Consider the following 142664-nt stretch of genomic DNA (forward strand, 5'->3'; position numbering starts at 1 on the left):
CACCAGGGAAGTGTGAGGCCAATGCCCTGCCCAGGGTGAGGAGGGGACATGTCCACGAGCTCAACTCTGACGCAGGAGACCTGACTGACCAGGCCAGTGAATAAGACAAGAAGCCCAGGAGCAGGAAAGCCCTCGAGGTCAACTCCAGGACTTCTGGTTGGCCTGCTCCACTGACTTTACTCCTTTCCCTTCCCCGAGCTCAACGGGAGAACAAGGATCTTTTTGTTTTTTGGTTGTTTTTGTTTTTGTTTTTTAAATATATTTTATTGATTTTTTACAGAGAGGAAGGGAGAGGGAGAGAGAGTTAGAAACATCAATGAGAGAGAAACATCGATCAGCTGCCTCCTGCATACCCCCTACTGGGGATGTGCCTGCAACCAAGGTACATGCCCTTGACCAGAATCGAACCCGGGACCCTTGAGTCCGCAGGCCGACGCTCTATCCACTGAGCCAAACCGGTTAGGGCAACAAGGATCTTTTGTAACACTGATCCACAAGACAAAGAAAGGGAGCAGACGAGAGATTTCAACAAACTGTGGAGTAGCTGAAACACACAATTCCCATGCCATTCTATATAATAAAAGCCTAATATGCAAAGTGTCTGGTCATTCAGTTGCCCGTTCAACCAATCAAAGAGTAATATGCTAATGATATGCTAAGGCTGCTCAACCACTCGCTATGATGTGCACTGACCACCAGGGGGCAGACAGTCGACCGGTCAACTAGTTGCTATGACATGTACCGACCACGGGGAGCAGACACTCCGACAGATAGGTTAGTTTGCTGCTGGGTTCTGGCCGATCAGGACTGAGCAAGACAGGCCAGACATGCCCTGGAGCCCTCCCACGTCCCTCCCCAGCCATGATCGTGCACCAGTGGGGTCCCTCAGCCTGGCCTGCACCCTCTTGCAATCCAGGACCCCTCGGGGGATGTTGGAGAGCTGGTTTCAGCCCGATCCCGCAGGCCAGGCCGAGGGAACCCCACTGGTGCACAAATTCATGCAGTGGGCCTCTAGTTAAATTAAAATCTCAGTGCCTCCTGGGGGGACAGGTAAGAAGTGGGTCCATCATCTATACAGTCTCCCAGAGAGACAGGGCAAGAGAGAGCAAGTGAGAGAGACAGTGTAAAAAAAACCAACAGAGACTGAGAGCCTGGCCGGTGTGGCTCAGAGTATGAGCATTGACCTATGAACCAGGAGGTCATGGTTCGATTCCCAGTCAGGGCACATGCTTGGGTTGGGGGCTTGATCCCCAGTAGAGGGCATGCAGGAGGCAGCCAATCAATGATTTTATCTCATCATTGATGTTTCTCTCTCTCTCTCTCTCTCTTTCTCTCTCTCTCTCTCTCTTTCTCCCTTCCTCTCTGAATTCAATAAAAATATATTTTTAAAAAACAGACTGAGAGACAGTGTGAGACAGGCAGCAAGAAACAGAAAGTGTGTATGGAAGAAACGACAGAGAGGACAGAATGCAGGGACGTGCTGGCCCTGGGGCCTCCCTCCCCTCCATCTGCCATTCTGCTCTAGCAACCCCTCCTTCTGTGCACCAACAACCTCCAAGTCTCATCCTAGCATTCAAAATAGACAAAAGGACCTCTGCTGCGGGCAGTCGGGAGCGGCTGCCCCGGGCGGGGAAGGTGGCGGCAGTGACGGGAGCTGGTGGACGTCTGTGTGCTGCTCTCCGTCCACGTCTTCACGGGGTGGCGGTTACACAGGCGCATTCACTTTGTGAATTCATTGAGTGACGCGCTTAGGATGTCTTTTTAAACATTTAAAGCCGGTATTAACAGAACTTAAAGTGATAAAAAGTCAAGTCTTATTAAAGTAAAAAGTTAAATGGGAGCTTTGCAATTTCCTTGCCTGATTTGATGGCCTCCTGGACACACATACAGTTTGCAGTCTTTTAAATCCTGAAGAATCAGATTGGAAGCGACACCAACCCTGACAAACCTGCCAAAAGTCCCCTCTCCAGTGCTTCTGGGTGTGGATAACCCATCCTCGGAGCTGGCAAAGGCGAAGTCGCTGTTTCCTGCTTTGCAATGACAGCGAGCGCTAAGCCCCTGGTTGCCATCGCCATCTCAGATGCCAGTGACACGGGCGTGTTCGCCAGGATCCCAGGCTCTTCTGAGGGCACCCAGAAGGAAGTCAGCACAGAGGGCCGACCTGCGGGGTTCAGGCCTTGGGACCTGGAGAAGGACCTCCTGTTGTTCAAGCCCAGGCTTCAGCTCAGACCCCCTCGGTGCTGGGTCCCGTGGAGCGGGAGCTGAGCGCTGGGACTCGCACCCAGCTCAGCCAGTGGCCGCCTCTGGGCACGGCCAACAGGGAGAGAGAGGCTGGGGGAGGGAAGGGCTGTACCCCAGCAGCTCTGTCCTCCGAGCCCTGGCGGTGACATCCACACTGTGGCTTCCCATCACTCTCAGCACAGCCAGCCTCCTCCCCCTTCTCCCCTGCACACCCCCTTCTCCCCGCGTTAAGTTCCAACTCCCCAACCTCTTCTCTTTGATCCCACGTCAGCTACTTAAGGCGGGTGTTGGGCTGCTGGCAGGGGCCTCCCACACGATACCTGTGTTGCCCTTTTCCCTTTTCTGTTCTCCCGATAACAACTGTCTCTATTAGACTCTCTGTGAACATAATTGCTGTGGTTTCTGTTTCTGGACTGGCTGCAGCCTCTACACCTCGTCTCCTCCAGCCCCAGGGGAGCCAGAGACAGGCTGATTCCTGGCCCAGGGGTCAGAGCAGACCACACACACACACACACACACACACACACACACACGGTGAGCCGCTGGGCGCTCCCTGGCATTCAGCTTCAGCATGGGGGGCAGATCTGAGTTCCCACCCTTGACAGTCTGCACATAAGTCACAGGACATGGGAACAGACCAAGACGCCTGTGGACCCTGCTGACTGACAAGACCACCGCATGAGAGAGCAGCTGACAGGACAGAGTGCTGGTCCCTGTGGGTGAGAATCAGGTGGTTTTATAGCAGAGCCGGAGCTGACACAGCTACGGGCCCCTGTGGGAAGCAGCGTGTCAGGGCCCCATGGCCCGGCGCACCTGTGCACAACCCCATCCGAGTGCGGGTGGAACGCGTGAATGTGACTATGTTCTGCAGCAAAAGGCAGCGTATCCACGTGAGTCTGATCTAATTACACGCGTCCTTCAGCAGCAGGGAGTTGCAGGCTGATGGCAGAAAATGAGAGCGATCTGGATGAGAGGACTCCACGCACGTCGCCGGCTTCGAAGACCCAGGCCGTGTGATGAGCCACGCAACTGTGTGCGTCAGTGCTATATCAGCCACCACTGAGAGCTGAGTCAGAACATGCACTAGTGAACCGTTAAATGCAAATGCAGTGGCTGTCTTACCCTCCCCCTCCCCAGCTCACTGCGTGGCCGGGCTCTCGAGCTCCCCACGCTGTGGATCTCACGAGGCAGGTGCTGTGCCTCCCTCCCACCTCCCCCGCGAGTGGGTGTCGAGCAGCCAGCGGGACAGCTTACACCACAGAAACTGGCACACACCCTCCCCACCCCAAGCCAGTTGTCTGTTGTTAATCCTCACCCGAGGATATTTTTCCAATGACTTTTAGAGAGAGAGAAACATCGACGTGAGAGAGACACGGCAATTGGCTGCTTCCCACACGGCCCCCAACTGGGGCTGGGGATCGAGCCTGCAACTGAGGCACGTGCCCTTGACCAGAATCCAACCGACGACCCTTCAGTCCACAGGCTGACGCTCTATCCACTGAGCCAAACCAGCTAGGGCCCAAGCCAGTTTTTTAACAGTTGCCAGCACACAGTAAAAAGATATAAACTGTCATTTTAAGAAAAAAGAGGGGGGTGGGGGCAGCTGGGGAGAGGGCAATGGGGGGAAAAGGAGACTATGTAATACTTTAAACAATAAAGAAAAAAATACTATGTTTGAATTTAAAAAAATAAAGATACTATGTTTGAATTTAAAAAAAAAAAAAAGGAAAAGAGAAAAGAGAAATCCCAGGCCGGGTAGCCCAGGTGGTTCCAGTGTTATCCCGATACCAAGGCTGTGGGCTTGATCCTGGGTCAGGGCACATACAAGAATCAGCCAAGGAATGCACACATAACTGGAACAACAAACTGATGTTTCTCTTTCTCTTTCTCTCTAAAAAGAAAAAAAATCAATAAATATTAAAGAAGAAGAAGAAGAACAACAACAACAACAGACTAGTTCAGCCCAGGGTGGGGTCAGGGGAAGGAAGGCCTTTCTAGAGAAGGGATACCACCACCTGTCATCTCTCTCTGCAGCAGGAACCCTGTCCCACCAGCAGGGGGCTGGGTGCTCCTGGAATTTCCCTGCCCTAGTGCCCCATCCCTGCTGTGGCAGCCCAGTTCAGGCTGTTCAAGGGCTCCTCACTCCAGCTCCTGTGAGCTCCACCACCACTCTCCTCGTCCCTGCCCAACCCCTAGATGTACCCCCTGAACCCTAACCTTCCCGGGCTTGCTGCTGCCCGGGGCAGGAAGCCAGGTCCCAGGGCTGCGTGCCCCACCACCACACCCAATTCCATGGATTCCACACTGTGGCCACTTCCTGACCCTGAAACGTCGGAAACATGTGAGCTCCTCTCCGCAGCCCAGACCATCACTCACTCAGCCCCCGGGACCCTGTTTAGAACCTTGTCTTCTCGGCTCTGCACCTGCACTTGGTGGGGTTTTGATGGCTTAGGGACGCCCCGCCAACCGGGAGCCCCCCAGGATGAGTCCGCCACCCCGGTGCCTCTGAATGAAGCCAGGAGTAGCAAAAGCCCCAGCCTCAGGCTCCACTAGCAAATGCACTCCCACTTCAGAAAGATGAGGTGCCCGCACTGAGCGTGCCACCACTCCCACTCTGGCTGCTGAGAGCGGCGGCTTCACGTGACCACATCAGCAGGGCTTAGCCGAGGAGCCAGGGCTCAGATCCAAGAGGAGCCACAGATTCACAGCCAGTCGAAATCAGGGTACTGCTGGCGAGGTCCCTGGGCAGGACACGCTGCCTGTTAATGCTAATCCACCCTTGGCACGTGGCAGGGGACCTGGACTTGCTGCAGGAAGAGAAGTGGCAATGAAGAGGAGACGTGCATGGTATGTAGGAGGCACTGGTCCTGCCCAGAGAAGCCACTCAGACTGCCTGCTCCAGGGGTCAAAACAAGCTCAGGCCAGTGGGATGGCCTGGAAGTGGCTCCAGCTTCCTACCCCTGCCAGCGTGTGGGGGAGGCGCTTGCAATGATCGGAGCACGTGTGTGCCCGGGAGAGCTTTCTAATGCTCCGCAGCCTCCGAGCCACAGAGGAACACAGGGGCGTAATCAGGGTCTTTGATCCACGCAGGCACCCATCTCCTGCCCCAACACAGACCTCAGTCCGCCTTTCCGGACACAGCACCCCTCCTCAGGGATAGCTGCGCCTGCTGGGGACATGAAGCAGGGCTCCTGTGTCAGCCTCGGTGGGTGACACCGTTCCCAGCGGCTGCACACCCACCTCGTGGCTGAATCATCCATGCACTGTGCTAACAGCGAGGCAGACGCAGCTCTGCGATCCGCCCTCGTCACAGCGGCAGCGGGAAACGCTGGCATGTTCCAGGGCAGCTCCTCACCCCGCCCAGACCGCCTGGTTCCTCTAGGGGAGAAGTTCGTGTTGGGCAGCAGGAGGCGCCTGTCTTCAAGAACCTCACTGTGGCTTGTTTTTCAAGACTTTTAGCCACTTGCATAGGAAATCAGAATTAGGAAAGAGGGGACATGAGTGTCGTGTCTGCTGTCATCCTGATCCGTCTTGTCCCTTCCACCACTGGTTACCGGCCAGTCCTACAATTCAGCTGGTCCCCCACCCACCATCCTCTGGTCTCCAACGGGAACTCCTACTGAAAACAGCCCTGTCTTCCACGAAGCAGCCTCCCGGGTCCGCCTTAGCCACTTCTGTCCCCTGTGTGCGCCCTTGACTCAGCCATCACAGCCCTGGGCCCCACCACCTCCGCCCATGCACACCAGCGCAGTGCACCCCACTCCCTGGCTTCCACGCTCCCGCCAGGCTCTGCACAGAGTCAGGGTCTGCTGGGTGGCACTGCAAAGCCCTAAGAGAGAGGGTCTCATCCCAAGCTCTGGTGGCACCTGGGTACAGATGGGTAACAGGGCAGCTGCTCTGGGTGGCCCATGTCCCCATGCCTCCCTCCTTTCTCCTGGAGAAACCCCCTGATTCTGTCCCACAGCGTCACTCTTCCAGATCACTCTGTGAATAGAACGAGCTGATTCTCGATTAAAAGCTCCATGGGGTGTGCAATAGGGGACCACCACACCCATGAGCTGCAAAGCCAATCAGCCCCCACAACACGGAAGCCACCTGCTGGCAGATGCTCCCTCTCCTTCCCCGTGAGGGCAGCGCTGCCCTGTGAGGGCGGTCACTTAAACAAAAGACAGGATCCCACCACGCAGAGAACAGCAACACCACACAACAAAATTGCACATACACATGTCCAAGCATGTATGCACCCATATGTACACAGATGCACATCTATGCCCACAGCACATGCATGCACACGCATACCCACACCTCACATGCATGCACGCACACACACGGTGAGGAAAAGATCAGAAAATGGAACCAATTAAATTCTTGCTTTTCTCCATGACAGGCCAAGAGAAACAGAAACCTCAACCCCAAACTAAAAAAAGGAAGTTAGAAATCAAGATATAAGCAATTCTGGACTTTCTTGGAGAAACAGCACAACCAACATCCATGTTCCAGGACGGGAGCACGTCTGGATGAGACCGGGGATTCCAGCAGGAAATGGGAGTCACACGGCACAGAGGAACCGGCAGGTCTGTGCGGCCTGGACGGCCTGGGGCCACGTCTGGAGGACGCCCAGGCCTCAAACCCGGCGGGTCGCTCCCAGGGACTGGATGGCTGCTGCGTGGGGTGGGAGGGAGGCGTGCTTTTTGGCGGCGGCTCTTGTACTGTTTGCTAAGGATGTGTCACCACGGAAACAGTTAAGACAGAAACTAAGTCTATGAACGGGCAGGGTGCCCCATTCGGTTGGTTGGAAAGTCCTCTCGTATATCAAAAAGGTTGCAGGCTCAATTCCCGGTCAGGGCACCTACCTAGGTTGCCAATTCGATCCCTGGTCGGGGCGGGTATGGGAAGCAGGCAATTGATGTTTCTCTCCCTCTCCCTTCCTTCCTCTCTCTCTAAAACCAACTTTTTTGCATCTTCCAAATGCAACTCTGCTGGAGAAGGTCCCTTGTATCCTTGGGACTCTAAGGAAAAAATGTAAAGATCTTCCAAGGGACTGATCAGAGACCCCCTGAAGTTCACCCCGGGGCTCGGGGGTTCTCAAAGGTGAGAGGTGGACATGACTCCTTGCGGCCCTGTGGCGGTCCCGGGGGACCCAGTGGTGGCTCCAGGAGAACTTGGAGTGAGCCGCCCACAGGAACATGTGGGCTCACACGCCCAGGTCCCTATAGCTTTGTAGCTTCTATTGGGCTCCAGCAGCCCCCTGAGGCCCCCAACCTCAGCTCCAGCTACTGTGGCCAAAGGAGTCTGAATCCAGGTTTCCCCGCCGGGGCCTCTCAACACACCTGCGGCTGACCTCTCCTGCTGACCTCTCCTGCACAGATGGGCCAGAAGAGCCAGAGAATGAGGCTGATTTCTGCAGGCCCCAAACTGAGTCACCACGCCCCCGCTCCCCAGAGTGTCTTTGGGGCCCTAGCTGGTCTGGCTCAGTGGATAGAGCGTGGGCCTGTGGACTAAAGGGTCCCAGGTTCGATGCCAGCCAAGGACACATGCCTGGGTTGCAGCCTCGATCCCCCCACCCCCCAGTAGGGGGCGTACAGGAGGCAGCCAATCAATAATTCTCTCTCATCATTGATGTTTCTATCTCTCTATCCCTCTCTGAAATCAATAAAAATATTTTTAAAAAAAGAGAAAGAAAAGAAAGTGTCTTTGGGGCCTCCTGTGGTCTTGCCTTCCTGTTTCGGTGACACCACATTTAAATGGATTTTCAGCTAAGGCTACCTCCTCTATTGCTGGTCACATGAACATGTTCCCCTCAATATTAAAATGTACTATGGACTTGCTGCACCAGAGTGCTGACACGAATCCAAAAGCAGGATCAAGGTTCTGTTTCCTTCTCTCTCTCTCTCCGCCCCCCTTTTTTGTTGTTGTTGTTAATCCTCACCAGAGGACATTTTTTCTATTGCTTTTTCAGAAAGAGTGGAAGAGAGGGAGGGAGGAGAGAGTGAGACATCTATGTGAGAGACATCTATACATCGACTGGTTGCCTCCTGCACACACCTCTACCTCATCCCTATTGGGGGTGAGGAGCAAACCTGCAACCCATGTATGTGCCCTTGACTGGGAATCAAACCCAAGACCCTTGGTCCACGGGCCAACTAACCACGGAGCCAAACCAGCCAGGGCCCTTTTCTTTCTTCTATAACATTTTTCTCTGCCTGTGGAAGGTGGAGCCCATGGGCAGGCCTGCCTGAGACTGTGAGAGGTGCACTTCAGGGCCTGGCAAAAAGCGGTCTGGGAACCTCAGCCCTGAAGACTCACAGGCACCCAGCGGGCACAGATCAGCACCAGGCTGACTGCCGACCGAGGAGCACCTGGGCCGAGCTCTGGCCAGGGGGCGCCCTGGGAGCCAGGCACCCTCTGATCACCACGAGGACTGTTCTCTCGGAGAAAGGAAAGGGTGTCTAAGCTGCTCCAACTTGATCAGTAACCAAAGGAGCACAGTCAGTGCCTGACCGCGGTCTTCCGAGGGGCTGCCATATATATTTCCAGCAGTTCCAACGGAAAAGACAGCAATGAGAGAAGGCATACCTGTTCTCCCTACATCCCGGTAAATCTGTAGAAGTAACTGCTTCCAGACCTTCCCATGACTCCCGGCTCAGGAGCTTGACGCCCCTGCCGTATCCGAACATTCTCCCACCTGCCGTAAAGCTGAGTCCTTGGTGTGTGTAGCCCCTGGAACTGCTGTGCACAGCTGCATTTCCCCGTCCTCAGTTGGGCCCAAGTGAGAAACTCGATGCTTAAACCTACAAAGGTTCTGCTGGCATCACTCTGCAGGTGAGGCTGAGGAAGGCTCAGAAGGCCGGAACTCCAAGACCGGGGACACCAAATCAAGCCCCACCGGCAGCCTCTCCAGCCCCCGCCACACCCATTTTCCAGTCTCTGAGTAGCATGAGGGCAAATCTGTGCGGCCCAGCTGGAGCCAACCCTTCTCCAGTCATTTCCAAGTTCTCTTTCCACACTCAGCTGTGAAAGCGCCTGCCCTTGGAGTCTCTAGCTGCCAGGGGTCAGTAGTAGGGGATGCCTCTGTCCTGTGGTGGCAAAGGCTGGTTCAAGCCCCATCAGTAGGCCATCCCCACCCATCTCCCTGCTTCTCCCTGCTCCAGCGGTGCTCGGGTGTGGGGGTGGGGAGCACCCCATAGCACTAACAGATCAAGCCCCAAGAGCTAAGCCGAGGCCAAAACAGGCCTGCACTGACTCTGCTCAAAGAAGCACTAAGTGGGCAAGTGCAGAAAGAGTCCAATGAACGACGATATTTCTGGAAACTGTTCTTGTCATGGGCTGAACTGTGTCCCCCAAAATCCTTATGTTGAAGCCCTGACCCTAGCATCTCAGAATGGAACATTATTTAGAGCCTAGAGGACCGAGGCATGAAATTCATGCAAGGGCCTTGGCCCTGGCCTCCCGCCCGCTGCCGCCGGGGGGGGGGGGGGGGGCTCTGCTGCAGCCCCCACCTGCTGTGGCTTTGTCTGGAAGGAAAATTCGTGCAAGGGTAGGCCTTCCTTTCCCCGGCTGCCAGCACTGGCTTCCCTCCAGCCGCCTGCAGGCACCCGGGGCCTGGCTGGCTTCCCTCCAGCCCCGGCTTCGTCAGGAAGGACGTCCGGAATGGCGTCCGGTCCAATTAGCATATTACCCTTTTATTACTATAGATGGAGCCATAACAAAGGTGACTGAGGTTAAACAAAGCCTCCAGGGTGGGCCCTGATCCAGCATGATTGGTATGCTCATAAGAGAAAGAGATTAGGGCACAGGCACACAGAGGGACAACCATGTGAGGACACAGGAAGAAGGCCCCCTCCACACGCCAAGGAGAGAGGCCTTGGGAGAAACCAGCCCTTCCCACACTTTGATCTCAGACTTCCAGCCTCCAGGACTGGGAAAGAAGAGACATCTGTGCCTGAGCCCCCCAGTCTGCGGGATCTGTTACGGCCACTTGAACTAACACAGTTCTGTTTGAGTTCCAGCTGTGCAGGGAGCATGTTCTTTATTTTTTCTTTATTTTTTGTTGTTGTTAATCCTCAATCGAAGATTTTTTTTCCATTGATTTTTTTTTTAGAGAGAGCGGAAGGGAGGGAGGGAGAAAGAGAGAGAAAGAGAGAAAGAGCCCTGACCAGTTTGGCTCAGTGGCTAGAGCGTCAGCCTGTGGACTGAAGGGTCCCAGGTTTGATTCCGGTCAAGGGCATGTACCTTGGTTGCAGGCACATCCCCAGTAGGGGTTGTGCAGGAGGCAGCTGATCGATGTTTCTCTCTCATCAATGTTTCTAACTCTCTATCCCTCTCCCTTCCTCTCTGTAAAAAATCAATAAAATATATTTTTTAAAAAAAGAAGAAAGAGAGAAAGAAACATCGATGTGAGAGACACAGATCTTTGGTTGCCTCTTCAAGGTCACTAACCTAACCGTCCCTGCTTTCCATGACCCCCATCCTGCCATGCTCCTCCTAAGCCTCGGAAATCTTAAGGGGAGGAAGTCCAGGGCTGGGAGGTATGTGTCAGCAACCCCCACCCATGACAGGAGGAAGGAAATGACATGATCCTTGCCCCCCAGCCTACGTCCCATAAGCCCCAGCACACGTGCCCATAAGTGAAGATGCTGGGCCCTGAGGAAACCCCGGGTTAAAAACCGCAGCTCTGTCTTGGTGGCCTGGAGGAGCAGCCTCTCTTGAATAATTTGGAAAGCATGGTTTTGGTGTGGAAGTTGAAGGCATGAGCCTGGGAGTTCAAGAACAAGGGACATCTCTGCAGGACCCTGGTGAGCAGAGGAAGGGAACCGTTTGCCCTGTGGAAAGACGAAGGGAGATGGGACGGGGCAGAGGGCACAAAGAAGCCAGCAGGGAACTCACTGGACACTTTCTGCCAAGGGCGGTTCCCATGGCTCCCCGGCCAAGGCCAGGCTGGAGCGCTGCTGCCCTTGGGCAGCGAGCAGAACCTGTTCTCAAAGCCCTCCTGCTTCCACCTCCCTGGGCTGCCCCTGCTCTGCCCCAGGGACCCTGCAGCTTCACCCCCCCCCCCCACAGTCCCACCCCAGTGGCCCTATGCAGACTTGCACCTACCTGCCAAGTCTCCCCCCCTATCCCCCCACAAGCTAGGAGTGAAGAGGCATTCCAGAGCAGTGACCAGGAGCGGGGACTGTGGGACACCCAAGTTTGCAGGGTGACTACCCCACGAGTCTGCCCTCTGCTGGCCAGAACAGGAGGGACGAGGACCAGACCTGTGGAGCAGCTCACACATCAGGGCTGGCTGGTCACTTTGAACTTGAACCTTTGTACCTCTCCACCTTCAAGTTTTCACTCCACTATTTCCTCTTCAGGCTTTGGGTATGGCAGCCTCAGGTCAGCCTCAAATTCGACTCGGAAGCTCTGGCCTTTCCTATGGTCTTTCTGGCCAGCCTGCGCCCCTGCAGGTGGCCCTTTATGCCCTGTGGGGCCAGCCCTGGGACCTGCCATGCCTGTTCCTTTGCTCAAACATCAAGCCAAAGGCAGACAGTCCAGCAGAGTCACCACCTTGCCAAGGTGCCCAGTGCTCCTGCTTGGCCACAGGCCAGGTGTCCAGCAGCATACCTCCCTGCACCCAGGCCTCCTCCTGCCCTCCAAGGGCTGCAGTATGAAGCAGTGAATGCCCAGTGAGCCACAGGAAATGGTGAGCCCCTCAGCAAGAACAGCCCAGGGGGAAAGCCAGATGGAAAGATGGACACATTGAAAGAGCAGCTTCTAAAGCCAAACCCTGCCGGGGCCTGAACTGGTCTGTGGGCTCTTCGTCTTCAGAGCCAGCACCTGCAGGGAGACCTCCCCTGCCCCATCGCCCTCCAGCGACCACCTCCCGGAATGGTCAGCGGCAGGGTGGGGGCCCACATAGGGGAAGACGCATCCTAGCTGGCGGGGCCTCACTGTGAGCTTCCTTCTCCTCCTCCGTCCCGGCAACCTGACCCACCGCGGGCAAGGGCAGAACACAGCGCCCGGCAGGTGAGCACTGCAAACACCTGCCCTTCCTGTCTCATTCGCTGGGGCATGGTCCGGGCCACGGCGCGGCAGCTTCTCGCCCCCGGAGAACCCGTCTGCTGGGGTTAGGCAGCGGGAAGGGGTGGGAACCGCAGGGTGCGCGAGCCGAGCACAGAGGCTGCAGCCGAACTCGGCGCGCCCGAGCCGGCCCACCCGCAGGAACCCACCAGGCGCTCCTAGCCAGACGGGGACCCGCCAAGGTCACGCGGGCCGGCCGTCGCCACCCGCCTCGGTCCGCGCGGCGGCTCGCGGGACACCGCGGGTTACGTAAGCGTACCTGCAGCGGGAACGTGGCCGCCCGGTTCCCCACGTAGCCGCGGACGACATGGCTCTGGATGGAGAGCACCCGGCATTCCTCCTCCATGCCGGCCTGCAGGGTTGGCGCGGGGCCGTGCGCGGCGGGCTCTCCCTGCGTGAGGGACTCGGGCTCTTCCTCCGGCCCGGGTTCCGCGGCGGCCCCGCTCGGGCGCAGGCGTTCGGCTCGGACGCCAGGCCGCCTGCCTGTGACCTCAGCGCGGCTGGAAACCCGCGGGTCTGGCGCTGCGCGGGGGCGGGGCTGGGGCGGGGCTGCGGACAGGCCCCGCCCCTCAGGCGCCTCAGGCCCCGCCCCTGGGACAGGAAAAAGCGGAACCGCACTCCCACCCGGCCCCCCGCCATTCCCTTTTTCCAACTCCCTGCTCCGGATCGTGGCAACCGACGTCACTCCGCGCTCCTGCCTCGTGGAGGGGGGCAACTACCCCCCAAAATGCTGGGTTTGCCCTTTTACTAGTAATTTTACCAGGAGGGGCACCGGAGCGGCGCCCATTCATTCGAGTCATCGATTCATTCATTGACTCATTCATCCGGACCGCCAGCTCGCGCCCCGCCTCCAACCTCCGGCCCCTCGCTCCGGGCGCCCCGGGACCACCAGCGCGTCTGCCAGGAACAGTCAGGCCGGCGACGCGCGGGCGCAGCTCCACGGGAGATGGCGCGGGCCCGGTGACCGCGGAGGCGGGCGGGGCTGGAAGTGACCGGACTGCCTCGCGGCACTTGCAGGGCCAGGTCCCCGCTCCTGCGGCGACAGTTCCGCCGAGCCCCCTGGAGGGCCCGGAACCGGCGTCCGATCCACACCTGGTCTCGCCTCGCAGACCCGCGAGAGGACCCGTGAGCTCTACACCCGTCCTGGAACCAAGGTCCCAGGCCCAGCTCTCCTACCCCGCCGGGGCGCACTTGCCCATGGGGACTAGGAGCTGACTAGGGCAGGCATCTCCGCCACGCGGGGGAGGACTGGGGGACACCAAGGCGCCCACCCTCAATCCTGGCCGTGTCGCAGGCTCTCACCCTCAGGGTGTCCTGGCTCTACCACCCGCGCCCTGTCTCCTCTTTCTTTCTTCTTCTTCTTCTTTTTTATTTCTTTGCTTTTTTGGGGTCTGTCTCCTCTTTCAAAACCAGTCTTCCATGGGGTGGGGACTCAGCCCGGCCTTCCCCCTCTGCCCTTCACCTCCCCACTGTCATCCTTGTCACAGCTTCCCCTCCCCCCCCAGACCCCCCTTTCAGCCCATCAGACGTGGTGATTTGGGTCCCTCATGGGGACTCAAGGCAGCATGTTTAGACCTCCAGCCTCTATAACTGTGAGCAGTAAATGTGGTGGTTTAAGTGCCCTGTCTGTGGAATTTGTTATGGCAGCCCGAGCTGACTAATACAAGCACAAAGACATTTTTGCATGGCTTTAATATAATGTTCCAGGAGTTCAAGCCATGCAAATTGACAGAAGATTATACTTTAATTTGCTCTGACCTTTACCTAGGGCTGTTCAGGCTTTCATAAAATCACATCTCCCATGGCAACGCCTGACGGGGCCTGAGCGGTCCTTTTGGTGTGTCACTGGCTTTTCTCACTGTGGCAGCCCAAGCATAGCCCCTTGCCCAGGCGTTTACATGTCAAAACTCAGTTGATGTTATTATAAATGTATTTCTCCTTTATACTGTAGTCAGAGCATTATCTTGACTTTTTTAAAAAAAATAGATTTTTATTGATTTCAGAGAGGAAGGGAGAGAGAGAGATAGAAACCTCAATGATGAGAGATAATCATCAATGGGCTGCCTCCTGCCCATACCCGGGCATGTGCCCTTGACCGGAATTGAACCCGGGACCCTTCAGTCCGAAGGCCAATGCTCTAACCACAGCCAGGGCCAAGTGTGTATACAGTTTTTGGGACATCTGTACATTCAAGGACTAAGTTTTACATCAGGCGGGGAGAATGTTCAGTTAAGGTAGGGGCGTCAAGCCCTGGAGCCAGGAGTCATGGGAGGGGTCTGAAAGCGATTACAGTGGGGCCTGGACTTACGAGTGTCCCGACTAACGAGTTTTTCAAGATACGGCCGATTTTTTGCTTTGAGTTGTGAGCTAAAATTCGGGTTACGAGCCAGCTTCAGATACCCCACCGCTAGTTGGCGCAGCGAACGTCACAGTGAACGCCACAACATCAGCCCAGCATCACGTGTCTCACTCGTTCACAATTGATTTGACATACGAGTAATTTGAGTTACGAGCTCCTTCACGGAATGAATTAAACTCGTAAGTCAAGGCCCCACTGTATTTCTACAGATTTACCAGGATGTGGAAGAACAGGTGCTGCCTTCCACCTGATTGGAGCTACTGGAAATACACTCGCCAGCCCTGCAGGAAGGCCCGGGTTAGGGACGGACTGTTCCTTGGTTACTGATCCAACTGGAGCAGCTTAGACGCCCTTCCCTTCCTTGGTCACATAAACGCACCCAAATCCCCATCTCAGTCCCTGTTCTTTCAGCATTTTTATCAGCAGATTTCAGCACATTATCTTTCCTTTAAGATAAACTTGCCGGCTCAACTGTGTTAAAACAAATAGCATGGCCAGAAGAATGGCTTATGGAGAAAAAAAGGCGACGTCTCTTTAACAGAAAGTCAGTTATTAGGGAAACACATGAGCGTCAGCCCACTGCCTTCACAATCGCTAGAGCCAGTGTGACATCTGTGGGCTGTGACAGCAATCAAAGGCTCCCGGTAGAAAGAAAGTGCCTACAAAATGGGACTCAAATCCAGGAGCTGCCAGGAGAGGATATTTTCAGCATTTACTCTTGAAACCCTAAGCTGAGAAATAATGATAGGATTTAAAGATTGACGAACCAGAGCCTGAGTCACCAGGCAGTGACTAATGCCAGGCAGAATTGCAGCCACTTTGAGAGTGGGTTCAGCGAGGCAGCGAGTCCCGAACAAAAGGCCTGTCAGAGCCTTTGGTAAACGCGGAGGCGGGACCACGGTGAAAAGGCAGGTGCCTGGAACGCAGTTCCTTGGCTCCTGCTGGCTGCATTCAGGCACCCAGTGTGACCTGCTCCCTAAAAGGGAAATGCACTCGCCATCCACAGGGAAGGGGTACACAGCCTTTCCTGGAATAAACGAGCCTAGGCCCTCTGAGAACAGGGTCTGCCTTGGCCCCTCCCTGAAGCACCAGGCCCTTGTCCTCTTGGAACCCAGGACAGGTCAGTCCTCATGGCCCCTGGAGACACCCTTCTGCTGGCAGAGGTTCAAAAAGGGAAGGTCTAGAAGCTGGCCCTTTAAGTGGGCCCCCACTGGAGCCCTCACCTGCCTCTTCTCTCCAGCTCCGCCTTGAGGCTGTCCTGTTCCTCAGCCAGGCTGGGCGGCAGCTGAAGGCCAAGTGGCAGGCCAGTCGGATTCCTAAGCAGAGTGGGGACAAGGCCTGCGTGCTGCCCAGCTCCCAGCTCTTCTAGGAAGGAGGGAAAAGGTGGCCTGGGAGAGGACACACACCAGAGAACTCGGCCGAGAGCAGGGGTCACTCCTTGGGAGTCACCTGCCTTGCTTTCCTGTTATCCTGGACTTCCTCAGTCAACCAGAAACCTGCCTCTACCTCCCTCCACCTCTCCCCACCCCTCCCCGCTCTGCCAGGCTGGCCTCAGACCTCTGGCCAGGCCTCCAGCCTCTCCTGTGTCCGGCCTGTCCTTTGCCTGCTGCTGGGCCACCGGCTTCAGCTCAGCCTGCCTGAAGCTCTTCCTTCTGAGGTCCTTGAGGTGTCCCCAGGGGAGTCCAAACCCTCCTCAAGGTCCTCACAGCGCCTTCGGCCGTAAGATGCTCCCCCTTGTCCTCTGGGCAAACTTCCTCTAATCTTTGGATGCAGAGCCGCCATGGGCTGGAGACACGCGTGGCATCCTACTGCTGGGACGGGGCTGGTCCCAAGTGACCTGTGCCTTTAGCATGAAATACATACTGGGTTTCCCAGACTCTATGAAAAAAGGCTGCAAAACATCTTACTAATAATTTTTCAGGTTGATTTCATGTTGAAATGGTAATATGTGGGGTGAATGGAATTTACTGTTAGCATTGATTTCACCCATTTTTTCCCTTCACTTTCGCTTGTGGTTGCGGTTGATTTTCTGCTGGAGCAGCGCTGGTTACTTCCACCTCTCAGGGCCGCTCCTCCGTGACCCTGTTGCCTTTCATGTCTGTGCTGCCCCAGTGCCTGGCACTTCCCCGGCCACCCCAGGTGCCTTTCTCCAGAGAGTGAGTGTGGAGGTGGCAGGAGCGTGGGGTTCTCTGATTCCGGCTGCCAGTTGTACGTGGTCCAGCGCCTCAGGAGGCAGCTCGGTGTTCTCCACCCTCTGAGCCCAGCAGGTCACCATGGAACATTCAGATCACAGGGTTTAGACCTGGCTCCCACAGGTTTGCAGGCTCTGAAAACAGATGTACGTAAGCGGAGTCATTTTTCTGCATTCATGTTGTTAAACAAAACTTTGACTTGGCTTGTGCGTCATTTATAGAAAAGTGATATTTAGTTGGGGCATTGGTAAAGTGACCGAGCTTATCCCAGGGTTCTGCCGTTCACTGCTTAACCCCACTGCATGGGGGCTGCCTGGCTGCTAACCCCAGAATGTACTGACCTCCGAGGTCCTCGGTAGATCCACAGTTTTGAGACAAAAGTTAGATGATAACTGTGTGTAAAAAGAGTCAGGATCTCCGGGGAGATGATGCCTTTGGGGTTCCCTGTCCCACAGTGCCGGGTTCAGCTCCTGGCCAGGTGAGAACTGGTCTTGGGTTGTTTCCCTGGACACACACAGGGCTGGCCCTGGTGCTGGGCCTGGGCTGTCCAGGGCCCAAGTCTCAAGGAAAACAAGCCTGTGCTGCAGGAGGTCCAGTCCTGACACCGGGAGGGGGAAACGGCCTGCCTGGAGTTGGAGAAAGTCCCTCCCCTCCCAGCTTCCCGAGAAAGCCGGCAAGCTGAGGTTAGAGCTATCATGGCAACCAGCCCAGCCTGTTGCTCTGAGGCCTGGCCCAGCTCAGCCTGGCCGGGGTCAGACGGCCAGCACTTTCTGTACTCGGGTCACTGTGATCAATGGAAAGGTCACAACCCCTGCTGGACCATCCCCAGAGTGACCACAGCCAACCTGTGGGCTGCAGGTCAAGGTTAGAGTCACTCTTCAAAAACGCAATGTCATGAGAAAAAATAAGGGAGGTTCTAGAATAAGAGAAACTTTAGTCACTACAAACAAGTGCAGTGTGGGATCCTCGGTTACTTTCTGGTTAAGAAAAATATTTGGGGATGACTGGGGGGAAATCATGTGACTACGATGACGTGCATATAGAGGTCACTCTTTGGCAATGTTGGCTGGAGTGTGTGCGAATAAGAGGTCACGTTGTCCATAACTGAGTCTGAGATGGTTCAGTCCAAAGAATATATAAACCAGACGCACTGCACCAGTTCACTCGAGCTGATGGTCTGTGGGTGTTTGGGTGCAGTGTGTTCTCTCACGTACGTTCTGAAAGTTAAAGGCTCATAGACAACAGTATGGTGATTACCAGAGGGAAAGGGGATAGGGGAGGGCGGAGAGGGTAAGGGGGAAAAATGGTGATAGAAGGAGACTTGACTCAGGGTGGTGAACACACAGTTCAATGTCTAGATGATACATTATAAAATTGTATACCTGAAACCCATATAGTTTAATTGACTGGTGTCACCCCAATAAATTCAATTAAAATAATAATAAAAAAAGAAAGTTAAAGGCTGAGGCCCAGGGGATCTGGTGGGAGTTTCCCCAGCTTGGAGCTCAAGGATGTCCATCAAAGGAAAACACCTCTGGTTTTGTGTTTCTTCAACTGGAGCAAATTCGATGCAGCAAATACTCACTGAGGACCGTTCTGTGTGGAGGCCTCTGTGCAAGGCTGCAAGTCTGCGACCAGCTTGCGTGTGCAGGCGAGATGCAGGTGCCGATCCCGTGGCTCTGAGGGGCTGAGATCCTGTGTCCCTAACCCGCTCTGGAGGTGCCCTGCTGCTGGCCAGTGCCCAAACTTCGAGAAGCACATGTACAGCCCTGTGGGGCCAGGGCTTGGTGGGTGGAGGTCATAGCCTGGGCTCTGCAGATCAGGGGAGCTGGGATCAGACCCCTGCTCAGGCATGTACCAGCCGTGAGGCCTGGGCAAGGGCCTGGCTTCTCCAAGCCTTGCTGCCTCCTCTGTGGATAGGAACTCATTACATTTCCCTCCTGGGAAGCTGTGGGGACATCTGTCAATTGCAGAACCTGGCAGAAGAGAAGGCTCCCCAGGGAGAAGCTCCTGCACCTCCCAGGGTCTGGAGAGACATGGGCTTTTGCTTCGAGTCCCACAGCTCCCCTCTGAGTTTTAGAAGGTGCGTCCTCCACAACACCTACACCAGCCCCACACCAGCCTCTGGGCCCTCCCTGCGCTCCCTCTGCATCTGTGGAAGCTTGGAGGTAAATGTCACTTTGGTTGCTGATCTAGGTGGAACAGCTCTTTCCCTCCCCACTTCTCCCCCCCTCTTCCCCTGTCCCCAGAAGGGGAGGTGGGAACAGCCTGGGCGCAGAGCCCACTGAAGTACTCATGGAAGGCAGAACCATGGGCCAGGGCTGCAGCCCAGGTTCGTGTCACAGCCTCCTGCTAGTCTTACTCAGCTTCTGTAGATTTTGTTGAATACATGCTTCTCAGTTTGTTGCAGTCCTTTGACCAATCCCTAGAGACTCTGAATGGTTGTCTTTGTCATCCTGACCAGCATGTCAGATGTCCTCTATGGGGACAGTTGGGGTCCCTGAGCTCCCTGCACTGCCACCTGGAGGCCCCACTTCTCCTTGCTGTTCTTCACATGCCCCTGCCTCAGGGCCTTTGCATGTGTGGTTCCTGCTGCTTGCAATGCTTTCTCCAGATACACCCAAGTCACTTTTCAACCTCTTTTGGTGTCTGCTCAAATGCTGCCTTCCTGCAAACAAAAAGGCCTTGCCAGCAGCCAGGTAAATTAAGAAAAAACATAAACATTAAAATACGGATTCAATTTATCTTTTTTTTTTTTTTAAAGCCCTCCCCCTCCCCGCCCCAGTCAATACGGATTCAATTTAATATTCTTTCCAACACTTAATAAAACCAGCAACTGTTTCCCGGTGGTCTCTATACTCCTTGTGCTTGAAGTTCAGTAGAAACTCAAAAGGAGACGGTGTTTGTGAAGTCTGAGTGCCATCTGCACAAAGTTGTCCAGCTCTCCGGGGTGGGGTGGTGTCACGTATGACAGGGCGCCCACTGCATCCTTGCCTTCTTCCTGGGTTGCTTTCCCATCTGGAGCTCCTGTCCCCTGCTGACAAGCACACGGTCACCTGTTTATTGTCTCCACCACGTCAGGGCACGGCTTGTGTCTACTGACCCCTGCATTTGCAGTACCTCGTCCAGGATGAGGCCTGGCGCAGCAGGGGTGCAGCATTTGCTGAGTGGTGTAGCGCAGCGGTGGCCAAACGGTGGTCCGTGAGGTCCGAAAGACTGGCGACCGCTGGTGTAGAGGACACAGTCCGTGTACGCAGGGAGAAGTAGTCTTCTTAGGAGGGTGGCTCCTGTCATGTGCAAAGCTGTTCTCTGAGCTCACCATGTGGGTGCATGTGGAAAGAGGGGGACAGCCATGGAGGCTCAAAAGAGCCAAAGGCAGTGCATGTGGGGCGAGAAGTGGGGCGGTGGGAGAGCGGGAGCCAGCTGATGGCCGAAGGCTCAGAGCTGCAGGCACAGAGATGGGGAGAGATCCAGTGATGGTCACTCTGAAAAATGCCCTTCCGAGTGTGTCTTTAGGCTTGTGGAGGGAGGGTGAAGGAACCTCTGCCCTAACCCCCAAACCTTCCGGACAGGGCTGCTCCCTGATCCCTACAGTATCTTAGGAAGGGGGCCCTGGTGAGGCCCTGTGAAGAGGGGTGAAAAGACAGAACTAGACAGAGGAGCCCTGGCCGGGTAGCTCAGTTGGTTAGTCTCGATTCACCAAGGTTGCAGGTTCGATCCTGTCAGGACACATACACGAAGCAATCAATGCACACATAAATAAGTTGGACAACAGATGGATGCTTCTCTAAGAGCAGTATGTTGGAACTACATTTGAGACAGAAAACTCAATGCCTCTTGTTAGAGGGACGGACGAACACAGGTGCATCCAGGTGGTGCAGTGCTGTGTGGTCCCAGTGCGGACACGGGGGTCAGGACATACGAATGGGGGGTGGGCCTTCCTGTTCCACGGTGCCCTCAACACCTGGCGGTGATCTGGGATGAGCTGGGGAGGCACCCAGGACAGTGGCACCTCTGCATCGTCCTCACAGGCCAAGGCCCGTGCTTTGGTAGGTCTGGCAGCGAGTGTCTGCTCCCCTATCCCGCGGACGACTTCCCCCAGCAGCCCCCCCCCACCCTCCCCCCGGCTCCCGTGTAGTGAACACATGAGGACAGGTGCCTGAACAGTCTGTTTCCAAACCCTCACAACGGCGCCAACACCTCCCACCCCGGCTGCACCGAGCAGTTCCCCGAGAGGCGTATTTTTATGCACACTGACCGTCAATATCCAATACAAGTCTGAGGCAAAGACAACTTTTTATTGAACTTGGCTTTGATGAGTACTGACAAACCCTGCAGACACTAACACAAGTGGTCGTAAACAAACAGTCCTTGCCAGCAGTCAGGTAAGTTCAGAGAAAACACACAAAAATCAAAATATGGACTCAATTTCATATTTTTTTCCAACACTAACAACTGCTTTATACTCCCCTTTGTGCTTTCAGCTCAGTAAAAGTTAGAAAGGACAATACGCTGTAAAGTGTGATACCAAATCGTACAGACGATTGTTTTACAAAATACTGTAAGATCGACAGCATTAAATTATTTCCTATTTTGGACTGCCAAGTCCCCTTGGCGATTTTACCTAGGAAAATAGCATGCATCAAGTAGAAAACCAGTATTCTAAATAGTTTATCTGACATTCTTGTATGTATACGTAATGAGAATTTTAAAAAATTGTTTTTTTTTTTCTTTTGTAGCCAAAATTTAGGCATTAAAAATAAGCCACAGTAAACCTACTGGACTTACCCACAAAATGGAGTAAGTTAGGACAGAGTCAGAGGACAGATGGAACCCAAGACACACTGTTCCTTCAGGACCCAGTCCGCAGGCAGGCACGTGCAGGAGCACGCACAGGGCACTCGCTGGTAGCCCAGAAGAGACAGGTGACATACAGCGCTACGAAGAGAAGGTCCTGCACACATCACGACAATAAATGTGCCATTTTTTGCCCTAGAATGTTTTGCTAAGACATCTTAACATGGCTGGATTACATGGCCCATTTGACTATAAGACCTATCTTTAAAGCTGAAATAAAAGTTGTTAGAAAAATAATTTGACCAATAATGATACTTTTGTAAAAAAAATGAAGTTAAAAATATCTGACAACTCAAATCTAATCTTTTCACACATCAGTTCTGGTTTTGAATGACTTTTAAGTATGATGTCGAATGTAGCTCACTAAAACCATGCAGCCACAAGGTCATCTTGTATGAAGACGTCTCACTACAAGAGCTAACAGCAGCACTTTCTTTCTTCCTGACCTAATTGTGACACTTCGTTATAGAGCAGGCAGAGAACAGTTCCCCTTCCTTCGCAGCAGGGCCTTCCTGCGTAAGTCTGCCCCCCTGGTCATGTGATTAAGGAAACCACTCAGCTGGACCATGTCATCCCAGAAGGCCTTTCTTCCGAAGCCACAGCCCTGACCAGGGAGGGGTGGCACCCCGGGCCCTCAGCTGGGAAGTAGCAATGTGGGCTGGCCCTGGCTTTGGTGAGAAACTGGGGCTCCTGCTTGGGGGGAGGGAGGCTTTCACTCTAGGAGGCCTGAGATCCCTGAGTGGAGAGCAGGCTGGGGAAGCACTGGGCACTTGAGGCAAAACTGTGTGTCCCCCAGTTACGACTGCATCTTTAGGTCTGCAATTTGTTATTGTGCAAACTCAGAATGAGCCGGGCCAGGGGCTTTTCTGACGCGACCCCTGACTCCCGAGTCTGCATCTCACCCCTCATTCAGGCTCTGGGATCAGATTAAGGATTAAGCAGCGCTGCTCCAAGTTGCATTTGTTTCTCCAACTATAAGTCTGTGTGCCTCCCACCTTTCTAATTAAAATGAGGACTTTATAAAAATCTGCTAGTGCATGATTCAGCATTTCAGATATTAGGTAACTATGAACAAGTAAATACACACAAATGGTCCTGGCAGTTGCTCGCCGGCCTCCCAGCAGGAGCTCGGTCTCCGGGTGCTGTGGCCAGGCCTTGGAGCACTGTTTTCACTTAAGATGGGAGAGCTGCTCATGTGGACGCCCGGCGATAGGCCGCTGGCACAGACTTTTACGTATACAGAGCAGCCAGAGCACGATGACTGGACGGGGGTGCGCTGGGGGGCGCTGTTCTCCGATGAGGACACTTTGGGCTGTCTGAGAGGTAGCAACACAGGGAAGGCCACAGGCCACGGGCTCTGCTCTCCTGCCCCCACTAGAAGGCTCATCCCCAGCTGTATTTCGGATTCAAAGAGTCATCCGATCAAAAACTGCCCACTACCCACAGAGCCTGGGAGCAAAGCCTAGGTGCTTTTTAAATGGAGACTTACGTGAAAAACCACCAGAAATCAGCCAAGCAGGCAGACACGAGTACCCAAGCTGTGCACAGGCGGACAGCCAATGGAGTCTAACCCCAGGCTGTCACTTGCCAGCATCATCTATCAGTGGTGAAGGTCACATGCTCTCGGCTCCCACGCTAGGGGAGTCACCAAGGTTCCACGAGTGTGGAAATCCTGGTGAGCGCCAGCACAAACCGTGTTTGTAGTGAAACTTCAACCAAGATGCCCACAGCAGCGTCATGGCTCACACTCTGACCCTCTATATACAATTTATAAAGCAATAAAAAACACCACACCTTTTAAAAGTTATAATTTATAGAGTATTCTGTACAAAAGCAGTTTTTACAAAGGGACTCTGCTACTATTAGAAGAAGTCCATAGCTGTTGGCCTTCTCTTTGGGGTGGCAGTCAGCGGCTTCTTGGTCCCCGGGGGGGTGCTGGCAGGGGAGCTGGTGGGGGTCTTCAGCACTCCGTGGAGGGGCCTCTGCTCAGGGTTGAAGGCCACTCGGGAGGGGCCTGTGGGGCTGACTAAGATGCTCTTGTCTGTCTTCTTGAATTCTGCCGAATGAAAGTGAGCCACACGTTAATGGGTATGATTTCTCTGTCCTGCCAACCCACCCCGTGTCCTGCCTCCGTGCTGCCCAGGAGGCCCTGATGGAGCCAGGGCGCTCAGTGCAGGGCAGCCCCGCAGAGAACTGGCCCCCAGGGCTTTCTGAGGAAATGAAAGTCACCAGCAAGAATGAATTTACTCCCCAAATGAAAATGCCCTGAGGGCCCCCTTGTGATACTTGGGTTCAATAAAGAGCCCCAGGAGGAGCCCTCTTTCTGGCATTTATTCCTCCCACACTACCTCCCCATCCACAGACTCAACCTGGAGAGATGGAGGGAGACGGGGCTGCCCAGGGCTCTCCTGATAGCTGCTCCCCTGTGCGCGTGTGCGTGCATTTGTACGTACATACATACAGATGCGCACGCGCATAGATACTTGTGCCTAAAGAGAGTCAGGTTTTACACTCATATACTTTAAAAAACATTGGTTTCCTTTGGGAAAAAACCAACACAAATGAATCACACCCATGTCAAAAGCTGAAAGACGAGATGTCCCACTTTTCCCCGCCTCTTGGGTAGGGTGGTTCTGAATTTAGGTAGAGGCGGCTACAGCTTACAGACGATTAAATCTCAGGCCAAGACGACTAACATATTCTAGGCAGGTAGGCCATCCACCCATCCACATCACCTCCTACCAGGTCAGCTCCTTCCAGAGACCCCAGAAAACCTGACCCCCAACCCCCACCTCCCCTGGCCGCCCCGCTGGGGAGATGGGGACCAACTCTGCCTCGGGAGGGGTCAGGGCCCTCCTCCCCAGGAGCAGACGGTGACTGCAAGCAAACCCCACACTCACCCGCAGTCATGTTTCTGTTCAACCCGAAGGTGACCTTCTTGGAGCTGGACGGTGCTTTGTTGAGCTGCAGAAGAAAAGCATAATGGGAGTGAGAGGAGCACAAGGAGCTGAGGCGCCCTGTGTGTCTGCGTCCCTGAGCACTCACGGGAGCGCTCAGCCTGGAGGCCCCAGGGCCTGTGTCCGCCTCCGTGGCCTCATCAGGACCACGCTGCACACGCCCCAGGTCTGGCTTGCATGAAGCACTTTGGCAGGCACACTTCATAGACCTGGGAGGTGGGCAGTGCCAGCACCCCTCTGCAGTAAACTGCCTCACTGCCGACTCCACCTCTGCCTTCCGGGGAAGAAAGCAGAGCAAAATTACCATGTCTGAAACCTCCAAGTTATAGAAAAAGTTCAACACTGAAAAATTATAAGGAGTTCCCACTCACTGCATCCTAGAATTTAAGCCTTAACTTGGAAGCAAAATTGCTTAGATTGTATCTACAATGGGACTGAACTCTGGTGAGCAATGTACCCACATCCCCGGCCTTTTGTGCACAGAACTCCAAACTGATTTGGAGCATTTTCTCAAATTTCTTCCTAGAACCCCGTATTTTTGTGTGAATCCCCAGTTCTACCTCAGACCGTTTTGCTTTAACATTATCATTTCATCAGAGGAACCTGGCTTCTATAAGCCCAGAGTCATTTACAAATATCCTGAAAGTGTCTTAGGCATAAACACTCACATAGGCAGTGGTCCCTCTGCCGGCTGGAGGCTATTTATACAGCACCTACTGCTTTCTCAAAAAGTCCACCTACTGTGGGTCTCCCCAGCAGGGCCAGCCCAGGCCCCTGTCTCCACAGCTCCACCAAGACCTCCATATCCTGGACGCAACCCCAGATGAGCCTCCCGCAGACACTGGTCTGCATCTTGGCAGAGGCGACCCATCCTTCATGGCCTCCCACCTGGTTTCCCAGGACAGTGCTCACCTCACCCGACTGGGGACAGCACTCGTTCCTTCTTCTAGTCTGAGCACCTGCCAGTGTCCTTGGCAGGCCCCTCTGGTCTTCCTCCATCTGATCTGTAAATCCAGGGCCCTCGGGGGCCCCCTTCACTACTGGTCTCTCTAGATCTCCCCTATTCCCATGAGTTCTAAGAGGAGGCACCTCTGATCAATCCCGAGGGTCGGCCCCAGAAGTCCCAGCACAGCCCGCACAGCAGACCTGGGCTCCTGGAACAGGAGCCTGTGCACCGTGGACAGGAGCAGAGGCCAAGCGTCTGCTGAGCACAGCCCCTCTGGTTTGGTCACCGTGCGCTTACTTGCATAGCAGGGGCCACAGGGGTGGCGGTGCTGCTTTTAGCTTTTCTGAAGAACAGGGGCTTTGGTAAGAAGGGGGTGTCAAACTTCACAAAGTCATTCTCCGTCCTCAGCTTCTTCTTCTTCAAAGGGCTGAAAGCTCCACTGCTCCCCTGTGTGAGGGATGAGAAGAGAGGGGAGGTCACGCCCAGGGCCACCTGCGCCACACCTACACACAGGAAGTGAAAGTAGGACGGGTGCAGACACCATGGGGAGCGAGGCCACAGGTTGAAGGGGATCTCAATGAGACCTATTTACCAGTTCCGATGCCCCAACCCCCACCATTTCCGGAACCAGACTTGCAAACACCTTTTCTGGCTCAGCAGAACACACACTTCATGAACAGAATTGCCACTTCACCATGGTAGGGCCAGAGGTTTCCCACCTTTTCAAAAAAAAGTTTTTTTAAATGATTTTTTAGAGAGAGAGGAAGGGAGAGGGATAGATGGAAACACCAAGAGAAACATAAATCAGTTGCCTCCCACACACCCCCTACCAGTGATCAAGCCTGCAACCTGGGCATGTTCCCTGACCGGGAATCGAACAAGTGACCTTTTGGTACATGGGTTGATGCTCAACCAACTAAGCCACACTGGCCGGGCCCGGAAGTGTAGAGCGCGCCTGGGAAGGCGCATGAGCTGACTGTTGGCTGAGTCCAGTGGTGTTGGCAGAGCCACGTCCTAGAAACATACCGTGCCAGAGGCAGGTATGTTGTTGGCCTGACCTTTAGCTCAGACGCCAGGGGGTGGGTTTCATTATCTAAGTTTAGCCAGGTGCCAGGAACAGATGCAATTATCTGGGCTCAGACAGGAGTGACAATTACAAAGAAGCCACAAGAATGAAGAATTGCAGCTTGATCCTTAACCATGATTTCACATAATTTCCTTTGTCTTAAACTCTAGTAAAACTTCCTGGAATCATGCTGTATATAATAAACTCGCTGCACCAGCTCTGGGTTACTGTCCCTCCATCAGAGGGCAGCGTCCCACCTGGTCCCAGCTTTCCCTACTATCTCTGTGTCTGTCTCTTTCCTTTTCTCAATCCCCCGCCGCCCCTACTCAGGACTTGTCCGCTCTCTAGCCGTGCTGGTCGCGGCCCAGGAGAGAGAAAAACTTATACAGAAGTTTCCTATCTTTTCAGCAACAAGAACTATTTTTATTTTTCTTCAAACTCAAGGCTCATGTTTCGAAGATTTCTGTCTTTCTGCGGCGTAGCCTTTGCTCCTGGGCTACAAGCCTGTGCAGCATGTAACTACACTAAATACTACAGGCAACTGTAGCAGAGGTAAGCACTTGTGTATCTAAACACAGAAAAGGTACAGTGTAAACGATACAGGGCTCTGTACAGAGGGCCCTGTCCATGAACGGAGCTAGCCGGCCTGGAAGGTGCTCTGGGCCAGTCAGTGAGGGAACGGTGGTGATGTGGAGGCCAGGGCATTACTGCACACACTGGAGACTTTGTAACACAGTGCATTCAGGCAACACTAGATTTATAAAACGTATTTTTCTTCTTCCATAAACGAACCTTAGCTTACTGTAGGTCCACTTAAGGCAGATGAAGAACATTCACTGGGTGCTTTACAGCTGCCCACCACCCACAGCAAAGACTGGACACTAGTTCTGGGACTGCAGGGGTCTGGGAAACCCAATGTGGCCAATGTCACACGGGTGGTTTTGGCAAGTCCTTGGTCCTGGCTTGGAAGCTGTCTGCCTTCCCTGAGCACCCATGAGGGGCAGACCCAGGAGTCCTCTCCCATGCGCCTTCCCACTCCTGCTGGCAGAGATGTAGAGACACATTGCCCTTTTTGGAGGAAAACCCCTAATAACCCTGTGGTTTATTTAGCAACAGTTCTAATCCTCTCGAAGAGAGGGTGCAGGCCCGTGAAAATGATGCGAAGAAGTAATTTTCTGATATTCTTAGTGAAGAAAGAGCATCAAATGAATAGTGAGTGCAGGGAGGAGGCTGCAGAGTGAAGGGAAGGTGACACAGCTCGTCAGGGGAAGGTCTAGGATTAGAGCGAAGTCCAGGTGAATGTTCTGCTTTCCCCAGCTAAGGCTTCTTACTGACCAGAAACTCCCCTAACATTCACACTGCTGCCCAGTAGCGAGTGCAAACACAAGTACTGAACAGGGATCAGCAAGCCTGTTTGTGAAGGGCCGGGGGTAAATGTTTTTGGCTTTGAGGGCCACAAGGTGTCTGCCACAACGACTCCTCTCTGCAGCTGAGGAGTGAAAGCAGCGGGGAGTGTGCACGATCAGGCGTGGCTGTGCGCCAATGAAGTTACGTTTGCCGACCGCTGAATGCACGGTATGTCGGAGTGAGGGTGTGAACAGTGGAACCAGAGCCCGGTTTCCATTCATATATGGGTCTAGAGAGCCAAGTGGAAAGATAGTCTTTCCATTACAAAGAAAGCATGGGCACGGGATTGGTCCTGAGTTGAAAGAAAAATAAGGCCAGCATTTGATGGAGGAACTTGTCTGCCTGTTTACACTGAAGGGCGGCCTGTCTGCCTGGGCCTCGGACCATTCTCCCAGCTTGATGTGGCCCTTCTGCAGCCCCTCAGAGTGAGCAGTGTGGTGGGGGCAGGGGAGGGGGTGGAATGAGTGGGGGAGGAGGAGGGTGGCGACTGTCTCAGACATGGAAACCGGTCACGTTTCTTTACTGCTGGTAAAGGGAACTATGAACCATGACAGCTGCTTAGTTCGGAGGCCTGACCTGTCTCCCCCTCCTCCCTCCACCGCAAATGGAAGCCCGAGGCAGGGCCCCTGATCTTTCTTTCAGCAGGAAGCCGTGGCCACCCTGCCTGGAACCCAGTTGTCTTACCAGAGCCTGGACGAGCTTCAGTTCGGATTCCAGTCCTCTGCTGTGTTCAACCAAGTTCAGCATCTCTCTCATTTTCTTCCTCTTTTTGAAGATGGCAGTTTTTTGAGTGGACGGGTTGTAGAGGTCAAGACGGCTGGGCTCCCCCTTCTTTTTCTTCAGTCTCCCACCTGGGGGCAGTGTGGCTGGGCAATCCCCTCCGTCTGCTGGGCTGGCCGCAGGGCCTTCCTCCTGGGGCGGGGGCCAGGCCAGCGTGGGCGGGCTGCCGTTGGCCAGGGGAGCCCTGAGTTTCCGCTTCCTCTTCAGGGCTGGGGCTCCACTGACTGGGGAAGCCTGGGGGACAGGCACCACAGCATAACCACTGTCGGGGCCACCTTGACACAAGTCCTCCAGAGGTGACACTGTGGACTCGGCGACCAGCAACTGGCACCGCGGGCTCCTCTTCCTTGGTCGTTTCCTCCTGCTGTGCGTGGGAGGATGCACGAGGGGGTGCTCCGAGCTGCTCTGCCCCTGGGGGCTGGGCAAAACCCCTGCCCCTAGCGCAATCCCACCCAGCTTCTGGGCTTTTCCTGGACCTGCCTCTGGCTCATGGTCCCCGTTCTGTTCTGGGTCCCCATTCTGTTCTGGGGGAATGGCTTTGACCCCTGACCCTAAGTGTTCAGGTTGAAGGTGGTTCTTCTTCTTTTTCCTTTTCCTCTTGTGAACACCAGCTTTACTCTCCTCTTCCTCAGCAAGAAAGAACCTGTTTCCTAGAAAGACACATAAACCAATAAGCAGGTGCCCCCATGCCAAGCAGACAGCAGGTCTCGCAGGGGGTTCTGGGGCAGAGTGAGTGGCTGACAGAACGCCTGTGGGGCTGTCTTACAGCCAGAAAGGCTCTGATCCTCAGCGCACAGCATGTGAGCTCCCTGAGCTCTCTGCTTTGTCCCATTTCCTCCCTTTCCCAGCTGTGATTAGAAACCTTGCTAATGCCTTTTCAATATAAATGGAGCTGAAATATATTCAGATTTCTACTAATTTTCAGGCCAAAGGTAAAGCCACAGATCCAGGTGGTAATAAGACAAACGAGTCACAGGGCAGTGTGTATCTCCTTCTCAGATGCTACCGGAAGTGGGAATGCGGGTGTCCCAGAAAAATCAAATACTCAGAAACAATCTTTACTTTTCAGCCATAAGAGCAAAAGCGTTTGCTCTGTAACAATTTATCAAGACAGTGGCTCAGAGGTTCTCAGGACCGCAGAGGGGCCCAAGGTCGCTGAGGGCAGCCCACCCCTCCTTCTCAGGCCTTGCTGGCCCCAAGCCTTATGCCTCACCTTCACCTTTGTCCATGTCGGTTTTCTCTAAAAGCTTATTTCCTTTTTTCTTATGCCTTCCTTGACTGAGGGTTTGGTCATCTTCATCAGCAGAAATGTCCTCAGCAAAACCGAGTTGAGACATACTGCCTGCTGGACACCAAAGTCACACGTAGTCAGTTTTCTGAGGCCCTCACAGCTGTCCCCAGGGGCCTGAGAGCATGCCTCCTCCCCACCTCATTTGCCTCCTGGTCACTGTTCCTCACTACTTCTCCATCCAAACCTCAAAGCTGCTAACACAGGGACTTTAGGCTCTCAACTTTGTGGCTTTCTCACTCAAGGCAAGGGACTGTAAATCTTGGGCGACATCATCTCCAGATATGCCAACCAGGTCTGGGCACCCTAGTTCTAAGCACCTCAGGGCCCAAGGGATGGGGGCAGTGAGCCATTGATTTGCTCAGATGTCACCATGTTTATAGACAGCAGTTCCCCCAGGGGACAGCGGATCTTACAGTCACAAAAGGGACCCTGAGAAATCGACTGTTCTTAAAAAAGGTCAAACTGAAAACTACATGGACCAATAAAAACCCTTCTTGTTCAAATGCCCCCCTCTCCCCACAGATACAGCCTCGTGTCTGGCTCAGCGTGGTTCCTGGGATGGGAGAGTGGGTGGTGAGATAAAAAAAGAAAAAGCCCCACACGGTGGTTCTTCGGGCTTCTCTCAGCTGAGTAGCAAGTGGTGTAACTGACGATCTTTCAAAGATAAAGGCTACTACTCTTTCTTATGCTTTCAATCTTGCTTTTTTACTATTTGGCCTAAATGTGCTCAGTGAGGTCCACATTTAGGTAAGAACATCAGTTCTAATGCTCTGCCTTCCTCACCTTCAGAGAGATCTTGGAATCTGAAAAGGAAAACAACAAAAGTTCATAAAGAAATCCCCTCTTTCTGTCTTCTATAAACATATGCACAAACTTTAAGAAACACGTGATATTTAGAATTCACATTCTTTTTCCTCTAGAAGGGGAGGGGGAAAAGGCAGTGTGATGCGAAGGCCAAAAATGAAGGACAAGGTCACCCTCAGTTAACTTTGTTTCTTAGTCTCCAAAGGCTGACACAGCTTAGATTCTCTGCCTCTACTCAGCTCCCCCGTTTACCACGTGGAGAAATGAGTAGGGCTTAGTCTATAAGATTTGGTGCATTAGAATACAAAGGAAGTGGGCAGAGTGGGGGAGTGGCAGGAGGTCTGAATCTAGCTCTGTGCCTGGCAGCTACAACCTTGGGCCGGCGGAGACTTCCCTGTGCCCGAGTCAACCATGTGTCAGAGGAGGGAATTACAGAAGGCAGCTTATGAGGCTTTACCACATAACATGAAGTAATTTAAGTGCTCAGAACAGTGCCTGTTTACATGGAGTGTGATCAAACTCAGATATTGTATATCATCAATCATAATAGGACACAGGGCTCTGCAGTGAATACTGGTACAGTCATAACCATATCAACGACGATTACAGCATAACCACATCAGGGGTGGGGGAAGGGGTAAAAAGCTACACTCTTACCCAGCTCAGTATCGCACCAACAGGTAACACCTCAGCAGTACACTCACATTGCAATTTCTTTTAAAAATTTTTAAACATATTTTATTGATTTTTTACAGAGAGGAAGGGAGGGGGTTAGAGTTAGAAACATCGATGAGAGAGAAACATCGATCAGCTGCCTCCTGCACACTCCCCACTGGGGATGTGCCCGCAACCAAGGCACACGCCCCCGACCGGAATCGAACCTGGGACCCTTGAGTCCACAGGCCGACGCTCTATCCACTGAGCCAAACTGGTTAGGGCTCACATTGCAATTTCTCAACCTAATTTTAGATATTATCAATAGATTTATTTATTTATTTATTTTTAAAATATATTTTATTGATTTTTTACAGAGAGGAAGGGAGAGGGATAGAGAGTTAGAAACATCGATGAGAGAGAAACATTGATCAGCTGCCTCCTGCACACCCCCTACTGGGGATGTGCCCGCAACCAAGGTACATGCCCTTGACCAGAATCGAACCTGGGACCCTTGAGTCCACAGGCCGACGCTCTATCCACTGAGCCAAACTGGTTAGGGCTCACATTGCAATTTCTCAACCTAATTTTAGATATTATCAATAGATTTATTTATTTATTTATTTTTAAAATATATTTTATTGATTTTTTACAGAGAGGAAGGGAGAGGGATAGAGAGTTAGAAACATCGATGAGAGAGAAACATTGATCAGCTGCCTCCTGCACACCCCCTACTGGGGATGTGCCCGCAACCAAGGTACATGCCCTTGACCGGAATCGAACCTGGGACCCTTGAGTCCGCAGGCCGACGCTCTATCCACTGAGCCAAACCGCAGGGCAATAGATTTATTTTTATAATTATTTTTTAATACACACCCAGGGTATTTTCCCCATTGATTTTTTTTAGAGAGAGTGGAAGGAAGGGGGAGAGGGAGGGAGAGAGGGAGAGTGAGCTAGAGAAAGATAGATATGAGAGAGACACACATGGATTGGTTGTCTCCAGCACACAGCCCCAGTCACGCCAGGATCAAACCTGCAACCCAGGAACATGCCCTTGACAGGGAATTGAAACCTTCAGTGCATGAGCCAACGCTCTAACAAGTCAGGGCAGACTTCTTTTTACATCATTATGAAACAGCTGAGTGTGGCTGCATTTGCAGAATGGGACATGGAGGTGGGGTGGAGTGGTAGGCAGGTGACTGTCATCATTAAACATTGCAGTTTATAAGTGCATATATATGCTAAAAATAAAAAATGTAAGCATGGTAACAGCATGTCCTATACCATGAGATAAATGGAAGGGCTGGACTTGAACATGAATGAGAATCAAGGGACACCTTCCCAAGCAATCACTTACTTCTTGATTAGCTTGCAGAGACGTTTCCTGTTGAAGGGAGGGATGTTTTTCCTGTTGGTTATTTCCAGGAGTCTGTCCGCAACAGCCTTATAGTCAAACTACGTGAGAAGAAAAAAGAACATAAACCTGCAGTAACCTGGAAATGCACCTCCTAGGGCAGTGGTGGCGAACCTATGACACACAAACTCATTTTTTTGGTTGATTTTTCTTTGTTAAATGGCATTTAAATATATAAAATAAATATAAAAAATATAAGTCTTTGTTTTACTATGGTTGCAAATATCAAAAAATTTCTATATGTGACACGGCACCAGAGTTAAGTTAGGGTTTTTCAAAATGCTGACACGCCGAGCTCAAAACGTTCGCCGTCACTGTCCTAGGGTCAGAGCACCCCCAGCTGGGACTCTGGAAGCACTCACAGGGGCCGTCAGAACAAGCACGTGCTGAGACTGGGCAACCAAAGACTTAAGCAAGATCTCTGTGGTAAAATATACCACATACAATTCACTTGGGTGTGCTTCTTTGTAATGTAATTTACAAAGATGTCCAATTTGCACTTGGTAACATAGTAACCTTTATTTAAAAAGTATTACTAAGCTCTAACCAGTTTGGCTCAGTGGCTAGAGTGTTGACTTGCAGACTGAAGGGTCCCAGATTGGAGTCCAGTCAAGGGCATGTACCATGTACCTCTCTGTCTCTCCCCTTCCATTTCACTCTCTCTAAAAATCAATGGAAAAATATTCTTGGGTGAGGATTAACCAAAAATAAAAATAAGAAGTATCGCTGAGCTGACTTTGCTGTATGGAATATATCTTAGCAAAATTCCATCATATTTGGATTTGTCTGCAATAAGCTCATTATAAGGAAGGTGACATTAGTGACTGAAGGGATGGAAAGGACTTCACACATTAGGCTTTAGAGTTTAATTAGCTCTGACCCTAATTCCCAATTAGCCAGGCCATTCCACAGTAAATCTATCTTCTAAAAAAAGCAACAACTGCCACCAACCTGGAGAAGTGGCCCAGTGTCTTCCATGCTTCCACCACCGTCTGTCTCACCTTCATCACTGATTCCTTCCTTTCTGGAGTGATATTTGCCCAGTGCTAAAACACAGCCAAAGACAAAATTCTTCAATTACACAGCAATGACTACTCCCGAAGGAGCCACTGTCTAATTAGGTGTCTCTTACTGAAAAAGAAAATTTCCTTAAAGAGAAAAACCCTGCAATACATTTACTAGTATAATTTCCCAAAGATGTTTTGGGTTTTCAGCCCCCGGACATGAAAAAATACCCAGGAGCAATCATTAATTCTGTCTCTTAAATCGATTACAGACAAGCCTCCCTGGCCTTCAATACTGTTCAGCACACATGGTCGCCCCCTCCAGACAGCGCAGGGGACGGGAAGCTGCTGGTCAGGGGTTCAGACACCATGTGACTCTCTGGCTGTGGAAGGAGTGTGGATGACTCTCTGGCTGTGGAAGGAGTGTGGATTCAGGAGCCTGTCTGTCCCTAATTTCAGACAGGTTTGGGCTGTAGTAAAAAAAAATCTGTATAGTAGTATACTAACTTCATAGGAGGCACAAGTTAATATATAAATGCAAATTTTAATATTTAATAATTCAAAAAGCACTAAAGCCAATGAGAAAGCAGATAAAAATTGCTAATGAAAACTCCACTTTTCAAACTTGAACTGTTTCTGGATTCCTAGGAGCTCATTAGTGGTGTGACCTCAGGGCACAGCCAGAGAAGACAGAGCAGGTGCTGGTGCTCCTGGAGAGAGACGTCTCTAGTTTAGATAGAAACGTGGGGAGCAGGGGGACCCAGAGGCAGCTGCCATGGCCACATAGAATTTATTCAGGCTTTTAAATTAACCCACCACCTATGTGGAATTTAAAACTAAAATGTTTCTTCTTTTCCTTGTTTTTTGTTAAAAAAATAATACATGATAAATGTAGAAAATCAGACAAAAGTATAAAACAGAAGTCACTTACAATTCTGCCACATGGGGCTACTAATATTAACATTTTGATATATATCCTCCCTGATAATGTAAGGCACATGTAAATGTAAAACGAATCAGGCTCCTCCCACATAGTTTTATGTCCTGCTTTCAAAAACATGATTAAATTTCGTCTGGTCACTGGTTTAGAAAACTCTGCATTTCAAAATGGCTTCAGGGATGCCCTCACCATGCACTACAGCCGTGCACCACCGAGTTCTGATGGGCCACAACTTTAATGCATATTCTCTACATGACTGCACGGATATAAAACAGTGGTGAGAACAGCGTCAGCCCACAGTGGGCATTTAAACTCCCAAGAAAAAGAACCCTGAAGGAACTCCGAGATCCGAAGGCTACAGAAACAAGTGTGCACTCACAACGCACATGCACTTCAGGCCTCCTGTCGAGGACCCTCTATAGATCCCAGTCCACATTAGGATGCTGAAATACAACTGAAAAGCCAAAACAACAAAAACAAACAAAACCCAATGCAACACCAACAATGATAAACCCTTGGGGAATGTCCCGCCATCCTGGGAGATAAGAATCGGGTGGGTGGCACTGGGTCTTCCCCAGAGGACCCCTGAACAAAACAGGGGTTGGGAATATGCGTCTGCTTCCTTTCTCAGGTGTTCAAGCCAAAGCCATCTTTGATAAATTCTAGGCTGTAGTCATTGAGATCCCAACAAGTGTATTAAAGAATGCTTACGGACACTCTCTTACCTGTCTTCTTTTTACTGAATGTTTTTCTCCATGTCACCTCATTTTCAGCTCTCTCTTCTTCAGGGAGGTTGCTGTCACCCACTGTAGTTTTCTGTTCTTCCACCGTCTCTTCAGGTACAAAAGGAGACTGATCTACAATGACTTCAAAAACACCCCTAGCTATAGTCTGCACCAGTGTATGGCTGAGGGGGAAGCACAGCAAAGAGGATGTGATTAAAACCAATGGTCTGGAACTCACTCTCTGAACAGAACAGAGGGATGAGAAGTAGGGGTCACTGCACCTCCCATCCCAGCCTACCCAGGACCCGCTGTGACCACCCAGCTGCTCAGCAAGCACACGTATTCCTAACTACACTTCTGTGCTAAGCAGTGGTGGCCGTAAGGAGCCAGTCCAGGGCTCTGTGCCAGAAGCAGTGGGACCATCAACTGCTGAACTCTGGGTGGGGGAGTGTGTGATTCTTGGAATGACTGGGATCAAACAGCAAAGCCGAATTATGACTCAAAGCTTCAAACGTCTTGCCAATGGGAATTAAGCATTTGGCTGTTATTAGCTTTGGACAACCATCCCAGGTACCTTGTATCATGCTAAACAACACAAAACAACCCACCTCCCCCAATTAAACACTAATTGAAGCAACAAGAACAAACATGTGAATCACTTACTCCTTAGTCTTGGCAGCAATTTTGCAGAATGGATCAATAAACTTGAGATTCTGATCTGCTAAAAGCTGTAATTTAGAAATCAAATAGGAAAAAAAAATAAAAATAAGGGAAAAAAGAGCCTTTTCTCCTTTCTGACAAGTCCTTGAAAAAGGTATCACTTGTTTTTTTCACACAGATTGAATCAGACTGAGCGACACTTATCTCACAATGCCAAACGCACTGTGCATGAATCACCCAGGTGCCCAGAGCCAGGCCAAAGCCACAGCTGCCCTCCAGCCGCTTGGGCATCTTAGCACAGTGACCCTCCAGCGCCGCTCCACACTCCCTCCTCTGTGGAGCAGCTCTGTATGGACGGTCAGAGAATGAGATGAGGGAGTATTTTTTTAATACAACATTTATACTTTCTTTAATTTATTTTTTATTTTTAAAATATTTTATTGATTTTTTTTACAGAGAGGAAGGGAGAGAGATAGAGAGTTAGAAACATCGATGAGAGAGAAACATCGATCAGCTGCCTCCTGCACACCCCCCACTGGGGATGTGCCCGCAACCCAGGTATATGCCCTTGACCGGAATCGAACCCGGGACCCTTGAGTCCGCAGACCGACGCTCTATCCACTGAGCCAAACCGGTTTCGGCTACTTTCTTTAATTTAAAAAAAATACTTGTCCACTTCAGAACACTTGTGAAAGAAAAAGTAAAAATTGCTCACAATTTTTAATTCAGATAGTCACTGACACGCTAAAGAATGTTTCCCCTCTAGTCCTTTGCCTATTCCTGGATGAATGCACACTCACACAAGTCCGACCCCTTTGCACAGCTTGGTCTACTGCCTTTCTTTCCTACTGCTTTTTAAAAACTCAGTATTCTGAGCATTTCCTCATGTTCTCAAATTCTTTATTGGACCATGTAGGTGCTTTCCAACGTTTCCTAAGTTAGATTCCATGCACATCCTTAGTGCATGCATCATGCCCACATGTCTCATTAGTTGCTTAGGACACATTCTTAGATGGGGAAGGAATGTGTCAAAAGCCAGGTTGAACTGATTCACGTTCTGTCACTGGCAGCGCAGAGGGCCACCAACAGCATTGCATTCCAGCTCACAGGAGGATCTGAAGAGCAAAGCCCTGTTCAGGTTAGCTGTGGTCTCATCACATCACTGGCAGACGTCGGATTGTTTCTTACCTCTTTCCCTCCGACTTTGGATAGTTCGTCCAGATAAATATCAATGAAGTGGAATTTCACCCCATTTGGAGACTGACTCTCAGGGTGCAGGACTTCCTTCATCAAGACATCGAGGAAAAGCTTGATTTGGCTGAAGAAAACAACACATATGGGTCTATTAACTATAGTGTGCAACCGCCCCCCCCCCCCCCCCATATGTAACATTTAGTCTCATGCTACACTGCACCACAAGCCATGCGAGACTGAGAAAGTTTTACAAGGAAAAAAGTAACTACAGAAATCAGTATAAAAAGCTGACTGTCTTATGTACTCAACTCTTTCATATTCCTCCGCTGGGTTTTAAGTTCTTTATGCGAAAGGGGGTTTTGCCTCTCATAGCACAGATGTGGCAATTCATACTTGGTGATTAACTGAAAGGCTTGAAAAACAAACTATTACCTTAAAAGTTTTCAGGCCACCAAATGCTAACCCCAATAGTTTACCAACCTTTCCTCCCAGCCATTCTGCTTCAGGACTTCAAAGGACTCCCTCAGGACCAGACGGATCAGCTAAAGACAGACAACTTGTGTTACAAAAGGAAGGAGGATTGATCAGCTTTGTAGAATGAGGCAATGACACGGGTGTAGCCTGGATCCCCAAATGAGAAAATATCCACAATAATCACGTTTAACTTTAGATCATAAAATGCTAACTAAAGGTCCCCAAACTGGTCCCTAACATCTGAAAGGGACAAGAGAGAGGTCTCTGAGTACAGGTTCAAAGGCTGTCTCATGTTCACATCGCCTGTCATCTCAGCAAGGCTAGAACTAACTCTGCTTCACAATCAAACCTTCCCACTGTTTTTAAGATGCTGAATGTTCCCTCCCTCTCATGAGCCTTTGCAGTAACTGGGATGAAGGCCTGCTGATCTCACCATGTAGTACTTGTCCAGGCGCAGCCTGTCGATCCCTTTCCACTCTCGGTTAATGGTTTGCCAAAAGGTCTGAATGAACAGGTGCTCTGCAGTGAACAGAAGGCTCTGAATGTGTGGTTTCAGGTTAACACATTACCATAAAGCACAAAAGTAATGAAAAGAAACAAACTAGGATTATTCATGTTTTACTTTTCTCAAGAATTCTTGGGCTGCTAGAAAATTTGGTCAATCATTAAATATGCTTAATAATTTCTTTTACATTTAAGCAAAAGCACATTATAGTAACAGGAAACCTGGTAATATCTTAATGCTTAACTAGAATGCTCTCTGGAGCATTTTTCTTTATCTCCTAAAAGCCAAGTTTCTAAATCAAAAGATTTTCTGAGCCACGTCTACTGGTCTTTTCAACCCACCTACACCTAAGAATCCAAAGCCAGTAATTTTGATGGACACTTGAATGACTCTTGTAGAAACTCAGCTTTCTGTTTCATGCTCAGTGTCAGCTGGATGAGCTATAACAAAACATTCTATTTTTCTCTTCTGAGCCACAAAACTAGCATTTTGTCAAAAAAATTTTTTTATTCACTTCTTTTTGCACAAATCTTTCTTGATATATGAAGACCTATACCATATTCCATGTGTAGAATTTTGTTCATTACATGTCAGTTGGGGCTCTGCTCAAGTTCAGACAACCTCTGAGGGCTATGAAGGCTATTGGATGGCTTTGTTCACAGGAAGGGTGAGCAGGAAAAAATCATTCTGCAGTCTCATTTGTCCCCTGGAAGTAATCAGAGCCTGAGTGTCCCAGAAGTAATGTCTCTCCCCTGTTTATCCTTTTTGGTAAAGGGGGGTTACTTTACAGTTTATTACCAGTGACAACCTTAATGGCTCTAGTTTTGGGGATAAACCTGACATCCAGAGGGTACTGCACACACTGACATATGCACGGATAGCTTCTAGGAGTGTTAAAGTAACTCAGAATTTGGAGATTCTGGAGGATTATTTAAGGTATTTTTTTTTTGAAATCTTTGAGATATCCAATATGATATTCTACAAGGTACTCCTTCACCCTCTTTCAGAGTCAGTATCTAAGTTTATCATAGTTTCTTCCCATGGGAGGAGTTTGTCGCCTGACATCTACACACTGATACCCCAGGTTCACATTAAATTAGACCACCGGGAAACGGAAGCTTGGAAGGAAGGAGAAGGAACAATATGGATTAGATAGCATAGGCAAGTTACCAAATGGGAAAAGCAAGGACGTTTTGAGAGGCATGAAAACATCAGGACTTACGAGCCTCGGAGTTGTTAACAGCATGGATGAGCTGGGAAATCGTGTTCGCTAGCTCCTCCTGCAAAGGCGGGTTGGGGAGAAACACTGGGGTTATTATGTGGCAACATTGTGAGATGACAGCACCACGGCCCATATCTGCTTGGGTAGGTGGGTGAGTGAGAATCTGTACCTCTGTTTTCAATGTCACTTCCACTAAGAAGTGTGCATGTGGGTATCTATGCAAAATCTCCAATTTCAATGGACTACTGTGCCAATTTCATATGCCTCTGAGATTTGTTTAAGCTGTCTGCTTAAAAAGGTATCTCTAGTTATCTGTTCAAATGACCTACAGAAGAAATAAGTTAGCTGTCAATTCCTGGCTTAAAAGATACATTAAAACTTAAATTGAGATGTCTATCCTAATCCCCCAGTAATGGAAACACAGACGCCCCAGGTCTCTCACTCTAGGAAACTCAGTGAGTGGAATTAGAATCCCCTCTCCCTGGCTGGCTCAGACAGGCGGCAGCGGCAGGGTGGAGAATAGCACCTTAGGCTCTGACCTTTGCAAAAGTGCCTTTGGAAACACAAGTCCTACTCAGAGGCAGCAAGCTTGCTTGTAGAGAATTTGGTGGTTTGGGTCTAAGGGGACTGTCAACAAAAGAATTTTTATGAGTTACGTAAAAGATAGATTCTCATAAATATTATCTGCACTTCCCCCGGCCTCAGGTGTCCCTCACCCATTTCTAATGAATTTCCCGAAAGCGAATTTCTTATTCCATTTCCTTCCTCCACTAAAGCTGCTAGCTGTTACTTTTGAATGTAATTTAAAAATATTTTGCCTTGCTATCCTACTCAAAATATGTCCAGGTTAGTAAAAGCAATAATCAGAGTGAGTTACTACATGGCTTGGAGGAAAAGGCAGAGTTGTGCCTTAAAAACCTAGACAAGTAAAATCCACCCATGATGTTAGAGGGTTTTGAAGGGCATTTCAAGGCTTACTCTTCACTTTGCTTTACACATCACAACCGAACTCTTTAGGCAGCTGTGGTGGGTGCCCACTGTGCCCGGCAGACGCGTCCCCATGCACACACACACCTGTGACAAGTCTCCGCCGACTGTAAGTGTGGGCATCAGAAGGGGCCGCGAGTGGCTCTACGAAGACCCTGACCCTGGAGGCGGCTGCCCCGTCCTCTGCACCACTTAAAACTGTGGCAGAGGTCGGCATGGGGCCAGGGCTGCTCACAGGTTCTTAGACTAGTGCCATGACATTTTTTACCACAAATAAGAGAAAACAAACAAAACTTTAAGGTAAACCCTACCATGGGACTATGAAACCGGCAGAGAAATGACAAACCTTTAATTTATGTGAATTCTTTATTATCTGAAAAGGTAATTAACCTCAACGCTTGGACAGTGCATCCTTTTCCATATGACAAGAGGTGCCAGGGAATCCTTAAGCAATGCTTCTCAGTTTGTTTGGCACATTAGGGGACTGATACAACAAGTCTCTCTTATCCCTCTAGGCCAGTGGTCGGCAAACTGCGGCTCTCGAGCCACATGCGGCTCTTTGGCCCCTTGAGCGTGGCTCTTCCACAAAATACCGACTTCTGCGCATGGGTCACAAAGTTTCAATCGCACTGCACGTGCACGCCCGCACGTGGTATTTTGTGGAAGAGCCACACTCAAGGGGCCAAAGAGCCGCAGTTTGCCAACCACGGCTCTAGGCCAAAGATCCAGTAATGTGACAAAGGGAAGTTCATGTTACCTGCAGAAGGGGTTCGTCCTGCACCCACATGCAATAGAAGAGTCCTTTCCATATTTTTAGAAGTTCTTCTTGACTGAAACCTCCTAGAGGGCAAAACAACACAAAATCGTATTTCAGAGTCCTTGCATTTCTTTTCCTCAAGTTCAGAACTGCCACATGAGCAGTGAGAATAACCACATACATTTCATCTGCAAAGGGCTTTTCTAATTGAAGCACATATTTCCTCACTGTTATAAAACAAGCACATTTAAAGTTGGCAGTTTTATCAGCTATGGGGCAGGGTGGGAGTGATCGTGTGTCCTTATTGCCTGAGTAATGTGAGGAATCACAACAAAAAATTAACTAATGGGGTGCTTATTTATAAAATGAGCTCCCCTCAATGCCCCTCTGCTGAAACTAGCATCTCCCCTGCACTCCATCATTTTCATTCCTCTTGCAAAGTAAAAATGCAAATCCTACAAGAGATGCAAGGATTTGCTCAAGTCCCACACAACTGGCCCCCGGGACACTGGCAAAGCTTAGGGATATTTTTGCTAAGATGATCCTTTTAAGACCACACTTGCTGTACCCTGACATAATCCCCTCCCAGTTACGGTTTTCATTTACTGGGCAATTTTAGTCTTGTTTTTAAGTGGCACTGTGGTTAGCCTTGTTCTCATTATGTAAGTCCTCTACCTCCGCCTGTACCACCTATGACCAAACCACAAGACACACAGTCTTCTATCTGCTGGGCCAGTGATGGCGAACCTTTTGAGCTCGGCGTGTTAGCATTTTGAAAAACCCTTAATTCTGGTGCCGTGTCACATATAGAAATTTTTTGATATTTGCAACCAGAGTAAAACAAAGATTTATATTTTTGATATTTATTTTATATATTTAAATGCCATTTAACAAAGAAAAATCAACCAAAAAAATTAGTTCGTGTGTCACCTCTGACACGCGTGTCATGGGTTCGCCATCACTGTCTGGTCCATGGAATAATTGCTGAGTGACATAAGGAATTATAAAATTAGGAAAATTAGGAGTTTCCAAGCCTGTGGAGAATAAACCAAACCCTCAAATCTTTTATGCATCTTACAAATGGTCTTTACTAATGTTCCACTAGGACAGTGGTTCTCAACCTTGGCTGCACATTAGAATCACCTGGGAATCTTTTTAAAATCCTGATTTCTGGGCCTCATCCTCCGGAAATTCTTTCTTTGTTATGAGGTGGGGCCACAACATTAGTAACAAAGAAACAGAATTTCCGGAGGATGAGGCCCAGAAATCAGGATTTTAAAGATTCCCAGGTGATTCTAATGTGCAGCCAAGGTTGAGAACCACTGCACTAGGAGGTACTAGGAAGTCTTTTGGAGGAGCAAACTAAGATCAACCAGGTAAATGTAAACAAGTGTATATTTGGAATCAATGTGACCTCAATATTCCAAAAGATAATTACAAAGTGACAAACACTCTTTTGATGGACTGAAGTTTAATCAGTCCATACAAAGTGGGCTTTATACCTTTATGGGTATTGATTTCCAAGTTACTAAAGACTTCTCTTATACCAACAATTTTATTATGGTCTATTTTGATTCCTTATGTTCTCACTTAAATTATACCAGAAACCATAGTAAAATTAGTTTATGGAAGTGCATTTCCTTTGAGGTTGGGCAATCACCAGCCAATTGGTTTTCCTCTCCTCTTGTTATAAACAAGCCACTTCTGGGGATCTGCCTATAGAGAATACAACATGATTGTGTGACTGACAAATTCCACAGAACTGAGGCAACTGCAGTCCTGATTGTAGTAACTTTGTGATAGGGACCCGTGCTTACATTCATCCATGTTAAAACTAATGAACGAGTGGATGTGGGCAAAGATTACCAATGGCTGCTAAAACATTAGATTAAAAATTACTGAGCAACTTTAAAATGGATAAATCAGAACAACAACACACAAACACAAACCCACTGGTCCATCTCTACTTGCAAATTGCAAACATCAGCAACTATTCATTCGATGCCAGATGTGATGCAACAAGAACACAGCACCACCTGCTAAATAACAAAAAAGCTGCTATGGTAGTTCAGAATGAGTCACCAAAGACCTGCCTCTGTGGTATGTGGATTGTCAAAGCTGAAGGCAACCGAGACCCCGCAGGCTCAAGGGCAACGCTTCTCTCTCCCTTAGGGAATTTAAATTAGGGGCCTTGCCCATAATCAGAGTTTCACCAGAAGTTGCTTTTTTGACCTATCTATAGGGCAGGGCAGCTACTAATTACTGGACATCTGCTCTGGTCATCCTGCAATGTCCCTCCTCCCCTCTGTAGCCCCAGGTGCCTTACCGCATCCTTAGCTCAGGTCACATATCCCTCATTTTAACTTTGTCTCTGTCCCTCTCCTGTATGTGGGGTCTGACTCTCTGATATATGGGGTTCCCATATGTACACATGTAATAAAATTTGGTTACTTTCTTACCTGTCTCACGTAGACTTCACTATTAGACCAGCGGGAAGAACACTGAAAGGAGTTTCTTCCTCCTGCACACTAACCTACACCTCATCAGGTCTAACTATTAATGCCGGTTTGCAAGAAATGCACAGGCAGAGAAACATGCCAAATGAGACCATGGGACGGAGACAGCAAAACCCTAAATGTGGGAAATCCTCAGGACAAATGACCCAGTTCCTCCAACAAAATAAATTGTAAAGAAAAACAAAATGGATAAAAACTGTTAGAATTTAAGTCTTAGCAGACATATCAACCAAATGCAATGGGTGGGTCTTGTTTGAAATATGATGTCATAAAAATTCTTATGAACTGATGGGAAGAACTCAGCAGCTTGATTTCATATTAGTTTTTTTAGAAGGGTGTGATAATGGTACTGTGGTTATGTTACAAAGAGTCCCTATCTTTTAGAGATACATACTGAGTATCTGGAAATGAAATGAGAAGTCTGGGAATTGCTTAAGGATTTAGTGGGGAAGGAGGAAGTGGGCAGATCAAACTGGCCAGGTACTGATAAATGCCTGAACTATTCCTTAATAAAAAGAAAACAAACAAACAAACACCAAGCTACAGGATATTACCAAAGTGTTATTGGGGGCTCTTGTTCTTTCTTTTTGTTTAGAAAACTCTTCATAATGCAATCAGAAATGCATAAACACTGACGAACAGGACTTAAATGACACTGATTTCTGCATGAGGCTTGGTACTGAGCATTTTTGCTGAGCACTTACACCCTTTCCCCTTCCAGGGCTGTTTACTATTAAGGCAGGGCCTGTGAAGGAGGCAGTGGTCTGGGTTGGACTTATCCATATGGAGGCAAATCAGTGCGTTGAGCTTACTCCAGCCAAATCAGCATGAATTCCCTTGGCCACAGGGCTTGTTCAAGAATGGACCCCCCACAGATAGAGATGCCCTCGCTCAGGCTTTAAGAAAATCTCCAGTTCTCTCCCAGTAGACAGTTTGGACCTGCGCTCTGCCAGCTTGACACATGTTGGGGAGTCTGTCTGAGAGGGAAACCAATCTGGGGGTAGGCAGAATTTGCACAGAGAAAAACTGGGTTCTGGTGTCTTTAGTTGAGCTCTGCATGAAGCTGTGTTTCAGTTTGCCCTTAAAACTAGGGTGGCTTGGATGTTTTCTCCAATTGCAATTGAGAGAGTCCTAGCCAATAAGAACACATTTTCATGGCAAAAATTTCATATACTATATCAAGTTATACAATCAAAAGTGCTTTGATCACTGTGACCCAAACCCCAGTCTCCTCCCAGGGGATTATTGTTATCTGCTGATACGTATCTTTCCTATGCATTTACTTACATGTGATACAGAAATGCAGTTGTGTGTGACCTAAATAGCATCACGTGTTCTACATATTCTGTATTCTGGCCCCTTTCATTTAAAAATAGCACAGTGTATATCTCCAGACGGTTCTTCAAGTGCAACAAAATGTCTAACTCTTTAAGTGATAATCTGTCTCAGTGGACAACCCATACCTGTAATGGGTGAAGGTAAAAGATGATATGCTAGATGCTTCTGTAATTGAAAACAGATTTCGACCAAGTAACTGTGATTAGCAGATCCTAGACAGTGGGCAGGAAAGGGAGCTGGACAAGAAAGCGAATTTTTTTAAAAAAATATATTTTATTGAATTTTTACAGAGAGGAAGGGAGAGAGATAGAGAGTTAGAAACATCGATGAGAGAGAAACATCGATCAGTTGCCTCCTGCACATCTCCCACTGGGGATGTGCCGGCAACCCAGGTACATGCCCTTGACCGGAATCGAACCTGGGACCCTTGAGTCCGCAGGCCGACGCTCTATCCACTGAGCCAAACCGGTTTCGGCAAGAAAGCGAATTTTGACTGTTTCATCCTAGGTGAAGAAACAAAGTACAGTGGAAACAAACCCTTGGCCAGGTCTCAGCTTGCTATTTACTACCAGCAATGTTACAGAACTGTTGCTAATGCCTGTTTCCTTGCCTATAATATATGTAATGTTTATGATTCAGGCCAAAATTAAGAGCAAGTACCAGAAGCATTTTGTAAGAGCAAAGCACTGTTCAATTTGTGGGTATTATGATTGTCTCACATTCTCTATCCACAGGCTGTTGAAGCTCTTCTCCTGTTTAAAATATCTATTTTCAATATAAGTATAAAGACCACTTGTTTTCACCCAAGAATTTAGCTGATAAAAGCAAGGTACCAATGTTTGAAGCATTTAAAGCAAAACAGAGAAATATTCATTATTTAATTTCTTTCAAAACTCTGAAGGTGAAGTGCATATTCAAAGCAGTTCCTTCCACAACTGCTTCTTGACCTGCGTTTTCTTCCCAGGGTTGAGTCTCTTAAACTTAATACAACTAAGTTTCTGACAATATAGGCTTAGTTCGTTCCAATCAACTGAGGGGAAGTGAAAATGAGAGGTGGATGTAGGAAATACCAAGCTTTGAAATGAGAAAATCCAACAGCCTCTCTCACCACGAGTGAGCACAGAAGCCGTTTCAGGTGGGGGTGAAGTGTTATACTCGAACCCACACCTGTCAGAACAGGCATTGCTCCTAATCAGTACCATATTGGGTTGAGAGACCCCCACCCCCAACATTATAAGTATGAAAAAAACACTTATTTCACCCAGTACTGCCACAAATCTAACACCCACCAACTGTAACATGTACTATCTTTTGTGCCACAAAAATAAAAATAAAAAAAGAATGCAAATTAAAGTTGAAGAACTGATAGAGCACTCGGGCAACATTTAGTTGCTTTAAGCGGTACAGAGACTTCTAATTTGTTTTTAAAATCACAAAGCTATGTGCCTGGCTGGCATGGCTCAGTGGCTGAGCATCAATCTATGAACCAGGAGGTCATGGTTCGATTCTGGGTCAGGGCATATGTCCGGGTTGTGGGCTCAATTCCCAGTGTGGGGCGTGCAGGAGGCAGCCAATCAATGATTCTCTCTTATCATTGATGTTTCTATCTCTCTCTACCTCTCCCTTCCCCTCTGAAATAAATAAAAATATATTAAACATATCTGAGAATTCAAAAAATATTTGTATTTAAAAAAAAGTAAAATATCAGATTTTTTTTTTTACTATGCCCAAGACAAGACACAAAAAAATTTCAGCCTGTCAATGAGATTCAAATGTCAGGCCCAGTTATTTCCAAACTTGTGTTTCTATTTTGATGGCGCACAGCTGTGGCAGAGACCTTGCTTATTCTGTCCCATCACCTCCTCTATGACATTCACTCTGCAGTTAGTTTTCTGAAGGGCCACTATTCTCTTGCAACGTGGATACAGCGATGAACAAGAGGTACCAGACAAGTAACTCTAGGTCTGATGGGTGCTAACCAGACAACACCCTGGGGCACTGGTTGGTGTAAAACCACTGGCCTCATGCCCCTGCCTCAGCATCTCAGATCCTGAACCTGCTCACCAAAGGGGTTTGAGGAACAGGTTCTTTCTGGCTGTCTCAGCCCATATGCACTGCATCTGGCCTTTCTTCTGTTCTTGTATACAACCAGGCCCTTGTACGCCTGGATGTGCTCCCACTCCAGCTAAGAAAACAGATGGACGCTTACAGTGTTTTGAGGTAGGAGCGACACATTAACAGATAATTAGGAAGCAATGTAGCCAAGTACTACAATAGAGACAAACTGGGTATTTCAGAATCCTAGAGAGGGGGTGAGATGATAAGAAGAGTGACACTGAATACCGGGAGTGGATCAAGAGTGGGAATCTTTTCGGCGTGCACAAGAGAAGCAAAGGCGGAGAGGTGAGACATAGGACAGGTACACCAGCACCCAGGAATGGTTTGCTGTTAGCGCAGGAGGCAGCCATGTAGGGGATTAGGCGGAAAGAAAAGGGGAGGAGAGGTGATTTGCAGGCCTGGAATTCCAGGAAGGTGGTGAGGAGATCAGAGCTGTTTTAGGAAGATGACTCTGAGCTGGTTTATGGAGGATGGGTTCAAGGGGGGCACAAGAGGAGTCAAGGAAATCAGTTAGGAAATAAGCCAGTACAGAAGCCCAGATGAGATAAAGAAGATATGGGCCAGAAAAGACTAATTCAGGAGATGAAACAGGTATGACTGAAGGATACTGGATGGGGGGGTGGGGGTTGGAGAGGGTGAGGAAGAGGGAAGTCCAGGACAATACCATGAATCCAGCTCGAGTCTGAGTGGATGGTGGGAACAAACTAAGAACAGGTGGCAGATGGGCAGCAGAAGAGAACAGTTTTTTGGGGGAAGAAAATGAGTCCCTTTCAGGCATTCTGAGTCCGAGGTGCCTGTGGGACATCCAGGTGGAGAGGCCCAGTTAGTGGGGCACAGCTGAGCTGAAAGTAGTGAAGGACTTGGCTAGACATTTAGATTTTTTAAAAAATATATATTTTATCGATTTTTTACATAGAGCAATGGAGAGGGATAGAGACTTAGAAACATCGATGAGAGAGAAACATCGATGAGAGAGAAACATCGATCTGCTGCCTCCTGCACACCTCCTACTGGGGATGTGCCCGCAACCAAGGTACATGCCCTTGAATGGAATTGAACCTGGGACCCTAGAGTCCCCAGGCCAATGCTCTATCCACTGAGCCAAACCGGTTAGGGCTAGACGTTTAGATTGAAGAGCCTTCAATATATCTGGGATACCTAAAACCAGGAGAGTAAGTTAAGTCTGTCAAGGGAGATCCCAACACAATTGAAATCGAGAATTTTGGTCTTCATTCCTCTTTCTAGCAGACTTCCCATAATATCATATTTCCTTTTTCCTGGGTGTCCTTTTCTAAGTAAATAAACTGACAATGTCAGTATAGGGGGAGGTAACACTTACTGTTTCAAGTAGACTCTCAGTGGACTAGTAAATAAAGTCAACTTTATCTCAGTGCAATAGAAAGCCTCCCTTCGTATGGCAGTTCACACCTCAGGGAGCATAAGGATCTACAGGACACATATTGCATCGCGTAAACGAAATCCTTCAACAGCACCCGCTGCGGTTACAATCCAACTCCAACCCCCAAAGTGACCCGGCCTCACCCGCCCTGACTTCCTGGTCTCCCCAGCATTTCTTGGGCCTGCTCCGCTCTTCCTCCCGCCTCTGCTTGGCTCCGTGCAACCTCGCCCCAGAGCGGCCTCCCTGGACCACCGCCTACGATCTCCATTTCCGTTACTTACACTACGAAAGCTCCCTCCTCCTGACCTCCCCGCCCCGGCTTTACGAGCACAAGTTCCTCTAGGACAGGGCTGTCTTCTCCCCCGTCACCCCAGCTCCTGAAAGCACGGGTCTGATGATGGCACGATTCCGTGAGGCGCCCAGCAGGATGGATCAGGCTGAGCCTGGTACGTAAGGCATCGGCTCGGTGTCGGACAGACGGGGTCTACTCTCAGTGTCCTCACTCGCCGGGACTTCCATCAGACTCCCTAACCCCCGGCCGCCTCTCTCCCCTAAATGTGAAACGAGACTAGACCCCCGGGGCGCACACACACACACACACACAGGAGCACGCGGCCGAAGTCGGGGCGGAGCGCGGCCCGTCCTGCCGCCATGTGGCGCGGCTGACCGCTGGGCGCCCACCTGTCTCCCGCTGCGTCTTCACGCTGATGTACTGGCGCAGCTTCTTCACCGCCCGGTCCCGGATGCCCTTCTCGTGGGACGCCAGCCGCTGGGCGAACTGGATCTCGGCAGGCTGCATGGCGGGGGCCCTCCAACCCGCCGGAGCATCCCCGGCCACAACCCGCCACCCCTTAGCCTTCCGCCGCTGCCAAGCGACCGCCGCCGCGCCGCTCCGGCCGCAACTGCGCAGAACGCGGCGGCGGCGGCGGCGCGGGGGTGATGACGTCACAAAGGCGCCGCCGGCCCTCGCAGCGCGTTCTGGGAGCGAGCGCCGCCAGCCCGGGCATCTGGCGAAACAAGCCAGTGATGGTTGGCGTCGCGCCTTCGCTGTTGTTCGGTTGATAGGGCGCCAGGCCGTTGACGGCGAGGTTAGCCAGGGCTGGGTCTTGGCCAGGAAGAGTCGGATGGCCAGTTGTAAAAGGCCTAGAATCTCTAAGTTCACTCACAAAAATACCCATTTGGTTGGCAGCTGTCCTGCAAAATACACGGCACCGAGTTTTTAACTGTATCAGACTTCTGGTACTGTTCGGCAGGTGGAGCCTGGGAAGAAGGGCCGTTCCTCGCTTTGTTGGCGGGATGTTGGGGACAGCCCCATGGAGAGGCCTCCATGGCCAGGCGTAGGCAGCGCCCTTCCCGCGTCTCCCCGTGTCTTGGTCCTGGTGCAGGGGCAGGTCCCAGTGCGGGCACAGGTGCTTGAATGCCAGCAGGGCAGGGCCCAGGGCAGGGGATGGCAGGTCCCGGGGTGGAGGGCAGGTCCCTGTGCGGAGGTTGGGCCTGGGGCAGGGAAAGGGCAAGTGCAGGCAGGTTCCAGGCGGGGACAGGGATCTGGAGTGTCCTCGTGAGACCGCCCTCAGGCTTGGAGAGCACGCACTCTGGGACTCGGCAGTGTCCACTTCCTGCGAGTTTCAGAGACAAACGAAGTCTTAGTGACTTAATGACTAAGACTTAGTCGTAAAGTAACCCGGTGTATTTCAACCCATAAGCTGCACCGTATTTTGAGAACCCAGCGGGCCTATCTGGGACAAGCGAGTGGACTAGGAGACGTCTCCAAGTTTATGCTGGTCATCTCAGTTAGGGCTAGCTGGCTGCACCGACACTCCCTAACAGGGGCAGACTTCCCCAAGAACCTGTTAGACGCCGTCCACCCTCGCTAGAGGAGCTCGGACTGAGCGCGGGCGGGCAGTGCCCTTGAATGCATGGTCCCTTAGTTTAGCATCTCTCCGCAAACAGTATTTCACTCACTGCTTACACCCGGGTCTTACTGTTTTTCCACTTGGCGGTGAACAAGTTTAAAACCCCAGCTAAGCCGGAAGAGCGACCCCCGGTCCACGGGGCAGAGAATGCCGTGCAAACTCCACGAGGTTTGAGCCTTGCCGCTCTCCATACCCGACCACCGTGGTGCTCACGTTCTCGCGCTATTTCCCGCGCATTCTGGTGTGAGGGGTCAGAGGGCACGGAGCCAGGACCTCGGCGGCCATGGGCGAGGCGGGCGGCGCTGAGGAGGTCTGCGGGGTCAGTGGGGAGGCCCGGGCTGCTGCCCGCGTGTCTGAGCGGCCACCCTTTGCTTACCCTCGCTTACTGCCGACTCTGTCGGCCTTGTCCAGGGCGCCTGAAAACGGCCCTGGGCCTCTTTGAGCCTCTGGCGTGGCCTGGGCCTGGGGAGCAGGCCAAGCGACCCTGCCTCTGATCCTGGAGGCGGGTCCAGGAGGCTGCGCGGTGGGCGCGGGAACACGAGATGGCGGTGGTGCCCCTCGGACACCGGAGCCGACCCTCCCCGCGAGGCTGTGAGGCTGTGTCAGGGCTTAGTGTAGATTTCCAGTCGCCCTGATGTCTCTTCCACCACACGCGATGGAGGAGAAGGATCTTGGTTCTGTCCCCTGTTAATGGCGGTGCTTTGAGTCACCCCACTTCCTGTTTCTGACCCGGGCAACCTGGAAGGGTTTCGGTGGACACTGAATGAGGGGGCCATCCGAGGGCTTGGGCACCCGGTAGGAATCTAGGAAACTCCCTTTCCTCCCGATGAGCTGGGCGCTGAAACGTTAGGGAGAAGTTGCTGGCGTTTTCTTGGACGTTCAGGTACTGGGGGCCTCGTATGCACGTGAAGAAGTAGCTCCCGTTGTGTAGGCTGGGGCGTGGGCTCTAAGGTGTGATCTGTACAGCAGAGGGCGCTGTAGGCACAGACGTGCGTTTGAAGCTATGAAGGTGAAAGGTGTGAAAAGGGAAGCAGGCTGAGGGGCTGCTGGTTCTAGTCACCGGAAGAGAAATGTAATAATCTGAAGACCTGTTTGTTCTTCCAGCTTATGGGAACTAAAGAAGAGTTTGTTAAAGTCCGGAAGAAGGATCTGGAACGGCTGACGACTGAAGTGATGCAGATACGGGACTTCCTACCCCGGATACTAAACGGGGAAGTACTGGAAAGCTTCCAGAAATTAAAGGTTGTAGAAAAAAGTGAGTCTTGCTTCCTCCCTAGCAGTCGTTGTTGGTGACAGCAGTCTGGTCCAGCATGTTTACCTTGCTTACATAGGTAACGGTAAAGTAATTGTAAATAAACCTCAAGGTACCGTTCTAGTCCTTCATTACATTTGGGAGAGTCAGATAAGACAAAGTTAGAAAGGGAGGGGCTCGAATGAGTGACTGGGACATGTGTTGTTTGTGTTGGAGGAAGGGTTGCTAGCTCTCTGAAGTATCTATTACCAGCTTCTCTTTCTCTCCACCTCCTTCCTTGGCAGAAGAATTTTATATATATATATATATATATTTTATTGATATTTTTATAGAGAAGAAGGGAGAGGGATAGAGAGTTAGAAACATCAATGAGAGAGAAACATCGATCAGCTGCCTCCTGTACATCTCCTACTGGGGGTGTGCCCACAACCAAGGTACATGCCCTTGACTGGAATCGAACCTCAGACCCTTCAGTCCACAGGCCGACGCTCTATCCACTGAGCCAAATCAGCCAGGGCTATTTTTTATAATTTAAAAGCTCTGCTCCAAAAATTAAGTCCTTACTGGTAGAAGTTAAGGATCTTGCCATGCAGTTAAATGCATCTGTAGAGATGGCTGAATGTGTGCTTGCTTGTCTCTAGGTTGATGGGTTGGTCAGTTTCTATCCCTTGTCCATTTAGACGATGAGAGTTGAGCTGAGCTGTCACATAAGATATCAATCCAGGAGCCTATTTACGTTCCTGGAGATATTCTAGGATTGATTCAGCACTTGCCTAATTGAAGCTGAATTATAATCAGAATCGACTTTCAGTGGTTAAGGTTGAGTCACCACAATGCATCTATTTGCCATCACCTGTAGAAAAGGTGCATCAAGGGGGTGTAGGTTGTGTTTCTAGCACTAGTCCAGGCAAGAAGTTATCTTAATAGTACAAGTTTCTACTTTGTGCAGATGTGTTTGGTCAGGGGGCAGGCACATTCAGTTAGCCGGGAGAATGCTCATCGTCGCCATAACTCCCTGCCCCGTTTATTGTCTCTCTGGAATCCTCAGTTCCACTCTCCTCTGCTATGTGCTGTAGGTTCCTGCAGAATGCTTGCCTCTGGCTCCCTTGCTGGCTGCCGGCAGGGATCCCCAATGGAAGGCATCAGAGGGGAGAGGGGTTGGAGTGTTTCTTCCTGCTCTCCATAGCTGTGACTCCCACTAAACCTTCCTCCACAGTCTCAGCTCTCACTGGGCTCCAGTAACACCGTTTTCCCCCCTCATTCCTTTAGCTGAGGGCAGTGCTAGTCCCTGGGTGCTTCACCATCCCTGTTGGGTCTCTTTGCGATCCCATAAAGTCTCAACATCTGGGTTGATTTGTTTCCCATCAGGACCCTGCTGGATATGTCCATGTCACTGGTTACCATGGCTTCAGGTCATTGGCTTCTTAAACTTCCCAGTTCTGATGCCTTGCTCATCCAGCAACCTTCTGAGAACAGTCAGTCATCCCAAGTGCATTTATCTTCAAGGAAGGAAAGTGGTAACTGGTAGCAGAGAGTGACAATATGCAAATTAGTAAAACTGGCATTCTGAAAAGTGTACCAGGGTCTCATGAACAGATGAGCATGGGTCAGTCTTTGGAGATCATTCCTCTGCCAAAATCAAATTGTGCTCACAAAAGCCAGGGCCACCCATGAGTCTGGTGACATGATCAACGTTAGACTTCAGGGGATCTTGCCCTTTCGCATGCCATGTAGTCACCTCTTTCCTCACTGATCTCAAGCCATTTCTTCTCACTTTCCTCTGCTGATTCATCCTTCTTTGTCAGCCAATGGAGTTTCTTGGGGCTCAGGCCTAGGCCCACTCTCTCCTCACTCCATGACCTCTCTGTGGGCAGTCTATGCCCACAGCTTCAGTTACCATCTTGGTGCCAGTGGCCCCTGCATTTATCTCTAGCTCAGACCTCCTCCAGGCTCATGCCCTAACTGCTGTGTGGTATTTATTCTCACGTGTTTGGCAATCACTTAAAATTCTAAATGTTTGTCCCAGCCTAATCAGTCTATGGCCATCAGAAAGGACCTGGTAGTCTCCCAAGGTGGGGTTTATGGGCTCATTGTAGTGAGGGAGACCACACACCAGAGGAGCCTGGGCATCATGCCAAGAAACAAAAGGACAGAGCTGCTGTAGCATTTGGGCAGGGTGGAGTTAGGTGAAGTGCAAGTGAAGTCATGATTGATGGGCTCTAAGCAGTCGGCATCAGGTCTCACTGCAGTGGACCCAGGGCCTGTTTCCTTGAAAACTACAAAACTTACATCGATGTGGACTTAGTGTCTAGAAATCCTTATTTGAATCCCTGCAGCTAGCTGGAAACCAAGGCTGCTGCTCGGTCCCAGTGATTTTGATTCTGTAGGTGAGTGGGCTGTTTCCTTCTTACTGGTATAAGTAAAATTTCTGGTAGTGTGGGATTTTACAGAATAAGCTTTCTCTGAATAAGAAACTAGCAATCACTGAAAGAAGGGGTCCTTATGGCTCTTTTACAGTTGCAGTGTGTCCGTGAGAGAAGTATTGTTTCCTGTTAACGTGGCAGCTAGCTTACTGTGTGTCTTGTCCCAGCCTGACAATTGCAGGACAGAGTTTCACTGTCTCAGAGCAAGCTCATTTTTACTTTCTACATTGGACTCATTATATTAACCCCCCTCATGATATCCATCCTCCCTCCTCACTTAAAACTGTGCTGCCTGACTCTCCCCAGACCATCCACACACAGACCAATTGATCCTCCTTGTTGCCCACTTCTGCTCACTATTCAACCCTCACCGGTCTGCCAGTAAGTCCTACACATTTTCGCTCACGGGTGCAACCTGAGTTTGTCAGCTTACCTCCATTGTCACCGCCACCACCTGAGTCCAGGCCCCTATCATTTTTTTAAAAAAATATTTTTATTGATTTCAGAGAGAAAGAGAGAGGGAGAGAGAGATGGAAACATGAATGATAAGAGAGAATCACTGATTGACTGCCTCCTGCAAGCTCCCTACTGGGGATCGAGCCCACAACCTACGCATGTGCCCTTGTTTGGAATTGAACCTGGGACCTTTCAATCTGCAGGCCGATGCTCTATCCACTGAGCCAAACCAGCCAGGGCAAGGCCCCAATCATTTTGCCTGAATCTCTGCCTCATGGCAGCATTCACTCATTGCCACTCTCCAGCCTGTTCTATGCACTGGTAGCCTAAGTAATTAAAAAAAAAAAAAAATCCTTGCCCTAGCTGGTTTGGCTCAATGGATAGAGGGTTGGCCTGTGGACTGAGGTCCCAGAGTTCGATTCTGGCCAAGGCACCATGCCTGGGTCGCGGCTGGATCCCCACTAGGGGGCGTGCAGGAGGCAGCCAATCAATGATTCTCTCTCATCACTGATGTTTCTCTCTCCCCCTCTCCCTCTGTAAAATCAATAAAATATATTTGGAAAAAAAAAAAGATTAAAAAAAAAATCCTCACCCCAGCCCTGGCCAGTATGCTCATTGGTTAGAGCATCAGCTTGTGCACCAAAGGGTCTTGGGTTTGATTCCCAGTCTACGGCATGTGCCTGGTTTGCAGGTTTGACCCCCAACCCTAGTCAGAGAGTATGCAGGAAGCAACCAATCAGTGTGTCTCACACTGCTGTATATCCCCTCCCTCCCTCCGTCCCTCCCCTCCCTACTTTCCTCTCTATCTAAAAATCAATGGAGCCCTAATCGGTTTGACTCAATGGATAGAGCTCGGCCTGCGGACTGAAAGGTCCCAAGTTCGATTCCAGTCAAGGGCATGTACCTTGGTTGCGTGCACATCCCCAGTGGGAGGTGTGCAGGAGGCAGCTGATTGATGTTTCATTCTCATCAATGTTTCTAGCTCTCTATTCTTCTCCCTTCCTCTCTATAAAAAAAATCAATAAAATATATTAAAAAAAATAAAAATAAATGGAAAAAATACCCTCAGATGAGGATTAACAGCAGCAACAACAAAAATACCCGAGGATATGTTTAGAGAGAGGAAGGTGGAGAGAAAGAGAGAAACATCAATCGGTTGTCACCCATACACACCATGGCTGGGGATTGAACTCAAAATCTTTGGATCTTCAGGGTGAAGCTCCAACCAACTGAGTGACCTGGCCAGGGAAGCCCAAGTAATTTTAACAATTCAGACTTTTTTTTAAACCCTCACCTGAGGATATATTTTTTAAAATTTATTTTTATTGTTGAGAATATTACAGATGTCCCTCTTCCCCCCAACCCCTTTACTTTCCTCCACTTGTCTCCTGCCCCACCCCAGGCCTTCACTTTACTATCATCTGTGTCCATGGGCTATGCAGATATGCATATAAGTTCTTTGGTTAATATCTTCCCACCTCCTCCTCTCCCCTTCCCTCTGAGATTTGTCAGTCTGTTCCATGCTTCTATGTCTCTGGACCTATTTGTTCATTAGATTCCACACATAAGTGAGATCATGTGATATTTGTCTTTCTCTGACTGGCTTATTTTACTTAGGGTAATCTCCAGGTCCATCCATGCCGTCTCAAAGGGTAAGAAATTTTTTTTTTACAGCTGCATAGTATTCCATTATATAAATACTAGAGGCCTGGTGCATGGGATTCATGCACTGGTGGGGGGAGTGGCCTGCTGGGATCACCTGCTGTGGGAGCACCATTCATCCTGGTCAGTCGAGTGGCTGTGAACCTGCCCTCTGAGCGGCCGTTCCCTGGTCCAACGTTCGCCTCTCCAGGGGACCCATTCGGGGAAAATAGCACTGAGAGGCGGTGGAGTAGGCCTCAGTCCCGTGGTGGCCATGAACCTGTCTCCCAGCCTCCGGGGTCAGCTCTGCAAGCCCAGCGGCTGCGCTGCACAGCCTGTGGGCATCCGGAGGAGGCGGCAGGGAACGAGGAGGAGGAGCCTGGGGCGAGAAGCTGAGGATCGCAGCCCGGGTTCCTGCCTGTCAGCCCGGTGTTCACAGCAGGAGCAGCCGCTCATCCTGGTCAGCCAAGCAGCGCTCCCACTGTGGTAGCGCACTGACCACCGGGGGCAGCTCTTGCATTGAGTGTCTGCCCCCTGATGGTCAGTGCGTGTCATAGTGACTGGTCGACCGGTTGTTCTGGTTGTTCCACCGTTTGGTTGCTGGGCTTTTATTATATAGGACTAGAGGCCCGGTGCACGAAATTCATGCACAGGGGCCGAGGTCCCTCAGCCTGGCATGCGCCCTCTCGCAGTCCGGGACCCCTTGGGGGATGTCCGACTGCTGGCTTAAGCCCGCTTCTGGGCCTAATCCGGCAGTCGGACATCCCTTTTGCAGTCTGGGACTCCTTGCTCCTTACCACTTGGCCTCCCAACCGCCGCTGCACTTGCCAGCCATGAGCCTGGCTTCTGCCTGGGCGACGCTCCCCCTTTGGGAGCACACTGACCACCAGGGGGCAGCTCCTGTATCGAGCGTCTGCCCCCTGGTGGTCAGTGAGCATCATAACAACCAGTCATTCTGCTGTTCGGTTGATATGCATATTTGGCTTTTATTATATAGGATACCACAGCTTTTTTATCCACTCGTCTACTGATGGGCACTTGGGCTGTTTCCGGATCTTAGCTATTATAAATTGCATTGCTGTGCATATATTCTTTCTGATTGGTATTTCGGTATTCTTAGGATATATTCCCAGAAGTGGGATGGTTGAGGAGACTCCATAGTGTTTTCCACAGTGGCTGCACCAGTCTGCATTTCCACCAGCAGTGTACTAGGGTTCCCTTTTCTCCACATCCTCACCAGCAATTGTTGATTTATTGACTAGCTATTCTGGCAGGCGTGAGATGATACCTCATTGTGGATTTAATTTGCATCTCTTTGATGATTAGTGACATTGAGCATTTTTAACAATTGTCTTATTGTTTCATTCCCCTGCTTAAGTCTTCAATGGCTTCTCTTTGCTCTTAGGATAAAGACCAAAAACTAAGCAGAGAACCCACCAAAATCCACTCCCACCCAAAAACCTGAACCAAACTGTGCCATAGTTGGAAAGGCTGGATATTCCTTACTCAGCCTCAGGTACAGTCTCACTTCCTTATCTGCCTGCCTAGTTAGGATGCATCACTTTTTAGATGTTGTCAGAGCATTCTGTACTTTTCCTTCAGACAAAATGGTTTTATTCCCATCTTAAGGTACAAAGTTGGTGGGAGTACAGAGTCCCTGTTTATATGTTCTGTGCCTGGCTGACTACTTGGTCCTGAGAAACCGCCCTGCCCACCCTCCTAATTTATAGCAGTATCTCATGAAGCTAGTAGTATATGTACTACAGGAAACTGGGTGTTAAGAGAAAGAAAAGATTGCCCTGGCTGGTGTGGCTTAGTGGATAGAGTATTGGCCCAGGAATGGGTTCAGTTCCCAGTCAAGGACATGTACCTAGGTTGCAGGTTTGATCCTGGCCTTGGTTGGAGTTTGTGCAGGAGGCAGCCAATCAGTGTGTCTCCCACTCTCTCTGAAAATCAGTGGGGAAAAATATCTTGGGTGAGAATTAACAGAGAGAGAGAGAAAGAGAGAGAGAGAGAGAGAGAGAGAGAGAGAGAGAGAGAGAGAGAGAGAAAGAAAGAAAGGGAGGGAAGAAGGAAGGAAGGAAGGAAGGAAGGAAGGAAGGAAGGAAGGAAGGAAGGAAGGAAGGAAGGATCAGAGTGGATTGGGGTGGTTGTAGGAGGCTTTACTGTGAACTTGAACTTCAGCTGACCCTTGGAGACATCTACTTCTCTGGCCTAAGCCTGACCTAAGGTGTCTTTTACCTAAGTTGGGCTCTTAAATTCTTACCACTTGGGTAATATGAAAGAAAACAAAAATACCCCTCCTCCTTTTAAAATAAGGATTAGGTTTGTTGGCCCTTTTGGGCCTTCCCAGGGGCCTGTCTTCCTAGACTAATCATGTGAGCCATGGTACAGAGAATGGATCCCATGGAGTAAAAACGGATCACTTGTTTAAAAGTCAGCCAAAGGACTTACATTGATAAGTATCAAGTAGATACTGGACTTCATTGTGACTCTAGCATAGTAACTCCCTTTGGGAAACTGGGCAGGTAAGTGGTGGATTTTGGAATAACATTGACGAGGGTGCGGTCAGAGAATCTATAGGGAATGAGAGGCATGATTTATTAGAAAAGCGGAAACTTTTAGACTAGAATGATGTCATGTATGAAAGTCACAAAAAGGAGTAAGCAGGATTGATTGTGGGTTAATGAGCTATTTTTTCTGCTTGACATATGAAGCAAGGGTTAAGGTATAGTAGAGTCAGGTATAGTTGAGGTCAGTAAGTTTGAGAAGCTTATAGAAGATAAAATAATCCTGAGTTATTGTTTTTAATTTGAGATGAGAAGCAACTGGAAATAATCACATGAAAATGACATAGAATAGCCATTAAAATTATGTTTTCAGGGGAACGATTTTTGTATCTGAGTGTAGAATAGGCTTGAGGGATTGGATGGAGGATGGAGCATTAATGAGTGTGCGCTCACTGAGGAAGGTTTGGGACTATGGCCACAAGGATGGAGTTGGAGGGAGATAGGAAGAAGTGATTCGTCTTGGTAAGGAAGTAAGGGCAGAGCTCAGCAATGGAAATACAGAGATGTGGGAGTAATCCGTATCCTGCGTCTAACTCATGTGCCTGGTATTACCCTGTCTATGAAACGAGGACAGTTAGGCTTACCTCACAGGAAGTGTAAGTCTTAAAGTGGGACCCTCTTTGGGACAGTGCACAGCTCAGGGGTGCCCGTGATAAAGAGGACCCCTCAGGTGGAGGGATTGCTAAACACTTGGTGTCCTGAAGAAAGCACTCTGTTCCTGGCCCAGCACTTCCATTCTGGCTCAAACACTGACGCCCCATGAATTTGGAAAAGGTGTAGGGAGGTTTGGAATAGGTCTGACCTGGGTGTGAATTGCAGTTCTGAGGCATGAAAGTTAGCCCACCCCCCATTTTCTCCTTCTTGGGCGTATTCATTCAGCAGTGAGGGAGTTATTCCTGCCTCAGTGGGTGTCAGTAACTTATTTATTTACATTTTATTGATTTTTTTACAGAGAGGAGGAGAGAGGGATAGAGAGTTAGAAACATTGATGAGAGAGAAACATCGATCAGCTGCCTCTGCACACTCCCCCGATTAGGGCTCGATAATTTATTTTAAACTGGAGAATCCTGTTGTTGCTTTTTAATTAAAAAATTTTAAAATATTGTTGAGAGTATTACAGGTGTCCCTCATTTTTTTTTTCTCCATTGCTGGGAACCACACTCAGCATTTCAGCATCAAGCTGCCAGAACTTTCAACTGTATCTGTTAGCATCTAGGCTTTATATCCATTTATTTTGTGCATCTATTTGCAAGATGTGTTCTCAGGTAATTGTTTGTTCACTTTATGCCATTTTGGCTTATGATGGTTTCATAGGAATAGCTCTACTTTTGGATTGCGGGGCAAGCCCATACTTTGTGCTGGAAACAAACAACACCCTCCAAATCTCAGCTCAACTAAAGATGGAATCCATCAGTAGCTAATTCTAAATTCTTTTCTAAACCTATTAGAACGTGATAAGAAGGTAAAAGTTAATGGGTGTTAAAAAGCCTTTATTTTGGATTTGAGACTCTTTCCATAGTTGTTTTGATGGAAACAAATTTTCATAATATGAACAACTGGTAAATTTATAACTATGCCAGATGATAAAAAAGGGGTAGAAGAAATTGATCCTTTTTTTATAGTTTAAATTTCTTTGATTAATGTTTTCATTTATAGTTATCTATACCTTTCCTGTGAATCAGTTGAGCATTAAGAGATACAGTCATTCTCATGTTATTAAAACTATCAAAAAGAATTGTAAAATTCAGAAGATATATAGGTGTTGAAATGGCCTGTGATTTAGATTGTTTCTATATAAATATTGTTGTCGTCTGTCTAGGCCACCCTTCATTCGGTTAACAGTTAAATGGAGATTTCTCCTTCATTTTGAATGCTAAAGGTTAACTGTTGAAGTACATACAGTAGAGACTTAGTGGCAGCCCCTTCCCTGTTCTAATATTGAGGCTGGGTAGATAATGTCTCCACTAGTATATCACTTACTGTTCATATTATTTCTGTGATTTTAAAGAAATAACATATTCTTATAACAGAAGAATGAGACATATAATTAAAGTAATTGTGTTTTTTATTGAAGGATTAGCAGAAGGAATGCATAAAGAAGTGAAATTTATTTTTGTGACAAATATTTGTAAAGTGCCTACTATGTGGCACATACTGTTGTAGGCGTTTGGGATGTATTAGAAAACAAAACATGAACATCTGTGCCCTTGAGGTGTTTTAGATGGCAGGCATACTGTGGGCCAAGTTGAAAATGCAAGGTGGTCCAAATTCTTATGTTGAGTTCTAACCTCCAGTATCTCAGAATGTGACCTTATTTGGAGACAGGGTCTTTACAGAGATAACAGAGTTAAAGTGAGGTTATTAGAATCAATTCCAATTCAACATATGATGTATGTTTTTTTAAAAATATATATTCCATTGATTCTTTACAGAGAGGAAGGGAGAAGGATAGAGAGCTAGAAACATCGATGAGAGAGAAACATCGACCAGCTGCCTCCTGCACACCTCCCACTGGGGATGTGCCGCAACCAAGGTACATGCCCTTGACCGGAATCGAACCTGGGACCCCTCAGTCCACAGGCTGACGCTCTATCCACTGAGTCAAACCGGTTTTGGCTATGATGTATGTTTTTATAAAAACAGGGATTTTGGACACAGGAATATGTATAGAGGGAAGACGATGTGAATAGGCCAAAAGAAGATGAACTAAGGATAGAGGTCTTTGCAGCTCTCAGTAGGAACCAACTCTACTGACACCATGATCTCAGAATTGTAACCTCTAGAACTGTGAGAGAAAAAATTTCTTGTTTAAGTCAAATAAATAAATAAAATAAAAAAAGAAAGTGCAAGGTGGGAGTTTTGTCAGGAGGCATGGCAGCGGCAGTGCTCCCATCTGGCCACAAGGCAGCGGCCTCACACCGCGGAAAGGCACTGCTTCCCCGGGAGAGCCTGCAGTGTGGGCGGCATCCCTGACACTGAGTTCTGGGAGGTGGCCTGTGGTAGAACGGGCTGTATTTAACCCTGTCCCGTGGTCACGTTAACTTACAGTGAGTGGTGTGCAGCTATACAGAGTGAGAGATTATGAAATTACCATAATGAAAGTCTTTTGGGTGGTTAAATTAATTTCTACAGATTTTTACACGTGATAACATGGCTTGTAGAGTTGCAATTTCCTATTTTCATTACCATGTTTGAGTATTATACAGTTTAATAATAGAAGAAACATTTAAAAGTTAACTGCAAAGAATTTATGCTATCAATAATTTTATCTTACTTCCTTTCATTTTGTTTCCTTGTGACCAGTTTGTATTTCATACATAATTATAAGTAATATATGCACATATATATTTTCATTTAGCATTATTACAAAAGTCAACCATGCAGTTTCCAAGCATAGCACTTGATTGATAGTTGTTTTCTTGTGTGGCCAGGATTATGGGACAAAAGAAAGAATTCCAGTGAAAGTCATATTGTGGCATACTACCGTACATCATAAAAGGGCAGAAAAGAAACTGATTTAAGTGAGAAGAAATAGTTGCATGTTACTTCATCTTAGTTTATAAGAAATGTGTTTTAAAAGAAGGTTTGCCAGCCAATTTCATAATCTCTGTCTGAATATTGAACTTTAGGTTTTACCTTCCTTCCAGGGTAAAGGGTCTCCGAAATGTAGACTCTCCAGAGCTTTTGGGATGCCCGTGTTATTCTTGGCAGGACCCCTGAGCTGCTTCTTTCATCTGCTCATCATTGGAGGAAGTGTCTGGAGGCCACATTTCTCCTCTTTGGTGGAGTAATGTTCCATTTTTCAGGGGTCTGCTCCTGAGACTCTGTCACCACCCTCTGTTTTTCCACCCTTTAGTATTCCGACAGCTGCCTTCCCTCGATTGCTGTCGTTGGTTGTGCTGATTTCATTTAGTTAGTGATGAGAGACCAGGCTCTTGTCCCAAAGCAGTTGTCCTCAAAGTCTGTTCCCAGACCAGCAGCATCAGCCTCACCTGGTCACTTGTAAGAAATGCAGTGTCTCAGGCCCAATTCGATCCTACTGAATCAGCAGCCTGTTTGAAGGAGTCCTCTCAAGTCTGAGAATCACTGCCCTTAGCTATCGCTACTTTAATCAGAGAACTAACACCGTTAGCTCTGAGCACAGCTGCTCTCCCAATTTTGGTACATGTCAGCATAAAAACTGATGATTTCTCAGCCCTTGAAATCTAGGCAGTTAAAAATTTAAATTACGTATTTTTTTGATTTTTGAACGCCAGTATTTCTGCCCCATAATACTTTCTATTTAAAGTGATAATACTTTTGACTTCAAATTTATTAACGTGGATGTCTTTTGAGACTTTTGTTGGCCGTTTGAATCATCGAATGAATATGGTGTAGAGGAAGTATTCCATAGTCGCCACCTTTCACTATGGCCTTTTCTCGTCCCTATCACCATTTCTCACTCCTCCATTGACTACCACTGCAGCTGTCTCACTGAGTCACTCTACCCGTTGGTGAGACCAGTTTTGTGAATCAGCCCCGGCTGGCACTGTCTACCACTGAGCTGCCTTCTGCCTTTTCTGGAACAGATACAAGTTTGTGCCATGAGACAGTCGGGCTTCTCAGCCCTGCCTCCAGTCCTTTAAGTATACACTTTCTTAGATCCTGAGTACAAGTTTGGCAGTAAAGTGAGGTCTTATAAACAGAAAACAAAAAAAGTGCTTTTTACTATGGGCTAAAAACTGGCAAATGTAAAAAGCAGGACTCTTAGAATATTGGTTATTCAAGGACTGGTTATGCAAATACTACCTAAGAAATGAGTATAGATTTTCCTAATAGATCAGGTAAAATGGATGCTTAAGAGAGATTAGTGATTTGAAATACTAGGTATTTATGTCTATTTCTTGTAGATCTAGAAAGGAAGGAGCAAGAATTAGAGCAACTGAGAATGGATTGTGAGCACTTTAAAGCACGCCTGGAGACAGTGCAAGCCGACAGCATGAAAGAGAAGAAGGTATGATGCTCACAGACGGCTGCTTCAAACACCAGCACTGTGGCTGTGTCTACTCAGTGGTGTTGGCGACTTGTCTTTCTAGCCTTTAAGCATCAGGAGATTGTATTTTTAAATGTATGTATGTATTTTGAATGGGTTGGAAAATAGTTGAACATTTGGATTTTATAACTGTTTATTGTGGAGATTATTTACTTGGTGCTTTTTAATAGTCACCGTTAATTTTTATGTTTAAAAGGCCATTCCAAAACATAAAAATTCATAATAAAAGTATTGAAGAAAAATATTGTACACATAATTTATAATCAGAGGTGATGTATTAAATAAAATATTTGTAATTAATTTAGGGATCATTTATTGATATTTAAAATTAACCAATTTTATTTAATATTAGGGGAGACTAACAATATTTTTTGAAAATTACACATTAATTTTTACTTTTGGAATGGAAGAAATTTCTTCTTCTGTAAAATGAACTATTCTACCCCTCCTGGTAAAATTTGGAGCTTGAATGTGTATTTTTTTAACATATATATTTTTACTGATTTCATAGAGGAAGGAGAAGGAGAGAAAGATGGAAACATCAATGAAGAGAGAGAAGCATTGCTTGGCTGCCTCCTGCACGCCCCACACTGGGGATTGAGCCTGAAACCTGGGCATGTGCCCTGACCAGGAATCAACCGTGACCTCTCCTGGTTCATAGGTTGATGCTCAACCACTGAGCCATGTCGGCTGGGCTTGAATGTATTTTTATTTTTGAATAGTAAAACAATAATTGTACTAGTAATAACTAGCTAGTGTGTATTGTTTACTGCATGCTGGCAGGTGGTCAGTGGCTGTCCATGCATCTCACTTGCTTCTCCCAGCACAGCTAGGGCCGCAGGTACTACTAACTTACAGGAATGACCCCTCCCTGTGTACAAAGTTCTATTTCATACTGTCTTCTCATGTGAAGGAATTCTGAATGTGGCTGTAAAGAGGTTTTCCAAAACGAGGGGAATTTTTATAGACTTTAATATTGAGCAAGTAGAAAAGGTTGGGAAAACAGTTTAGTCTTAAAACTGGGTTAGGTGGAACATCACATAGTGAAAGGTTCAATTTCAGCTTTGCTGTATTCTGCGTAGATCATGATAAACTAAAATGGCAGTGTCTGGGCCTAAAGTATCATGGTCAGAAAGAAGTTAACCAATAGGCAAGAATGAATTTGATCAATGTTAACAATGCAATTCATTGGTTCAGTTCCTTCTTAAATTGCTGAGACATCCTTGTTGAAGCTTACAGTGGAACAGAATCTTAGATTTCCTGTTTTTTTAAGTTGAAAGCATAGGGAAAATGCATGTTTTGCTGGCATGTTAGCTGTAATGCTTAAAAATAAACCATTCTACAAGTGCCAGTATAGAGGATGAAAGGGCCTTGGTAAAGCAGCTTCATATCACCAGCATGTTGTTGCCTTCACATTGATCTTAGTTCAAGTGGGAATATTTTATTTTATTATTTATTTATTTGTTAATCCTTTTTTCCATTGATTTTTTTAGAGAGAGTGGAAGGGAGGAAGAGAAGGAGAGAAGGAAAGAAAGAGAGAGAAACATTAATATGAGAGACACATCGATTGGTTGCCTCCCATAGCGCCCTGCACACGCCCCAACCAGGACAGGGGATCGAATCTGCAACCCAAGTATGTGCCCTTGACTCAGATTCAAACCTGAGACTCTAAGGTGCTCATTTGGGCTGACACTCTAACCACCGAGAAACATTGGCCAGGGCAGAAGTGGGGATATTTTAGGTTAAACTGTTTCCAGTGAAGTTTGCTGTTTAGTAGTCCCCCCAGTGTAATACAAGTTTGTGTAACAAGACCATGTCTCCTTGCTATGGAGAACTGGCAGTTGCCTTTTCTGTGGTCTCTGTCCAGGTCTACACAGATCATGTGCCAGACTCTGGAAGCTTATTTTAGAGTTGAGGAACCAGGAAAGAATCCAGAGGCTAGATCCTAAGTTAGAGTATTGCTAGTAAGTACTCCAGCGTGGATTAAAGTCGTTAGGGAAAGGTGGAAGGTACTGATTCCAGTATGAAAGAAAAGATCAGATAAAGAATGGACTCAAATTCATAAAGCAGTAGCGCCCAACTGCCCTAGACTGGTGACTGAAACAAGGAAAACTTGGTTCCTGACCTCAGTTGAGATGTTTCCTTAGTGTGATTGAGTCAGATCAGTGGAGGAAGCCAGCTGGGCCTTGATGTGATCTATGAGACTGGCCCAGAGAGTCCTGGCAAAGCAGCCTTTGAACTAGAGAAAGAGCCCAGCGTTTATGGTGTAGGTGAAACTGTCAGAGGGTAGCTGGATGACTTTTTGAAGGATTGTGCTGTCACTGTAAGGTTAGAGGAGGCTTTCCACCTGCTGGCGGCCCTTTTTTAGTGCCTGGCTGGCTTTTCTGTGTGAAGTGATCGCAGACAATGTACAGTTCCCTGTGTTCTTGAGGAGCAGGCCTTTCAGTGGTTTACCTGTGGTTTCGTCCTCTCTGTGTGTTGCTTTGTTCTGGCATGCACTTTCACAGTCAGTACACTAACAAGTATGGACTGCCAAATTTTGTTTGACATTTTTAATTTGGTAGGAAAGAGTTACTACTTTTGTGGTAATAAAAGGAAAGTTGTTGCAAACTTTGTACATTATTTCAGAAAACTTTTAAAAGAAAAACTGATAGTTCAGTTAAAATCAGAAATAACTTCAGAGTGTCAAGGAACCTGGAAAGTATTATACTTGATACCCTATGTATCAATATTCACTTTAAGTAAGCAAATATATCAGGGTTTGATTAATGTTTATTTTAAAACAGCTTTATTGAGATATATTTTATATACCACAAAATTCATCTGTTATACAAGTATAGTTTGATGATCGTTAGTAAATTTATGCAGTTGTAAAACTATCACCCTAATCCAGTTTTTTTGGTAAAAAATTATTTTGAAATAATTACAGATTCATAGGAAGTTGCAAAAAGTCCAGGGAAGTTCCCTATACCTTCACACAGTTTCCCCCAGTGGTAACATCTTGCATAACTACAGGACAAACTGAAAGCCAGGACATTGACATTGATATAATTCCCAGAGTTTATGTAGGTTTCATCAGCATTCCCTGGATTTGTTTGTATTTCACCAATTTTGTATGCACTCATTTGTGTGTACGCCCATTGTTCTAGGCAGTTTTATCACATATAATTTTTTTTTTTTTTTTTTACAAATGAATATCTAGTTGTTTTAGCACCATTTTTTGAAAAGGCAATAATTTTTCCATTGAATTGCCTTGGCATCTTTGTTAAAGTTGATTGCCATAAATGTCAGTGTTTCACTGATCTGTGTTTTCATTCTTATGCCAATCCAACACTGGTTTTATTTTTATAGCTTTCTGATAAGTTTTTGTTTTTGAAATCAGTGCTAGTCCTGTATATTGCACTGTGTGCCCACCCCTCAAAGTCAAATCATCTCCTGTCACCATATATTAGGGTCCCTTTTACCCCCACATCCCTTCCCTCTGGAAACCACCACACTGCTGTTTGTGTCCATGAGTTTCAGTTTTATATTCCACATATGATTGAAATCATATGGTTCTTAGCTTTTTCTGATTGACTTATTTCACTTAGCATAATATTCTCTTGGTTCATCCATGTTGTTGCAAATGGCAGTATTTCATCCTTTCTTATGGCTGAATAGTATTTCATTGTATATATGTACAACATCTTCTTTATCTAGTCCTCTATCACAGGGCACTTTGGTTGTTTCCATGTGTTGGCCACCGTAAGTAATGCTACAGTGAACATGGGGTGCATATATCTTTTTGAATACGTGTTTTCGAGTTTTTCAGGTATACATGAGAGGGATTGCTGGGTTGTATGGTAGCTCTATTCTTTTTTTTCTTTTTTTTAAAATATATTTTTATTGATTTCAGAGAGGAAGGGAGAGGGAGAAAGAGATAGAAACATCAATGATGAGTGAGAATCACTGACTGGCTGCCTCCTGCACACCCCCCACTGAGGATCAAGCCTGCAACCCAGGCATGTGCTCTTTGCTGGGATCAAACCTGGGACCCTTCAGTCCACAGGCTGACGCTCTATCCATTGAGCCAAACCAGCTGGGGCTCTATTCTTAATTTTTTTGAGGAATGGCCAGACCAGCCGTGGGCAAACTACGGCCCGCGGGCCGGATTCGGCCCGTTTGAAATGAATAAAACTAAAAAAAAAAAAAAGACCGTACCCTTTTATGTAACGATGTTTACTTTGAATTTGTATTAGTTCACACAAACACTCCATCCATGCTTTTGTTCCGGCCCTCCGGTCCAGTTTAAGAACCCATTGTGGCCCTCGAGTCAAAAAGTTTGCCCACCCCTGGGCCAGACTCTTTTCCATAGTAGTTGTATCAGTCTACATTCCCACCAGCAGTGAATGAGGGTTCCCTTTTTCTCCACAACCTCTCCAACACATTACTTGCCTTGTTGATAATGGCCACACTAACAGGTGTGAGGTGGTATCTTGACCTCTCTGAAATCAATAAAAATACATTTAAAAAATGTTTTTAAAAGTGTTGCTCTATATGTGGACTGCTGTGTGAGGTTGTCACTTTGCTCAGATGTCCTAGTTGGTGCTGGTCCTGGGTATAGACACTTTGGACCTGAGATGCCTAATGAGTTCATTTGATTTAAAGAAGATGAATTTGTGGCTCCACTGCTCCCTTTTCTCCCCTAGATGAAAAGCTTCTCGACTTTGATGGTATTTATAAACTCTAATTTAATAGGATGTTCTTTTCTAAGAGTGTTAATTTTGCCTCTAAATTTTATTTTTAAAATATGGATTATGGCTCTCTAAGGACTAGTTTTCATTTGCCAACTGTTTTCTATGATTCTGTATGCATTTATTTTCTTTAAAATATCTTTGAAAGAGAAAACACGAGATATTTTAAAGTTCAATGCTATTCATTTTTCTGATTTTGTTTTGATTTCAGGAGAAACTGGCTCTTCGCCAGCAGCTGAATGAAGCGAAGCAGCAACTCCTGCAGCAGGCAGAGTATTGCACAGAGATGGGGGCAGCAGCCTGCACTCTGCTCTGGGGCGTCTCCAGCAGTGAGGAGGTCGTCAAAGCCCTTCTGGGAGGAGTAAGCATGGCCAACTGGACCTTGTTGATTAATGCTTATGGGCTGGGAGGGTGCAGCATGGCTTACATCCATTTCTTTCATCAAATAATTTTGGAATTGTGGTGTGGGGTCCTCTGTAACCTGGTGCTGTGGGGGTATGTGAAATTAATGTAGTAAGTTTGTTTAGGGACAGTGAGTAGGTTAGTTGACACAGAGTGGAGGATTGTGTGGTAAAGTTGTGGGGAAAGAAGGCTTATAAGGTTGGGTGGAGTGTAATTTTGGAAGACCGTCAATGCAGGTTGATGATGCAGTCCAGGTGGGAGGACTGGATTCCTAAGCGTTGACTAAAAGAGGATGGGATAAGGGGAGAGTTTGGGGAAGGTTAACATGACAGAGAGTGAGTGTGGATTTGAGGGGGCAGGTTGGGGTCTACAGACTGGACAGGAAGACGAATTAGAGTTCCAGTGGCTCAGGCTGGAGTGAGCTGGCTCTCTGTAGGGGAGATGGAAGGGAAGGAGAGCCTGTGACTAAGGCCAGTGTGGTGACAGCATGGACTCCACAGCTGACAGAATGAAAGGAACCAAGGAAGACTGAGGTGACTCTGGGAAAATGGGATGTCATGAATGGAAATAAAAGTCACAAGGGGATGTTTGGTGGAAGGTCGGTAATAAACTACTCATCATTCTAAAAATCAAAAATTGTATTTGCCTTTCAGGGGAAAGACTTTCTTTATTATTATTTTTTAATATATTTTTATTGATTTCAGAGAGAAAGGGAGAGAGATAGAGAGATAGAAATATCAGTGATGAGATAGAATCATCGACTGGCCGCCTCCTGCATGCCCCCTACTGGGGGGGGTGGTGGGATTTAGCTCACAACCCAGGCATGTGCCCCTGGCCGGAATCAAACCTGGGACCCTTCAGTCCGCAGGCTGACGCTCTATCCACTGAGCCAAACTGGCCAGGGAAGACTTTATTTTTTAAAGTTTATTGAGCTTTACTGAGATGTAATTTATATACCGTAAAGTTCACCCGTCTGCAAGTGTACAACTCAGTGGTGTTTAGCTGACTTCCATAGTAGCACAACATCACCACAACCCAGTCTTAGAGCATTTGTGTCACCCTTGAAGCTCCCTTGTGCCCTGGTTTTCAAACAGGTCCTCAGAGAAGTGCTGCAAAGGCTCTGTAAACTTGGAAATATTGTTATTTTTCTTTTTAAATCTTTATTGTTGAAAGTATTACATAGGTCCTCCTTTCCCCCCATTAACCTCTTCCAGCCCGCTTCTTTATCTATCTTACATGTTGAGATTTCAGTTAAGACTTTATTTGAAAAGCAGTTTGCCGAAGGTTTGAAAACCCATACATGCTTTTCTAGTATATTGTTGGGTGAATTGATCCCGGTGCTTCCATCATTGTGTAAATTTTGAGCTGTTTCCCATATGTACTTTTATTTTACTCTTTGGGTTAGTCTTTAGGTAATTTTTCTAATACTTTTATTTGTATCTAGTAAAGTAAAACCTTTTCCTTTCATCTTTTCAATAGAAACTTTTAATGAGGAATAGATTTTAAAATATTGCCTCTGTAAGTACCACCAGGGTCTTTTCTATGTATCCTGCACTTTTAACATGTTTCACACTGGTATTTGTGAAGGGGCGTGATGCTCTCATTTCCAAACTTTCAGGATAAAGCTTTGAAGTTTTTCAACATCACTGGTCAGACAATGGAGAGTTTTGTGAAGTCACTGGATGGGGATGTCAAGGAGCTCGATTCTGATGAAAATCAGTTTGTTTTTGCTTTGGCTGGAATTGTGACAAGTAAGTAATTCTTTTAAGCATAGTGGCAGTTTTAAGTGTGTCCTTGAGCAGCGATTACAGTCAGGTGTCTGAGCATAAACCTCTCTCAGGAACTTTTTCAAATGCCATGTGGTTCACACCCTGGAGACTCTGGTTCTGTGGATCTGGGATAGGTACCAGGTTGTGTGATTGTGGCATATCATGCAGGTCATTCTGGTAAGTACAATATTGTTGAGTAAGCATGACTGGTCTTAGGAAGCATGGGACGAGTTTGCATGTTCAGTCTGTGCCTTTACTGAAGTCAGAACAAAACTATGTTGAGCTGCTTATTATTTGGAGTCATTGCCACTTTATTAATGTCTAGTCAAGTAAAAGCCTAAACTATTGTGGTTATTGTGGTACAATAATTAAGGAATTCCAAAACCTAAACTGTCTCTTTAGTAAATTTCTCCCCAAAATTATACAGTTATGATAGAATTCTGTGGCAAAACTGCTGTACAGATAAAGCCAAACAATCACTGATCTCTTAGTATATAGTAGGAGTAGTATGTACTAGTGAGGACCAAGGCTTTTTGCTCCAGAGTCAGTGAAATAGTTAAATAGATGCTACGATTTATTTTTTTATGTTGCTCTTTCATCTCTGCTGTGTATCTTAGGGTAATTCTTTACCATTAAAGAGAGAGAGGACATTTTAGTTTTCCTCATGGCAATATCCTTCACCTACTAAATACTAATGAGGCAGGTCCTGTGTAGTCATTGTCCCTTCATAATTCCTTATGATCCTTCTTCTGGGGAGATGTTGAGACTTGTGGTCTTCAGGCCAGTCCTGGTTTATCCAGCATCTACTCTGCAGGACGGCAGGCATCATGCACTCTCATCCTCGCACCTTCTGCTGGAGGAGGCTTGCATTGCTGTACCTTTTCAAATTCTTTTAAGGTTTTTTTTTTTTTTTTAACAGAAGGCATTTGTAAATTTGATGACTAGAGTTTTTGCTATTTGCAAGTGACGCCAAAGGTCTATGACATATGTGATTTGTCATTCTGCTGAGTTGTGAATTTGAGCGGCTTGAACTGCAGCTGGTGTGTAGTGGTGAGGCAGTTGGCCAGTGGGCAGAGCCAGCCTGTTGCCCAGCATACGAGTTCAATTTGGCTTTGTTTCTCCCTGCTTGGAGTGACTCACAGGAGCTGTCATAAAGAGTTGGAAAGTGGACACATATGTTTTTTTGCTTCCTCACTGATGAATTTTACTGGAGTATTACATACTATGGTGGTTTTATTAAAGTGCTGTTTTGGTGGCTTATGCATCTCCAACACTGAGAACACTGTTCTTGGGGAGTAGGCAGTACAGCAGAGACCTTGGTTAGCTGTCACACAGATCCTCTGCCTTCTAAAACAAGGATTTTTTAAAAAAATTTACATGCAATAAACTTACCTTTACACTTTTCCCCTCACCTTTTTGCAGTTCCTAAGTTTTGACAAATGCATATAGTCATGTGACCACCACAGTTGAGATGTGGAACAGTTCTATAACTTCCAACATATCTCCTCAATATCTCCCCACCTTTCCCTTTTGTAGTCAACCACTCTGTCTACATCAGCCACAGGCAACTGCTGATCTGGCACTTTGTTAAAACTTTTAGCTGGATTTTTCTTGCTGGTTTGTCTGGTGTCCAGCATCTGCCCCAGGTAAGCAAGTGTCTGCCTCATATCTCTTCATGAGCCCCTGCCTTTTCCTATTTCTCATGTTAGTTGGTTGATCTCTGACCTTAGCTCTCTGATGTGTTCAAGAAAAGTTGTGATTTTGTAAATGACCGCCCCCGCCTTTTAAAGAATCAAGGTGTAGCTCTTTCCAATTTAATGTATCCTAAAGCAAAAACTGGAAGTCAAGGATTTATTGAAGTTGTTAGATTTCTTACTCATCCACAGTCACTGTCCTTGGTAATAGGTTAGTATAGTGAGGGGTCTGGATTTTCAGGCACAGCTAGTCCACTTCCCAGGTTATCAGTTCTCTGGTTTTCTGTTCCTCATCTGACCTGCAGTAGTAGTACCTGCTCTAATGACCTTACATGCTGTTGTAAATATTTACTGAACTATGGAGGTGATAGCACATTGTAAACCAAGCTGCTCTTCAACATAAGCATGTGATTCTTTTCAATAACTTGTGTAAGGGGACAAATGAAGAATGTAAAAGAAGATGGTAAATTGTCAGAGTCCTGCAAAGATTAACTTGCTTACCATGCAAGTGGAAAAGTTATGTTTAAAAATTTTTTTTAAAATTTATTTCAGAGAGAGGAAGGGAGAGGCAGAGGGAGAGAGAGATAAAAACATCAAGGATGAGAGAGAATTTTTGATTGACTGCCTCATGCAAGCCCTCTACTGGGGATTGAGCTTGCAACGTAGACATGTGCCCTGACCAGGAATTGAACTGTGACCTCCTTGTTCGTGGGTTGACACTCAACCACTGAGTCACACCAGCTGACAGAAAACTTATTTTTCTAATTGTTTCTTCTGCTTTTTGTTTACTTGAAAGTTATAATTACACTCCTTGCCTTTTTATTCTGGGTTTATTCATTCAAACAATATTAGATAGTGATTTCAGAATACAAATTATTTTTTGACTGTTGATAATTTATGGGCATGACTAAGATCCAGCTTATCTTTCATGGATATAATTGTTCTACAAAGTCAATAGAGTACCCTCATGTCAATGATCATCATTCCTGTGAGGAATATTTGCAACTACAATGGAAGAGCTGCTGTGCAAGAGACACCCCTGTGGAGCAAGACTTGCTTCATTGGGGCTTTGGTGCTCACCGAGCCTGCCCCTTGAGTGTGTTGCTCATGGATGTGTAAAGTTGTAATCTGGTATGGTCTGACGCTGTCCACTGGGTGCACTGGCTCTGGGGCTTCCTGGAAAGTGCAAAGTCAGCCACTGTCTGGGCCACCCACAGGAGCTACAGAGTGATCTGCAGATTGCTGCTACTTGTATTAGGCTTGGAAGTGCCCAGGCAAGGCCCAGTTGTGAAGCAAGGTGGGCTGGTGCAGGTGCTGGGTCTTGGGCTTCTTATTGATATATTTGTGGCACACTGATGCCAGTTGCTGCTTGTTTGAGAGATTTTATAAAGGTCTGAAGCCTGAGCTGGAATAGGCCATGCATATGGAAAAGCCCCTGCAAACAGCTTGGGTTGGGCTGCAAATGGATGGGGCAGGGTAGAGTAAACAGTGTGGGCCACGTTGATGGAATCTCAGTTTTGCAATGGGGAAGGTCCCAGCACAGGAACAGTGACCCATGTGAGCACCCCCATCTTGGAGAAAGTCGGCACAAGTTCCTGCCCCAATGCCAGACAATCCACTTCCTCCCTGTATGTCCCTGAATCCCCCAAAGCCGCCACCCAGTGCTGGAACTCAGAGGAAGCAGGACTGTGTAAGTTCTTGTGCTGGCCCTTTAAGAGGAACTGCCTGGGACTATAGCAATCTCCCTGTCACTCAGCCACAATCCCCTCTGGTTTTTACAGCCAAAGTTATGTGGAATTCTTTTCCCAGTTCTGGGCTGGTGGGGTCTGGTGTGGGGCTGGGACCCCTTGCTCCTCACAGGAGGCCTCTACAGCCAGATATCCCTCCAGATTGAAAAACACACACCACACCAGCCCGTTCTGTGCCTTCGCCCCCCCTACTAGTCTCAATGTACTTTCTTTTTTACTTCTCTAGTTGTAGGACTTCTATTCAGCCAGATTTCAGGCGGTTCTGAATGATGGTGGTTCTGTATTTTAGTTGGAATTTTGATGTGGTTGTTGGAGGCAGTGAGTACCAGCATTTATCTACGCCACCAACTTGGTTCTGTTTGGACCCTGACTGCCCACAGCTGTCAGTCAGGGTTCTGGAGCATGGCATCCACTTGCTGTCCTGTGGTTGGCTGCAGTCATATTTAGATTCCAGTGCTCTGTTCCACTATCAAGGTGTTTGCTATTCACAAAGTGCATTACTCACTGTCTGAGTAACTGTTGTGGTTGTCAGTTCTTTCTGGGTTGTCACTCTGTGGACAACACCGTTTTTTTATGCCTCACTGACTATTTTGTTAGGAGAAAGACAGCAAGGAATACTCTGTCATGGAGAAACTTTTCTAGAGTCTGAAGTTACAGAGATTTTGAACTTGGTTTTGTCTTTCTGTTGCAGATGTTGCTGCCATAGCGTGTGGTCGTGAATTCCTGGTTAACTCCAGCCGGGTGCTCTTGGACACCATACTGCAGCTTCTGGGAGACTTGAAGCCAGGACAGTGCACCAAACTCAAAGTGTACGGTGGACAGTATTAAAGAGTTAATGTTTGTTTACAAATTAGTCAGATTTTGTTGTTTGGCCCTCCTTTTCATATAAACACAATTAATTTGACAGTGGTTCTAGAAAAAATAGAAGGAACAAATGCCTGCAGAATTCAGGGATGCAGTCTATTCAATACTATTTTAGAAAAATAGTATAAACAAAAGGAATGTTCTCACTTTAGAGCAATCAGTGAGTCCCAAATGCAATCCTGTGATACTTGAGGGTTATATTAATGACCTCAAAATGAACTTAAATAAGTGTTTGTTATGGCAGCATCTCACTTCCAACTACCAAAATTAGTCTTTATTTACTACTGTTGTGTAACAAAATACCACCAACTTAGGTCTCCTTCACAGTTCTGTAAATCAGAAGTCTGAGTGGGCTTGACTGGTTCTCCAGCTAGGGTCTCACAGGATCAAAGTAAAGGCATTGTCTGGGCTGGGCTTTTTTCTAGAGGCTCAGGGCAAGATGCTTCCAGGTGCATTCAGCTTGCTGGCGGAATCCAGTTCCTTGCCTTTGTAGAACTGAGGTCCTTGGGGGTCACTTTCAGCTTCCAGGGCTGGCAGATTTCCTTATCACATGACCCCACCTTACCTTCAAGTCGCAGTAGCTCACAGAATCCCTCTTAGATTTTGATGGGTTTAGATTAGGCATAACTGGGTAGACTCCCTTTGATTAATTCAGAGTCTGCTGGTTAGTAACTTAATTATATCTGCAGAGTCTCTCTGCCCTGTAACTTACCAAGGTGTGATATTCTGTGCATAGTCCCTGCAATTAGGGCAGGAAATTGTGGAGTGCTGTAAGATTCTGTCTACCACACCATTCATTTCTAGTGTGCTTTTCTTCTTGGAGCATTTTTTATAATAGCTTCTTTAAAGTCTTTGTCAATGATTTCCAACATCTGTGTCATCTTAGCCTTGATGTCTCTATCTTTTTTTTAATTTAAGTTATTTATTGTTTAAAGTATTACATATGTTTCCTTTTCCCCCCATTGACCTTTCCCCAGCCATTCCCACCCCCCAGCACATGCCCTCACCCCCTCCCCTACTGTATGTGTCCATGGGTTATGCTTATATGCATGTATACAAGTCTTTTGGTTGATCTCTCACCCCCTGCCTTCCCTCTGAGGTTGGACGGTCTGTTCGATAATTCTGGATCTATTTTTGTTCATCAGTTTATGTTGTTCATTATATTCCACAAATGAGTGAGATCATATGATATTTATCTTTCTCCAACTGGCTTATTCCACTTAGCATAATGCTCTCCAGGTCCATCCATGCTGTTGCAAATGGTAAGAGTTCCTTCTTTTTTACAGCAGTGTAGTATTCCATTGTGTAGATGTACCACTGTTTTTTAATCCACTCATCTGCTGATGGGCACTTAGGCTGTTTCCAGATCTTAGCTATTGTAAATTGTGCTGCTATGAACATAGGGGTGCATATATCCTTTCTGATAGGTGTTTCTGATTTCTTGTGATATATCTAGAAGTGGGATTACTGGGTCAAATGGGAGTTCCATTTTTAATTTTTGGAGGAAACTCCATATTGTTTTCCACTGTGGCTGCACCAGTCTGCATTCCTACCAGCAGTGCAGGAGGGTTCCTTTTTCTCAGCATCCTCTCCAGCACTTGTTGTTTGTTGATTTGTTGATGACAGGTGTGAGATGGTACCTCATTGTCGTTTTGATTTGCATCTCTCGGATGATTAGTAACTTTGAGCATGTTTTCATATGTCTCTTGGCCTTTTGTATGTCCTCTTTCGAAAAGTGTCTATATAGGCTTTTTTATGATTGGATTGTTTATCTTCCTTTTGTTAAGTTGTATGAGTTTCCTATAAATTTTGGAGATTAAACCCTTATCGGATATAACATTCGCAAATATGTTCTCCCATGCAGTGGGCTCTCTTGTTGTTTTGTTGATGGTTTCTTTTGCTGTGCAGAAGCTTTTTATTTTGATGTAGTTCCATTTGTTTATTTTCTCCTTAGTTTCCATTGTCCTAGGAGCTGTATCGGTAAAGATATTGCTATGACAAATGTCTGATATTTTGCTGCCTGTGGATTCTTCTAAGACTTTTATGGTTTCCTGTCTTATGTTTAAGTCCTTTATCCATTTTGAGTATATTTTTGTGTATGGTGTAAGTTGGTAGTCTGGTTTCATTTTTTTTTTTTTGCATGTATCTGTACAATTTTCCCAACACCATTTACTGAAGAGACTGTCTTGACTCCATTCTGTGCTCTTGCCTGCTTTGAGCATAATGGCTTGGGTTGATTTTTGGGTTCTCTGTTCTGTTCCATTGGTCTATATGTCTGTTTTTGTGCCAGTACCAGACAGTTTTGAGAACAGTGGCTTTGTAATATAGCTTGATATATGGTATTGTGATCCCTCCAGCTTTGTTCTTCTTTCTCAGGATTGCTGCAGCTACTTGGGGTCTTTTTTTTTTTTTATTCCGTATGAATTTTTGGTGAGTTTGTTCTAGGTCTGTGAAATATGATGTTGGTATCTTAATGGGGATTGCATTGAATCTATAGATTGCTTTGGGTAGTATAGGCATTTTAATGATGTTGATTCTACCAATCCATGAGCATGGTATATTATTCTATTTGGGTTGTTTTTTGCAGCATGAGTTGGTATTTTTCCTTTTCTTCATATGCTGAGTAATTTTGGGTTGCCTCCTGGATACTTGAATATTATGTTTTAAGAACTGGGGTTTTAAAATTTTTGGCTCAGTGGATAGAGCGTCGGCCTGTGGACTGGAAGGTCCCAGGTTCGATTCCGGTCAAGGGCATGTACCTGGGTTGCGGGCACATCCCCAGTAGGAGATGTGCAGGAGGCGGCTGATCGATGTTTCTCTCTCATCGATGTTTCTGACTCTCTATCTCTCTCCCTTCCTCTCTGTAAAAAATCAATAAAATATATTAAAAAAAAAAAAGAACTGGGGTTTTAAAATTTAAATCCTATGGAAAATGTTGCCCAGCCGGCATGGCTCAGTGGTTGAGCGTTGACCTATGAACCAGGAGGTCATGGTTTGATTCCCGATCAGGGCATATGCCTGGGTTGTGAGCTCGATCCCCAGTGTGGGGTGTGCAGAAGGCAGCCAATCAGTGACTCTCTCTCATCATTGATGTTTCCGTCTCTCTCTTCCTCTTCCTTCCTCTCTGAAATTAATTAAAATATATTAAAAATAAATAAATCTTATGGGAAATGTTGATGTTTTGTTTTACCAGGCAGTCAACCTGGTTGGGTTCAGGTTGTAAGTTCTGACTAGCCTTCTCTGTGTTGTGGTTTCAATGTCAGTTCCATTTTCAAAAGCTTTTACAATGCTATTGGGTCTGGCCCTCTTACGTACCACCTGTGGCCATTGTGAGACCTGGATAATAGTTGATATTTTACTTCTCAGAATGTTGGATATACTGTTTATGATCAGATCAATGCATGCATAGCTTGGGGTGAGGCCAGGAATTAATAACAACCTTGTGGGGTCACTTTCCTGAGCTTTAACTCTTCACATATCCCTGGTACTTGTTGGTTCCTCAGGGCTCACCTTTTCATCCAGCTGGAATGCTGGGGTTTTGTATGTCTTGCTGTGTTACGTCCAGGGCCAAGCAGCAGGAGTTCAGAGGATCACAGTCCTCCCAGTGGTGAGGATGATTTTCTTCCCAGGGAGTTTGAGTTGCCTGAGGGCCCCCACTGCCAGCATGGTCATTGCAAGGAGACCCGTTTTCTACTCCGTGAGTCTGAACTACAGTCTTTGGGTACTCTTCGCTGTGCGGATCGGTGCCACTCCTGGGCTTGGGAGTGCTGAGTTGCAGACTCACTGCTGGTCGGTGGTTCTTACACTTCTGGCCTTCTTCCCAGTCTGCCTGCTGCTGTTTACTTTCTGGGGCCTCTCATGGCAGCTCCATGTATTCTGTTCAGCATGTCAGGCTATGTTCAGTGGAAGCCAGAGAGTGGGTGTGTTTACTACATCTTATCTGGAACCAGACTTTCTAGTCCATTTTGGAGTTTGTACTAACAAAAACGTGTCCACGAGCAATACATATAACACAGTGTAACATGAGTATATAGTTTTGTATAGACTTTACAAGTTGTTTATGGATGTAGTTAATTATTTTTAAATATCTTGGGCTAAAGAAGATGGGACACTGGGTTACCTTTTACCCCTGACTGGTGGACATTCAGGTTGTTTTCAGATTTGATTCTGTGAAAATAAGGCTGCAGTAAGCATCTTTGACAAACATCTCCTGCTAGCCTGGGTAAGATTTCCCCTAGGAGTTTTCCCAGAAGAGGAATACAGTAGGTCCTCGGGTTACGTTGGAGTTTGTTCCTATGGCGCCACGTAATGCGATTTTCGCTGTAAGTCAGAACCCACCTACATAAGCACCTACATCACTCACATGGAGCACATACACAGCAGTAATGAAGTGAAACAGTAAAAAAAATTTAAAAGAAAGATAACAATTCCTGACCTTTACTTGTGGTAAATAAATAATAAAAAACATAAAGCACATATGTACATACATCGAAATGATGGAACTTTTTTTTTTTTAATAAATAAATGGGAGATGGTGACGTAACCACGAAACGACATGGACTACCTGTATTTGAGAAGTGGGACATGCACATTTTCAGTTTTATGAGATACTGGCAAGTTGCTCACCGAAGCATATGGTACATGTTTAGTCTTCTATACTTCCTACACCCTCCTATCCATATCTGTCTGCCTGTGTGTCTTTAGATTACCAGTGATGTTGAGACTCTTTTCTCATGTTCAAACATTTGAGGGGTTTTTTCTGTGATTTATCTGTTCATGTCTGTTGATCATTTGCTAATGGGTTATATTTTTCTTTGTGATATGCTGTTGTTCCTTATGTCTTCTGGATACTAAACCATTGTCTCTTTTGCTTCTGTGGTCTGTACAAGGTCAGTGTTATGGGTCCAGCTAACCCCCTCCTCCAATTTCCAAGCGAAGCTTTGTGTGAAGGCTGGGTTTCTTCTGGCCTCTCTGTTCCACTATATGGAGCTCTGTGTCTTTGTGTCCTAATGAGCTCTTGTCCATTGCATTGGGAGATGAGGAGAATTGCCTTCAGAGAGATTTGCTTACTTCTTGGCAGTCTTCCACCTGACCACTGAGCAGAGCCCATGCACAGATGTTAGCCTCAAACCCACTGGGATCTCAGTGTGCACCAGACTGAAGCGGGTCTTCTCACTTTACAATCTTTGGCTGCCTTCTAATAGGCATGCCATTTGTTCGCTTTCTTCTTCACTGTTCACTCCTAACCTTAAGTTCCCTGGAACCAGGACCTTTCTTGTACTATAAGTAAAATGTTCTTTTTTTTTTTTTTTTTTGGCCTCTTTATTCCTTGGCTGTAACTGGCTTCTTTCCTGGGGATTTTGCTTTCTTTCCCGCCTCCATAATCAAAGGCTACTCATTTCAGTACCTTGGGTGCCTCAGACCCAGAGATGGGCTTAAAAAAAAAAAAGACTTAGCCTGGCTGGTGTGGCTCAGTGCTTGAGTGTCGATCGACCTATGAACCAGTAGGTCAGGACAAATGCCTGGGTTGTGGGTTCGATCCCCAGTGTCGGGTGTGCAGGAGGCAGCCAATCAATGATTTTCTCTCATCATTGGTGTTTCTGTCTCTCCTTTTCCCTTCTTCTCTGAACTCAATAAAAATATATTTAAAAAAATTAAAATTAAAAAAAGACTTAGCTGTTTTATTTTTTTTTCAGAGCAGTTTTAGTTTGACAGCAAAATTGAGAGGAAGATAGAGATTTCCCCTGTACCCATACTCCCCACACAAGCCATAATTTTGCCTTTTCCAGAACATCATATAGTTGGAATCACAGAGTCTGTAGCCTTCTCAGATTGGCTCCTTTCACTTAGTAATATGCATTTAAGGTTCCTCCATATTTTTTCATGGCTTGATATAGATAATTTCTTTTTAGCACTGAATAACATTCCATTGTCTGGAATCACCATAGTTTATTCATCCACCCACTGAAGGACATCTTGGTTGCTTCCAAGATTGGGCAATTATGAATAAAGCTGCTATAACATTGTACATAGGTTTTTATGTGGAAGTAAGATTTCAATTCCTTTGGGGAAATACCAAGGAGCATGACTGCTTGATCGTATGGCAAGAGTATGTTTGGTTTTGTAAGAAACTGTCAGACTGTCTTCCAAATGGCTGTATTATTTTGCATTCCCACCAGCAGTGAATGGGAGTTCCTGTTGCTTCACATCCCCACCAGCATTTGGTGGTGTCAGTGTTCTGGATTGTGGCTATTCTAATAGATGTGTAGTGGTATCTTTTTTTTTTTTTTTTAAATCCTCACTGGAGGATATGGTTTTTTTTAAAAAAAATTTTTTATTGATTTTTTTTTAAGAAAGAGAGAGAGAGAAACATCTATGTTAGAGAGAAACATCGATTGTTTGCCTCCCATAGGCACCCTGACCAGGTACTGAACACACAACCTGGTGCATGCCCTGACTGGGAATCGAATCGTGACCTCCTGGTTCGTAGGTTGATACTCACCCACTGAGCTGCACAAGCCAGGTGAGGGAAGTACATTTTAAAGGCAAATCTTAGATAATGTTGAAATTCCTTAATTTAGAGTTGTCAGCATTTCCAGATATTAACAATGGTCAACCAACCTTCTAAAAACGTTTGTAACACTTGGCATCTGGGAACTAATACATATTATTTTCCAGGCAGTAGAGCTTTTATCCACAAAATGTTTAACATCCACTGAATTGGTCTAGTACTGAGTTATAAATTGGTAATTGGTGCTGTGAATGTAACCTCAATTCTTCTGAAAGGCATTTTTAGGGTTTCAACCTAACTAGTTTGATCATTCTATGTTCATTTTAAAAACCCCCACAAAAGTCTATATTTAACTTTTCAACAAGAAAATGGCAAATAACCTAATATACATATGGGCAAAGAGTTAATCAGGCAGTTCACAAAAGAAACACTGGGACTTCATAAATACAGAAAAGAATCTTGACCTCACTTGTAATGCAGATTATAACCATAATGAGATACCTTTTTATTCCATCTCACTGACAAAAAAATCAGATGTGACAGTTTCGAGCTTTGGAGAGGGTGTGAGGCTAGGTAGAGCTTATCCTGTTCACTTGCTGGTAGGAGGGAGATGGAGGCAGGTGAGCAGCGTCTGTTGCAGTTGAACACACCCATGTTTGGGACAGGTGATCCACATCCATGTGTGCATTCTAGGGGAAGTTTTACTCACAAACACCAGGATGCTTGTGCAGGATCATGGGAGCAGCCGTGCTGGTGATAGTTCTCACTGGGAACTTATCTATACCTCTGCCAGCTGGAGAATAGATAGATTGTGAACAGTTAATATGTTAGGACACATCAGTGAAAATACGTTAGAACTGTACAAATCAACGTGGAAAACATCTCACTGTGGTATGGGAGATTACATTCAGTATGCTGCTGATACATGTCAGGTTCTGTACATGTTTTGTAAAAGTTTATGGAAATGCATGACTGTTTTCCAAATCAAATGGTGATAGTGGTACCCACATCCCTGAAGTAGGTGTTCAGAGTTCACAAAGGGGATTTGACTATGGTGATAAGATATTTTTTTCTTAACCAGGGAGGTAAGTATGTATTGTTCTTTATATCTGTGTGCCTTCAGTGTTACATAGTAGAAAAAAATCTATGGATATTTGTTTAGAATTACATATGGCATTGACATCATAGATTTTTAGGTTCTAATTTGATTGGGGCAGGGCACAGAATCTAAAACAACATGGTAAATAGTTAATAACTGTGCTGCTCTTTCAAAATCGGTAGGCCTCCAGCTGCAGATTTCTGTCCATCATGTGGTCTGAAGTGTCTGATTGCTCTGCCAGTTGCTTCTCTATCTCATAACATCTGCAGTTTTCTGTAAGGATTTTATTGCTTGTTGTTCCTTAGAATTACTTGATGGTGCTAATTTGGCTACTGATGTGTGGTTTTTGTTTCTGGTGGAGGGGGCAGCACAATTGTGCCCTTTTGTTTATTGCTGGTGTGTTTTGAAGTACTGGATGTGTTTATTCTTTGTTTTAATTTCTTTTAAGAAGAATTAGGCAGTTCCCTTGATCACTTTTACTTTTAGTGACTCAGCCTTGTAGTCAGGCTGTCAGCAGGGCTTTCTGGTTTTTCGCTGGGAGAACCTGTTCTGTCCCAGGCCTGGTGTATCCAGGGGAAGGGAGTGTCCTTTTACTGAAGGAGAGTTACTTGTGATGCTTCTGTAGCATTTTAGGTTTGCCAATTTCTTTATTTTGATTTTGGGCTCTAGCCCTGCCTGCACTTTGAAAATGCCTCGGGCACACGATGGGAGTCTGTCTCCGTGTGTTTGCCCTGCTGCAGTTCCCGGCTTTATTTTAGCCTTGTTTTCAGTTATTTTATAATCAATGTCAGGTGTCTCTAAAATTCTCAAGACTGCAGAGCCTGGGAAGTTGTTAACTTGGAACCCGTTGATCTGCTTATAGGCTTGTGGTAGGAAGGAAGCAGGGTTTGCCTGTCTTTTCTGTCACTGGAAGGGGAAATCTGACTCCTAGTACTTTGGAAATGACATTTGCCTTTAGTATCTCAGTACTAGAAGAGGGAATTGAGTGGCCAGTCTCTTTTGACTTGACAGTTGGACACTTGATATTTATAAAATACTTTTGGTTGGAATAGAAATGTTGGAGCACATGCAAGGAAAACTCATTCTGGATTTGTTGTTTACTAAGTCTTGTGTGACCTTGGAGAAGTCTCTGGTCTTCTGTGAGATATAGCCTCGCAGTGACGTGGGGTCTCACATGGCACCATGGTCATCACAATTACATTTGCTCCATCTTGACTCCTTAAGGAGGGCTGACTTTGACCAAATGCGAAATTTTAAAGATATTCAATTTGTGAGTAATTTTTATTTTATTACTAGGGGCCTAGTGCACAAATTCGTGCACCTTGAAAGGAACTGTGGGCTGCGAGGCTGCAGTGGGCACAGGGGTGGGTCTTGGCCCATCCTCCGCACCCCTGCCCAGCCCCTCCTACCACAGCCCCTGGTTCTCTGTCTGCCAGCAGCCCTGCTCCTGCTGCTGCTGCTCCCACTTGCTGATGGCGCAGAGCCATTGGGGCCAGCGCCAGCAGCCGGTGTGAGTGGGCCAGTGCCTCAGCGGGTGCGAGCGGTGGCTGCTGCCCCGATCGCCCCTCAGGAGCATTGGGAGGTGGAGGAGCCTTCAGGGGCGATTGGGGCTAGAGCCAGGCGCCAGCAGCGGCTCCTGCGCCTGCAGCGGGTGCGCATGCTGGGTGGGACCATGGCGCGAGGGAGCAAAGAATTTTCAGCAAGCACCAGAGACTCGCTCTTATGACAGCATCCGGCACTCCGCCTTGGTCTGGTGCCCCTGCTCACCTGCTCCACCATCCTGCCGTGGCCGATGCCTGCCATGTTCCGCGTGCGCTCCCTGGTGGTCAGCGCATGTCATAGCGACCATTGTTTGGTTCCGCCATTTGGTCTATTTGCCTTTTATTATATAGAATTATTATTTTAAATCCTCACCTGAGGGTATTTTTCCACTGATTTTTAGAGAGAGTGGAAGAAAGAGGGAAAGATGGAGAGAAATATTGATGTGAGAGAAACACATCGATTGGTTGCCTCCTGCATGTGCCCCAACCAGGGCCCGGGCTGGGGAGAAGACTGCAACCAAAGTACGTGCCCTTGACTGGAATTGAATCTGGGACCCTTCGGCCGACCCTCTACCCACTGAGCCAACCGGCTAGGGTGTGAGTCATTTTTAACATCTTAAAATTAAATGGAGTCATTGGAGACTTTCAAGTGGACACATTTTCTGGAGTTTGCTCCATATTGCAGTTATCACTCAGATGTTAACTTTGCCGGTTAAGATCTAGAGGAGACTGTCTTGTGGTATTTTCATGTTCTAAAGCAGGGGTTCGCAAACTTTTTTGGTAGAGAGCCAGATAGAGAATATTTTAGGCTCTGTGGGCCAAAGGATCTCTGTTGTGATGACTCATTCCTGCTCTTGTGGTGTGAAAGCAGCATAGACAATACACTTAATTTTAAAGAATTCCAGCCATGTGTTGGTGATCTAAAGTAGGAACTTTTCTCTTGGGATATTGGATTAGAGATCTCAGAAAAATTTAGTGGAGGTGCTGAATTTTCCTTATGAATATGACATTTGAATAGCCCTTAATAACTCATTAAATAGATTAGTAGTGAATAGATTTTGCTTATGTGTAAAAATTGTCAGGAAAACTTGAAAGGATTGCCATTTTGGCTCATGTTGTGGCCTATGAGGAGAGTGAGGATCATAATGAGAACTGGGCGCTATTCCCTCGAGGTGCTGGTGGTGGTGTCTGCCTGGATGCCAGCCCTGCCTGCACTTTGAAAATGCCGTGCGAGCACAAGGGGAGCGATTGCTGTGTGTTTGCCTGCTGCAGCTCCAGGCCTTTGGGAATCACTCACTTTACACGTTTACACTGAGCACTCACTGTGTCCCGAGTTGGTGCCAGCCCATATGGCTGTAAAGACGAACAAGCCATGGGGCTGGCTTTTGATAAACAAAGTTTAGGGGGAAACAGTTGTTTCAACAGAAAACTGGAAAGCATGTTTCCTGGCACGTGTATATGCATGCCCTGTCGTTTATGACTGTCCGTCCCATTTTAATGGATTCAATCACAATTACTGATTTTCCTTTTGCTGAGGGCAGCATTATGTCTTGGCATGGCACTGTGACTGTCCCATCTTTATCTAAAATGTTGATATATTGCTAATTGTGGAGTTCCTTGCAGTAGATTTGATTTTTTAAAATTTTGCATTGCAGCACTAGCAGTTTGGCTCAGCGGATAGAGTGTTGGCCTACGGACTGAAGGATCCCAGGTTCCATTACAGGTCAAGGGCATTTACCTCGGTTGCATGCAGGAGACAGCCAATCAATGTGTCTCTCTCAAATTGATGTTTCTCTCTCTGTGTCTCTCCCCCTCCTTTTTCTCTCTGTAAATATCAGTGGAAAAATATCCTTGAATGAGGGTTAAAAAAATGTTTTTTTGCATTGCAGTATTATTTGCAATCTTGATTACTGAGCACTTTGGCACTCCTTAAATTTGCGCCCCAAACAAGTGCCTTACTCTGCTCACCTCATGTGGCCTTGCTAGTTAAATATTCGATTGTACGTTGGACATTGCGGAAGATACATTGTGGACTCTGGACTCTGGTGTCTTTTCCTGAAAAGAATTGATGTTTGTCCTTGCAGGTAGTTAGCTTTACCTGACTCCTCAACTCTGGCTCTCCTGAGGTGGTCACCAACCAAACCCCACACCTCGTTGTGGGGAGCCAGCTGTCCTCTCCCCTGGCTCCTGGTGTTAGTCTCCCCCTGGTGCAGTTCGAAGTTGGCCATGACCTGGGCCGATTTTGTGTTTTGTGCTTCCCTTGTTCTGGGATTGGCCTTGCTGGGCTTCCTCCTTCCTAGCTTCGCTATTTGCTGCCATTTCTTTAGCTCTATTTTCTGTGTAGTATTTCTCTTTTCCCATGTGTCAGTTGCTCTTGAGTTTTACAGTTTGATTATTATAGTTTGCATTTTTGTAAGTTCTACTGGATTGTTTTTTGAAGTGCCTGGTCATTTCTTTTTTTTTTTTTCTCACCCAATTCTGACTTTATTTACAACTGGTCATTTCTAATACTCAGTAGATCTTTGATCATGTTTTTAATTTTTAAAAAATATATATTTTATTGATTTTTTTACAGAGAGGAAGGGAGAGCGATAGTTAGAAACATCGATGAGCGAGAAACATCGATCAGCCACCTCCTGCACACCCACCACTGGGGATGTGCCCGCAGCCAAGGTACATGCCCTTAACCGGAATCGAACTTGGGACCCTTCAGTCCACAGGCCGATGCTCTATCCACTGAGCCAAACTGGTTAGGGCTTTAATTTTTTTAAAAAATTATTTACACCTATTAAACATAATCACTTTTTCTATACTGCAATTGATACCTCTAGTATATGACCTTTTACTAGAAGTAAAAATAAAAATTCTGGCTCTCATTGGTTCTTTGTGCTGTTACTTATAATATCATTTTTCATTATCTTATTTTTATTTTTTAAAAATGTTTTTATTGATTTTTAGAAAAAGAGGAAGGGAGAGGAGAGAGAGAAACATTGATGTGAGAGAGAAATATCCATCAGCTGCCTCCTGCATGTTCCCTACTGGGGATCGAGGCCTCAAACCGGGCACATGTCCTGACCAGGAATCTAACCAGCACCCTTTTTTGTTGTTGTTGTTGCATGGGATGATGCTCAACCAACTGAGCCAAACTGGCCAGGGGATGTTTTTATTTTTATTTCGAACTCACATTTGTTAGTATTGTTTTTTTGGGAATTATTTGAAGACCAGGTTGAGGGCCCTTTAAGAGAATGTTTGTTTACTTTGGCCAGGCAGTTGAAGGAGCTCCTATCCCTGGTCTCTTTGTGTTAAAGTTATTGGCTTGTGGATTTTCAGACCATACAAAAAGTATGGCCATAGGTCAAGCTTGAAAGTTAACTTTTTCCCGGCTTTCTGCAGGGGCCTGTGATCTGAATCTGTCTTGTGTTGGTCTGAGGCTGCCTGTCTGCATGAAGCCACTAATACTAATACTTAAGCTCTGCAATTCTGAAATCTATCATCTTTAGCACTTACCTCCCTGAATTTGTGTTTTCACTTACATAGTTCCTGATCAGAGAGGTTTTCCTTCTTCATTTCTTGAAATCTCATCCATTCTTTTAAGGGTTTGTGAAACATTTGTGTAGCCTTTTTTATGGATTTGCAGTGTGAAGTTTTGGGGATGTCTATATTTTGCAGTAGCGTCAGAAACCAGTCCTGTAGTTTTCCAATTTCCATTAGACTCTATATTACCAGTTGAGGTCAGTTCCCAAGACCGCTTATAAAATCCTATTTAACTCCGCATACTGCTTGGTTGGTTGTTTGGAATGGTTGGGGTTATGGCGTTTTTCATCCCTCAGGCTGTGGATTAAATCAGGCGTGTATGGCCTGACCTAGCTGCCCAGACGTCATGGATAGCATTTACTGAATGGAAAGATAGGACTAAATTTTAAGCAGTTAAATTGAACTTTCAGAGTACAGTGTATTTATGAATTGAGGGATATTTATTATATATATTATATATGTAACATATATATATATATATTTTAAAATATTTATTGTTGAGAGTATTACAGATCTGCCCCTCCCCCGCCCCCCATTACTTCCTTCCACCTGGTTCCCGCCCCTCCCCAGGCCTCGCCACCCTACTGTCTGTGTCCATAGGTAAGATCTTTGGTTAATCTGAAGGTTACCTGTATGTAAATGCAGTATTGGTAACGAGATCCTCTCTGCATTTGTGTCTCTTGATTCTGTGAGCCTGTAAGAGCTGATGTTATGGTGCTATTGCTAAAATTTCCCATTTTCCTGTAGCCTCATAGAGACAAATATTACCTCACATACCTTCTGCTTACTCTTGCTATCATCCAGATTTTAGAATTGGACATCTGATGTGTAAATATGCTCAGGTCCTCTTAACCAGCAGCTGGATTTATGGTGAAGTGCAGTGTGGAGGGGCCAGTACTTCACCACCTTCTGTTTGCATTTCAGGCTAATGCTGATGTCCCTGTACAACGTGAGCATCAATTTGAAAGGCTTGAAGTACATCAGTGAGAGCCCAGGGTTCATCCCTTTGCTGTGGTGGCTTCTGAGTGGTAAGGAGGGGGTGACCTGCACGTCTTCCCATACAGCTTACATACTTTCCCTCTGTAGCTGAGGGAGGTTGTCACATATTAGAAATTAGGATCGACTGTCCCAAGGTGTTACCATTTCTTCAAAAGAAGATTTCAAATGATGGAAAACTCAGTGGTGTGCCAAGCTATTTTTAGTTCTGTTTCTGAAGTATTGCTTTCAATTTAGTTATGATTCTGTGACACAAAGAAAAATTATGAAGCAGTTGGTAGATGTCATTGACCTGTAGGTGTCTGTGGCTCTGAATATGAAGTACAGGAGAAGTCCTAGTGTTAAAGGAATGTGGGGAAGAGGAAATCTTAAAGGAATGTGGGGAAGAGGAAATCTGAGAGATACTACAACTCTGAAGGTGTTATACACACACACACACACACACACACACACACACTCACTGAGTGGCCAGATTATTATGACCACCTGACGTTTGTAGGCAAATTAACTATAATTTCGTGCTGAAGTTTCTAGAGGGCCAGACCATTATGAATAAGGAAGCAGGTTGTTTACCACGACAATAGAAGTGATTTTTTTCTGAAGATATGGGTAAACAATGTGATTTAACAGCCTTTGAACGTGGGATACACACACACACACACACACACACACACACACACACACTCTGAGTGGCCAGATTATTATGACCACCCCATCAGTACTTCGTTGGGCCACCTTTTGCCTTCAATACTGTGGCAATTCTTCTTGGCATTGACTCCACGAGATGTTGAAAGGTGATGTGAGTAATTGACACCATGCCTGATGAATAGCACTGTCCAGTTCTGTGAGATTTGATGGTTGTGGAACCAGCTGCCTGATGGCTCTTTTAACTTTGTCCCACAAATGCTCAATTGGATTGAGATCTGGTGATTGTGGGGGCCACCTAAGCAAGGTAAAGTCTCCCTCATGTTCTTGAAACCACTCCTGCACAATACTAGCACTGTGGCATGGCGCATTGTCTTGTTGGAAGAAGCCATCTCCATTGGGATACACCATCAACATGATAGGATGAACTTGATCAGCAATGATACTTAGGTATGTTGTGCTATTCAGACGTCGTTCCACATGAATTAAAGGACCCAAATCATGCCAGGAAAAATGCCCCAAACCATAACACTGCCCCCACCAGCTTGAAGGGTTGTACTCATGCATGTGGGGTGCATGCTTTCATGCTGTTTCTGCCAAATTCTCACTCTGCCATCTGCATGGTGCAACTGGAAACGTGATTCATTGGACCACATGACTTTTTTCCAATGCTCGACTGTCCAATCCTTGTGTTCCTGTGCGAATTGGAGATGTTTTATCTTGGTAATTGCAGACAGAAAAGGTGTTCGACCAGGCCTTCGGCTTCCATATCTCATACGATGCAGTGTATGGCTAATTTGCCTATAAACATCAGGTGGTTATAATAATCTGGCCACTCATGTTCAAATATATCCCACGTTCAAAGGCTGTTAAATCGTGTTGTTTACCATATCTTCAGAAAAAAAATCACTTCTGTTGTGGTAAACAACCTGCTTCCCTATTTATAATGGTCCGGTCCTCTAGCAACTTCAGCACGAAATTATAGCTAATTTGCCTACAAACGTCAGGTGGTCATAATAATCTGGCCACTCAGTGTATATACTATAATATATATAATTATATATAATGTATATGTGTTCTTTTTGTTTTCTTTAAAATAAAAGCTATTCTTGCTGCCTCTCTCTTCTCTTCTCCTTTACCGCTAATTAACCTAATTTTTTGTACCAATCTGTTCATCATAATTTTTAGCACTATGTATTTAGTAGGTACATATTTCGCTCAAGTGTGCAAATTAATTGGCTCATTTTTTTCTAATTAGATAAAATTTTTTAAAATGAGATTTATTCTCTTTTTTTTTTTTTTTAATAATTTTAGCCTGGCCAATGTGGTTCAGTGGTTGAGCATCGACATATGAACCAGGAGGTAATGGTTTGATTCCCACTTAGGGCATATGTCTGGGTTGCGGGCTTGATCCCCAGTGTGGGACGTGCAGGACGTAGCCGATCAATGATTCTGTCTCATCATTGATGTTTCTACCTCTCTCTCCCTCTCCTCTCTCTCCCTCTCCCTTTCTCTCTGAAATCAATAAAAATGTATTTAAAAAAAATATATGTGTGTGTATACACACACACACACACATCCCCCATTCTGTTTCAGCTAGCTTGCAGCCAGTAATCCTCAGCACCTTTTGCACATTGTTTACTTTCTCATAAAAGGAGGACCTTAGCCAAAAACCATATATTCATAACCCATAGACACAGACAACAGTGCGGTAATGGCTAGAGGGAAGTGGGGGCTGGGGCTGGGACTGGGACTGGGACTGGGACTGGGACTGGGGCTGGGTGGAGGTGGGCAAACTGAGGGAAATAGAAACATATGTAATAGTGTCAACAATAAAAATAAAGTAACAAAACAAAACAAAAAACAAAGCTTTAGGCTAAATGTTCTCTAGGGCTTCTTCTAGTTCTTGTACTCAAGAAATTTTCCTGGGCTGAGTGAAAATTCTTAGGAGTTTCCGTGTAATATGTGCAGCTTCCTAAGGAGCAAGCTCATAGAGTGTTGCTCACACAGAATCTGGTGCTCTTTGACCAGCTGGATTGTTTCTGCTTAAACCTTGGTCATGTGCAGTAGTGGGTGGTACTGCTATTGCAACTGGGGCATCAGGCTTTCTTGTCCATGAAGACAATTACTCTGTGTGTGTGTGTGTGTGTGTGTGTTTTACATAATGGGCACAGCTCAAACCCTCATAAATCTTTTTTAATATATCTTACTTGATATCTTTAGAGTTATTTATTATCACAGTCAAACAAAACAAGGTCTATCAAGCCCAGGATGTTTGACCCCTTAATTGTGTATGGAATTACCTTAACTTAAAATTTGAAATTTGTTATAGAATTTGGTGTATGTTTTAGGAAGATGAATATGTATTTTACTATAGAAGAGAAAAATAGGAATAAGACTAGTTCCCTGAAAAATATCATGTGCTGCTTGATGCTGGTGGTGTGATTTCTTCAGATTCTAGATTATAATAATTGTTTAGGACTAGGAGAGAATTTGAAAACTGATTTATTCTAGACAATTAAGAATCTCTTCTAATTTAAAAAGATCTAGGAAAAACTATTTTATTCTCTCAGTAATCAGCTTCTACTTTTATCAGTTTTCCTGTTTGGAAATTTGATGTATTTTAAAGAGCTTGGACTTTGGATTTATTAGACCCAGACTGAAACTGCAGCTCTTCTACTTGGAACTTACCTAAGCACTTAGGGTCCCCTCTTTTCTGATCTGTAAGTAAGTGGGGATTTCTACCTCAAGGGTCTTCATGTTGATTAAAGTGCAATAGTGCCTGGGCCAACACCTCATATAGTAGGTGTTAAGTAGGTCTTAGTTTCCCTTTTTATTTCCAATCTGAGTCTTTTATGCCAAAATAAAAGCTCATTTCCTTTTATTTTATTTAAAGGTGGCAAGTTGCTTTCAATGAAGCATCCGGACTTCTTTGCTATTAATAATGTTTTACTAAATGGTCTCATTTCTTTTTACTTTTACTGGATATCATTTTCCTTCTCTTTATTCAACTAGGTGGCTGGCTCTTTTCCAGGCGTTCTCCAAATTCTTCACATTCCTTTTAAGCCGCAGGTCTGGCAAAGAACTCTAGCAAATAACTGATGAAGACAGAGTGTATTGGGCTGACGACCACATGTTGTGTAACTGTTAATGCAAACCAGTGTTATGATGACTCTTGTAACAGTAGTGATGCATTTCCTACCCACATTTACAGTGTTGACTAGGCATAGAGGCATTTGCATCCCATCTTACATTTATTTGGCTTGTCTAAGTAATATGAAACACTGATCAGTTCTGCCAAATTTATATTTCTCCTGAACTCCAGACTAATATTCAACTATCTATTTGACTCTCCACATGGGGGTCTAATAGGCCTTCAAACTCAATGCGTTTAGACTAAATTCCTAATCTTCCACCACACTAAAATACATATGGCTTTCCCGCCCTCAGTTGATAGTAACTCTATTTTTTCTAATTTTTCAGGCCTTTAAAAACCTTGGAGTAATTCTTACCTCCTTTTTCTCTCACTCACATCTAATCTGTTGGGAAATCCTGACAGTTCTATTGTAAGCTATATCCAGAATCTGACCACCCTTGACCATTGCTGCTGGCCAATACTGCAATGAGTATATCTCAAGTAAAAGTAACTTTCTTTTTACTTATGGTGTCTCATTAATGGTGAGATTTAATGCTTGAATAATAACTTTTAGTTTACTTTGTAAATAGTAGTGGAAGAGATTTTTAAATTTCTCCTTTTTAAGCTTAAATTTACTTCTAAACAGCATTCTTTTTGGCTAGTGCTTATTTGCATATATAAGCAAATTTTACTTTGGATTTTATTAGAACTAGTCGCTCATAAAATAATGGCTTCTCATATAAATGAGTACATGAGACCTTGATTATATTGTGAAAAACTAACTTATTAAGTAATTAAAGTATGCACCTTTATTGAAAAAGCAAAGTAAGCAAATTTATACATTTGATCCATTGAAGTACAGATGCTCCCCCCCACCCCCCTGGCCAGTCTGAAGAGCAGGCTTGGTGGAGGTCTGAGGCATTATGTATGCTCCTGTCTTAAAATTCCGCTGCTGCCTGCCAAGCTTAGAGGCTGAAACCTAGGGCTTTCTTGCTCAGATTAAAATGGCTCTCCTTTTTTTCTCTCTTTTCTTTCCCCCTCTCCCCCTCCCTTTCTGTATTAACCATTTGCTCTGTCCTTGGTGAGGGGTGAGGAGGGGGGAGATAAGGGATTTTTAGTTACAGGTAGGCTATAAATTAGCTAGTGGTCATGCCTTTGTTTAAATTTCCGTGGGACTTTTATGACTCTTTTACAACTTTTGTAAATAGTCTTAGAACTAATTTCTTTTAAGAAGAGAGAATAAATTCTTAAGTCATTCCAGGGCCCTTGAAATGTTCCAAAGCTATCTCTTGGTTAAAGTCTTGAAATTGAACTTGGAAAGACTATCAAATATACATCACCCAAAGATTGTATTATGCACTTTTTGTAATTATTCTAAAAGACATCAATTAAATTTAAACCAGTTTTAATATTAAAAATTTGGTTCAGACCATAGAATTAATTCTCTTTTTCAATCAGGCCAATAAAATACTATATCCTAGGTTGAAATTTTACCACACGTAGTACACAGACACACATACACATAAAGACTATAACATATTTTGAACTACCAATTTTTCCAGAGAAAACACAAGAATTATTTTCCTCAAAAATGAATTTCTATACTTCATGCATTCTGTTATCACAACCATATAATTTGTCCCAACTTAGTTTGAACTTTGAACTTTTAGAAGCCTCAAATTTTTGGTGGCAAGTTAAATACTTAGCATTTTCAGATTAGTAATATATTCACATTTTTAAGGATATATTTCAAATAAAATACAAAACATTCAATTAATAGAATTAAATTTATTCCCTAGATTCTTCATATGAGGCAAACTCAGATTAATATTTCAGTATCCTGTTATTTCAAAATACTTAGATGTTTAATAATCTTTACTATTTAATTCAGCAAACTCCAAAGTTTTAAGTTACCAAAGACTTCGGAAAACTATGTTTAGGCATATATAATTACCACTGAAAAAGATTTACCACATACCCTTCATTTTAGTTATATATATTTTGCCTTAACAACTTCGAGATTTTAAAGCCAATTATTATTACCCAAGGCATTTTCCTTGGCAAGTTCTGTAACAGAGATAACTCACTGGCTTTCAGTGGCTTTAATGTTAAAGTACTATTTTATTTTATTTTATTTTATTTTTCTTTATAAAAAAACAGGAGTGCCCCTGGGACCTGGGAGTCAACCTTGGAATCTAGTCCATTATTATTCAAGAACTGCCCATTATCATGGAAATATTAACCTTGTTGCCCAAACCCAGCCTGTATATTTTCCTTGTGTCATTTTCACCATCTTCCAAAATAGTCTTGGGCCTATTCTATAGCATCTGTGAAGAGATGGGGCTTAGGCCAAGAGGCCACCCAAAATCGGGTGGGGCGCACCTCCCCTTAAACTAGCCTTTCTCTCTTCGTGGGTATAGAAGTTCCGGACGCATCCCCAAATTGTGAGAAATGGCTCACCTGTACAAATTTCAAATGATAGACTAGGTAACAAAAACATGGCGAAAACAAGACTTTTAATAATACTCCTAAGAGCAGGCGCCCATTTTACAGGATCCTAATAAAGGCAATAGGCAAGAGACCTAGTAATTAATGGGCTGGGGCCTTTTTTAGTTACCTCTACCTCCCTTTGTCTAGGGCAGCGGTTCTCAACCTGTGGGTCACAACCCCTTTGGGGGTCGACCGACCCTTTCACAGGGGTCGCCTAAGACCATCGGAAAACACGTATATAATTACATATTGTTTTTGTGATTAATCACTATGCTTTAATTGTGTTCAATTTGTAACAATGAAATTGGGGGTCACCACAACATGGGGAACTGTATTAAAGGGTCATGGCATTAGGAAGGTTGAGAACCACTGGTCTAGGGCAGTGGTCGGCAAACTCATTAGTCAACAGAGCCAAATATCAACAGTACAATGATTGAAATTTCTTTTGAGAGCCAAATTTTTTAAACTTAAACTATATAGGTAGGTACATTGTTACTAACTTAATTAGGGTACTCCTAAGCTGGCCTTTGCTAAAAAAAGTCCTCAATCTGCCGAAACCGGTTTGGCTCGGTGGATAGAGCGTCGGCCTGCGGACTGAAAGGTCCCAGGTTCGATTCCGGTCAAGGGCATGTACCTGGGTTGCGGGCACATCCCCAGTGGGAGATGTGCAGGAGGCAGCTGATTGATGTTTCTCTCCCATCGATGTTTCTGACTATCTATCTCTCTCCCTTCCTCTCTGTGAAAAATCAATAAAATATATTAAAAAAAAAAAAAAAGTCCTCAATCTGATTGAGGTATGTTCGCTAAGGTCGACCCCTCCAACTCTCCCATCCACACTCGTCTTGTATACGTGTTTCGTCTATCTCAGTGGTCGGCAAACTCATTAGTCAACAGAGCCAAATATCAACAGTACTTCTTCAAAATAGACTCGCCCAGGCCGAAAACCGACTTCTGCGCATGGGCCACAAAGTTTCAATCGCACTGTACGTGCGTGCCCGCTCGTGGTATTTTGTGGAAGAGCCACACTCAAGGGGCCAAAGAGCCGCATGTGGCTTGTGAGCCGCAGTTTGCCGACCACTGGTCTAGGGGAATCTTCCTAGGACTTGTGTTATCAGCCACGTGTACCGCGAATATTTTCTCTCCCCACCCCCACATCCTGTTTACTCTGGGGAAATTCAGTAATGGCCTGGCCACCTACTATTTCTTTTCTATGAAGATAAATCAGAGGTATGCTTCCTACAGGGGGCGGGGTGGGGTGTGTGTGTGTGTGTGGAATGGAGTGTAGGCATTTATTAACTTTAGAATAATTCTGAGACAGTCTCTAAAATTTCTTAGTAATTTCCATCTTTTTTGGAATATATTTTTTTGAATAGACTAACAATAAACAAACCAAACAACAAAGACAGATAAAACAATAATCAACAGACACTCATATATACGATATTTATAACCACGCATAACACATAGACAAGACTTACTAAATCAGAGTTCTGTTCATGGATCTTTCAGATGTTTTAAAGTGCCTGGGACTTACAGCCAGAATGCGGCCCAGAGGGTTCCCAGGTGGGGTCCCAGTGAACACCCACAAACAGCCTGTTGTTTACAGGTCTTATCATATTCTCCCCATAGCATTGACTGGTGTATAAAGTCATTTTAGCTAAAAACTGCCAGTCCCAGGGTGTCATATGGTAATTTTCAGACAAAGCATTAAGGAGTCCTTTTGTAAACGGACTGTCAGCCCCATTTTCTCTGGTTGATGAGTCTTCCCACACTGGAGGCAGAGGATGGGGGCCTGAGGTATTACAGGCTTTACAGGCTCTACCTCAGGAGGAGGGGGCAGTGGTAAATTCTCATGGCATTCTGTAGGCTTTTGATCCTCAATATAAAGTGGGCATAGTGCAGCGTGAACAAGAGCCCACATAGTTAAAGATGACAAAGGCACTCGTTTTCCTTGAGCCTGATTTCTCCTTAAATTCCTACCTACTTGTTCCCAGAGATCAAGGTCTAATGTTCTAGCATCAGGGAACTAAGGATTATATTCTGTGATAATAAGCAAAAACTGTAGGAGAGTACTTTTTTATCCTTGAACATGCAAGCCAAAAGTCTATAGTAATGTTTTTGCCTTTTACTCAAATTCTGCCCCATTATAACCTGGCTGATTTCAGAAAAGTCCCCGTCCACTTACCGTCACAACTCCAGAGCTGACACGGGCTTGTTTGTTCGGCCGACTTCCACTTCCACTTCATTTTCGCTCAAGCGAACCTTCTCCTCAAGCCCCTGTTCAGGCGCCATTTGCTGCGACCTGCATGGCGGGTTCAGGATGACTGGCAGGAGGGCTCAGACACACAGTGAGTACACTATACAAGAGATACGAATTTTGAAGGCATTGGGGGGCCAGGTGGAAGCCTCTTGCATGAAGAGGAACACCAAGTCCAGGTCCTGCCCACTTTCTATTCACTTTGAATACGCATTTGTCCTTTAGCAATCATACAGGCAGATCAGAGGTAAAAGTTTGCTAAAATTTTAAGGACTATCAGGTCAGGAAATCGCCTCAAGCCATCACAGTCACAGCAGGAGCAATCTTGTGTTGATGTCAGCCCTGCTGGAATCAAGATCCATTGACCTTCCAATGTCCCTTTTGCACTTTCATGCAAATGCTTGTTATGCTTTGGCCTCCGGCATTAACTCTATTTTTTCTAATTTTTCAGGCCTTTAAAAACATTGGAGTGATTCTTGTCTCCTTTTTATCTCACACTCACATCCAACCTGTTGGAAAATCCTGACAGTTCTATTGTAAGTTATATCCAGAATCTGACAGTCATCGACCATTGCTGCCTGGTTTTGAGCCATCCATTATCTTTTTTTTTCCAGAGAACTTTAGAGCCTTCACAGCTCAGCCATAGTCCACCCTTGCAGGCCAGGAATTGAGAGTCAAAGGTATGATGGGATAGATCCCAGACCAGCTCTCCTTGCTGAAAACAGCCAACATGTGTTACTGGACTCTGGGTCCATTTCCCTGCACACATCAAAGCCCAGTAACACAGAACAGGAGTTTGTAGCAAAGGAAATGGCACTAAACTGGAGGCACAGGTGAACTAGAATTTTAAAACCTGGCTTCCTGAGGACCTGAACAGGGACAGATTATATACAGGAAAAATTATTAATCATGGTGATTAAGGAAGATGGAGTCGTGGGCTCTATTGATTAGTTGAGGCCAGGGTAGGGAGTAGTTCAGTGATGGCGAACCTATGACACGCGTGTCAGAGGTGACACGCAAACTCATTTTTTTGGTTGATTTTCCTTTGTTAAATGTCATTTATATATATAAAATAAATATCAAAAATATAAATCTTTGTTTTACTATGGTTGCAAATATCAAAAAATTTCTATATGTGACATGGCACCAGAGTTAAGTTAGGGTTTTTCAAAATGCTGACACGCCGAGCTCAAAAGGTTCGCCATCACTGGAGTAGTTGATCAATATTTCAGGTCCTAATGTCAACTGTGGCATCATTCTGTCTAATTTCATGAGAATGTGGTCGGTAGGGTTATTCTGCTTTCATAGGCCTGTGGCTGAAACACAATTAAGGTCAAGATGTTATCTTCAGTTTGACCTAAACTTTGTTTCTGTGGTCAACAGGCCTGAGGCTTGGAGAGTTTGATGCTGACCTCAATCTGATATCCTTAGGGCTAGTGATTAAGGAAGGGAGTGAAAGGATAAAAAGGATCTTGTTGAAGAAACAGAGTTTCTACTCCATTGCACATGCTGGGTGAGATCTAAAGAAATGTTCCTCTGAGTTAGGAAAAAAGTAGACTAATGACAAAAGCTAAGTGAAAGTGGGATGCCAGAGAGGACAACAATGGATTGAGCTAATCCCTGCTTTGAGGGCATTTGTCAGACTTGACCTTCAGTTTCCTTGGCCTCGCAGGGGTTGGGGACAGGAAGCAAAGCCCAGGATCCACCCCAGTTGAGTCGCCTAGTAGGGGACTTTGAAAGGTATTTACCACCCCTTGGCAACTGCAGGAAAATCACCTGTTTTGACCTGAGCAGGGTGTAGGAAAAATCTCAGAACCAATCATGTAGGCTGGTTTTCATGCAGCTTTGAAGCCTTAATTTAAACCACCTGGGTGGTCCCCACTTAGAGAACACTGCATATTCTTTTTGGCGGATTCTTTGACTTCAGCCCCCAGCCAGGTTGGAATGTCCTTTCTTTAACCAGAACAAGGCAATCATGGTTAACAGAGCATGATTAATATTTCCCTTAACCATAACTAGTCCCCAGTATTCTATTTTTGCCCCTAACAAAATCAGATATTTCGAACAGAATAATAAAAGTGTTACATATAAAATAGTGAAATACATCTAAATCAATATTTAGTGGAAAGTTTATTAGTTTGAATGTGTATATTAAAAAAAGAAGAAAGCAGAAAACAAAGATTTACTATAAGAACTTTAAAAAAAGTGAAAAAATCCAAATAAAGTTTAAGGAAGAAAATAATAAAGAAAAAAGTATAAATAAATAGATTTCACTAGACAGGTTTAGGAGCAGATTTGAGCCATCAGTAGGGAGATTCAGAAAATTTAATGCTAGATAGGATTATCCAGTCTCAAGGACAGAAGCAAAGAATGAAGAAAAATGATGAGTGCTCAGAGACCTGTGGGATATTATGTAGCATACCAATATATGCATAATAAGAGGCTATAAAGAAAATACGAGAAATGAGCAGAAAACGTTTGATTAAAATGTCTTAACACTCCTAATTTTAATGGGAAACAGTCTATGCATTTAAAAAATACAGTGTTCTCTTAGTAAGATAAACCCAAAGAGATCTACATTTAGACATATTATAGTTAAACTGTTAAAACTTAAGACAAAGAGAATATCTTGAAATCAGCAAGAGAAAAGTGTGTACTGGAACCACAAGATTAACAGCTCGGTGCTCATAAAGAAACCGTGGTCATAAAGCAGAGGGATAATGTTTTCGAAGTTCTGAAAGAAGAAGCTGCCTACCAAGAATTCTATGTCCAGCTACACTATTCTTCAACAATGTAGGCAAAATATATTCCTGGATAAACAAAGACTTAGAGATGTTATTGCTAGCAGGCCTTCTTTACAGGAAAGGAAGTTCTTAAAGCTGTTGATAGAATTGAGTGGTCAGATGACCAATTATATCTTAAAAGATGTCAGGAAACATTTGGTTTACGTATGTCAAACCCAACAATCTAAAATTTACTGTAGTCTGATCCAGGTATAATCCAGGTATAATTAACTCATAGTCACAAGTTTGATGTGGGACATGGTCAGTGTTTGTAAGATTAAAAAAAAAAAAGATACACACACACACACACACACACACACAGAAGTATCCAAAAAGCCCATTGGAGATGGGAAACTTGGAGTTCACATGACAGTCCAGAGGCATGGGTTTGGGACTCATTCTTAAAGAAGTGAGTGACTAATGGAACATCGGAATATGGAACATGGAGAGTGGCAGCTCAGCTGAGGCCAGCTTGCCTGGGGCCAGGGGCAGAGGCCTGAGCAGAGGAGGAGGGGTCTCTGGAAGCTCAGAGTCTAAGAGGCAGGTCCATCTCCTGCAGTTTCCTAGTTTGTGGCTCTGAGTCCCTTAAATTCTGTGATACTTGGGCTTGTCATCCACTAAATAGAAATACAAATACTGTTTCTCAATAGAAATAGAAATACCATGAAGGCCATGAGAATTGAATAGAGCAGTAAATGGAAGTGCTTTATAAATTAAAAAAGAAAAAAAAACACGAGAAAAAATAGTTCTTTGAGAAGAAGAGAGTCTAACAGCGTCAGATAGAACTTGATCAGAAAACAGGAATGGAGAAGAGGCTTTGACAGAATCATCAGTGATCTTTGAGAAGACTTTGGGGGAAGTACAGAATTAACAAGAGGGGTTTCAGGAGGGAACGGGGAGAAGTGGTAGTGAGGGTAGTGCTGCCTGGATAGGGTTTTAGTGAACATTTTGTGTGTTTGTATTTAAAACTAATGAGATTCTAATTTTAAGGTTTTCAATTTCAAGTAAAAATGAGATAATTAAAAATAAGAATATATCTTCAAAATACACTGGGACCTTAACATTTTTTTTGGACTAGGAGTTATTTTCTCCTCTAGTTCATCTTTAAAAGGTGACTTCTTTTCTGGCATAAAAGTAAGTTACTAAAGTGTGATATTTGCTTTATTTTTGGTGATTTGTTTAAATATAGGCCACTAATATTAAAATAATTGTTATAATAATTCTACAAATTCTGCATTATTTTTTTTAAAAGGATAGTATTTTTCATTAACTCACTGATGGAAGATCCAGGGTTTAAGATTATTGTTCTTTATACAGTTATTTAACCTCAGCTAATGAAATTTCCCATGTGATTTGTAAGCCTTCCAGCTGTGAACACATTCTACTGATGACATTAGTTATGCAACATCTTCGAAGCCATTTTATTCAGAAGTCAAAAGAAACTCATTAGAAGGTGAAAATTGGGAAGTTAGCATTTATTAAATATTTGTTGTTATATTTCTTGGACACAAATATAATATTTTAAGTGCTAAAATTGTAAAGAAAAACTTTCAATGTCCCAAGGTCACATGGTTCCAGAAGAGGTCCTGGCTGGAACTGGAAGGTACACAGCCAAGCCCCTTCTGATCCTGCCTGCATCACCCTCCCAAGCAGAATGCCCCCACCACCCCCCCGCCACAGAGATTTACGCAGAGTAGAGACGTTGCCAAAGTACCAGGTGGCCACAATGACTTCAATCCAGAAGCAGCGCAGAAGGCCAGGGAGTGCCTCCTTCCCGCCCCATTTAATCTGGGAAGGTGCGCATTAGAGTTTTGCTTAGTTATGTGCGGTGTACAGGATTTTTCAGTCATGTTACAGTGGTATCAGATCACAGCACTCTACGATTGCTATCTCTGTTTTACATGACACAAAACTGTGCACTAGAGACAGTGCTGAGGGTAATACAGTTCCTAAGCCTGTTGCAGCTTGAATTAGGAACCACACTGCCTTTCCTCCATGACTTACTTGGTTGTGTCTGTGTATATTGGATACTGTGGTGCCCCTGTATCTCTTCCTTGTATCTAACTATTCAGGGCTTCACTCTCCCTTTAATGGACTATATGCCTTTGGGAAAGAGATCCTAATCCAGTGGGGACTTTTGTGAAGGAAAAAAAAAGCAAAAAGAAAGAAAACACACACACACACACACACACACACACACACACACACACCCGTGCCCTGATAGTCCAGCGTGGGTCCCCATCTCTAGAGGTTGTAATCTAATTGATTGGGAGTGGGACCCAGGCATCAGGGTTGTCACACCTCTTCAGGTGACTCTCATGTATAAAACAGGGTCGAGGGCGTCATGACAGTCGTATCATTCTGCCAGTGGCTGGTCTTGGGGTCAAGGCTTAAGCCAGTCAGTGCATGGCATTCTTCTGCCTACAGTCATGGTCTGGAGGTGGACACCTGAGCTGAGTGGGTTCATCCAAACTCCACAGATGGTGGGAGGCTTCTCCCTTGTTGGATGTGAACGAGGAAGTGCGCAGCCCCGAATGCTGGTTGCATCTCACTGTGAGTGAGTTGAGTCAGCTTCACAGGTGATGCTGTGGAGGGCAGTGGGGAGAATGGACCCAGTTCCTTGATGACATAAGCCATTGAATGAAGCCCTATTTCTGGACTTGATGTGAGTAATATATGTTATTACTGCTTAAGCCAGTTTGACTTGGAGTTTTGTACTTTTAGTTGAGGTATTCTGATTCACTGTTTCTATAGTAAATACAACAAAATCTCCGAAATTAGTTTCAAGTTTCTTTTTTTAAAAATATATTTTATTGATTTTTTACAGAGAGGAAGGGAGAGAGATAGAGAGTTAGAAACATCGATGAGAGAGAAACATCGACCAGCTGCCTCCTGCACATCTCCCACTGGGGATGTGCCCGCAACCCAGGTACATGCCCTTGACCGGAATTGAACCTGGGACCTTTCAGTCCGCAGGCCGACGCTCTATCCACTGAGCCAAACCGGTTTCGGCTCAAGTTTCTTGATATGCAGAATGAAGGGTTATAAAGTACAGTAGTTGGAGGTAACATCTGCATTTGCTGAAAACACATCCTGCCAGCATCAACTTACCTGATTTGCTCTTCTTGACAAAATATGAAGGCACAAATGCAAATAGAGAAGCTAACAGAACCCTTTGCCGGTGGTTGAGATGTGGAGGGGCACAAAAGGAGTGCAGATCTTACATGTTAGTTGTTGGTCTTGAGAAGTTTGTTGACCAGCTCCCACTCTTCATCTGTAAATGGTGTCAGTGACATATGCTGCAGAGCGGGTACAGAATCTAATTAGTCCATTGACAGACCCCCCAGCACAGTGCCTGGGCATAGGGCTAGGTTGAGCCACATGAAATTGCCACTATTTGTCCATTTTAGACCTATAAAAATGACAATTTCACATGGTTTAGCTGTAAAATTTCTCTAATAATAGTAGCTGTTCATATCAATAAGTGAAAATTGGGTACTAGGAATGTGATCAGGATAAAAGCATTATTTTGGCTTCATATAATGTTCAGTGAAAGTTTGTTTTTTAAACAGAATTAGACATCTTTCACTTTATATGATTTAAAACTTCAGTTAAACGTAATGTACACATTTAATTTTTAAGACTATGCACAGGTGCTTAATTCTTAGGAATACAGATAATAATTGCGTTATTCTTTAAAAGGTTTCGTATCACCAAGGCAAGGCTTTCATCCATGCGATGTGATAGTAGAGGGTTGCCTTCAACATAATATTCTGTGTAATAGACATGATCGGCTTATTTTTAACCCCTGGTGACCATGTCACATTTCTGTACTGAACTACAGGAGCGAATGAGAATATAGCACATGTACTCTGCACTGTGTGTGTGATGACTGGACTAAAGCCTTTACTTACTGCATTATGTTTAGTCTTTACAGCTGGTATGTATAAAAACATGAAGATACTAGAGCTCTTCAAGGCCACACGACTAGGCAGTGTGGTGCTTAAGAGGCCTGATTTAAATATGCGGTTGTAGGCTAATTTAATGCTGTGAACAATCAAGAAGGCGTTGAACAGATGGCCAACCCCAACTTCTTTTCTGCCTAGATATTGAGGCCACTGAGGTCCATGCCTAGGAGGATTGTCCCACTTCAGATGTTGATATCATTACACATCGTTGGACATGGGAATGTGAAAATGTCTTCTGAGTTATGATTTAAATATCCTTAAGACCTACCACTTTCTCCAATTTGCCCTACTTGTGGCTACTCTTTACGGATAGGAGGAGAGGTGTCTTTAGGGATTTTCTTATTCCACAGCAGGATCCTAACAGTCCACTCCATCCTCTTGAGTCAGTGAGAGAACAGGGTCACTTGACAGCAGAGTATTTACATTTCTTTTGGCCCAAAGAAATTTTTCCCCAAAGTAGAAATGCAGTGCTGTGTGTGAAAGTACTTTTTAAGTGGCAACTTGCTAGTCAAATGTAAGGTATTTTTACCATCATTTCCTTCTGGAAAGAATCAGGCTGTCAGAGAATAGCCAGTACTGCAGTTTGTCTTTCAGTAGTTGGACATCAGCTCCCCAGTCTTGCAGCAGGAAAGATACATTTTCTTAGAGTTCCTAAAGGGAGTCTGTGTGCCGGGTGGAGGGGGGTCTGAGGACCAGGTGGAGAGGGGAGTCTGGGACCAGGTGAAGGGGAGTCTGAGGACCCAGGTGGAGGGGAGTCTGAGGACCAGGGGGAGGGGAGAGTCTGAGGACCCAGGTGGAGGGGAGTCTGAGGACCAGGTGGAGGGGAGAGTTTGAGGACCAGGTGGAGGGGGGATTCTGAGGACCAGGTGGAGGGGAGTCTGAGAACCCAGGTGGAGGGGGGAGTCTGAGGACCAGGTAGAGGGGAGTCTGGGACCCAGGTGAAGAATGTAGCTCTCAAAGCAGGTTTATGACTTCTCTGTGGAAATGTGAAGTCTTTGAAATAAGTTGCTTTTATTTTTAGTGTGAAGAGATTGTACTGCAGCACCTAGATTCTAGGTTCTAAAATGACTAGGTGCTCATGAGTCTGAATGAGGCTCTGACCTATGGATTATGATCTGAATACATTATAATCTTTGAAAAATACCAAACCCTAGAGGTCCAAAGATTTTTAGTTCCAGTTCTTAAATCAGAAAGAAAATATGAACAGGGTATTTTAAAAGCATAGTGGGAAGTCCATTAGCAGTGAGAAGGGGAGGGAAGGCCTCCCGCTGCTCCTGCCCAGGGCTCTGTCAGTCTGGGCTACAGTTGCTGGCTGGTCTTGCTGGCCCTCCTTAGCCACCATCAGCAGGAAAGCAGCTCCATTTAGCCATGTTCCAGCAGTGCCTAGAGGGCTGAGGGAGGCAAGGAAGGCATTTCCAAGGGGGGAGACCAAGATTAATCCAGCAGGTGCAGGCTTCCTCCTCGAGGCTGCATTACCCTCCCAGCCAGAATGTAACTCTGGCATCTTCGAGGGGGTTGGGTGTAGCTTTTATCAGAATTTTAATATATATGTTTTTTAGCCCAAAAAAGGTGGGCGAACCATTGCTCCCAAAGTAAACACCCAGCTCATAGATTTGCTGGATATCTTCAGAGGTGCCAGCCAGTGTGTGGCAACTGACTGATAAGAGGTCAGTGGATTGTTTTTTGTCAAATTTAAGTGCCAAATAGAATTATCAGTAGTTCGAAAGGGCATGGTAAAGTGACTGATGATTTCCAGTGGAAGGCTTGATTGTGGCAGTCTGCCAAGAGACCTGAGGGCTCATGGTCTGGGCCTTCTTCCTTGTTCAGGACCCCGGAATGATCTGGATAATGAAAAGCTGCCTCAGGTCACACTCACTCAGAGAAACTGAGGCTTATAGAGCAAGAGGCTAATGGAGTAGTGGACCCCGGGAAGGTCATTGCTGGTGATTGTTCTCATCCCCATCCAGAGCACCTTCTTCCTAGCTTCTGACTCCTTAGCGAGCCAAACTAGCTGTCACAGAGTTGCCCCCAGAGCATGGGAAGGATGTGCAGAGCATGGAGGCAGATGAGCCCGGAAGCCTGGGAGTCACCCCAGTCTCTTAGTATGGAGCTTGGCTCCAGTGACAGGCCATGTTCTGCACAGTCCTCAGCAGCCTCCCCAGCACTGCCTCTCTGCGTGCGACCTTATATCATGCTTGAGCTTGACCAGCTTCTCCATTTTTGCATGATCTGCCCACCAGGGTGCCCACCATTACAGTCATACTGTCTGTGCCCTGTAAGGGCAGACACCAAGTCCTGTTATACTCAGCTGAGACCTGGGGTTTGAGGCTTATCTGTTCCATCAGCATTCATCTGATGGATGAAAGAACTTTGATCTGGTCTCCAGAGATTGCAACAGGGTCCACAACTCTCTGCTCATATTTTCAGTCAGGTTCCTAATTTATCATTCTAAGTATGGGGTTTTCCTCATCTCACTCAGAGAAGGGGTGTTATTTACAAGTTTCCGGGGGAACCCACCCCCTGGACCGCACACTGTCCTGGGCCACCGCACGTATGTGGGGCTCACCCTTCCAGCACATGCTGAAGTTTGCTGCGTTCATTCCACCCGTTACGTTGGGCAGCGACTCTCAGAAAATGGTTTTTCTGGAGTCATAGTGCTAGAAAACGGGGGAGCTGGGATCAAACCCTGCTTTGCTCAGCCATGCAAGGATGGAACAGGCGACTTCTGGTGGGCATGTTTTCTCTTCCGTTCACTCACTAATGGATTCACTCATTTGTGCCCATTTCTTCAAAATTTATTTATGTTTTCTCCCCCCTCCTTCTGGGACTCCATTGACATGCTTGATATTATCCTACAGGTTACTGATGCTTTTTGCTTTTCTTTCAGTCTTTTTTCCTGTTCATGTGAGGGCAAAAGTCCAGTGAAGAAAATTGTGGAATGGGTAAATTTCATGCATTCCTTGGGGTTCTGGCCCTCCTCCTCCTCAGAAAGCATTTAGGAGCAGGCTGTATATGCTCATCACCCTCTTCACACCCTTCCCCCGCCTCTCCCTACATTGTCCCATCACAGTAAATAAAAACATGTTTGCTGGCACAAACTCTCATACTGGAAACCCAAACCAAAAGGTAATTCTTAGATCTTTCAGATAAGATGCCTAAATTGTCAGGTTATAGATACGTGATAATCCTTGTGGCTGAAGGAGGCACAACAGCCAGAGTCCTAATAGCTATACTTACTGAGTATCAGCTCTACCTGGCACAAGCTTACATGTGTCACCTAGTGTGCTGTGAGGCTCTGAGATGGGTGTACTTCCCGCTTATGACGAGGAAACTAAGCCTCAGAGAACATGGACACCATACTTGTTAAGGCCAGTTCATTAGAAGCACTGTATTTGGTGCTCATATCGTGGCCCTCCACCTGAGCTTGTGTGTTTTCTCCTAGGCCGTGCTGAATTTATAAATTAAACTACATTTAATTTGAAATGTAAAAGTTCTTCGTTGCTTCCATTTAATACATGATACACCCTCCTGAGGATTCTGTGTTTGCCAGTGGTATTTCTGTTACGGTTACTGACATCTGCTTATTTTAATGTATTTTGACATGTGTTGAAGTGGGACTAATTTGGTTGTGATTCAGGCTCTGCATATATATCAGAGCTGACCCATCTGCCACACGAGTGTATTTTAGAAAAGGAGTAAATTCCTCATTGGGCTAAATAACACCTTTTCCACTTCCCTCTGTGTGTGATCTGTTGTCTAAAGTATCGTGTTGAAAAGTTGAGAAGTGATTTTGGAAGGAGGCAAGTGAGGAATGTGTTGCTAGAATGTAATTCAGAAACAGACGAGCTAATGCAAGAAGCCAAGATGAGGGAGTTTCAGTTTGTAATAGTTGGAGTAATAACTTCTCTTTTGATTTTGGAAAGAAAAAATTAGAAACATAAAATAGACTACTCTGTAAAGTTTCTCTAGTCCATCTCCCAGTCATCTAAGGTAAGATGCATTCTGTTCCCAGACCTTCAGAATCCAACTTGAAACCACTCTCTAGGAGCCTTTCTAGACATCCTGTCCCCAAGTCTGATCATTCCTTTTTCAGAGCCCCATGGTGAATGTTCCAAACAAACTCATATTTGCACTTTCTGATCTGTTGCTTGTTAATGGCCTGGAACTTTTTTTTTTAATCTCTAACTAGGTAAGAGACTAGAGACTAGATGTTGTATTTCTTTTGACGCCCACAAAGTACATTTGCAGGGGCTCAACATCCCCTGCACAGACTCTATTGCTGAGCTGAGGGCTCTGCCTGCCCTCATTGCAGTGGTGGGTTCTATCTGACCCCCCCGCCCCTTGGTGGTAGGAGACTCTACCTGACTTTGTAGTTGTGGGGGCTTTACCTGTCCCTCAGGTGGCTGGTGCATTGGTTAGGGTGTGCTGTGGCTTGGAGTCCACTCGGCAACTCATTTATCACAAGTATTCATTGAGCACTAAGCCCTGTTCTAGGAACTAGAGGTTTGAAAGTTAACAAGACAGAGTCCTTCCCTTGTGGAACTTATATTCAGGTGGAGAGACTTGGCAATGAACAGGTAGAATGGTGTGTATCACATAATACAAATAAAGATCTGATCTATCTTCATGCTTACGGCTCAAAAACTGTCTCCTGGTTAGAGACTTAGAACACAGTTTTGGTTGATTTGTGAAGTAGCATGAGGACTCAAGAGTGACCATGCTTTAGGGCAGTGGTTCTCAACCTGTGGGTCGCGACCCCTTTGGGGGTCGAAAGACCCTTTCACAGGGGTCGCCTAAGACCATTGGAAAACACATATATAACTACATATTGTTTTTTGTGATTAATCACTATGCTTTAATTATGTTCAATTTGTAACAATGAAATTGGGGGTCACCACAACATGAGGAACTGTATTAAAGGGTCGCGGCATTAGGAAGGTTGAGAACCATTGCTTTAGGGTCTGCTCTTTAGGTATTTGAGTGGAGACTTAAGTGAAGGACAAGCATACAGAGATCTGGGAGCAGAGCATCATGGGCCAAGGACAGGCAGCTGAGGGCCCTGCAGCAGCCATGGGCAGTGAGAGTATGGGAGTGGGAAAAGCCAGTGTGGCTGTAGAGGACGTGGCAATGGCAGGAGAGGAGTCAGAGTTGGGCCTTATGGTCAGTGTACAGCTGAGAACACTTTGGACAGATCTTTGAGCAGGGCAGGCCCTGGGCTGATGGACTGTTTACTAAGCTCATTATGGTGCTGTTGGGGAGGCCAAAAGGAGTCAAGGCAGTTGTAAGAGGTTAGCCGAGGAGATGGTGGCAGTGTGACCAGGATGGTAGCAGCGACGATGATCAAGGTGACCAGACTTAAGGTACACTTTGAAGGGCGAGGCATATGAAGGAGGGAAGTCCAGGGTGGCACTTAGGTTTTGGGGTCAGCGGTTGGTGCTGTTGGGAGTACTGGGGAGGAGCGGTAGGGGGATGGAGTTTGGTTTGGTGAATGTAAAGTTTGAGACCCCTGTTCCACATTCAAAGAGAGGCATAGAGAACATGCGCTCTGAGAGAGGACAGGGCACAGTGTTGGACTCTACAGAGCCCATCCGCTAGTGTCAGCCTGTGACAACAAGAGCACTGCAGGGAGCACTCAGAAGTATTTGCTCACTGTTCCTGTAGTAGAGTGCGAAATTAACTCAAACTGCTGCTCTTACAGGGGGCTCCTGTGGCAATATAACATCTCTAATCTCATCTGTCTTCATGCTTACGGCTCAGTAACTGTCTTCTGGTTAGAGACTTAGAACAAGAGTTTTGGTTGATTTGTGAAAATGGATTTTGTTCTTATTTTAATGGGATTTTTTTGATCCAATTAATTTTTCCTCCATCATAGAGAAGTAATTGCAGAGAAATCCTTTGTGTTGTTTCTGTCAGGAGTAACATGCATCTTCATTTATACATAGGGGCTGGTTGGTATGGTAGTAACCTGAGAGAAATAATCAGATGTCATTGTAGGGGCAAGAACAGTTGCCACCTGGGAAACATGCATTGATAGCTAAAGAGATTCATAAAGAACATGGCAAAGTAAGAGATTTTCTAAATGCTTGATTGTCACTTGGAAAAGTAGTGTACATGACATGAGTTGGATTACTTAGATTTTAATTGAGGACACACTGTGGCTTTAGAGATATTTTTACATTACAGTTTGATATTCGAGGCACCTTTTTAAAAAATATATATTTTTATTGATTTCAGAGAGGAAGGGAGAGGGATGAGAGAGAATCATTGATCACTTGCCTCCTGCACGCACCCTACTGGGGATCGAGCCCACAACCTGGGCATGTACCCTTGACTGGAATTGAACACGGGACCCTTTAGTCCACAGGCCGACACTCTATCCACTGAGCCAAACCGGCTAAGGCAAGGCACCTATTTTTTTAACCTAAAGAAAAAGACCTGCAGGCAACAAAGGAAAAACCAAGTAAATAATTCGTTTCATGGCTGGGTGAGCTGCTGCTGTGATGTGTAGCTTATTTTAAAAGCATGTTAGGTGTTATTTATTTCCAGAATTTGTCCACGGTCAGACTCAGACTTTAGTCTAATAGACAGTCAGCTGAGGCCGACCTGTCCCAGGTGCAGAGGTTCCTGCTGCCGGATGTGAACAGCAGCCCTCCTGCCTGCCTGGAAACCAGATGCACATTGTGTGCAGTGGGACTCCCTGTGACGCAGGTGCAGTGTCAGCCAGTCGGCAAAGACGTGAGCATCAGGAGTGCATGGCGCTGGATCTGGGTCTCAGAGTTACTGCCTTGTAGTCTGTGTTAAAGAACTTGAAATTTGCAGAGAAGATATATTAATCAGGATTCTCCAGAGAAATAGAACCAATAGAATCTGTGTGTCTATCTGTCTGTCCGTCCGTCTATCCATCCATACATAAGAGGAGATATAACAGGAATTGGTTCATGTGATTATGAAGGTCAAGAAGTCCCCAGGTCTGCCTTCTGCAAAGTGGAGGGGCAGGGAAGCCAGGCATGTCATTCAGTCTAATGCCTGGGACCAGGAGATCTGATGTCTGGAGGCAGGAGCTGACATCACACTCACGCAGAGAAAGTGAATTTGCCCTTCCTCCGCCTTCTTGTTCTGTTCAGGCCTCTAAGGATTGGATGATGTCATCCATACTGGTGAGAGTGATCGTTACTCAGTCTGTGGATTCACCTTCACAGACACACCCAGAAACCATGTTTTCCAGCTCTGTACTTAACCCAGTCCAGTTGACACATAAAATCAACCATCATAGAAGGCAATACTTAAATGAACTAGTTTGAGACAGTATAGAATACTTGATGAGATGATGATAACTAGCATTTCTCAGTGTTGCTCTGTGCTGGGCCTTATCCTGAGCATGTTACAGGTGTTTAACTCACATAATCCCTTCACCAGCCCTGTGAGGCCACTACTCTTGCCACCAGGGATCAAGTGGTAGAGCTGGACCCTGAACCTGGCAACGGGGCCCTGATAGAGCAAGGAGGGATCCAGGAGAAGAGATGTTAGCGTGGACCCTAGTGGGTGCGCTGGGAGGGCTGACCCCCATGCCAGTCTGTCAGGTTTGGGAGACAGCAGGAGGTCTGTTGGCCCGGAGGTGTGGGAAGGGCTTCTCTGGGAGGACTTTGGCAAATTGTTATTTGTCTTTCTGTCCCCTCCCTGCCTTCTCCCCTTTCTTCCTTTTTCCCTTCTGTTATCAAAATTAGTAAGTGCACATACTTAGAGAAAAATATATAAAACATAAAAGTGAAGCTGAGAGAATTATCACAAAGGAACATTTTTTAACGCCACCCAGACTGAGAAATGATGAGTTGCCAGCACCCTCCTAGTCACTCTTTCTTCTGCCTATTTCCCATTTTTGAATGTTATCTAAGTGGGATCATGCTTTTATGTTGGCTTTTCATTCACATTTTGTTTGCAAGGCTCCTCACGGGCTGCCAGTCCCTGGAGACACATTCATTGTTGCACTGCAGGCTGTCTCAGCACTGTGGACATACAGGCAGCATCATTCTCTGTGGTGGGGCCGTCAGCGTGCATTGCAGGATGGTAAGCAGCAGCCCTGGCCTCTACTCACTCCCCAGTTATGACAACCAAAACTGACATTCAGAATATCCCCTGGAGGGTTACAGTGCCCACCCGCAGCTGAGACTCACTGCTGTGCAGGATTCCTTTATATCAGCTGGGCCACTTGTCATTCTGATCGCACATTTGGGTTGCTTCTGTCTTACAAATAATGCTGCTCCAAAATTCTGGAACCTGCCTGTGGTAAACATGCATATTTTCCTGTTTGGGGGCACCAATTATAAATGGAAGTTTGGGATCAATGGAAGTGTATGTCTTCAAACTCTAGTAGCTTATGCTGGGCTGTTCCCAAAGTGGTTGTACCAGGTGTCAATTTTACCAGCAGCATGAATGCCTGCTGTTGTAGGCCTCCGTCCTCAGCCAGTCGGCTGGGGTAGATGTTACCTCATTGTGGTTTAATGTTATTTTTCTGATGAGTTCTGTGTATGCTTGGCCTTTTGGATACCCTCTTTTGTCAAGTCCTATTCTACTCTCCTACTACTTTTCTGTTAGGTTGTCTGACTTATTAATTTTTACATTCTGGAACAGGGTCTCAGTTGGTTTTGTAAAAGTTGCACATATATTTTACCACTCCGTGTCTTGCTTTATTTCTCTTAGTGGTGACTTTTGATAAGTCAGAAGTTCTCTGTCATCCAGGAGCCTTCTCTTTCTGCTTTTCGCATTTAGTTGCCATATCTCCCTGACACGTGGTATGCTGTGTGGTAGGGATCAAGTTTAATTTTCTTTCCATATGGATAACTGCAGGCCAGCACATTTATGGGCAGGATTGTCCTTTCCCCAGGCTGCTCAGAGTGGCCTTTGTCCTTTAATAGCATTCCTCACGTGCTTGGGCTCTCCATTTCAGCCCCGTCACTTTGCATTACCACATCTTCTCTTTTAGAGACATACAGGCACTTTCTCTTATCTTAATTTTCTTCAAGGATGCCTTTGCTATTGTTGGCTCCTTTCCATGTAATTTTTAGAATCTGTATGTAAAGCTCCACAAAGGAAGCTGTTTTGATTTTGATTGAAATTGCATCTGTAGATTAGTTTCAAAAACTGAAATCTTTACAGTGTTGAGACTTTAGTACATGACATGATATATCTCCTCACTGATTAGATCTTTCTCTCAATAGTATATTGTTTTCTGCATAGAGATCTTGACTATCTTTCATTAGATTTACTCCTAGCAGCAGTGTTTTCTTCTTTTCAATTCCACAATTCCTTTGTTCTCTGTCACTGGAAACTCTTAATTCACTCAAAAGATCTTTATGATTTGCCCCTACTATGTGCAGGCACGGTTCCTGGCACTGGGGATACAGCAGCGAGCCAAACAGTTTCAAGCCCTTGCCTTCATGGAGCTGGTGAGTGAAGAGAGACAGTAGAGAAAATAAATAAGAAAACATACAGTGTGTTTTATGATCTTTAATGCTACTGAGAAAAAAGGCAGGGAAGGGGAATAGGAGGCAGTGTTTGCTCTTGGTTTTATTTTAAGATGTTCACGGAAGGCTACTGAGCAGCTGACTTCCACACAAAGACCTGAAGGCAGTGGGACATTGGCTCCAGGGTTTCTAGGGAAGCATGTTGCCCAGGGGGATGGGCAGTGCGAGAGTTCTGAGGTGGGGGTGGCGCTGCTCTGTGTGGTGAGAATGGGCTGCTGGTGGAGAGCGGGGGTGAAGGTTTGTTCTGTGTAGTTTGGAAATGCTATTTATGGAATGCAGCTATGTGCGCAGCGTCTCGATAGACACTTTGATGTGTCTCCTTATTCAGTCTCTACAGTAACCATGTAGATGATTAAACATTCAGTCTACACATGAGAAAACAAAGGCTGGCTTTGCTAAAGTGACGGTGGGGAGATGTCAGGTTACATACGTCACCCCTGTGAGATACTTTGTCATGGAGATGAACTCGCAGCTCACTTCATATTTCAGTTTATGCATTTAATGCAGTAATTTAGAAAACAAGGATGGTTACCTTGATAAGTAAAGTTAGACTGTTTGTTTTAATTTTAAGAATGACTGAGAACAGAAAGGCCCTGTGAGCATGTGTGAGAGTGTGTCTGAGCTGTGCCTTAGGGAGCCAGGTCAGCTGTCAGGGAATCCTGAGCTTTGTCAAGTTTTCTTTGTGTCAGTGTGAGTGCCTTTTGAGAAATGTGGCATGTGGAGTCAGTGCCTGTGACAAGAGCTATCACAGTGCCATCTCCTTGTCTTCTAGTCCTTAGTTAGCCACAGCTTAGTTCCCAGAGGGCCTTTTTTCCTGTCCCATGTTTTCCTCCCCAGAGGGGGTGGTGTGGGGTAGACGGAAGCACCTGTCACCATCTAGGGAACTCGTGTCTAAGAGCCCCGTTTGGGACCCATAGAGCTAAGTCCGTGGTGGTGAGTGTGTGTCTGGAGAATAGGAAGGGGCGTGAGGGGTGGTGGGCGAGAGGGTCTGGGACAGACACCAGTCACTGAGAGTGCAGAGCTGAGGAGGATGTCACCCAGAGAGTTCTTTGATCAGCTTGTTAAAATTGCATTACTGGTTTATAATTGTTGGTGCCCTGTTAGCATAGCTTCTCTTCCCCTCACATCTTCTCCCCACTCCCAAATGACTAAATCTAATACAGATATTCACAAAGAAATCTGTCTACTTACTGTTTGGGAAGAGACGTATATGACGCATTGATTCCGTGTCCATCCAAACTTTTAGTAGGACACTTTGTGAGAATACCCCCAAATGTCAAGAGGGGACTAAATTTATAAAAAATATAGGAAAACAACAAGCAGAACATTATTTTATTTGATTTGATTTGCCTGAGCTTTAATAATGAAATAGTGCTTTTTGAAAAAATGTGTGGTTCTATGTACGTTTTTCAAGAACAGGCAAAACTAAGCGGTGGTGATAGAAATCAGGACATCAGTTGCTGGTAGGTAAGGACTGGCTGGAAGGGAAGGCCGTGAGGGAGCTTTGCAGTACCAAAGTGTTCTTGATCTTGTTGGGATTGTTTTTTTCATGGATGTGTACATCTGTCAGAACTTTTTGAATTGTACATAAGATTTATGCACATACCATAACATTCAACCACTTACAGTGCATGATTCATTAGTTTTTAGGATAATCACAGAGTTGTGCAACCATCATCACCATCATCTAATTTAAGAATGTTTTCATCACTACCATGGAAACCCCCATACCCCTTAGCCATCACTCCCCATTATTTTTTCCACCCAGCCTTTGGAAACCATTAATCTGTTTTCTGTCTCTATGGATTTACCTATTTGGGGCAATTCATAAAATTGAAATTTTATAATATGTAGCTTTTTATGTTTGGCTTCTTTCATTTAGCATGTATTCAAGGATTATCCATTCCTTCTCATTACTGAATAGTATTCCATTGTATAGATGTACTGCATTTTGTTTATCCATTCATCACTTAGACACTTGTGTTGTTTCCACTTTTAGACTGGGTAAATTGTCAAGTTAAAACTTGGTAAATGCAGGTTGCTGGGTGGTGAGCTGTGGTTCAACAATGGATCGCAAGGGGAATTGAAAAAGAGTTTATTAGCCACAGGTCCTGGAGGAGGTACCCTACACGCCTGGAGGGGCCACACCGGGAGGTCAGGGCAGAGTGCACACAGGGAGCAGGACCTGGGGCTCATTCATACCTTTATTAGGGTCTGTGGGTGGAGTGCTTTGAGGTTCCTAGACTAAGACTGGATTCATCAATTCCAACCAAAAGAGTGGGGTTTGTGTAAGCCCCACAAAGGTCTTACCTAAGGGGCACGTAGGGGAAACCGCTGGGAGGCAGGGGAGACTGTTGGTCTTAGGATACTGGAGAAATTGTATCAGGACATGTGTTTGCTTGTGACTTTCTGGGCTATTATCTAGGACATACCTTGCATGAGGGCCAGTGTTAGTTTAGGGCCCCGCTGGGCCAAACAAAAGGGAAGGTGAGGCAGTAATACCACGGAATAGCTGAGCTACACTCTCAACAGGCTGTTACTGATAAATGCGTCTATGAACATTCCTGTATGAGTTTCTGTGTGACCCGCCATTCTTTTACAGTAGGTCTGTAGCAGCTTCTCTTAATTTTTCTTCAACAGAGAATGTCTTGAATTCCCCTTCATTTCTGAAGGACATATTCCCTAAGTAAAGAATTCTGAGTTGACAATTCTTTTGCTTCAACACCTGGAAAATATTGAGTCACTTGCTTCTGACCTCCTTGGTTTCTGATGAGAAATCTAGTATCATTAAGTTGTTTTTCTCCCATAAATGAGGTGTCATTTCTCTCTTGCTGCTTTCAAGACTTTGTCTTTAGTTTTCAGAAGTTTGGCTGTGATGTGTCTTGGCACATATTTCTTAAGGTCTATCCTGTTTGGCGTTTGCTCAGCTTATTGGATCTGTAGGTTTGTATCTGTTGCCAAATAGAGTAAAATCTCAGCCATTATTTTTTGGAGTATTTTCCAGCCCTGCTGACTTTCCCTCTCTTTCCAGAATTGCAAAGACATGAGTGTTTGATTTTTGCCATAGTCCCACTGGACACAGAGGCTCTGTTTTTCCCTGTCATTCAGATTGGGTAATTTCTATTGTCCCATCTTCCAGTTCACTGATTCTTTTCTCCGGCTCCTCCATTCTGTCTCCATCAAGTTTTTAATTTCAGTTATTGTATTTTTCAGTTATAATGTTTCCATTTTGTTCTTTATGTCTTCTATTTCTTTGCTGAGACTTTCTATTTTTTCATCTGTTTCCAGCATGTTAAGAATTTTTGTGGAGGCTCTTGAAAACTCCTGTCAAGTAATCCTGACATCTGTGTCATGTCTGTGTTGGTGAATGCCTTTCTCAGTCAAGTTGCTTTACCCATTTCTAAACCCAAAATTGAGCCATCTGTGAGGATGTTCTCAGTCTCAAGTAATTAGGTTTTCCATGGTTGTTTTAAAAGAGAAATTGTGTCATTATAACTCAGCATTTGTTAATCTGTGGCCCAAATGGACCTGAGTTCCATGTTATTCTCCCCCTGTACAGTTTGGGTGCTTATATTACAAGCCATTTGCCCTTTCCCTTAGTCTGTGTTCCCTTCCAGTGCTGTCACTGAACTGTTTCCTTATGATGATGTCACCGTGAAGTTGTTCCTGTAGGGCTGCACCCTTGACTACGTGTGTCTCATTTATGACCTCCAGTGGCTTGTTTTACTTGGCCCTTTTTAAAGGGCTACACTGCTGTCTCTGCAGCTTGCCTAATTATTTTATTAGTTCAGAAATTTCCTTCTCATTTATATTACATCAGCCTTGACCACATAAAATACAATCTTCTCATTCATTCAGCAGATATTTGTTGTATTGGAGATAGAGTGATGGGCAAGACAGACAGGTCTTTGCTTTCCTGTAGCTTTTCAGTGGGGGAGGAGAGAAGATAACTCCATAGAATAATTGGTATTCAGAGAATTAAGACAGGATGATGGGTGACAGGGTAATTTCATTGGTGGTAAGGGAATGACTCTCTGAAGAGAGAATATTTAAGCTGAAATTGATTCTTTTTTTTGTAGTTTCCATCTCTCTGTTTACATTGTTCTTCTGTTCTTGCATTAGAGCCTGTTATGGGCTGAATTGTTGAAAATTCATATGCTAAAGCCCTAACCTACCTAGTATCTCTGATTGTATTTGGAACTAGGGCCTCTGAAAAAGCAATTAAGTTAAAATGATGCCTTTACAGTGAATCCTAATCCAATCTGACAGGTGTTCTTACAAGAAGAGATTAGGACATAGGAGAGACACCAGGCATGTGTGAGGACAGAGAAAAGGCCATCTGTAGGACAAGGCCTTAGGGAAACCCACCTTGCTGACACCTTGATCTTGAACTATCAGCCTTCAGAATTGTGAGAAAATATATTTCTATTGTGTAAGCCACCTTGTCTGTACTATTTTGTTTTGGCAGCTGATTAATACAGAGCCCTAAGCATCCTAATTATAGTTATTTTATTTTTAAATATATTTTTATTGATTTTAGAGAAGAAGGGAGAAGGAGAGACAGAAACATCAGTGATGAGTGAGAATCATTGATCAGCTGCCTCCTGCATGCCCCACACTGGGGATCAAGCCTGCAATCTGAGGATATGCCCTGACCAGGAATTGAACTGTGACCTCCTGGTTCATAGGTTGACTCTCAACCACTGAGCCACGCTGGCCAGGCCAAATCATCCTATATAATAAAAGGCTAATATGCAAATCAACTGAACGGCAGAACGACTGGTCGCTATGATGCACACTGACCACCAGGGGGAAGACGCTCAATGCAGGAGCTGCCCCTGGTGGTCAGTGTGCTCCCACAGGGGGAGCGCAGCTCAGCCAGAAGCCCTGAGCTGGGCTCACGGCTGATGAGTGCAGCAATGATGGCAGGAGCCTCTCCCGCCTCTGTGGCAGTCGGACATCCCCCAAGGGCTCCCGCACTGCAAGAGGGCACAGGCTGAGCTGAGGGAACCCCTCCTTGAGTACACGAATTTTGTGCACCAGGCCTCTAGCAGTTATTTTAAATTCCCTGTCTGATAATTCCAAAATCTCTGTCTTATCTGAGTGTGGTTCTGATGCCTGGTTTGTCTCTTTAGACTGTGCTTTTTCCTTTTAGTGTGCCTTGTAATTTTTGGTTGAAGGATAGACATTATTTACTGGGTAAATAGGACTTCCGTGTGCGGTTTTATGTTAATCTGGCTAGGGGTTGGGCTGTGTTCTATGGAGGCTCCAGGGGCTTCATATTCCAGTTGTTCTCACCATTTCCCCTGTTTCCTTTGGGTTTCCCTAAGAATTCCTCCTTAGATAGAGTCTGTGCCTTTCAGTCTCCCAGCTATCATCCTTTGTTTTAGTAGTTCCTGTAGTTCTTGTTGTGTGAAGAGACTTTAGTCTCTTCTGGAAAAAAAAAAAGTTTGTCATGGGAAGCAACCTAGATGTATTTCAGAACGGTTACTCCTCATTGCCCTCTGCCAGACCATGTGAGAACCTTTTGGGGTTCTTGGAGATCAAACCCACAAGAATGTGGAGGCCCCCCTAAGATTGCCACACCCCCAGAAGTTTCTTACTATCGTGGTATTCCACACCCAGCTTCCAGCAGTTTGTCAAAATGATCATTTACATGTTCCTATCCATTTAGGCTCCAGTGGTTTCTGTTCTAGGAAAACTGATGTTGGCTGTCATTACCCTGCAACCTCATTTCAAGAAAAGTCTTTGATTCTCAGTTTATTTCTCTTTTCTTGTTATATGGGTGGGGTGACAGTTTCCAAGCTCTTTACCTATTGGAGTTGAAACGACATCCCTGCCCTGCCCAGGGTGCAGTAGGGCTCTTTTCTCCTGCCCTAGCCCAGCAGTCCTTACGATGCCCCAAGGGCTCTGATTCAATAGAGAAAGCTCTGGGTGGGCCTTGGTATTGTGGCAGGTCCCAGTGAAGGTTTGCTCAGTCCACTCTTTCCATTCACGTACTTAAAAGGCTTTTTAAGAACAGTGCTAAGAAAGAGGTACTGATTTTGAGCCCGGTTCCAGTTCCAGTATCCAATCAAGAAGTAAAGGCTCCAGGTAGGGAGAAATGATAAGGAGAGCTGGGTCCACCTGGTTAAGGGAAAAACTCTGTGTTGGACTGTTGTTTCAGTCTAGCTTTTTAAATGGTTGCTACAATATATGAGGGCTACTAGGTTCTGTACTTCATGTGGGAAAAGTGGAATACAATGTGAGTGCTGTGGCCTGTGACTCTGGAACTCAGTGTCCTGCACAGATGCCACATCCATATGTGGTTTCTGAGGGATTTGTTGCAGTGAAAGTGTAATACCTTTGAAAACAGTGTTGCAAGTGGATAGAATTACCATCAACAACATGAAAAGCCCTCATATTTTTCAGCATTTTAAAGTTATGTGGTTGTAATATTTGAAGACGGGATGTTACTAAATAGATGACAATTGAGGTTTTTCATGCTGCTCTTATGAGCTAAGTTTTTACATCAAGAATTGATGCAATTTCTAGTTCAGCTCATAATTTTCAAAACTGTCAAATCTGTCATTCAGAAAATTCAAGAACCCTTGAGGGTTAGATTCTACCTCAAGATTAGGAGTTTCATTCTAACCAGAGTGTTACCTCTTGCCCCTAGATCCAGACGCAGAGGTGTGTCTTCATGTTTTGCGGCTTGTCCAGTCAGTGGTTCTGGAGCCAGAAGTCTTCTCCAAGTTGGCCTCTGAGCTCCGGAGCTCCCTGCCCCTGCAGCGCATCCTGGCCATGTCCAAGAGCCGCAACCCCCGCCTGCAGGCCGTGGCCCAGGAGCTCCTGGATGACCTCCGAGCTCTGGAGTGTGATGCATAGGCATGTCCCTCCTCCTTCCCAGGCCCCCACTTGGTGTTCTGAACCATCACCGAGGGCCATGTGGTAGAGATGGCCAGATGTTCTTGACTAGAGATGGACGTGAATGAACATGTATCCACACACCTCCCCCCTGGAAGTGAAGGTACTTGTGGGTGGTGAGTTAAGGGAGCCCGAGAAAGAACCCATCCTGTCGCAGCAGCCATGTCAGCTGTGCTGGCTTCTTCGAGGGCTCCTGCTGCTCAGGGGACTTTCTGAGACCCGTGAGTCCCCCCAAAATGGGAGATGAAGTAACCACCAGCCCTGAGATACATTTAATTGAAAAACAATTCATTCTTTCTCTAGTAATTATAACTAATGCCCCAAATGCAAGTTTACCTTTAAACCTTTTGGTGACTTGCTAGTTCACATGCCATTGGACATTTTAGTTCTATATTTTTGTGCCTTTTTAATTTTTGAATAAAGAAAGTCAGAAGAGTCATTGATGTGCTCCAACTATTGTTTTTTGAAATATTACAAACTTGAATTGGGAAGCTGTATCTGACAATGATTGGTAGGAAAACTCTCCTTACATTGTTCTGGGTCCTTTATAAACTCAGAATAAAGTCCACTGTTTCATATAACAAACTAGAGGCCCGGTGCACAAAAATTTGTGCACTCGGGGGGGGGAAGGGGGGGTCCCTCAGCCTGGCCTGTGCCCTCTCGCAGTCTGGGACCCCTCGGGAGATAACGACCTGCTGGCTTAGGCCTGCTCGCGGGTGGCAGAGGGCAGGCCCAATCCCTAGGTGCAGCCCCTGGTCGGGCTCAGAGCAGGGCTGATTGGGGAGTTGGGGCGCCGCCCCCTGTCATGCACAGAGCAGGGCGGATTGGGAGGTTGTGATGCCACCCTCAGTCACGCTCACGGTAGGGCTGATTGGGGGGTTGGGGCACCGCCCCCTATCACACTCAAGGCAGGGTCAATGGGGAGGTTGCGGCACCACCCCCTGTGATGCACAGAGCAGGGCCAATCAGGGGGTTGGGGCGCTGCCCCCTGTCACTCACAGAGCAGGGCCAATCAGGGGGTTGGGGAGCTCCCCCCTCTCATGCACAGAGCAGGGCCCATCAGGGGGTTGGGGAGCTCCCCCCTCTCATGCACAGAGCAGGGCCCATCAGGGGGTTGGGGAGCTCCCCCGTCACGCACAGAGTAGGTCCGATAGGGGAGTTAGGGCACCGCCCCCTGTCACACACAGAGCAGGGCGGATCAGGGGGTTGGGGCGCCACCACTGTCACACTCAGGGCAGGGCCGATGGGGAGGTTATGGCTCTACCCCGTCACAGACAGAGCAGGGCCCGTGGACGGGAGGGGGCGGGGTTGGGGCGCCACCCCCTGTCACACACAGAGCAGGGCCGATCAGGGGGTTGGGATGCCACACCCTGTCACACACAGAGCCGCAGGGCGATCAGGGGGTTTGGGCGCTGCCCCCTGTCACGCTGATCCCGGTGCCGGGAGGCCTCGAGGCTCCACTGATCCCGGTGCTGGGAGGCATATTACCCTTTTACTATATAGGATAGAGGCCTGGGGGCCGGCTGGTTTCCCCTGAAGGGTGTCCTGGATCAGGGTGGGGGTCCCCACTGGGGTGCCTGACCAGCCTGGATGAGGGGATGATGGCTGTTTGCAGCTGGTCACACACCCTTCAGGGTGGGGGTCCCCACTGGGGTGCCTGGCCAGTCTGGGTGAGGGGCTGAGGGCTGCTTTCAGGCTGGCGGTTTTGACTGAAGCTCCCAACCGCTCCTTTTTTTCTTTTTCTTTTTTTCTTCTGGGCCAGCTTTAGCTCTGGCTCTAGCTCTGAGGCTTCCGCTGCTGGTTTGTTTGCCGTTCTATAATCGAAACAATGTATAACTTCAGCTCTGAGATCCCAGCCGGCTATATTTGTTACAAAGTTTCAAACTGCCAGCTTAGAGGCCGGCAAGGCAGGCGGGGAACGTTGGAGTCTGCAGTCACGGGAGCAAGCAAGCCTCATGTTCGCTTCCAGCTGCCTGGCTGCCGGCCGCCATCTTGGCTGACAGTTAATTTGCATAAGGATATGCTGATTAGCCAATGGGAAGGGTAGCGGTCGTACGCCAATTACCATTTTTCTCTTTTATTAGTGTAGATACCATGAAAAGGGCCTCCTGGATTGGAACGCATGCCGTGTAATGATGTACACTAGTGTGTACCAGAGTCCCCGCACTACAGGTTTCCTTCTCGTCTGCATGTAGGCCACTGGCAAGAACAAAGGAGGATGCACTTCACTTCCCATAGACACCAGCACGTGTGAGAGTGGGAGTGCATCTGTATCACTCCTTAAGGTCACGTCAGGGAACGTGTTCACACCTCTCTTCTGGTGCTGCTGCCTTCAGCATGTGGTTCTGATGCCTGGTTTGTCTCTTTAGACTGTGCTTTTTCCTTTTAGTGTGCCTTGTAATTTTTGGTTGAAGGATAGACATTATTTACTGGGTAAATAGGACTTCCGTGTGCGGTTTTATGTGGGCTCCGGGTGTCCTGTGCGAGCAAAAACCCATGCAGGTGCCCCTTACTGTGGCAGCCTCAGATAGGTATATAAGCAGTTTCTACTGTGTGGCATTTTAGGATAATTTCATTTTTCTTTAAAGTAGACTTTTGTAGGCAATGTGTGGTTTATGGCTGAGGCTGAATGAAGGAGCTTAAGGGAAGGCACAGTTGCTTGAATTTCACGAGCCAGCATATTGTGAAACATTAGCTCATCAGAGCCAGAGAAAAGTTGTAAAAAGCAATTTAAAATTCATGGAGGCAGAAATTGGTCCATCTGTGCTGCATGGGCCTGATTATTGGTGAATAAAATTGAGGATGTGTTTTTGTACGTTTTCTAGCATGGTATCATTTCCTTTTTGGTTGTTTGATAAGGTAATGGGAGCTAACTAATGTAATTAGTTTGTGCTGCCTCTAGACACAGGATTTTTTCTTGCTGAAGTGGGGTCAGTGGCGTATGGAGAGAAATGAAACTGGGCCCAACCTGTGAATGTTTGTAGTTTAGCTAGTTAGTAGATAGATGAGATTAAGAAGGAAGTGCTAAGGATAGCAAGAGTTCTTACTGAAAACTCCTACATGAAGGAACATGACAAATACATGTTTTGAATGTATATCTCAGGAAAAGTACTTAAGGTCAGTTTCAAGGAGTGACTAGCCTTTCTAATATTCTGTTTTCGTGTGAGGGTCAAGGAGAAAACATGGATTCTTTAAATTTTTTTGCATCCAGAGATCTAAAGAAATGCAGTTTAAAAAGTATGTGCAGGTACTTGACAGTGTTTGAGGTCTCTGATGAATTTTAAAACCAGAAACAAAAGCAGTACAATGGTACATGTATTTTTAAAATTTAATTTTTTAAAAATTGCTCTTATATTTAAGTTAAGGAACTCTTCTCTCTGTGGTGCGGTCAGCTTTTGTATAAAGGTGTGAAACCTGCCAGGCCTGCAGTGAGACTACTCCTCCCATGCCCTGCCCCTCACAGGTGGTCTGAGCAGGCCTCTTGTTGCCAATCGAATCTGTTACCTGTGGGGTCTGGAAGGAGCGGACCCTCGTGGATGGTTCTGGTTCTGTCTGCTCATGGCATGAATTGGGAGAAGCCTAATGTTGTAAGGAGTTCTCATCCAGATATTTATATAGCCCTGTGTTTTCACTTATTCCACTTGGCACTCTGAAATTGGAGTACCAACCAAGCACCACCAGTCTGGGACCTGAGGAAATTGGCGCCCAAGGCTGGAAGTCAGATCATGGTTAAGGAAGGGTTCAGTACAAGTTGTAGATGTGCCCATTACACTGCTTCTGTCAGACCTCCCATTAGATGTATTACCATGACATCAGTATGAATGGAAATGGTTGATAAAGACTTTCATAGACTTAACCAGTTTCCTTAGAAGTCCTGCAGGTGAATTTCCTTTATTTTGTGTGTATGTACTTAGACTACTTGGGAAGGACTTCTCTGACCAGTGTAGGGTCTCAGTGGGGATCCTGGTAGAGTGTAGGACACAGTGTAGTATACAGCATCCTGTAGGGGGTGTGCAAGCTCAGAAGGTGGAGTGAATAAATACATTAAAAAGTCTGGATACTGCCCTAACTGGTTTGGCTCAGTTGATAGAGTGTTGGCCTGCGGACTGAAGGGTCCTGGGTTTGATTCCGGTTGGGGGCATGTACCTTGGTTGCGGGCACATCCCCAGTGGAAGGTGTGCAGGAGGCAGCTGATCGATGTTTCTCTTTCATCGATGCTTCAAACTCTCTGTGCCTCTCCCTTCCTCTCTGTAAAAAATCAAAATATATTAAAAGAAAAAAAAGGCTGGGTACTTTCCAAGTCCAGGCTCAGATGCGGAGGAGGAGAGACAACTGGTATACCTCTGTCTTCACAGGGCTCATCTTGAAAGTTGCTGGCTGTCTCCCTGCCCTGATAGGAGCCCACATAAATGTGTCTTCAGATGTAGAATAAAACATGGAATAAGGAGGCCTTTGAATGTGCTAGTGTGTGTGACAAAATGACTATTGTTAGTTTTTTGTTATTTGTAGTTTTCCAACTTTTTAAAAATGTGATAAAATTTACCACATAAACATAAATGGTAAACATAAAATTGACCTTTTTAACCGTTTTTAAGTGTAAAATTCAGTGGCATTAAATACATTCACAGTATTGTGTTACTATTACCACTATCTATTTCCAGAACTTTTTATCAGACCAAACAAAAACTCTGTACCCATTAAACAATAACTCCTGTTCCTCCACTGCCTCCCTCCCAGCCCTGGTATCCTCTGTTCTACTCTGTCTCTATGAATTTGACTACTCTACATACCTCATATAAGTGCAATCATAAAATATTTGTCTATCTCAATCTGGCTTATCTCACTTAATGTAATGTCTTCAAGGTTCATTCATGTCATATAGCATGTGTCATAGTCATACTTTATTCTTTTTTTAAAAAATATATGTTTTTAATTTATTTCTGAGAGGAAGGGAGAGGGAAAGGGAGATAGAAATATCAATGATGAGAGAGAATCATTGATCGGCTGCCTCCTACACCTCCCCTATTGGGGATCGAGTCTGCAACCTGGGCATGTGCCCTGACTGGGAATTGAACCGGGGACCTCTTGCTTCACAGGTCAACACTCAACCAGCTGAGCCATGCTGGCTGGGCAGAACTTTATTCTTTCTATGAGTGAATAATATTGCATTGTACTTGTATACCACAGTGTGTTTATATCTTTCTATTCACCTGTTGATGGACACTTGGGTTGCTCCCATCTTTTGGCGGTTGTGAGTAATGCTGCAGCTTTGGGGTGTATACCTAAATGAGAAATTGCTGTATCATGTGGTAGTTCTGTGTGTCACTGTTAGAGAAACTGCCAAATTGTTGTCTACAGCGGCTGTGCCATTTTACATTCTCACCAGTAGCAGTGCACGGGGGGGTTGAAATTCTCCACCTCCTCACCACACTTGTAGTTTTCTGTTTTTGATTATAGCCGTCCTAGTAGGTTATTCTGATTTATCTAACCTGCTATTGATTCCTTCTTGTATATTCTTCATTTCATATATTGTATTCTTCATTTCTGACTGGTTCTTTGTTATGGTTTCTATGTCCTTTTTATTTTTTAAATTTTTTTGTTAATCCTCACCCAAGGATATTTTTTCCATTGATTTTTAGAGAGAATGGAAGGGCGGGGGGAGAAAGATCAATGTGAGAGAGACATATTGATTGGTTGCCTCCCACACATGTCTCAACCAGACCAGGAATAGGACCTGCAACCTAGGTATGTGCCCTTGACCGGGAATCAAACCTATGACCCTTCAGTGTGTGCAGGCCAGTGCTCTAACCACTGAGCACAACAGCCAGGATTCTATGTCTTTTTAATACGTAATATCACTGAGTTCTCACTGAGATCATCAGTTCTCTTCCTAAGGCCCTTGGGCATTCTTATAACCATTGTTTTAAACACTGCATCTGGTATCTTGGTTGCTTCCATTTCATTTAATTCTTTTTCTGGGGATTTCTCTTGTTCTCTCTTTGGGTCATACCGTCAAACCTTGTTCCTCGAATGTTTCCCATCTCAAACAATTCAGTTCTTTTCAAGTTGTTCACAGAAAAAAATGTCTCTGTTGTTGAACCAAACTTCAGTTTTGGAACTGACAACCCTTTCAAGCTGGTACCTGGGCATGACAAAAAAGCATCTCTAGGCTACAAAGGAGAGAACTGAGCTCAACAGGGCTGGGCTACTGGGACTTCAGGGCAGATCCAATCTCCTGTTGGGAGTGTTGCCAGAAAACCGCTGGGGGGGGGGGTTGGATAATTCCCCTTTCTGGAATATCATGGTTGAGCTCACAGGGGACATAGGGAGTAGCTCTCTTCCCTATAATGTAGCCACACAACCCATCACCCACCCATCTGATTCTCAAACAAAAGCCTCCTGACTTACTCCAAAGTCCCAGCTCTGTAGGGCACTCTGATCCCCCTGAGGGACTGAACTCAGCAGGGTGGGCCACAGGGAATGGAAAGGCAGGCCAGTGATTCAACAGGTGGAGGTGGGGCGGGGGGGGGGGGAGAGGTTAGGGGGGGCAGAACACTCTGTGCTCTTAAAGAGGGGAGAATGGTCCCCTCTCCAAAGCTACACAGTTCATTCACTGTCTGAGTCTCCACCAAGAGCTTCTTCAGAAAAAGAGCAGCCCAAAGGTTCCTGCTGGGTGCAGCCAGCAGACCCCCTGCAGGAGCCAAGTATGGCAGAGGGTGTCATCTGTAGTTGGAGGACAGGGCAATGCACTCCCCAGGCTGGTGCTGTAACAATAGTAGTGCTCGACCCTGGGAAGGTGGTGTCTGGGTCTCTAGCAGACTCTCTTCTCTCCTAGGCAGACTGAACCCTCAGATTTTCAGCATTAAGTGCTACAGGCGTCCCTTCCTGTCTCTGTTGCCCTGCCCTGGGCATCCCTGCAGGGGGCTGAGATCCCATGCTCTTGGGGGAGAGGAGTTTTGCAGCCAAGATACCCCTCCAGCTTTTCAGCCAGGGCCAGCCCTTTCCATGTCACTACCCTTCTTACCAGTCTTTATGTGGCTTCTTCTGTAAATCCTTGGTTATAATATACCACTACAGCTAGCCTTCAGTTGGTTATTCAGGCTGATCGCTCTATATGTTAGCTGTGATTTCGGTGTGGCACTGGGAGCAGGTGAGTGCAGCTTCCACCTACTCTTGAAATCCCCTTGCTTTTTGCTTGACTCAGACCCTGAGAACAGTGGTTCCTAGCTGTCGTGCAGTCATGGAGCACTTGGACAACCTGATAAACTTCTTTTCACTAAATGCACTTAAGCACACGGGCCATTTCCTGTACGGTTTCTGTGGTAAGGATTCAACACTTATTGAATTTGTATGGCCTAGTGCAGTGCCAGGCACGTAGCCAGGCACTCAGGCAGGAAAAGCATTTAGTAGTGTCGTGATTCCTGTGACATTGGAAGGTCTCCCACACTGACGTCAGCCCTGTAGCTGGACAGGAAGCGTTTAGTGTCCTGGTGGGGGTCAGGGCCTGTGTCTGATTTGCACCAGCTCAGTCCTCACGGCCACTTTCTGCAGGTGAGGGGATGAGCCTAGAGATGTTAAGCTGCCCACCCAAGTGGCAGAGCTGCAATTTGAACCTGTGTCCCTATTTAGTAGCTCTTAATCACAATGTGACATCACTGGGTATGTGTCTATCTTCACCTTGGGCACTTGTTCTCCAGACGAGGGTCTGGTCCTGTTCTTGGGCCTTCACAGTTCTGGTGACTAGTGGTTTAAATTCCCCTGGCACCCTCTTTGGCCAGCATGCCCTGGGTTCCACCAGCAGGTCTATGGGATCATAGAGGGAGGGAGAGGAGGCAGAGGACGGTAGCCAGACATCCACCATTTAACCCTCTGTCCACCCCAAGTGATATTTAGACAGCATATGTTGGTCATGACAGGCTCCCGTGGCTGCCTGATCACATGATAACTTAGGAAGGTAGGGGAAATGTAGATTAGTCATTAATATTAAAAACATTGATGTTTAAAAGGTATGTTCAGTATCTGCAGGTAAATTTGCAAAATTAACATTACTCTTGTCTCAGACAGCTAATTGTTGACAGGGTCACTACGACCTGTCTTACCTTTGCCTAGAATAATTATTTCTTTAAGATCCGAAGAGTTTAGACAAATATTGCCAGGAGCAGACAAATTCTCTTACCTGCTGTAGGCCAGAAAACCAGCTCCGCGCCAGCCAGGACTGGAGATAGCTGGCTTAGCCCTGGCTCTAGGGCAGGGCAGAGGGAGAGGTGCTGCCCAGGCGACCCCCTGCAGGAATGGCCAGAGCTTTTACTTTTCTTTTTGTTCTTTAAATGCTAGTAGAGGAAAAATGTAGGGCAACTGAAGTTGGAGGCTATCACATAAGGGCAGAGTGGAGCAAATCCCTGAGTTGTCATGAAATTCACAAAGAGGAAACCCCCCCCGCCCACACGCACACACCTGAAGCTGGCCTCAAGCATCACAGCTGCTTCTGAGGCAGTCTATAAAACAGGGCACACTAGCTGCCTCTATACGTTGTACTTGGCACACTGATCTCTTCTCGATGAATCAGTGTTCTCTCCCACCCTCCAGGGAAGTGAGTTTTCCAGAATCTTGGTGCTACACTTTGGCATTTGAACACACTTCCTCAGGGAGGAAGGAGGAGGCTGTTTCTATGTGGGGATGAGTGTCTTGCCTCCTTGTGTTTCCTGGCTATGGGGACAGGAGTAGGTGTTGGCCTAGATCCGTGGTTGGCAAACTGCGGCTGGCGAGCCACATGCGGCTCTTTGGCCCCTTCAGTGTGGCTCTTCCACAAAATACCTGCTCTTCCACAATGTGCGGGCGCGCACGTACAGTGCGATTGATACTTCGTGGCCCATGCGCAGAAGTCGGTATTTTGTGGAAGAGCCGGTATTTTGTGGAAGAGCCACACTGAAGGGGCCAAAGAGCCGCATGTGGCTCGCGAGCTGCAGTTTGCCCAGCTGCAGTTTGCCAACCACTGGCCTAGATCGTTGGTCAGAGGTGGTTCGGGTTTGGTTCTGACCGGGCACTGGGAGTGCTGAGGCCTTTCTGGCCCAGCTGAGCTGTGATCCTGCCTGCTGAAGCCTGGGTGGTGCGCTGTGTCTGTGGGCGTGGCCCCACGGGACTGTTCACTGCTGAGATCCTCCTGGTCTTCAGGAAGGTGCCCTTGAGGGTCCTGGGGAGCAGGCAGAGCCCCTGCGTGTACTACCTGCTTCTGGGGGAGCCCTGCCCTGGTGCTCCCTTGGATGGAGGGGACACGAGCACCCAGCCAGCTCCTGGAGCCCCCTCACCCCTTGGCTGGCCCAGCACTGCCTGATTCTCTCCCACCTATCTCACTTCTCACCCATGTTGACTCCCCCAGGGCCCTGGCTCCTGGGAGTGAAGGGAAAGGCCTCTCCCAGGTGCTGACCTGCCTGGTAGTGAGGCCCTGGGCTCCTGGTGTCCTTACGCTCTGGGTTTTGTCCTCTGGACCAGGACCTGTGTCCCTGATGGCCAGAGCACCTTCACTGAAGCCACAGCTGCCACTGGCCTGTGGCATCTGCTGTTGCTGCTGAGCTGTCCCCCTCTTTCCCTCCCTCCCCACATATACACACCACGGGGTCCCCACAACCCTACCCCACCCCGAAACATGTTCTGCTTGAATCAGGTGTGGACATAGTGCAGGCCTTTGTAATGATGTCGCTGGCAGGTCAGTTAGTAGATCCAGCCATATATCTTGTCTGCTCTGTGTGTATGTGAGCATGCGTGCACCTGTGTGAGCATGCATGTTCCTGTGTGAGCATACGTGCACCTGTGTGCCTGCATGTGGGCTCTATTACACTTCCCTTTGTTCAGCCAGGTTACCCTGTTATGTCTGTTCTCCAAGCCATGAAATCTTGGTGGGAATTTGGCCACAAATAAGAAAACCCAAGCCTCCTGTGTAGATTTCGTTCGGGAATAGAAGGAAGCACATAAAAGAATAAAAGGCTTGAGGCAGCAATGTCCTGGGAGGATGTCCTCCAGGGAGAGACCTCCGTCATGTTCTCGAGCAGACGGAGCAGAGGAGAGGGCTGGTCACCGAGGCCTCATGAGGGGCTGGCCCTTCATTACCTGTGTCCTGCCTGAATGGACTGGTCACAATGGGAAGGTTATTTTCTATCTGATATCTTGGTCACGCATTTCCTGTGCAGAGCCAAGGAAGTCCATAGTAACATTTTTTGAGCAGACAGGGCCCTCTGCTGAGGGGGATGGACAGGGTTCAGAGTGGATGTTTCTCCTCATGTCCCCTCACTCTGTGTCCCCATGATGGACAGCCTGGGGTTTGTCTGCTCATGGGAGGGCCTGTGGGACACCCAGTGGGCCCAGGTGGTGTGTTCTGCCCTTCAGTTGACACTGAAAGCCTTCACGCCGTTACTGGGATGCATATCTGGTCAACTGTTTCTGGCTGTACCAAGCATACTGTGCTCAGGCCTGAGGAGGCTGTGGCAGGGGACGGAGGCCATCTCTGAACCCTGCAGGACACACCAGGAATTCCCTTTCCTTAATCTTGTTTTCGCTGCTGTGCTGGAAGAGTCTCATTCCTGGAAGTTGCCAAGAGAAAAGCCCTATCTTAAGGTCAGAGGGGCAGGAGTCACAAGGGAAATGAATAGCTTTGGTCCCTGACGGAGGCCTGGCTTTGGGACGAGAGCTCCCTGCCTTAGAGTCTCAGATGCCTGCTGACCAGCTTCCTCCCCTGCTCCGTCCAGATCGGACACTACCTCAGGCCCTGTTGACGTCATCGGCATGAGAGTCTCAAAGCAAGGAACAAAACTGCTTGTACTCTGGGGCTGCTGCTGCTCTCCGTAGGAAACCCTGACCGAGCTCTGGGCAGGTGAACAGAACAGCCTTCCTGTTTGTCCCCCAATTAGTCACACTGATTCTGGGCCAAGAGCCGGCTGCTCCGGTATTAATCCCCAGGCTGCTGGGCTGCTGGCGCTTGCACAATGGGCACTTCAAGCAGCGGGTGGCTTCTCCTCCCTGTCATTTGCAACCCCTGCCCTACTCAGCACACGCTTCCTCTGTTCCAAGGCCTCTGGAACACTGGGCTGGGCTGTGCTGTGAGGCAGCCCAGGAGAGGCAGCCTTTGTCACAGAAGGAAGCTCTGCTCCTGTGCCCGAGGAGGGCCTGGCCCAGCGCCTGGCCGGGTGAAGGCCACCTTCATGCTTCAGGGTCCCCGGGACTGAAGAATGTGCACACCAAGAAAAGCAGACTGACCCAGGCTCAGCTTGTTTCTGTTCTTTGCAGATCTACATGTACTGTCTTTGGGGCCCGGGGATCAATGAAATGATCTATCACAGTCTCTGAACAAGGCCCTTCTCAAGGCTCCAGAGGGGCTGCTGGCCAGGCCGGTGCCCACAGCTCACCAGGCTGCGCCCTGTCCCAGAGCCCCATCTGGAGCAAATCCATGAAGAGAGGGAGAGTGAGGTTCTGGGTTGGTCTCCCATCTCAGAAGAGGAGAGCCCGTTCCCACAGTCACTAGCCTCCATGGGCCCTCCTCCACCCGTGACTTGACAGTTTCCATTCTTAGACCGCCACTCAAGTGTGACAGACGGGCAGGAGGTCCATCTGAATCCGTTTTCACTCTGGCTTTGGAACGGGTTCCATGTTTTTGCCCCAGTTTAAATGTTCTCCCTGATTGCATTTAGTCTAGGTTCCCTTTAAAATCTGTGTGCTGCCCGGCTGATGTGGCTCAGTGGTTGAGAGTTGACCTATGAACCAGGAGGTCACAGTTCCATTCCCAGTCAGGGCACATGCCCGGGTTGTGGGCTCCATCCCCAATGGGGGATGTGCAGGAGGCAGCGGATTAATGATTCTCTCTCATCACTGATGTTTCTGTCTCTCTCTCTTCCTCTCTGAAATCAATAATATATTTATAATGAATAAATAATAAAAATAAAATAAAACCTGTCTGCGTTTTCTTAGCATGCCCCAAGCACACAAGAGGAGGGAAGGGGACTCCAGCCAGGGGCCCAGATGACCTGCAGACAGTGCACACTGGGGGCAGGTGATGCTGCCAGGGCCGGCCTGTCCTGATGCAGGGTCCCTGAGGAGGCTGGATGGGGTGGCCTGGCCCCCTCTACCCCTGGCCATCCTGCTGGCCTTTGGCTTGTGCCTGACGGTGTGGACTCATCTGAGATTCACTCGGCTCTCCATGGCTGCCCAGCGTCTCACAAGTCCCTCCCTCCGATATCTCCGCCATCTGCCCCTCGGTTTTCTAGAGGGTTGTGCCAATTAGGTGAAAGGCTAGCAGGGGTTTCGCAGTCTCTAGCTTGGCATCTGAGAGCTTTATAGCCCAGAGCCTTTCTCCATGTGACCCGAGCAGCTCTCCTTTGTGAGGCAAGGGTCTGAGCCCTGGACCCTGGCTCACCCACTTCAGTTACTACGGTCCCCTGGTGTGGCCCCCACCCGAGCTGTGGCCTGTTCTCCCTCTGCCAGGCTCCTCGGACAGGGCGGTGGGTTGCCAGGCCTGCCTGGCCAGCACTTGCCTGGCATGGCACATGCTCCCTACTTCCGGCCTGGGCAAAGGACGCTGGGGTGCATTCTCCTCAGATCCTCAGAGGGTCCCCAGGGCTGTGAGCCTTAGTTGCTGCTCTGGGCTGTGTGTGTGAGGAGGTGGGGTGGGGCCTGTGGGAGGTGAGAGGTCATGAGGGTGCGGCCCTGGTGATGGTAGTGGCCTTATAGGAAGAGACAAGACAGCGATGGTCTCTTTCTCTCCCATGTGGGGACACAACAAAAAGGATGTGGCCGTGTGAACTGGGACGTGGTCCCTCCCCAGACACCGGATCTGCTGCTCCCTGGCAGCGGAAGGTTCTGGCACCATGCTGCCCTTCACCAGCCTCTCCCTGAGCTCTGTCTGCCCTTCCTGGAGACAAGCGTCACCAAGGCCTGCTCTTCCTAGAAAGCTGGTTTCTAGAATCTTCCTGCAGGCTAGATCCCTTCTTGGGAAACCATTAGGAAGCCTGAGTGTGTGCATAACCATGTACTTAGTCCTGGCATCTGGGTTCACATCTGGAATTACAGAGCCATTCTGAGTTGGCAGTGAAGGGCTGTTGCCACATTTCAGGGCTCACATCATGACCCCCGTCTCAGTTCTCTGGTACAGATCTGCCTGGCCCTGCAGAGCCTCTGAGCCGGAGGAGGCTGAGGGAGGCTGCCTGCGTGCCTGCCTTGTGGTCCTGGCCCAGGACAGTCCTGGCCTAGAACAGTGCCTGGCACACATCCACACAGTGAATAATGGGGCAGATCACTGCACCGCGGGGCTCCTGCCGTCCAGGAACGCTGCCCGTCAGCCCCTCTACTCTGGCCTATCTAGGCCATAGCGGGGACAGGGCTGGGAGCCAAGTGAGGCAGGCCCACTGCTGACGGGTCTGAGTGGCCCAGACCGAGCCACACCTGCCCCGGCTCCTCTCTGCTGTGGGACCTCACATTTGCTGCCCCTGTATTTTTCACCCATGGGCGAGCCTTCTAGAAGGCAGAGCATGAATGGCAGAGCATCCTCCATGGAAGGCCGACCCTGGCCCTGCCTCTCCCCAGCCATCGCAGGAGGCTGATAAGAAGGCCTGTCCTGGAAGCCCCTGGCCAATGGCTCAGCTGGAGTGTCATCCTGAACACCACAAGGTTACAGGGTCAATTCCCAGTCAGGGCACACACCCAGGTCGCGGGCTTGATCCCTGGTCGGGAGAATGCGGAGGGCAGCCTACGGACGTTTCTCTATGGATGTCTCTTCCCCCACTTCCCTCTCTCTCAATAAAAGCGTATATTCGGATGAGGATTAAAAAAAGAAGGTGGCCCGTGGAAGACTGAAGCTTTCCTTTCCAAGCGGCTCTTCCTGCCTCCTTCCCCAGGCCTTGATTTGTTCTCCAGTCACGTGTAAGACCCCTGAGGCCTCCCGGCGCGGCGTGGGGCTCAGCGCAGAACCACAGCCCACAGTGCGGTGGCGCTGGTGCCTCCCACCACCACGTCTCCCGAATGTGGGCTGCGAGCATGAGCGACCTGGCGTTGGCTGATGTGCAGACCAGTGGCCTGGGCCCTGGAGCTCAATCCGTCTCCCTCAGATCTCCGCTTGTGCCAAGGCCCAGAGAAGCCCCAGTGAGGCACCCGTGCACCTCGACATCCCAGGCCTGCCCGGCCCCAGGCCCCCAGCCCACTTCCTGTTCTACATACTGTTACTTGGGAATCATTGAGCCAGCCCAGAGCTTTAGTGTATAAAAAGGAAACTGAGGCCCAGGTGGCGCAGGAACCTGGAGAAGCTCGTGCAAAGTCGTGAGTGCCGGAGGACAAACTCAGATCCAGTGGCTGACTCGGGGCCGGAGCTCTGTGCCCAGCTCATGCCGGCCAGGACTCAGTGCCTGGGTGAGTGAGAAGGAGGGTGCCCGGCTGTGCCTGTGGGAGGCAGGGCAGTGGCAAGCTCTTGTGCCAGGGGACAGGGTGAGACTGGGAGGGTTCATGTGACGGTGCCCTGGGCTAAGGCTCATTGGTGGAAGGAACGTGTGGAGTGGAAGCTCTGCCCCCTCAGAAGTGCTCGGCTCGGAGGGCCATGGCCTTCCTCTGGCTGCTGCCTGCGTCCTCGCGGCCTCCTGCAGCCGCAGGGACCATTTTATTCCCACCCATGCCGGGCAGATCTCCCCGTGTTTGAAGAGAGCTGATGTCTCTCCATGCTGTGCCCAAGAGCAATGGCGATGCCTTTCCTAGAAGACAGAGGAGGAAGGCTGGCGAGGAGGAGTTTCTAAACTAGGAATTGCTCTCAGGCGGACATGGGGCCAGACCAAGCAGCTCCTCTGGGGCTTACAGGAGGGCCTGCAGAGGGGGAGCTTGGCCATACTTGCTGTGTGTGTGTGCATGCACGCATGTGTGCACCAAGGGGGACGTGGGGCCTCTGTCCCTCTCCCCTCTCCTGCTAGGACTGCCTCCCAACCTTGCACATGGTTTCTGTGCAAACCGCAGGCCGGACCCTCCTCAGGGGTCTCCTCTGGGACACACAGTGGATGGTTGTCAGGTGACCAGGGGGCTTTGCTAGGAAATGAGATGGGACGCTGCCCCCAGGTGGGTGGAGGGAGGGCCCTTCCTGGGGGCACTGCTCACAGAGGAGGGTATTGGGTGGGAAAGAAGAGAGTAGATGCGAATAGGCCTCCCGCACCCCTCGGGTTTCCCTCCAGCTACCCACATGCTCCACCAGGGCCACGCGTGTCCTAAGCCTGGGAGGCATGACAGGGCAGCCAATTCAAACACTGGATGCGCATCAGCCCCACAGCGGGGGTGGGAGTGTTTAATCACTGAGTTCCGAGAGGGGCTGCGAAAGAGGAAATGAGTCAATAATGGTTGTCATGGCAACAACTCAGTGTCGTCCTGCATTGGTGCTGTCAGGAGAGCACTGTGGGCCGTGCCCAGTGTGCAGAGGCAGCTGGGAGGCAAAGCCCCGGTGAAGTCGTGTTCCTAGTGGCTCCTCTGTTCAGGTGAGTGAAGCCAGGGAGGGGAGTGATGGGGGCTCGGAGCCCCAGCTTCTCAGCGCCATCTGCCTGGACCCGGGCCTGGCCCAGAGGCCTGGGACCGTCTGCCCTTTTGTCCTGTGAATTCATGTTTCTGTAACTCAGCAGTGACACGGTGGTGTTAGGCCTCCATGGACGGGGACTCTGCAGGGATCCCGAGCCCGAGGGTGAAGGGGACGCCTGGTGAGCACAGAGAGCTGGGGAACCCCTCGGGGGCCGGGCCCTGCTGGTCCCAGTGCTTGACAGCTTCAGCAGCCACACTAGCAGGTGGCTCAGGGCTGCTGCTGCCCCGTGTGGAGACAGATTCCTAAGACTCACTTTTAGCGCAACAGTTTTCTTTCCTTTACCACCTCGAGCACTTTGGTTTGGGGTCAGCCGTCAGTCGGCCCAGGAAGGCACCTGCATCTCTGACGGGCTGTGCCCACCTCCCGACGTCACAGCACCCTGAGAGCAGCCAGTGGGCGCCCCCCCTCCTCCGTCACTGTCACTTGGGCTCGATATATTTTTCAAAAGCATCTGGTGAATCCCGTGTAACACTGTGTGACACACATGTGTGAGTGTATGTGCACACGTGAGCTTGCACTGGAGCACATGCTGCTCTCACCTGTGGTTTCCTCAGAAAGGCCAGGTCTCCTCTGTGGATGGGCCTCCCCCAACCACCACCCCATCTGAGGACATTCAGCTCCCTCCCCCAGGAGCCCGCCTGCTGCCTGCTCCAGCTGCTTCTGAGGGAGGCGGTCCTCCGGGAGCCTGAGGGTCAGCCAGTGGAGATGTCTTTGCTGAAGGAAAGGCCACTGGGGCGCTCTCCTGCGGCTCATCCACGGACCACGTGGCTCTAACAGCCGACACTTGCTGCCTCCTAGTCCTGGAGGCTGGAAGCCTGAGGTCAGCTCCCTCTTTGGCGTGAAGAGGAGTCCTCTCCCTGTGTCCTCACAAGGCCGTCCCTTTGTGTGTCTGTGTCCTAATCTCCTCTCAAAGGGCACCCGTCAGATTGGATTAGGGCCCACACCAGTGACCTTATTTTAACTTAATCACCTCCGTAAAGGCCCCGTCTCCACAGAGAGTCACACTCTGAGGTGCAGGGGCTAGGACTCCAACATGTGAATTTGGGGGACACAACAAAGTTCAGATTGTTAGGGGCAAATACAGAATATCGGGGACTCGCCATGGTTATGGGAAATAGTAACCATGCTCTGCTAACCATGACTGCCTTGTGTTGGTTACAGAAAGGACATTCTGACCTGCCTGGGAGTTGTGTACCTTCGGGACCTGGGAGTCAACCTTGGAATGCAGTCCATTCTCATTCAAGAACTGCCTATTATTATAGAAAGATTAACAACCTTGTTGCCCAAACAATGGAGTCCCAGCCCGGCCTGCATAGCCTACTTCCCCATTCCTGTAATCCCTACTTCCCCACGTAACTTTGTCCTTCCCTGTATACCAGTGGTTCTCAACCTTCCTAATGCCGTGACCCTTTAATACAGTTCCTCATGGTGTGGTGACCCCCAACCATAAAATTATTTTCGTGGCTACTTCATAACTGTAATTTTGCTACTGTTATGAATCGTAATGTAAATATCTGATATGCAGGATGTCTTTTCATTGTTACAAATTGAACATAATTAAAGCATCGTGATTAATCACAAAAACAATATGTAATTATATATGTGTTTTCCGATGGTCTTAGGCGACCCCTGTGAAAGGGTCGTTCGACCCCCAAAGGGGTCTCGACCCACAGGTTGAGAACCGCTGCTATATACCCAGCTGACTTATGGGTGCTGCAGAGCAGGTTGTTGTGGATGACCTCCTCTCCATGCTGCCGGCAGTATTGGAATAAACACTCATCTATGATTCACCCGTCTCTGCTCATTTGGCTCAAGTAGTGACAGGCAGCATGGACCCATTGGTTGTCTGGTTACAAGATGACAGGCGTTTCCTGGGCGCCCAGGGCCAGCACTGCTTTACATGTGTCTTTGTTTCTATTTCCTGTTTATCTCGCCCCTGTGTCTTAGAGGTGCAGCTGTTATCAGCCTGGGTTCCTGGGTGGGGAGACTGTGGCTCAGAGACACAAAGAGACCAGGTGTGGATGCTGAGTCTCAGCACAGCATGACTGTACCAGAGCGCACCATAACCTGTGGACAGGGCTGTGGGGCGGTCTGCTGGCACCCTAGATGCTGTGCTCTGTGAGGGAAGGCACCCTGTATTGGTCGAGAATGGGCACAGTCTGAGCGTTGTGTGGTCACGCCTCCCGACCACGGGAATCTGGCTCTGCGGGCCTGCCTCAGCTCCTGTTCATGTTCTGGGTGTGCCAGGGTGGGACCAGCCATGGGCTGCTGTTAGACACCCTCTCCTGCAGTCACATTTGCTGTTCACATGTGGACAAGTCTGCACGCCTGCCACGACGTGGCCATTCCACGTTCCCATCCACGAGCCGAGCCAAGGCTGCAGCACTGAATTCCTCTGTCCAGCAGGCGGGAGTCCCCGAGCCGGTGCCCTGCCCTGCCCTGCCCTGCCTGCCTTATCAGCTGTGCCTGTGCTGACTCAGGCTGTGCCAGGGGCTGGGCTCAAGGCTTCACCCACTCTCTTGCTCCTGGTCTTGTGTCTTCCTGCTGGCCACCTGCCTGTGAGCACAGGGTGGGGCTGTCTCTGACCTCCTGGCAGCTCTGACCTCTGAGGCAGGTCCAAGGCTGAGACCCGACCTGGTCCACCTTGGCCAGCTGGCCTTGGGGGCACTGTGCCTGGTCAGCTCTGGCCCTGGCCTAGCACACCCCCTGGCCTGCAGACCCCCGGGCTTTGGTGCACACTGGCCCTGACCTGGGTACTCCTGGCCAGCTCGGGCCACCCAGGGAACTCTGGATAGTTGGGGCGCAGCTCACATTCGTTTGATTTGTTTTGGGTTCCCTTGAGGCCCCTTCCCCTTTGTGAGATGCCCCAAAGAAGGGTCCTTTCGAGGGTGTAGTTGTCACCAGGTGGGAAGGTCGCTGGAGTTCATCTGTCCTGAAGCCAGCATTGGAGCCGGGGACACTCCTCATGGCCCTGTGCCCTGAGGCAAGGCCACCACGCTGCGGGCACAGAAGTCGCCAGCCTGCTGCTCTTGGGCTCTGGAGAAAGTGTTTCAACAGGCGGGGGACCTGGACCCCAGAGGGAAGGCGGGACACCTCTGAGAGTTTGCCAAGAACGTGTCCATCAAAACCACCTTAAGGAAATGTAAGCGACACCCTGGGGAGAGGGGTTCGCAGCACTTTGGACAACAGGACCAGCACCAGAACCCTGCAAACCAGAGGAGAAGGCCGACAGCCGATGGAAAACGGGCCGCGTCACATGCGGCATTTTGCAGTCATTTGCCAATAAACCTAAGGAAAGATGGTCAACTCATTCCTGGGCAGAGAGCCGTTCCGTCCACCAGCCTGTGGGTATTAGGAAACCCAGCAGTTAGGGGGGAGGGCTGTGGGCCTCTCGTCTGGTGCTGGATGGAGAGCAGCAGTTCCCACCAGCGAGACAGGACGGGACAGAGGACAGGACCGAGCCTGGCCGTGCCGGGCACACCGATGTTTCTCAGGAACGGAATGCTGAGTGGACAGAGCAGCCCCGAGGCCACACTTGGGGATCCTTTCCAATGCGCCCGTGAAGGCTGTGCGGCATGAATGTGCATGTGACAGAGCTCTTAGAGAAGAGAGGGGCTGAGCCCGGCCTGTGTGGCTTAGCGGTTGAGCATCAACCCAGGAACCAAGAGGTTCCGGTTCAATTCCCCGTGGGGGTTGTGCAGAAGGCAGCCGATTGATAATGTTCCCCTCTCACCAATATTCATTCTCTCTCTCCGTCTCCCTTCCTCTCTCTCCAAAAACTCAATAAAAACATATTTAAAACAAAAGATTTCTTTTTCTTTTTAAAGAGAGGAGAGGCTGAGGAACACAGGTCTGGGCAGAGGTTGCCGGGTGGGTGGCTGGGAGTGGAGGACAGTCACTGCTCTGCCCCTGCACTGGGGGGAGGGCCACCGTGCCCATTAAAAGTTAGTTCGCAAAAATAGAAAGTATAGTTACTGTCCACGTGATGGCCTTACGTGAACAAATGGCAAATGTGTGCCTTGAAGCAAGCGTCTGTGCCCCCGATTCCACGGGAAAGGGAGAGAGTGTGGGCAGGAGGGCGGACAGCCCTGCTTTATCCACTGCCCTGGCCTCCAGCTCACAGGGGCACGCTGGGCTCGAAAGTCCTCTGTCTGCCTTCCACCTTCCACCCTTCACCCTGGGGCTCCTGATGTAGACAGGCACCCAGCTCTGGCCGTGCGCGTGGCTTCAGGTAGGTGGCCACACCTGTGTGTCCTGAGCGGCTCCACAGAGCCAGGCAGGATGGCGGCTTTAGGCCAGTTACCCTCTATCCTAACAGCTGGACGAGGCTCTCAGGTCTGGGGCCTGTGTTGCAGGTGGGAGGTAGAGGGCCTGCTGGCAGCCAGAGAGTGCTAGCACCCACCCTCCCCGCCGCTCCCTGCACTTGACCCCAGGCCCGGGTCCATGCTGGGCACCAGCCTCAACCTCTGTGACAAGCGAGTGCAGACCAGGCCACACAGGTTCTGCAAACTCCTCTCTGGAAGTTCCGGGACTGGAGGAGGGAAGGGCGCTGGCGGGGGTGTAGGGATGTGGGGGGCGGAGGCTGGTTCTTGGGTCCCAAGAGGGGAGGGGAGATGCGTCCCTGATGGTGGCTGGGGAAACAGGTGTGGCAGGGCTGGGGCCTGCCCAGGGTCACAGGCAGCCCGAGCCCTCCCTGAGGCCCAGGCTGCTTGGAAGGCCTGTGGCTTCGGCTGTGCTCCCTGCCAGTTCTGGGAACACAGGAAATGGGGGAGCTCTGCTTCCTGAGGAAGCTTCTTCAGGAAACACGCTGAGCCCCGGGGACCCAGACCCGGCGCTGGAGGCCAGCCTGGGCGCCTGGCCTTGCAGAGCAGAGGCGGTGGGGCAGGGGCAGGAGCAGGGGAGCCTGCGGCCTCCACAGCCAGGAGCCCCAGCCCAGGGCAGCCTCTGTCCACACTCCAGGCCAGGACAAGACAGAGCCGCCTGGGACCAGGCTTCCTGGAATTGGCCCAGCTAGGGCCTGGGGCCGTGCCGAGCTTTTAGAAAACACCAGCTCATGATGGTTTGCTGATCCATTGGTTTCAAAAGGAAGGATCAAATTCAGGCTCCTGCTGGCCTCCGATCGATAGATGGATGTTTCCTCTCTCAGGAAGAGCTGGGAGGGGTCAGACACCCTCCCCCTCACACCCCCTCACATGCCCCCATACCCCCCAGCCCCAGGCTGGACCCGCAGTCCAGCAGGCCTGTCCCCCGTGGTGAGATAAGGCCAAGCCACATCCATCGCTGCTTGGGCCCAGGGCAGCCAGGCTGTGGTGTGGAAGGAGCTGCACCCAGGCTTCCTGCACGGGCGGGGGGTAGGGGTGCTCATGGCCCAGGGCACCTCACCAGCCTGGGTGCAGCCGTGCAGGGGAGGCTTTGAGATATTCACCCTGAACCTGGTCCTCGCTGTGGCTCCTGTTGTCCCCTGGTGGACGCTGTCCTTTGGCCACTGTTGGTGGGACCTCGGGGCAAGGTGAGGGGCACCTGGCAGGTGTGGGTGTCCACCTGCCTGAGTCTTAGACAGGAGAGAACTGGACTCAGATGAGGTTGGGGGCAGCCTGAGGACTCAGTGCAGGTTACACAGAAAGGGAGGCAGGTGGAGCTGGGTCGGGGAGGGGAAGGGTGCCCCGTGAATGTAGGGCCTGCCCCGCCTGGCTTTTCTGATGCAAGTGACAGCCCTGTCCCTGCCCCTGCCCCTGCCCCTGCCCGTGCCTCTCGGTGGTGGTACAGCTGTGTCAGGACCTGGGGACTTTGCCTCTCCATGAAGCAGCCGGGAATCTTGGTTTCCCCAGGATCCTCCCCGCTGCCTCAGCCCCTCTCACTCTCTCCCCTCCCATCCTGTCCCTGCCAGTGCCTGCAAGCCCTGGTGGACACTGGGTGTGGGTGGGACGTGGCAGATTCGAACAGGGATAGAGACAACAAGTGAAAGAGTCACTAGGTAAGATCCTGCCACCGGGTGAAAGCCATGAAGGACGGGACAGCCAGCAAGAGCGGGCGGAGCGCCAGGCTGCTGGGACGCAGGGCACTGCCTGTGCAAAGACCCCGGGGCAGGCAGAAGCCAGGTGCATGGGGACAAACTGGGGGCCAGCAGGGCTGGAAGGGACCCTGGCCTGCTCCCAGGGTCGGAGCTCGCTGCCGCATCTCTCATTAGCAGGTGGGTAATGGGGAGGGGCGGGACCTCGCCCAGGTGATTGGCGGGGTGACCTGGAGTGCGGTCAGTGGCAGGTGAAGGTGGCTGTTCCGGACTGGGAAATGGTCCTGCAAACACAGAGCCACCTCCCTCCCTCACGGCCTC

The 142664-nt window shown here is 47.2% G+C and overlaps 3 protein-coding genes across 8 annotated transcripts in view; 1 reads left to right on the forward strand and 2 right to left on the reverse strand.

The window, feature by feature from the left end:
• PDXK (pyridoxal kinase) overlaps positions 1–12795 on the reverse strand; it is a 30467-nt gene extending 17672 nt beyond the window's left edge. For both annotated transcript variants that reach the window (XM_023746464.1, XM_006105412.3), the window contains exon 1: positions 12560–12795. In XM_023746464.1, coding sequence (XP_023602232.1) covers positions 12560–12635 — 76 coding nt within the window. In that variant the 5' untranslated portion in view covers positions 12636–12795. The remainder of the gene's footprint in view (positions 1–12559) is intronic.
• A 10705-nt stretch (positions 12796–23500) lies between these two features.
• RRP1B (ribosomal RNA processing 1B) lies at positions 23501–49771 on the reverse strand. Of its 5 annotated transcripts, XM_014447581.2 has the most exons (16): positions 49548–49771; positions 41496–41578; positions 39752–39809; positions 38458–38543; positions 38031–38092; positions 37545–37674; positions 36360–36424; positions 35697–35878; positions 33979–34073; positions 32971–33068; positions 30939–30958; positions 30078–30206; positions 28769–29514; positions 25909–26058; positions 24609–24672; positions 23501–23764 (listed from the first exon to the last, which is right to left on the reverse strand). In XM_014447581.2, the coding sequence occupies exons 1-16, from the start codon at positions 49663–49665 to the stop codon at positions 23571–23573; spliced, it is 2280 nt and encodes a 759-aa protein (XP_014303067.1). In that variant the 5' UTR covers positions 49666–49771; the 3' UTR covers positions 23501–23570. The 5 variants fall into 5 exon arrangements, with proteins under 5 accessions (XP_014303067.1, XP_023602229.1, XP_023602231.1 ...); XM_023746461.1 differs by lacking the exon at positions 38458–38543 and having other exon boundaries at positions 30078–30209; positions 49548–49647; XM_023746463.1 differs by lacking the exon at positions 41496–41578 and having other exon boundaries at positions 30078–30209; positions 49548–49630.
• Positions 49772–49829: 58 nt separating this feature from the next.
• On the forward strand, positions 49830–120987 carry HSF2BP (heat shock transcription factor 2 binding protein). The gene is made up of 8 exons (XM_014447583.2): positions 49830–49954; positions 51884–52034; positions 64011–64114; positions 69098–69247; positions 70907–71039; positions 75191–75308; positions 88973–89076; positions 120503–120987. Exons 2-8 carry the CDS (start codon positions 51887–51889, stop codon positions 120709–120711), a joined length of 966 nt encoding a protein of 321 aa, XP_014303069.1. The 5' UTR covers positions 49830–49954; positions 51884–51886; the 3' UTR covers positions 120712–120987.
• The last annotated feature ends 21677 nt before the right edge of the window (positions 120988–142664 follow it).

Source organism: Myotis lucifugus, unplaced genomic scaffold (assembly GCF_000147115.1).
Source record: "Myotis lucifugus unplaced genomic scaffold, Myoluc2.0 scaffold_682, whole genome shotgun sequence".
Lineage (NCBI taxonomy): Eukaryota > Metazoa > Chordata > Mammalia > Chiroptera > Vespertilionidae > Myotis > Myotis lucifugus.

Excerpts from the sequence above, each read along its gene's own strand:
- RRP1B (XM_014447581.2), bottom strand. The coding sequence starts at position 49,665 with ATGCAGCCTGCCGAGATCCAGTTCGCCCAGCGGCTGGCGTCCCACGAG. Across the intron at positions 30,207-30,938 it reads ATTCCAAGATCTCTCTGAAG|GCAGTATGTCTCAACTCGGT; the intron begins GTGAGGAAGGCA and ends GGTGTCCAGCAG. Across the intron at positions 26,059-28,768 it reads TGAAGCTCGTCCAGGCTCTG|GGGAGCAGTGGAGCTTTCAG; the intron begins GTAAGACAACTG and ends TCCCTCACACAG.
- HSF2BP (XM_014447583.2), top strand. The coding sequence starts at position 51,887 with ATGGGAACTAAAGAAGAGTTTGTTAAAGTCCGGAAGAAGGATCTGGAA. Across the intron at positions 52,035-64,010 it reads ATTAAAGGTTGTAGAAAAAA|ATCTAGAAAGGAAGGAGCAA; the intron begins GTGAGTCTTGCT and ends TATTTCTTGTAG. Across the intron at positions 64,115-69,097 it reads ACAGCATGAAAGAGAAGAAG|GAGAAACTGGCTCTTCGCCA; the intron begins GTATGATGCTCA and ends TTTTGATTTCAG.